General features: G+C 45.5%; 1 protein-coding gene across 3 annotated transcripts; it reads left to right on the top strand.

Moving 5' to 3' along the window:
• The first annotated feature begins 35,920 nt into the window (after positions 1-35,920).
• ACTN1 (actinin alpha 1) lies at positions 35,921-128,377 on the top strand. Of its 3 annotated transcripts, XM_062577251.1 has the most exons (22): positions 35,921-36,106; positions 78,618-78,732; positions 84,208-84,327; positions 92,726-92,812; positions 93,418-93,505; positions 94,679-94,757; positions 101,493-101,574; positions 103,307-103,392; positions 110,036-110,128; positions 110,723-110,953; positions 111,442-111,589; positions 112,204-112,354; positions 114,811-114,919; positions 115,373-115,513; positions 117,635-117,817; positions 118,529-118,663; positions 120,048-120,227; positions 121,061-121,207; positions 123,272-123,352; positions 123,899-123,964; positions 125,483-125,641; positions 127,485-128,377. In XM_062577251.1, the coding sequence occupies exons 1-22, from the start codon at positions 36,002-36,004 to the stop codon at positions 127,641-127,643; spliced, it is 2,745 nt and encodes a 914-aa protein (XP_062433235.1). In that variant the 5' UTR covers positions 35,921-36,001; the 3' UTR covers positions 127,644-128,377. The 3 variants fall into 3 exon arrangements, with proteins under 3 accessions (XP_062433235.1, XP_062433233.1, XP_062433234.1); XM_062577249.1 differs by lacking the exon at positions 123,899-123,964; XM_062577250.1 differs by lacking the exon at positions 123,272-123,352 and having other exon boundaries at positions 35,922-36,106.
• Positions 128,378-128,588: the final 211 nt, after the last annotated feature.

Below are 128,588 nucleotides of genomic sequence, written 5' to 3'. Positions count from 1 at the left end.
TTGATGCGGTCTTTTCTCAAATGCCCAGTGTTCTCACTTCCTGCTTGTTTCCTAAGCAGCGTAAAAGCTTCTCAGGTTGGTGTTAACCTTCTTCTACAGGCTCTAGGCATAGAGGTTTGCTGTGGCTTCCCAAAGATGTCTTCCCGTGTTATCAGCACGCTTGTTACTTTTAGTTCCTGTAAAACAGGAGAAGAAAGGTAGGCTATGATCTTAACCTTCGGTTCACAGGAGATTAAACAATTTCATGCAAGAATTGTACCTTCCGAAACAGTGGGTTCACCTCAGGTGAATAAATGTTATCAGCATTGCTACTACTACTAGGCAGCTACATTATATGGAAAAGATGGGGAAAAAATACGGTACGTCTGCTGCAGTTAGACAACAAGAAAAAGAACTGCTTCTTGCAGATCGCTTTGCTCTGTGTTTGAGCTTATGCATCTGCTCTATCCCTCCCCTATACTGAGTTGTTAACTGGTATGTGTCAGTAGTTTCATTCCTGCTGCATTTGAGTATTGCTGGATATTTGGCATGGTCAAGTTTATGGGGGGGGAAAGGTGAACTTTTTCAATAGAGAATCTTATGAGTTGATGTCTGAAGATATTCCACCTTTTCTAATCATCTGTACTGTGTACTTGGGGACCAATAGGATTATGCAATACTGAACTACCAGGTTAGGCACTCCTTACTCTTCATGCAACTTGTTATAGGGAAATTTGCTAGGCTAGATTAAACAGTTCATCTCTGGAAAACCTTGCCAGTGGAAAAAGAAAATTCTCTTTTGTGTCTCTTCATAGCATTTTGGACAGAGAAAGATTGATCTTTAAAGAAGTCTTTTTTTTGATACACATAAGCTCGCAAGCTGCATGGTTGCCTATTCTAGCTTTCTCTGTTTAAAGCACTGATGTCAACCCAACCTATTTGGGACCTTAAGTAAGAGACATAAAATTGACTTTTTCTCTGAAGTAGACGAGAATGAGGCTTTTCTGGACTACAGTCTTACCCTCTTGCATCTTTTGAAGTGGTTATGAGGTTTATTGAGCACAGGCCTAGGATGGCTTTTTCAGCTCTCAAGTGATCCTCTTACCAAAGCTGGAGAATCCTGTCCAAGGTGAGTGACCAATGGAAATCACTTCTTGCTATGAAGAAGTGGCTATGTCCTTCCTACAGGCAAGGCAAATACAGAATCATAGAATCAGTAAGGTTGGAAGGGACCTCTGGAGATCATCTAGTCCAACCTCCCCGCTCAGCAGGGTCACCTAGAGCGTGTTAGACAAGGTTGCATCCAAAGATACAGCTGCCTTGAGATGGAAAGAGCGCAGGGTTTTGATCATGGGCGTATGAGTCAGTAACAGTGTGTTGAGAAATTCAGCCTGTCTGACCTGGAGTAATTGGGAATGACAACCCATTTCAAAATCTTTTTCTCTAAAATTTGTGGTGTAAAGAACATAGATTTTTTTTTCTAAATTTCATAATAGAACTGCACTCTAATTTCTTGAAACCTGGCTCTAATCCCTATTTATAAGCTGCATCACTTGGTAGCTGGAAAATTGCTCTTCATAAAATCTTTCAAGGAATTAAATCCATGTAGGTCTACTACTGAGGTTTTGTAGTTAGTGCTATTACATCCATGCAACTCTTGATATTTTACAGTACTAAAAATTTATCTCTTCACTGTCAAATCCTAGTTAATACATAGACGTCTCTTGCTCACTGTGGCCCTCAGAAGCTGATGTGGCTTAATGTTACCAAGGTCTTGGGGTGCTTTCATTTGTATTTCTGATTTATTTTGCTCTCTATTTGTGCTCAAGAGCAAGATGATACTTTTATTATTTCTTTACTGAGTTAAAATGTTCCAAGTTGGTGGGATTTCATCTATTTTTACAGCCTATACCATCAGAGAGAGGGAGGTATCTTTTATATCCACTGCTTTCTTTGATTTCATTCACTCTGCTTCTCAGGATGTTTCTGCCAGACCTGTGGAGCTGTGAACTGCTGCAGAGCAGAGAGGCATGTGTATAGCTGCAAGGGCTGAATTACTACATGCATATGCTGAACCTCTTGAGGGTTTCTTTAATAAGCCAATTCCAATGCATGTATAACTTGCAAAATGCATTACTGCACTCCTGCTGCTGTGCCTGGGTGCACTAATTATCCCAGCTAGCACTATACCAATATGCCCAAGACTTCTGTGTTTCGAACCTACACCAGTAAAATAGCAATTCTTTATATTTAAAAAAAATGTTTATGGCAGGTGCTAGATTTGCAAAAGTATTCCTCAGTGGCTGTACAGTTTAAAAGCAGTGAAAGCTCAAGCGGAAAGAGATTACGATTGCAGTGTAGTCAGTGCTCTGACACCGGGGTCTTGTCACAGGAGATAGGAAATCTGAACTTGCTGCCTGGACCCTGCTTGGTTTAAGTCAGGGACTAGAACTTACCTCTCCTGCCTTACAGGTGAGTGTCCTAATCATCAGCCTATCGCATTTTTCAGGGGTGGAGTTTTTCCTTCTTTTTTCCTGAAATAGAAAAATGGAATGGAAATGGAAACTCTTCCAGAAATGCTGGAGTAGAGCCTTAAGCCCATCTCTGTTGGTTTATAGCCCACTGAGAAAACGTCAGAGGATCCTCTGTTCTCTGCTTTGTATGATGTTCCCTGGGAGAGAGACGAGGACTATCCAGCCTCGCATACGTAACGATTGCGTTGAATGTGGGAGAACTGCCTTTTCCAAAAGGGCAGAATGGATATGATTTTTCTTATAATTATTTTCTTGTAAACACACAATGCCTACCTCCAAAACGAGTGCCAAAGCCACTGTACTGTTTGTTCTAGGACGTGGCTTGCAGCCTCAGCGTTTCTGCCCCATGAATTTTTCAGAATTTTCTCAGTTTGGTCCTAGCCTCAAGCAGAGGCCAACATCTACCCAGAGCTGCAATTGCTGCACAGACGTAGACTGCTTCGAAATCACATCTGAGTTTCCCCTTTGCTCCAGCTGCCTTTTGCACACTCCCTATTTGGAAGTAGGTGTTGTGAACGATTAAAAAAAAAAAAAAAAAAAAAATTTTGTGTTCCTATAAATAGGCACCGCCTCAGATCAAACTTTTGGTCAGCAAATAAAACTTTTGATGAGCTCTTAGGCCCTTCATAGCCAGATCATTCCTCTGGCTGGATGCCTCGCACTTTTTTGTTTAGATACTACTGGAGTTGCCTGTTTCTGGGTAGAATCTACCCGTGGGACCTCACTGCTATGAACTAGTGGTCTGCAGGATTTTCCTTTACAAGCTGTGGGTGCTTACAGCAGCATTAACAGCTGAAACCAACTGGCTCCTACGTGTTTATATGCTTTCCTTTCTGGTAACTTAAAAATGGTCAAACCATATGTTCTTTGGGAAAAAAGTTTTTGTGTTAAGTGTCTGTCTGCTTCCAGAACAAAGACTAAAAGGGTCAAGATTTGAACCAAATCTGGCTTCAGGGAATGCTTGATGCTTATTTTGACAGAGCTTTGGTTTAAGCTCAGCATTTAAGTTTGAGCACGAAGGAGGTGAATTTTGAACTCCTTAGATGCACAGCATCATCAGCTTCAGAACTGATCCTAACAGGGAAAGGAAAGAGTTGAAATGTGTTATTTGGAAAAAAAAATCCTGAATTCCAGTTAAGTTCTGAATAGAAGTGCATCTGCTGGCTCTAAATCTGGCTGTTAAAAGCTTGTGCAATATATTAACAGAAATGATTTATCATGCTCAATACTATCCCTCGGTGGCGGCTAGCTGTGTCCTGAATTTGCGTAGCTGAAGACAACTTCATCTGCAGAAAACAGAAGTCTCTGCCCTGTCTAGCAATGAGCTATGTCCAGGTGGTAGGTGGCCCAGAGGTATATTATCCAGCTGGGAATACCCACTAAATCAGCAGCCTGTGGGGATCTGAACAAATAGTTGCCAGCAACAAGAAGCACTTGAGAGAGGTTTCTCCTGACTTTGACCAGCTCTGCCTCACTCTTTCCCCCTCTTCCCATGTCAGCTGGAGGAACCTTGCACCTTTTGGTTTCCCTCTGTGCGAGAATCCAGCGGCTTGCAGCTTTTGGGTGACTAGAAGGCAGAATGAACACAGGTCAGTCAAGGCTTTGCACTGTTCTCTGCTTTGGTGCAGTTTCCTGTATATTACAGCCAGATCTGGAATTTCGGGATTCTTGAACAGGGTTTTCTCCAAAGCATGAGAAAAGTCTGTTTCCTGCCTATCTATCCTTTGGAGAGAGAGAAGAAAGATGCTCTAGCCTCTGACAGTCATCAGATAGAGGGAAATGCTTGCTCCAAGTTGTTCATGGTGCCTCTTTAAATTCTCAGAATCATGAAGGGTTGCCTTTCATGAGAGCTGACCCTTCTGTGTTACTTACTGAGATGTATACAGGGCTAGAGAACAGTGGCAGTCCTATATTTCCTTTTAATTTAATGAGAGAATTGAGAATTGATTCTGTATGCCCCACAGGGCAGACCTCCACTCTTTCCATAATGAGCTTTTTTTTAGCTCTTACATATTTCTGATAATGTACCAGACTTATTTTTAAGCTGGGAAAGTCTGTTGCAATGTTTTGAATTCCTAAGTCACTGACTGACTGGGATGATCTATCTGAGAACTGTGGAAGCAATTAAAGCCTTACATGGAGATTTTTATTTACTTGCACATATTTTTAAAATCAAAACTTTTGCAGTTTGCCACCTAACACAAGCTCTTCAGCTTTCATCTACTTTACGTTTCACCAGGAAGGACATGCTTTTTTGTTCACTTCACTAACAATACGGATGCAAAAGATGTACTTTTTTTTTTTTTTTTTTTTTTTTTTTTTGTGGCTCAACTTTCTGGCAGGTAACCAGCATGCTGGGACAGTAGATCACCTTCCTAGAGACAAAGAAATTGCAGGAGACAGCAGGAGTAGGGGCTCATTAATCAAATGATTAATCTATAATATTTAGTTGAAAATCTGCACAAGCATGGGCAGACTTCAGTTTGAGTGACACAGCTTGAGGTCTCATACCGCTGGTCCTGAAACATCTTTGATGTTTCTACGATTTTGTGCTGTATTTTCCAAAGTTGGTGTTTGTTTCTAGCCCAAGGGCAATTTTACTTTAGTCTTACTCTCATCAGATGAAAATTACTATAGGGCTTAAAGTTAGTGTACTGCTTAGCTGGTTACATTTGTGAAGTGTAAACCAAATGAAATCCTCAGCTATTCATTCTATAAAAAAAAATACTGTTCTTAAAGGAAGAGTTACATCTGCGTACAGCTGGGAAGAACAGTTTAAACAGAAAAATCTGAATAAGAATGAGGCTGACGGTTTCGTTAGCAGCTGAGGTCTATTAGCACGATACTGCTGCAAAGAGGAAAACGCTTCTGCCCGCAGGCACGCAGTCCCGCTGCTGGCCTTTCCCAAGGAGGCAGCTCAGCGCGCTAAGCTGGTGGAAAGCCGGATAGGTTTCTCCTGGATTCTTGTGTTCCTTCACTCAGAAAAAGCCCCCTCAGGGGCAGCAGGAGTGCTGGTGGGAGCTGCGTTGGGCGGGGGCTCTGCCCTTTGCCTTCCCCTCCCGAAAACGTTGCCCTGTTCAGGAGTGATTTGCCGGGAGGAGTAAGTGGGGAACCGCTACGCCTCTCCTTCCTTCTCCCACCGGCACTTGGCATCGCCTGCCAGCAGCAGGGTATAACGTAGGCAGTAGCGTCAGGGCAGCAGTGTCCTCTCCGCCTTCCAGCCCTAACTTGGGCCCAGTTTTAGGATGTTTTCCTAGAAGATCTATCTAAAAATTGCCCTAAGAAAGATGAGTGCTGCTGGTCTACAAATAAGCCTGGGTTCAGGGGCAGTAAATGCACTAGTAATATACATATTTATAATCAATAAACAGCAAAAGGGGAAGTTCACAGCAATAAGCATGAACTAGAAGCAAGGAAATGTGGAAGAGCGGTGAGCGAAACAACGATCCTGAGGCAGAAACAGAATAAACGGTAAGAAGGGAGGAGAGCTCGGTCGAACGCGGAGCAGAAGGAAGCGGCTGTCTGCCCGGCGCTACCTGAACGTGGCAGGTTTCTCCGCAGTAACGCAGGGCGGGCAACAGCGCGCCTCTGCGGAGTCCTAGTTTAGAAACCATGGATGAGATATCTGCACTGCTGAAGAGACGAGACCTTCCTTCCCCCAGCAAGTAGGAAAGAAGCAGTGGCTGCTGTCTGGTATCTTTAAATCAGCAGGAGCAGATAATTTGCACCTGGGAGTTTTCAGCTAACCACATGGAGAGCTCTCTGAACCATTAATATAGCAGGGGGTTATTAATAAGCCTTGGAGCACAGGGATGCGCTGGGGGGCTCGGAAGCAGCTATGGAAGATGGAGTGACCTAATTCTGGGTCTGTCAGCCTGCGTTCGGCGCTGGCAGAACGATGGAAGGTTTGACATGGGACGAAAACTGAAGAGAAACGAGAAGGTAATATAATTGTGGCTAACAAATAGTGCAAGTGAACGGCTTAGACTGTGTTGAGCTAAGCATATTTTATGAGACTTCAGGTTTGGCACATACAAAAGTTACAAGAATGCTTGGGCTTCTGGAGGGGTTTTTGGTGTTGAAAGGTCCACACATTTTCTATTAAACCAGAATAACTCAGGATGGCATGTGGTATGTTCAGCGGGTTCAGCATTGGCTCGGGGGTAGGTATCCAATGTAACTCCAATAGGGAACAGTTAGAGACTGGGAATGCTTCCCGTGGATTCTGCTACAGCAGAGTCTGAAATAGATTCCGATATTTTTACTAATGTTCTTAGTAACTGGGACAGCACACACAAGCGCAGCTGTGTCCTTTGCAACCTGTGTCGTGTGCGGGAACGGTAAGAAGCGAAAGGCCGTGTCCTTGAGGCCTGTTGCCCCAGGCAGCTCTAGCCAGAGCCGGGTTCTGTTGTGGGGGGCACCAGGGGCCGCCTGGGCTCCCCCAAACTGATACGTGAACCGAGCAAAAGGCTTAGGCACGTCTATGTAGCGCTTCGATAGAGGTGTTTAACTGCCCAAGAGCATCGGGCAAAACCTGGGGTTTGAGCAGAGCGGGGAAAGCGGCACGGGGCAGCGGAGCAAGGCTCGGCTCCCCGAGGCGCTCCCGGGACGGGCAGCTGGTTTCAGTCTCGCAAACGTTTGATCTCATTAGGCCTGATCCCGCTTTGGCAGGCAGCTGCGGTCCGTGGGAGATGCTAAGCAGTGACGCAAACACTATCTGCTAATTCTGGGTTATCCCAAAAGGCTGCTCGAACGTGTCCTCTGGCAATCACCTTTCTGGCTAGGGTTTATTCCCTAGCTCTGCTGTTTCGGCAGCCTGAACTGGGGGGTGTTTACTGCCGGGGTGCTCAGCACTGGATGCAGGCGACCTGCTGGAGCGACTGGTCGTGCTGGAGGCTGTACGCAATGAAATGTGTATTTGCTGCAGCCAACGGGACAAAACCTCATTTGAGGAGCTTTTATGCAGAACAGGTCTGAACAGTCCATGGAGAAGACAAAAGTGAAGCTGGGAAATGCTTCGTATGTTCAGCTGACTCAGGTTGTTTTCATTTTACTGTGTAGATAGATATTCTTTGAAAGCATATACCTGTACTTTTGTGCACACACATGCCACTGTATTTAAGCAAGCTTGCTGTGGCAGTGTCACTTAAAACCCTAAGTTGATGCCTGCTTACAAAAATGAGAGCAGAGCTGTTCTCACACACTGAGCTGAAGCATATGGAAAAGCTTTACTACTCTATTTACAGACTCTCTTGCAGAGTGCAGGAACCCACATCTTTTACATCCCGGGCATGATTAAAGGATCCAGTATTTGGAAGACTTGGCCTGTTTAAGATTACATAGCAGATCTATGCAATGTTGCAGTGACTCTCCAGGCAGCTCAAATGAGGTGTCTTTCAGTGGATCCGGAGCACTGATGCCCACAAAAACAGAAGCATCTCTGATCCTGAAGAACCTGGATGTTGCCTGTTACTGTAGACCAAGCAAGGACAACATTTAAACCAAACCTGGGCCTATTTTTTGAGGAAAAAGACTCACTTTTAGTAAAAAGGTAAATTATAAGGCTTTTTTGCTTCATGGCAACCTATCAATTTTGCTGGCTTCATAAAAGGCTTGTGAGCTGGAAGTAGTGCTGGAATTGCTCTTACTCACATATTACCATCAGTTTTCACACCTAAATCATATGAATCTGCTGTGAAAGAATATTTAACCTTATATGTGAGGTCTCACTAGAGCAGGCTGAGTTGGTTCAGTTTAGTTTTTAACCAGAGGGAGATAGTTTCGAAAAAGCCAAGTTTAAGTGGTGAGGGCACCACAGGGCTACAGTGGTGCCCTTCCTTCAAGGAGGAGAACAGAAGATGCTGAAGGAAATCCACTTGTTGCATAGAGTTTTCTGCTCTGAAAAGATCCAGAGAGACCAGGTTGCATCCTTCCAGTCCTGAAAGCATCTGCCTTTCAGTTACCTTGCTCACCTTGCCCTATGAACCTGGGAAGGCCCTGTCTGTAATCTTTTACTCTTCCACCAACAAATCATGCCCCAGCCATAAGAATATTATGCTTTACACATTGTTTTTATTGTCTTGGGTTGTTTTTTAACAAGCGAGACACTCATGGGAAGCACCAAGGCCTAGTGGAGCATCCTTGACTTTGCCAGGTGAAAGCAATGACGGAAGCACCACCACGCGCGGCGCGTAGCCGACGTTTGCTCCCTTGTCCGCACTCCACCGCTGCGGTGCAGGGAGAGGAAATGTGCAAGTCCCAAGATGGCCCCAACTACAGGGAAGCGGTTATGTTAACACGAGGCCTTGTTTTACCCCATCTTCCAAGTTTTGGGGAAAGCTTTGCCCGGCGTTGGTGGGCTGACAAGCCCCAGGTATTTGCTTCCCACGTCTGCAGCCAATTCCGTGCCTTGGCCTAGAGCTGTCCGGGGCACAGACCATGCTGCGGTCAGCAAGGATCTGTGCAGGGAGCTCGTAAGCAAGAGGAGCCGTGAAGCAGGAATCTCGTGTGATCGTTGGGCTAAGTACTGTAATGGGAAACATAGCCCCTGAGGACTCCAATAGGTGAGGGAGATAGCAGGAAAAGCAGGGATTTGTAAGTTGAGGGGTATAAAATAGTCAACCCCAAGTGCTGAAAAGCAATAAATACTAGAGATGCCATTTCCTTTCTCCCAGAGCTTTCCACCTCTCTGCTGAAACTTTAGCACTATTTCTGAGCACTTTGCAGAGGAAGGCTGTTTCAAGTCTGTGGAGAACATAACACTACTAATTCTCAGCATTTTGGGTGAAGGCGTTTCTCAGGCACGCAGTGTGCAGCCTACAGGTCAGAGAAGGCCTCTGGGGCTGGTGCTTCTGCAAGGGGGCAGATGATCCAGCTGGTTATCAGAGGTGGCCTTAGGTCTCAAACTTGGCCTTCTAAACCAGCTTTCTCTCTCAAAGAAAAAGGTAATCCTTTTTCTGACATCTTTTAGGAAAATAAAATGAAAACAGACTCCAAGCAGTTCTAATAATTTGTACATTTAATTGCAGTACTCTCAATCATCTTGTCTGCTTCAGCACAAATCAAACCTGCAGGTTTTTCAGAGAGAGAAAAGTGCAAACATCTTTCTGCCAGGAGGAAGTGTGCGTGCAACTCTGCGCATGGGTGGCTGAGTAATGCTGACTCCTCTACTGGGCATAACACAGAGACATTAGCAATGTTGACACCCATCCCTGCAAATCTTGTATCAAATGGCCTAATTTCCTGCTGAAACTCAATGGTGCGATGAAGAGTACTGTGAAGAGATGTGCTTATGCCAGGCTGAGGTACTGGCAAGGCAAGTGGGGAGAGAAAGGGCTTAAAAAAAATCAAAATGTCACTTAGTAAACTAATTCACTAAATAATCACCATGAAGTTCACTGAGTTTATTATACATTTTGATAACTGTTTGTCTCAGAAAACTAGCAGCTTCAGGATTTTTCCCGAAAGGTTTGTTTAAGGTGCTTTCTCACTGCCTTCAGCAAACTTGGACTGAGTTCCCTTCTCATGAAAAGTATGATAGGGGAGCTGATTTAATCAGGCAGAGAATTCATCATTGCATAAACAGAGGAAGAGGCTGAATTAGTATTAGTGAGAGATCTATGAATGTTCCTGGAGAAATTTTATTACTTTAACACAAAGAGCAGGCTCTGGGGCTTGGCTTTTTCTCCTTAGCTCTGTAATAGTTCCCAGTGGAGAGATCTGTGATGAATAATACCTCAGTTGTTCTTCTCTTCTTAAATAAATCTAATTATTTTTTTCCATGCAGGAAATGGAATCAAATTATAGGTATCACTCATTCATCCTTTTATAACTCACATAATATTAACAAGACAATGTCCTGCTGGCGGAGAGAGCAGTGTGCTTAGCCCTTGGCATTAGAAGTGTTTGAATTTCTCAGGTTCCCGAAGAAATCATTTTTAGCTGGTGATGACAATTACCAACGCTTTATCTTGTTCTATCCTGGCTGTTTCTAGCAATGTCAGACCGCTAAGGAAAATCAAAACGGTAGAGGCGTGATGCTGGACTGAGGAATATGCCTGGCGCTGACCGCGAGGATGCCACAGAGACAGCGGGCAGGGATGCCTGTCAAAGTAAGCACTTGGTAATCTCGTAGGTATCTTGGATTCTTATACAGGGCTTTAAAGCGTGTCACTGCATACATCTTGAATTATATATGAATAGCTGATGGGGCATAGTGTATCTGTATAACCACGACGTTACGCGTCTGCCCAAGTGCTGTCAGCTCTGCCAGATGGGAAACGTCTGCTCTGCTACTGCACAGGCCATCTGCAGTCTAATGTTGCAGCCGTTTGCTCCCAGTTCCTAGCCCAAGATCCCTAGATACATCCAAACTCACCAGCATGGTCCTTGCTGGATGGGGTGACTTCCAAGCCAGCAAAGGAGCTGGTTCTGCTTGAAAGAGTAAAGCTCTCCTTATCAACCTGCCCCAGTCTTCTAGCTTCTTGCCCAGCTTCTGACTTTGCAGAAATGCCTCAATTCTGCACTAGAGGGACCAGCTGCAGGGAAGAAAATTCAGCTTCCAGAGCCCTGCTGATCCCCTGGCTCTTCTGTGGCAGCGAGGAGCAGAGATGGGGCTGACCTCTGCCCCATGCGGAAGGCAGCGGGTACCAACATCCTGAGATGCCAACAGCATTCTTGCTCTCTCCACGTTGGAAAATACGTTGGGATTCCTTCCCTTGAGCACATGGGCAGCTGCCAGGAGCTCGGGGATTCCTGCTCTCCCCACATCTGTGTTAACAGATGCTGGCCCTTATTTATGTAGCACTCTCCATCCAGAGCAGCACCAGGTGCCCACCACAGGCAGGGACGATAGTAACTGCTTAGTAAGTAACAACACTTTTCCACGTGATGTGAAGGATTTTGTATTCAGGTCAGAGTGTACTGAGTCTTTTGAGTAAATAAAACATAACTGGCCAAAGATCAAGCCTCAGGACCTTAAAAGTGGGTTTGTGGTGAAACAAGGCAGGGAATAGTTCTTACCTCCTGAAGCTGGGACCCCCCGTGCACTCAACATGAGTGCAGTCTGAGTTGCTCTCTTCACCTGCCTGCACTGGGGGGAGAGATATTAAAAAAGGAGAGATATTCTCTACCCTTACTCCTCTAGCAGATCTATAACGTGCATGTGCAGGCCTGGGGCTTCTGGCTTACCCCAACTCCAGCAGAGCGTGCTGCCAATAGGCTGCCTCAGCACCTTCCTCCCAAGCAGCGTCTTTCTCCTTTTCTAGTCACCAAATAGGAGGAACCAACCAAGTCTGACCCCAGTCCTTCATTTATTTAAAAATGTATAGCTGTAAAAGATTTCCTACACGATGATCTAGACATGCTTAAACACCAGTGATGCACAGTAAAATTCCACTAGCGCTAAGCAATGTTTCAAAGAGGAACCAAACTTTCTGTCTACATTCAGAAGCTCTTCACTGTTGTGGGAGCAGCTCTTCCCAAAACTTCTCAAATATTTTTTGTCTCATGTCCAGTAAATTACGTAATTTGGACTTTTTTAACCTAGAGAAGAGTGAATGCCACAGCCCTCATCTCTCTTGCAGGAAACCTTTCCTGTATAGCCAGGAGCAGCCAAGCTCTGAAGTTCAGCGAGCTGCAGCTGAGGTGGTGTGGGGCAGGCAGCGACAGCCTCTCCGCCAGGCCGGTGGCACTCTTTTTAAGAGGACATGAGCAAAACTTTGACCTCTGTCCTTCAGTTGTGTTGCATGTCCCCAGCAAACTGCTGCAAACCGGGAGCTGTTCCCCACGCAGCAGTGTCCACGGCAGAGTGGGTGACAGGCGCAGCCTCTGCGTGTGGTACACCACTGCGGGGTGGGGGTAACTGAGCTGTTTTGGATAGGACAGATGGTGTCTGAGTGTCATGGACAGGCTAGAAACAGTGCACACAAGTGCTTCCCCTGTGTTCGCTTGAAAGCGTGGCAGAAGTCCTCCAGGCACCAGGCAACCAATTGGAAGAGGAGCAAAGTTGTTATCTCACCCTGAGACAAAACGTCAAGGCCCCTCCTGGATGCCCAGCTGCAGTTCATACACTGTCTGTTCACCTGCTGGTCAGCTTGGGCTGTCTCCAGAGAGCATGTCCCAGTGCCCTCGTGGGAAAAGGCATTTGATGAGCAAAAGGAAAGCAACAATACAGTCAGTTATCTTCATGAAGAGATTTTATGCGGCAGGGTAATGAACTCCAAGTCACTCTGTGCTTCTTCACTGTCTCTGTGAAATGCTGACAGTCCTTCCCTTGTTTACGCATAGGTCTCCTGCAGCAAGCGCAGGCTGGTCGGCTCCCTCTCTCTCTCTGTCTCCCCACATGGGGCTAAATCCCCAACTCATGTCCTCTGGCAGCTCTGGAAAGGCTGGGTAGCAGTGATGAAGGCAAAGCGTTGAGGGCTTTTGAGTGAGGACATGATGGGAAACCTGTTAAAAGCAGCTTTGCTAAGGAAGAGGGGGGAATGGGTCTCAGGTCTTCAGGAGGCAGCTCCTGCCGCTGTTACTATTGCTGTCTGGTTTTGTAGGTGATTTGGTGTCTCACCTCAGTTTCTGCTGGACAAATGTCCAAAGTGTTGGGTTAAGGAGGATTTTCCTTTCTATGCAGAGGGAAAGACTGAAAAGATTGGGGCTATTAACTTAGCAAGAACGTTATATACAACATACATCATGGCAGCTCGAGCTTCAGTGTTTATGAGATTCAGGAAATCTCATAAAAGCCCAAGACAGACTTAAGGCATGGGATGAGTCATCTTCTGTCTGCCTAACCGCAGAGCTCACCACTGCCCTCTGAGCCACCCTGTCGGGGCTGCCGGCAGACAGCACGCCAGGTGAGGTGGACCCGGGTTCGAATCCGTAGGGCAATTCCCTTGCCCCTTCCGTTGATTGTCCCCCGCTACGCTCCGACCTGCCTGGCCGTCAGAAAGGTCAGGCTGAAGAAGTCACAAGGAGAGCGTCCCACTCCCCTGTGCTCCCCTCCCCGCTCTCTGCTACTGCAGCTCCTCAGTGAGCTGACATGAACGAAGTCTGAACTCCGCCTGTTTCTAGCTGAAGGGAAAATGTCATTCCCCACAACCCGCTCTGACATCTCTTGCCAGCAGCGATTTCAAGTTCACCAGATAATAAAAGAAAAAAAAAATCATGCCTGAACCGCAGCCCTGTTTAATGTGGTCTAATGCAGGGACAAGTCCCTTGAGACGGATCTGAGGCAGGAGGAGGACAGTGTTTGGCCCCAGGGCTGCTGGGTGCATCACTGCTGTTCTGGCTCCTCCTGCATCCTCCTTCTCGCGGAAGCTCGGGCAGAAGCCTCCCCACTGCAGTGCCCGTGTCCAGCACCGGTGAGCTGCCAGTTGATTCCTAATCTACCTCTGTGGGGATAGAGGGATGAAACTTCAGAGCTTTTGGTGACCTTTGCCTGAAATCTCTTTCCCTGTCTGACCTTGCCTCCTAGCAGGAGTTGGCTGCCAACACCAGTGAGTGCGCATGCGGCACAAGCATTTTTAAATGGATGTTAAAAATTCTTGTGTGGACAATTTCCAGCCAGCTTATTGCTCCAGGTGGGAGAAGCCTGGACAAAAGCCACACGCATGAAACAGTCTAGACATGTTTGATTTCTTTTTGGAATTAAAGAACAGAAGTCCCATAATACCCTTTCTTTCAGGATTCATACAAGTAGCCAATATAAACAATTCCCTCACTGCCCTGAAATTTGGAGTCGCTCACAGGATGAAGCCGTGACCTACTGAACCTCTGGGAGAGTAACGCTGGCCTCCTCCTCCTTTGGTGCCTTACTGACTTGGGTCTGATCATTACAGTCCAGGTGCCCTGAGAACGGGCAGCAGAAACTGTGACGCGGTGTGTCACTGGTGTGCTTGTGGCCTTGCTGTTCTCCCAAAAGAAGAGGACATCACTGAAGTTAAGTGCACACACGCTCATTTAGACACCTAACAAACCATCCATTTCTCAGATGCGGCAAGTTGCTCAGCTCCATCCCAGTTCACCTTGAGCCTGTGGCTCTTGTGGACTTATAGAGGACTGTAGAGGTCTGTGGCTGATGTTAGTTCCTGTGAAAGTGTTGACCATAGAAGACGTTTTCCATTATGGCCAAGAGCTGCTCCTCAGGATGGATTTCAGCATGTATGTTGAATGTTTGTTATATGTCTGTTTGTATGTCTGTTATATGGATACTTTAATTACAGCAGTCTTCCAGGCTAACTCACAGGTAGTTGGCTGCTGCCTAAACAAAAATCACTTCTGAGGACCTCAGCGCCCTCACTGGAGACTTGCTTTCATGCAGCTGGAATGGAGCTTCTTGTCAAGAAATGAAGTATTAGGGTAGTGTCAGGGAGGCCAGATAAGTAATACACTTCCTCTCAAATGAGGACAGTGGCTGCTGGTTCCTCTCACATCTGGCTGCTCCTGACGGCTTCACTAAGCTTTCTTGCCACCCTATTGGTGCCTGCAGTCCTACTGCTCTCACTTCTCCAGCTGGGTTTTTGCAATTGGATTTTTCTCTTACAAATTTTCTCTAACTTTAGTTCTGCTTGCATATTTGATGATAGCTGAAATCACATCTAAGAGGCACCTGACAAAGAATGACGTGAAGCAGCTGTGTGTCTGTCTTGCTTGGCTTCAAGTGCAGTGGAGAAGATGAAAGCTGCCTCAGTTGTACCGTTGAGTATGGAAACGGCTTGCAAAAAGCTGAAGGCATATTGAATGAACAGATCTGTTCATGATTCATCATTTTTGACAGCTTAGGGAGGAAGGTAGGTGCTGATAGATTAGTGATGGCTGTTTAAGCAATTGCAACAGTCATGTATGGGGTGTCCATAGCTTCCCGTTAGCGGTAGGATGAGTGTGGGGGATGTAAAGAACTTCTAAGTTGTGTGGAGAGATTATTGCCCTTCAGCTAAGCTCTTGTCCTTGCCTCTATAGGATTTTTAAGATAAAGAACAGGCCTTTGGATCTAATCAGGACTTAGAGGACCATCCAGGCTGATAACATACTTCAAGGTTTTCAAGTCCTCTGGATTTATTCTGGTCTAATCTCTGTGCAGTTAATTTCCAAAACATTTTTGCATCTTCTATTGCAAGCTGTGTTCTTCCTCACCCCACCTCAAGTGTATAGAGCATTAGTGTGTATTCCTACCTATCTGCTGCGTCCTATCACGAGTGCCTGTTTGCACTCAAAGGCCTGGGAAGGTGGCTTGGGATCCCCTGGGCCCAGAGGTGCAACCTCGATATAAGCAGTTAATACTGTTACCATTGCTGAAAATTCCTCTAGTATCTCTCACTGAACTTCATTTCCTGCCTCTCTCTGGCAAGGTTCCCTGTTTCTATAGTGATGATTTATTCCTTTAAATAGTTCTCATTCAAGAACAATATCATGGTTCCTTCTCTGTTGTTGGTTTAATTAAAAATAACCTACTCGTCTTCTGGCATCAATCTTGGATGATGCTTTTACAGTTGGACATCAGCCTCCAACCTCTCTAATTTGCTCTTGCTTCCATCCAGAGCCAAAACCTCCTTCCTCCCTGTTGCTCAGTGTAAACATCAAGGTCTGGCCTTGGCCTTTCTTGATTTGTGGGTGCCTACAAACCTCTCCCAGGTGAGCCACAAGGTCCCAGGTGAACTCAGGGCTTGCTTTTGGCAGCACATGCCCGCAGTGGTGGCCATGTCCCCAGTGGCACAGCGATCCTCACAACTAGCTCCACTGTCGGTGGCCGTTCCTTTCAGCTGCTCCCTCGGGGACTCACCAGTGAGCCTTCCTCCAAGGGGCAGGTGTCAGACAGATGTGTTACCAGTACCGTCTCCTGCAGAGACTTGGTGGCCTGGGCATGTGGCTGTACAGGGTGGGACGGGTGAAAGCCAGGGCAGGTGGTGTGTGGTGGTGGGTACCAGATTCCAGACACCAAACTGTACGCCATGCACCATCCGGGAAGGCACAGCTTCACCCTTCTCTCCAAACTTGGTGCCTCATGACGTGTTCCCAAATTCCTTGAATGTCTTTCTGCAGAGGAAAATAGTTGTCTTTTCAATGACTTCTTTCTTCATCTGGCTTGTATTTCTTAAGGGATTCTTAAAGATATCCCTCAGGATTTAGCTGTGACATGTCCTTTCAGAGATTTTCAGCCTTTTAGTGAATTGACGCTTTTTCATATGTGCAACTGATGGAAAAGATGAAAGATATTGTCTGGAGTAGGTTAATTATTTGCATAATTCACAAGAGAGGCTTCATTTGCAGAAACCCTTTCTATGGCTGCTCTGCGTGCTGAAAAGGCACGATGTATTACCGTGCACTCGCAAACAGCTGCCAGGCTTCTCCCAGAGGAGATCAGGCTATGTAATTTCTTTACCTTCAGTGTTTACATCGACAATGTTTCTTTGTGCTAACCTGAGGTCTCACAACCTACGTGGCTTCTGTGCAGTTATTTCAGCTGGATCCTATCCGTTACCTTCACTGGGCTCAGAATCACTCTTTCAGATGGGATTTGCAATGAAAGAGTGTTAACAAGTATCTGGCTAGTCTGATTACCATGGCTGGGCTGATGTCACCTGCGCTGGTGAGGGTGGCTGCACCGTGTCTCTGCCAGCCCCGTGAGCAGCAGCAGCAGGCACATGGTGGGCGCAAGTCCCACCTCGCTGGGTTACCCCTCAGCTCGCTCTCACTGGTGGTAAGACGTGAAAAAAATGTCCTAGTCTGGGACAGAAATCGTTGACCGTAGCAGGCCCAAAGCCGAGAGCTGGGATGAAGGAGCGAGTAACCCGCAGGGCTGAAAGGTGGCTGCGGAGAGGAGGAGAGCTGGGGATGGACGAGGGGGGCTGAGGTCTTGCAGACCACACGTGCAGCCCGGCTTCGGCACAGCAGTGCCGGGGTCTGGCCCTGAGCCCTCTGCGCCGGGAGCGGGCAGCGATGAGGGGGTGTCGTGCCCTGCTCGCCCTCACAGCCTCAGTGCTCAAATACGCTGCCCGAAAGGATGTCCTTCGCCCATCCTCCCCAGTCCTTCATTTTCAAAACACTTTTTTTTCTATGAGTGGAACGAGGATTTGCTGTCTAAGCTGAAAGCAAGAACAAACAAAAATAAAAGAAAGAAAATGAAAAGGTTGCCCCAATGAATTGTGTATTCGGTATATTTTACAGTGTCCGTTTTACTGCATGAAAGTCTAAACGCACAGCCTGGCCTCTATACAACATGGTCCATGCACCAGTGTCTTTAGACACTTACTTCTTGCCCTGGGTGATTTAACTGCACATCTTACATAAAGAGGAATGCAGAATATCTGATTTCCTTGGTTCATTTTAACTGCCAATGGTTACTTTGTTGATACATTTTCATTCAAATTTTCCTCACATGTATTAAAAAAAAATTTCTTCTCTAGATACAAGTACATTAGCTTAGTTGTTTTACACCAGCAGTACCAGACACTCAGATCACTCAAACATCAAAGAGGAACATAAACTTTGGGAAAAGTAAAAATCTCACCTATACAGCTTCTGAACTGCTGCAGAAATTTTCTTCAGGGCTATATTAATTGGAGGGTAGCACGGACTTAAGCTAGAAGAAGGACAGAAAATTTGTCTACAAAAATAAAAGGTGTTGTTTTTGTTTCAAACTTCCTAAACGTATAGTTTTGCTGAAGCATACAAAAAGGAATGGTAAGTTCCCAGCTAATTCAGAATGGCAGGTACCGGATACATTTCCTTCAGCATTGCATAGGCTAAGTAATCCTTTAAAGTGATTGCAGTGCCTTTTGGATGAGTAATGGCACTCGTCCTTATAAGGTGGAAAAACTCCTTGTTCTCCTGTTAGAAGACTGGAATGTGCACGGCAAAGATTGCTCCATATAAGCCTCTTATCTGAAAGATGTGTGATAAAACTGAAGAATTTCACGTGATACAAGAAGAATTTCTCTCTTATCTAAAGGAAGCCAGAGATGTGCAAGTAAGAGGTATAACATGCAGGATGAATTATGAGAAGGAAATGATGTAAACAGGCCAGACTGTTTGGAAAACTGCCTGCTTGCTAGAGTGTGTCCTATTTTGTGCTTTGGAGAATTTTATTGTCATCAACACAACATCCATTTTAAACACACTTGACTGGAAACTTGAATCTGCAAACTGCAGGGCAAAACAACAACATCCAGAGTCTTTAGAGACCATTGAATTGTGCTGCTGTCCCTATTTTTGACCTCTCTTTGACTTTGAATTGGATGAGAGCAAGGGAAGATTTTGAAATATGCCTTTCAGTCCATCAGTTGTTTGTAATTTCCCTCAGACAAATTTTCCTGAAAGTGGCAGCCTCTATACCTCTTAAAATACAGTGGGGGGAATATGCTGCAATATTAGAATGGCTTATTTGTGTCTTAGCAGGCACCCACAAAGTTTGCCCAGAAGTAACTCTTCTATTATTTAAATCTTTGTTTTAAGATAACTTGTTTCCCTCACAAGCAAAGGAAAAATGCTATTTCTTAGTACAAAACATATGCACGCCAAGTTTTACATTCCAGCTGTTTCCTCTGCACCCTTTTCAAAGCCTGGCTAGAAATTTCTCGTACAATTGCAAGAGCCTGTGTGGTCCTCAGATTCTCTCAACACATCACTTTAGACGGCGTCTCCCCAAGTGCCCATCAAAACCCTCCCGCTTCCTTCCCTCACTCCCTGGATCATCTTGCTGCATATTTCCCGTGCTTTCCTACCTCCTGCTTTTGCCTCCTCGCCCTGGGTGCAGGCAGGGGAGCAGGAGGCCCCACCCGCTGCTAGCCCCCCTTTTCCTGCTGAGCCCCTCGTGCTGCGTGGCCACCACGTTCCAGGGCTGCCGTGGGCCGCTTGGGCCTTACCACCAACCTCTCACCAGTTGGCGAAGCAGGCCACATCTCAGGCATTATGGGGAGAGAACCAGGTTCTACTTACGACATTGAGAGCTAAAAGCTTTTCTTTTTTCCCAAGGGGGGAAAGATTTTTTACCGAGTCACAAATTTCCATTGAGAAGGCTGGACCTGATTCATAAAAACAGCCAGACACAAACACCGTTAGGTTTCCATAGGAAGGTGTGACCTTGGTATGTCTTTCTTCCTTCCCTTTCTCTGGTTATTTTCAGCCTCTCCTTCTCCACAGGTTGCCTTTTACCTGGTCTCAGTGCCCAACCAAGATGCTGCTGACCCTACCCCGCGCTGCATGATGAAAAGCCAAACACCACATCTTCCCTTGCCTGGTCCACAGCCTTCAGTGAGAGCAGTTGCAAAGCACAAGCAATTTCAGCAAAGCCAGAGAGCTGACGGGTGAGGACCACAAGCTCACCTGATCTCAGGACAACATGGATCAGGCTTGCTCTCTATTTGCCCTGGAGATCTCCAAGGCAGAACCCAGGAACCGCAAGAGAAGCTTATGAGTGCTATTTTAATTGTGGAGTTATGGGACTCTGCTGTGCAGACACCATCTCCCAGACATGATTTATTTATCAAAAGACCTTGTCCTTTGTGAGGGGTTCAGGGCATGTTTTTTAAAGAACAGCCCTAGATTATTTTTATCAGCAACAGTGGAGCCACTAGATGTAACATAATGGGGTTCAGAGTGGTTGATTATGTCCAGAACAATGGGCATTGTTCTAGCGTAGCTGAGGACAGTTTGGTTCTTATAAATTCTAATTTTTATATAAGAGGGAAAAAAAGTAGAACCTGACCCCTCAGCTGGGCAGAGTTGCAGTGCTTTTGGCATTGCTAATGTGACTAAAATATGGTTAAAAAAAACACAAACCAAGCTCTCCTGCCAGCAGATAGGATGATTAAGAAGGTGTTAATGGAATCACACTTTTTTGGACTGAGAAACCTGATCAAAATTGGCCCTGCTCTGAGCAGGCAGTTGGACCAGATGTCCTGCAGAGGTCCTTTCCAACCTAAACTATTCTATGATACTAAAGAATGAGAGATTCCCATTAGAGTACAGGAAGAAATGTCTCAAATTTTCATAAAAATTAAAACAGATTTAAATGCAAGTTCTTAAAGCCTTTTCACATTACAAACCAAAGACTTGATGTGGGCCTTTTTTTTTTTTTTTTTTTTAGCAAACCAAGTAGAAGCAGCCAGAGCCTCCGGGCAGAGCTCCCCACCAGCACTCCCCACCAGCAAACTCCCAGCTCTGCTGCTCAGCCAGTTCCTCCACCCCAGCAACCTATGCATGTGTGTGTCCTCTCCAACAGCAACACCCTGCAGTGCTAGCTCTTTCCAAGCCTTCCCTTTGCTGCTGGAAGAAGCAAGAGATTTGTCTATAGCTGGAGTAATAAGACTTGAATTTTTCGTAGTAAGGCAGAGTATAGCGTGAAGGCTGCTTCTGCTCTTCCAGGAGAAGTGGAAGGCACAGGCTGGTCCTGTTCCTTCTCTAGGGCATCCATCCCAGGCTTATCTGAAAATAGAGCCCCCCCCCCCCCCCCCCCAGCTGGCATCAAGTTGGTCTGGATTCCTGCTTGTGTCTAATAAAAGGGACAGTGCAAATGTAAGAAGAAGGTTGCTAGCACACACAATGTGGACTGTCTTCAAAGGATATTGATCGTCTTTCTTCAAAATGTCTATATTAGCAGTGGCCACGGCGGGCTGAGGCGGGTGGGCTGTGGGCTGCCTATCAGAGCAAGGAAAACAGATCTGTCGTCAGGAGAGATGAGTTTACTACACAGAGCTTCATAATTCTGCTGAACCGGGCTGGAGAATGGTGGCAGGAATCCTTCAGCAGCGAGCACACATCTCTAATTTTCTCCCACCAACACTCTGGCAGAGTTGAAGCCTGTTGATGTTTAAGAAGCTCTTGGAGCCAATTGCTGCTTGCAGGGTATTCCAGATGCATACAGTATGCTGTGAATACACTCCCTGAAACCTGTTGGATAGGCTGCATTTTGTAAATATAAATGCTAAGTCAGAGAAAAATGAACAAAGTAGATAAGCAGGTAGAGGAGAGACCGCTGCTATAAACCCAAGGTGTGCCCTTTTTGTAGCTTTATTCGGGAATCAGGAAGATGCCAACTAAGGCAACATCAGTTTTGCTACTGAGCGCACACAATTTGGACCAGGACCAGACACTCATTTTTTCTCTCTTTCTCTCTCTCTTTCACTTTCTTTTTTTAATTGCTCTTTCCATAATTACCACTACAGGTTTTTTCCCTTGTGAAAGTTTTCATTTGTTGAGTGCAACAGCTATGATGCAACTGGGAGTCACTCCCAGAGAGCGCCCAAGGGCTGGGGCGCAACTGCGCTGAGATGAGTCCTGCTGCAAAATAAGGAGGATCAGGAGACTCATTCCAGACCAGCTGGCAGCGACAAAGCCCGTTGTGCCAGCGCTGTGGTGCAAAAGGAGCGTGCATACTGGCAGCGTGACCGCCAGCCCTGGTCATGGCCCCAGGGGAGGCTGCACAGTTGAGCCAGGATGTGCCTCTTCTCTGTGGTGGTCATACATGAGGGATTGGAGTTTCTCTCCCCGGAGCTATTTGAAAGGCCTGGCCAAACAAGGAAACTGGCCCTTGAGAGGAAACTCAGCAATTGCATAGTGCTGACAGATGTCCAGAGAAAACAAACCATGAAAGCATGAAGAAAACGGGAAGCCTTGTGCTCTCCACTTTATTTTTCATTTGGAGGGATCTCAGGTGTCATGCACAACAAGACCAGATGCAAAGTCTGCAGATGACGCTGTGAAGTTTGCATTTTATTTTTTGGTTAAATATAACTTGTGGGTAATTTGCTGTTTTAAGAAAATAGGGGGGGGGGGAGGCTCGGGGATGGTTATTTATATTTTTCAGAAAGACTCATGCAGCCTATTCCAACAGCTTAACGGCCTCAGCCTAAGCCCCTGGATGGAGGGGATGTGCATCTTGATGCCACAAAAGGCAGCTGCACTAGGCTCTGCTAACTATCAGCAGATGCTACTTGAGCGTTTTACAAAGTGATATTCCAAAAACCTTCAGCTCATATATTCTTCCCTTGCCTCTCACTCGAGCTAGGGTGTTAAACTGAACTCAGTGTAAGGGAGACTGGGGGACCTTTCAAGACTCAAACTGGAGCCTTGAATCAATTGTAGAAAAGTATTTAGATTTATTTTCTGCCATACTAATTGTGTACTTTTTGCATTGCCTGTCATTCAAAGAACTGAGACTTAGGAGTTCAGGGGATAGGGAGTGCTTTTTTTTTTTTTTTTTTTTTTTTTTTTTGCTTTATCAGAAAATCATCCTTGTATAAAGTCTGAGTCTGGAAACATAGTTAATCTTGAAGGTGAATGTTTCAGAAGCTGTGAGTACATGGAACAGAGTACATGCACAGAGTTATGATGGAAATTGTTTCACAGCCTTGTCTGCTAGGAATGCAAGAAACGCAGGGCACCCCAGAGAGGTACTGTTAGGTCAGAACTTAACCAGAACTTCCCAGAAAAAACTCTTCGTCAGCCAGGTACGTATTTGTACTAGGGCTGATTCTGGCATTGTTTTGGCAGCGGTTTGTAAATGGGTAATTTACATGTAAGTTCTCCTAGGTTCTTAGCCAAATACCCAGATGTTATTGTTTTTTGTTTCCATTATTTTTTGGGATACTAGGCACACGTGGAGCTGAAAGAAACAGAGAGGGGGATTAAGATATGCTTCATAGGGTCTAAGTGGAGGTGTGCCAGAGGAGAACGAGAATCATTTCTCTGAGAGCAGATTTCTGGCTCTATACCAGAGATGGTCACGAGAATTAAGAAACATGAAGTTTTGCATATTAGTAGTTGTAATTATTTGCTTTGTTCAGAGCTGCAGTAGAAAAGAACATGTATCACAATATTTTACAAATATTGTCAATCTGCTTTACACAGCTGGCAGCCCTTTTAGTTTTTTCATGTTTCTCCTTTCAGATACTACTTACCTTTCAGAAAGGAAGTAACTTCCTTTATAAATAGACAGGCAGACCACACAACAACATTTTTTGTTTTGTGGAAGTGTTGCTGCAGAGAATGCTGTAGGGGATGAGCTGTTGCCCATGTGGTAGCTTGAGAACCATCTATGTTCATCTGTGGCAGCTGTGCATCTGGAACGGCATCTCAAAAGACATGATCAGGACATTTCACAGAATCCCAGTATCCTGACATTTCCAATTCCTCTCTGCCAGATTGCATCACCGGAGAACAGAGGCATCCCAGAGATGTGGGGCATCTGAGAAGCATCCAGGTTAACAGAATGGTGCCAGAACTCAGGTTAACCCCAGAATTTCCGAGTCTTACAATAAGATCAGGTTACTTACTTCTTCTTCCCAGGCTTCCTTTTTTTGATTGGAGCTTTCCAAATTCCTGGCTAATGCAGTATGCAAAAGATGCTCTTTCTAGCCCATCTAGAAACCTTATGAGGAAGAGTAGAAAGAGCCCTCTCAGCTCAGAGCCACAGGGTCAAAGCCATGTGTGGCTCTTTACTACAATGGTACTACCAACCTCTCTGAGGCTCATGCTTTGTTAGCTCAGTTTTCCAGTCATAATACTCTGAATTCAATGTACATAACACGTACAATAACTGTTGCAAGAGGAAAATCCTGGATGTCATCCTCTGCCCTGTGGCCTATGAATTGCCTTCAACTATGAGAGACTTTCTTGTGGCCCCACCTGTAACTTGGTTTCCAAACACCTGGAAGCCCAGTTATCACAGGAATCAGTAGAGTGAAAATACCTTGTGAGATTAGCATTTCTCTTTTTTTTAAGCTATAGATGGGTGATAAAAGAAGCCAGCCCACTGACCTGGTGGCACGTTCTTGTCCTCTCTCTTTTTTCCAGGATGGGGTTGTTTTCACCTTTTGTCTAATGACTTTGAAGTAGTGGTTCCTGCTTGGAGCCAGCTTCCCCAGGCTGTGAACCAAAAGCAAGATGTGCCAGGATGCACACCACCAAAATCCTGAGATGGAAAAGGAGACCAAGGTAACAAGCTTCCTGGCTTGAGAACTGACCTCAGCTGAGCAGAAAAATACTGTGGTCAGGCATCAGGATACACAACAGGCAGGACACCCTTTCTGGACCACTTCTGCACACAAGGCTGGCTCTCTTCTTTTACAGAGTGGGAAGCAACCATCAGGAGAATGAGGGAAAAGCTCACCTGGCTCTCACACATGCGTACACTCTTCCCTGTGGCAAAATCACTTCTCCCTGCTCCTGCTTGCAGCTGCCGTGGGCTAGAGGAAAAGGAGAGGAAGCGAAGAGCTGTTCATGTTGCTTCCACCTGAGAAGCAGGACAGAATCATACTGGCTTCTAGCAGAGAAATATGCATCAACACAGCAAGCCAAAGGGGCAGGTTATGCACACAAGTCAGCTAGCCCTGAGGTCACCACACTCATCCATCCTTTCTTTTTGGAAACAAGGGGATCATGAATTGGCTGCAACCAATAAGCATAGCCATCAGGATGGGAAATCTCCCTGTGAAACCCATGGCCTACTGCTCAGCACCCCTCTCAAGGGCTGCTCTGGCAGGGAGGCAGCATCTGCGGGGACCAGGAAGCAAGCTGCAGAGGGAGGCTGGCTCTAACATGGCATTCACATGTGTCCAAACATCACCTCCCTGCAGGGCACAAAACGCTGCCATAGGGCTCACCCTTGTGCGCTTGCAAACTTGCTCCCTCCTTGACCAGCAGGAGCAAACGAAGGCCTTCTAGCCGAGTCTGTGCCTCCTGGGTTTATTTCAGGTGTAGCAAGGTTTTATGCACATTTTATAGTGCCCTGGAGTGGGCTGTTCCAGAGTGTCTGCGGGGAGACCTTTGCATAGCCCCTGAGCAGCTGTGAGATGAAGATGGTCTGCTTGTGAGACTGAGCACCCCGCACCCTTGGAGGGCCCATCAGCTGCAGGGAAGGGAGGGCCAAAGCAGTGCAAGAAGTACCTATCCCAAACCAAAAGGCTTCATCTTCTCTGCCTGCCCAGGGGATGATACCCCAGACACTGAAAACAAGTGTAGGCCTTCCCAGTAAAGTAATGTCCTGCTTACTCTTGGTTGTGTTGACTGGGACTGGAGGTCAGCAGTGCACAAGCATCAGCCAAGAAGCACCAGCTGGTGTCTCACTGGGTACCATCACTGTCCCCAGGACAAGATGCAGCACAACCACCAGGCAGTACTGTGGCTGAAGGGTGCAGCAGTGGTGGGAAAGCCCACCAGGCAGTCTGGAGCCAGCCTGGATCCCAGTGAATTGAAAGTGCAAGTTCTTAACCCCTATCACTTTTTTCCTGGGAGGAGGGTGGGGAAGGGATGTTTGGAGAATTTTTGCTGGGCTAAAGGAAAGATAGATCTCCTTTTTTGGCAGGGGAACACCCAGGGGAGATGTAAGGGCAGTTCTCACTTTCCAGAGATGAAAATACCCACCTCTTTTTGCTTATATGCTTGAGGGCTATATAAAGATCTGCATCTTTATATAGACAATTATTTAAATAGCACAGATATCTGGAGCAGTGAGCCCAACACAAAACTCCCTGTGCAGTATTTCTTCTCGCCCCAGGGTTGCATTTAGTCCTCCATTTTCTAACTTCAGTCCTCCTGCTGCTCTCACCCCTGTCAAACTCACTGGCTGGAGAAGCGAGGCTGAGGCTGTCCTGAGCCTGGGGCTGGGCTGCAGGCAAGCCGCAGGTAGGAAGCAGCCCGGCTCTGCCGGTGCCAGGGCGCCGCAGCCCCCGGCACGGCCACGCTCCGGCCAGCGTTCCCCAAGCAGACGCTGAGCCGGGTGTTTCGTGCTGGAGGGCGAGAGGGGAGCCCCGGGGAGCCAGCGCCAAGCAGGCAGGGGGCCTTCCCGGGACGCCCAGCCCCTCCTCAGCCAGCCGGACGGCGTCACTCGCCAGCAGCAGATCAGCCGGGTTTGTCCATAAAAGGCAGGAAGGTTTCCACCTTTCCTTCACCCACGGCCGAGCAGCGGGGGGGTGAGCCGGCTTGCAAGGAGCCAGCCTTACCTTAGATGGCTACAAAAACCTCCGGGCTCTTGGTGAAGCACCCTGGGACCAGGCACAGCCCTAGCGGCAGCGGGTGGCCGTGGCCGTGCTCCTCTGGCTCTGCAGAGGTGCAGGAAAACCCAGGGGTTGGGCAGGCAGCGCCAGTCCAGGCAGGCACCGTGGCAGCACGGGGAGCCCCTTCCTGGCACCCTGGTGAGGGACGGCATTTACAGCACACTCCAGGGCCAAACTAGATGTGGGGGATCAAATCCAGCCCTGAAGATAGGTAAGGGGGTGCTAAGGGTCGATAGACAGGCACAGCCCTTCGCACTGGTCCTTGCTACCTGTTCACTCACCTGCATCCTGCGTCTCTTGCCCTGCACCTCTGCACTCAGCCAGGGCCCTGCAGCAATCCCTGCCCAGCACTCATCCCCCCCCCCAGCTGCGGAGGGCTCCAGCCAGGACGGACAGCCCTCGGTTTCAGCCTTTTTGCACCACAGCTATATTACGTTTGGCCCATGCGCTGTGCTGAATCCCCTCCTGCCACGGGAAGGCAATGCACCCCGTGCACACATTTGTTCATGGGCTTCCAGGGCTTCTTTGCATCCATGAAGTCTCAGCAGTTGGCTGTGCCTTTGGCAGTACCGTATTTCTAGTGCGTGCTTCACTGCCGTGGTGCTACAGGACGCTCTCCTTGGGCTCCTCATGAGCTGGAGCTAAGCAGAAGCAGGACCCAGACCACGAGTCCTGGCAGCCAGGCACCACCAAGGGACAAGGAGAGCCGCGAGCCAAAGCCTGCCAGGCTCTGCTGCTGCGCGTGGGATTTCCACCCTCCTCACTCACACCAGGTCCCAGCCCCTGACTGAAGCAGGCTGCAAGAGCAAGATGACTGTGAGCCAGTTTCACAAGTCCTGTGTTCATCTGGTATGATGTGCAGTGTTCATCCAGAGGGCCCCGTTTAGGTCACAGGTTGCACTGCGTTGGACAGAAATTGTGTTAGACTCCTATTCAAAGCTTCTAAGGAGGTAGTTTTTATTCCCAGTTATCCCCCATGGAAATGCGGTTGTCTTTCCCATAATGGGAGCCACTCTGCCGCAAGCAGCAGGGAATGAGAAGGCCTCTGCTTGACACCTGTCCTGCCAACAAGCAAAAGCAGCATTTTCTAGATTCCTTGCTAATCTCCAGAAGGTCAGAAAAGGTACATGTACTCACATAGGAGAGAGGTTAGGTCCAACAAAACACATCAGGGAGGATGTCTTGATAGGTGGACTTCAGGTTTAGTGTGGAGTCTGCACCATCTCTTCATATTATTTATTGTTCCTCAACCCATTCATTTTCATCTCCGCTATTGAGGAAATAGCTGAGGCTTTCTCATCAAAAACAAAATTTAAAAAGCAGAATACATAAATGGAGAGCAGGATTCACTGGAAGGAGATTTGAGGATGGAGTAGGAGCTGTTGATGGGACAAACTCATAAATGGAGAGCAGGATTCACTGGAAGGAGCTTTGAGGATGGAGTAGGAGCTGTTGATGGGACAAACTCTCCAAAAAGTGGGGACAGCTTCTGAGCACCTGGCCCTGGCTGCTGGACTGTGACCTTGGAAAGCACAGATGGGGATTGCATACCCAGCCTGCAGCCCAGACTGAAAACGCTGGTGGGAGGCTGCCCTGAGAGACTCCTTTGCTTGATCTGACAGCACCACTGTTTATGTTTCTTGTATCCCTCTTCGCTTACTATTTCAAAGTAACTTTTATGGTATACTTGGAGGGAATACATGAGCCAGTAAGCATTGCTCAGAAAAACCCACAAAGGGGAAGTACTCCGGGAAGCCCAGGAGCTGCACTGTTGGTTTGAAGCCTGCCTGCTACCAGCAAAATCACAGGTGTACATCATGCGAGAAGATGGAGAGCAGAGGAACTAGAGAAGAGATTAAAGGAAGCTGGGGAGGGCAGCTTGTCTGGTTTGCTTGCTGACCCTGCTGAGTGCTATTGGTGTTGCCCGCCAGAGCTTCCTCACTTGTGCATTTTCTCCAAACTCCATTTTACAGTGTTGGGCATGTTGCTCCATAAATGTTGTCTTCCTTGTGGCAGACCTACTGCAAATGTGAGGCTATAGTGTTTACTATAGTGTTTACTGCTGATTCCCAAACAAGACATTTCCTGATGCATGTGGTAACTTTGCACTGCATAGTTTGAATTAGGGTAGCTGTGCACAGTTGCTCTCACTGTATAGAAAAGAAGCAACAGGAAAAAGCTAGGTAGGAGGAAAGTAAATTTTAAGGCTGATTTTCTGTGAGAAAGCACGTATAACCCATAGCTGCTGCTATATGGCAGTTCTCACATGGGGAATGGAGAGTCTGAACCTGCTCTATGGAGGCAGGTAGGCTGCCTGCTTCTGGGGGCTCCCCGTGCTGGCTAGAGAGGTGGAAAGGCCTTCTTTAAGTGAAGCTGTGCCTCCTTATAAGATGGAGAGCTTTGGGCTCCAGCAAGCATCTTCCAGGAAAGGCAAGTTAATGAAGGACAGTGGCTCTAGGCCCAGCCTGTGGGTTTTACTCCACTTCTGAGAGAAGTCTCAGTTTAGATTCTAGCTTTACTGATCCAATGTCATATTCTCCCCTCACTGCTGGGCTACTCTGCTCAGAAAAAAAAAAGATGGCATGCCTGAAAGGCTCCTGGTCTGCTTTCCAGCTGTTCCAACTACTTTTCTGAAAAGAGTGAGCTCTTCCTCCATGCCACGCTGTGCCAAGCAATGCCACCTCTGCTCCTGATGGACGCATGCAGCTTGGCTGGGTACAGAAGACAGAAAAAAACCTGCACTAGGGCTGCATCTGCCTGTGTCCAAGGGCAGCAATATTGCAAGAAGCAAAGCTTCAGCTAGTGTCCTAAAGACTACAGCTGTCAGGTAAGAATTAACTCCCTAGTTTTAAGACCACTCATGTTCTGCAGGTGTTGTGAAGATGAGGGTCAGCCTCCCTTCAGCCATATGGATCTATATTTCTCAGCTTTGTGTGAACTCTGGCCTCGTATCCAAGTACTGATTGTAGGTGTATCTTGCAGCCACTAGTCAGATGTCACCATGACCTGTCTAATTACTGAAATAAATGATTTATGTTAAAAGCGTCAGGAGGAGGAGAGATTGAGAGGTGCATTTAAAATTCAAAGCTAGGAGTTAAGCATCTCAGCATTAGGACTAAAGATGGTGAATTTTGCTGTTGGCTGTAGCACAAAACTGCATCTTCCTTTATATTAACAAGTGTATTTAAAGCAGTTCTTGTCCACATAAATGTCCCCCCCCCCAAAAAAAAGAAAAAAATGGTTATCATTCCTCCCACAGGGCCTATTTCCTTAGTCACTTCTATCAGCTGAGTCAAGTTCCTGCTGCAATTATATTGCCAAAATTGGTGTGTGTGTTGTTTCTTAAAAAACACATAGGGATCTCATTTGACTGTTTAGGTCTAATATTATATTCTAAATTCCTACATTTTCCTTACAGCTATTTATGTTTTTTCTCTGTGATTAGTATCTCTTAACGAGCATGTCATATTGCTTTGTGTTGTTAAGAAGCTGCTGTCTTACATCCTGAAGCACACTGCATTGCAGGGCTACCAAACAGAGCTTGAGAGGAAAGATGGCATGGAGTATAACCTCCAGGCCCCTGGCAGAATGAGTTGTCCCTCAAGTTTAGCCATTCCTTACAACTGGCTGTTTTGCTTGTGCTGTAAAGCCTCCAGCAGTGGGGATTCAGCAGCTTCCTTTCATGGAGTGCTTCACTGTCCTGACCATCTGCAGGTTCTTCAGGAGATATGGCAAACGGTTTACTGTCTCCACTGTTCAGTAAACTTTTACATATTTGAGGTCTGCTACTATGTCTTGCTTCAGTCTTTTCCTCCCTAGACTAAACAAACTCAGTTCTTTCAGACTCCACTCATAAGTCAGGTTTTTAGACCTCTGAGTATTCTTGTTACTTTTCCTTTGGACTCCCTCCAGATGGTCTGCGTCTTTCTTAAAAATCGGCACCCAAAGCTGGACAGAGCATTCAGCTGAGGCCTTACAGTTGCTGAGGGAATGGAAGATTTAGTTCACGTGTCCTACAAATGAGACCTTCTGGGCAGAGACTTTCTTGTGAGGCCTGTGAGAACTGTAGCTCAGGTGAGACATTGGCCTGCCTACCTTCCTGTGCTCTGCATTGCACAGCCTTCACTTGCCATTCGCAGTGAGGCAGGCTCCTAACCTGTTCTCTTGCGCTTGTTCTGCACATAACTAACACAGCCTTAAAAGCAATGCAGTGCAAAGTTAACACTATCTCACACCACAAACTCTTCCACCTAGAACCAAAGATTTCAGTAACAGCCTGGTCTGCTTGCATTAGATTTCTGCCATCCATCTCCCTCCTCAGTTCCTTCTATAGGATCACCATGAGTCTGCATCATGTAAAGAGCAAAACTGTGAGCCAAAGAACCATGTGCAAAACCAGATCTTACACCAGCTCTCAGCAGCTGTTGTGTAAAAGGCCTGTCAGTGGTGGAAGGAGACAGAGCTCTCCAGTAACTGCTTTTTGAAACATTATCCTTTGCAGGCCCACGGCTGTTTCAACACACCTTGCAGATCCTCCCTGAGAAACTAAGGATCAGTGGTGCTTCTCTCATGCAAACCTGTGCCTTGGAACACGACTGGGATCTCCACCATCGTACAGACTACTAAGAGGATGTGAAAGTTGGGCAAGCATTCCCCAAATGCCTTGCTGTAAGCATACCTGAGTGTAATGGTGGTTTTGGTCAAGCATGGATTGCTGACAAACTATAACATGGTATTGCATGCCCTAACTGTACTAGCTGTAACTGTAAATTGACCCAGGATGTCTGAGACTGGTGATACATGGCATAGAAATGACTTTAGTGTTGCTATGGCTAATGTTAGATTCACAGGTTAGAGGCAGAGCCACAAGGGGAGGAAGCCAGTGCAGCAGACTGTACCTGAAGTATGAGAAAGCAGCTGCCCTTCTCAAAAGAAATGAAACATTTAGTATCTCTCTGTACAGTCATTCCAAACTATGGCTGGAAAGAGGTTCTGCTTCGAAATAGCCTGAGGGCACCACTGTACAGGTGATATCTGGAGACGAGAGAGGTCTAGCTTTCTAAGCTTTGTGCTAGGAAAGGGAAGACCTGCAATTACAGATAACATCGAATTTAAGGGAAGGGATTTTAAGCCGCTTTTAAGCTGGGGTTAAATAATGACAGGTCTGAGAGTTCAGCGATTCTCTCATGAGAAAAGATTTTCTGCAGAGGAAAGGGCAGAGCCAGAAAGACTAATTCTTGTGTTTGCCCTACTGCTACTGTCTTGCTGCTCTTCTCTTTGCAGGAGTTCAACAGTTGCCTCCAAAACCTGTCATGCTTGCTCCTCAGCCAGTTAAGAGTACAGGAAGTGAGAGGGACAGTGAATTCACCTCTCACATATCTACAAGACATAGACATGTCCTTTAACAATCTCTGCTTAGTTAGAGAAAGAGAACAAGAAACTCAAACTTGAGTCTCCAACTTGTTGGTACCAGGAATGAGCCATCCTGGATTTAATCTGCAGTTTTCAGAAGCAAGCAGGCTCTCCTACTTTCCCTCTCCCTTCTCTGGACTGGGAACAGGCTGTGTAAAAGGCACAGTTTAGCTTTGCCTTTCAAGACTCTGCCTGTGGAGGGGTGAAGAGAGGAAGCAAAGGGAAGGGTAAGAGCAACATTTTTTAAAGTACTCATTTCATTTTGCAGGATGAAAGTAGTTATAGTAGGTACATGGTAAGAGTGAAATGAGACTGGTAATATTATTCTTGATCTTGTTGTTCAGGTGACACTGTGAAAGCAAAGGGAACAACCTAGGTTATATTCTGCTAAAAAAAGTAAAATCATCATTTTCACACAATTACACTCTCTAATATTAGTAGAAGCGCTAATGTTTGCTGTCTTAAGACAATTCTGTAAGTCACTTTGACCTTAAAGCTTATGCTCTGAACAAGCAAGGCTGGACCTCCAGCAGCAGGAAGAGGAGATCGCACAGGTACCTGGGGCAGGGGATTTCCTAGTAGCTGTATTAGCTCCTGGGGTGCGGGCTGGGGGGGTCAAATTTAGCTGGAGTAAGTTGAGCTAAATGGGAAAACAAGTAAATGGAAAGGGGGCATAGTCACAATGGTGAGGCCAGGGCAGGGTAGGAGAGGAATACAACTGGGGTGAAGAGTCCTTGAAGGGAAGACAAGATGTTTTGTACTGAAACTTTATTCAGGCCCCTTCTCCTCTTCTCCTAGCACAGTATCCCTGCCTTAGTTGTTCCTCTTCATGGCTAGCTTTCAGCTATCGCTGACTAGATGACCAGAGTAGGCACTGTTATTGCTTCACACTTAAAAAGCATAGATTTTACCCAACACCTGGGCATGTGACACTCTTTTCCCTAGTCTGCCATGAAGCATGCAATACTCCACTAAGTTCCACCAAAGAGATGACTGCACTCGGAGGTGCTGAGTTTCCATTGGTAAAGTGCCTTGGACAGGGGAGGAAATGATGCAAACATGTCTAACTGGTTAAATTCTTCACTGCAAGAGCCCAACGTGCAGTTTAAATTTAAGCACCAGTTCCTGAAGCTGCGAAGCTTTTGCATGCCTGCAGAACATAAGCACTGAAACTTGGCTGTGACAGTTGCCAAAACAAAAGTCAAGGGCTACTTCAATGCAGCTTTGGGAGCTGCTCTACAGTGACCATGCTTGCCTGCCAGGCCTCATTACAGAAGCTTATGAATGTTCCTGGCAAGCAAACAGGTATCTCTCCTCAGCAAAGCTCACAACCTGTGGCTAATATGCTAAGCACAAATATGCAGCAAGCAGTAAACAGAAATACTCAAATGCCCTTGGGCTCCTTTTCCTTTTCATCTGTTGCAGATTGAAGAAGCAGGAGGTACTTCCAACCATTCCCGCAGTGACTCTACCCATTGCCCTGGAAAAAAAAAAAACACTCTTCTTTCACTGGGTCAGAAAGACCTTGCTGGAGTCCCTGTTTGTCCGGGGAGGCTTGAATAATGCCCAAGGAAATCAACAGCAATCTTGTACAGGGCAGAAGAAAACTCCAGGAGACAAAATATGGAAAACCAGAGTAGTCCTGTGGTTACATGAACATTTTTCTCACTAAGAGCACTGGCTTCTGTAGCTGCTGTTGCTGTTGTGCGTTGTTCTCCCACTGTGAGCTGTGCCACTGCCCTTTGTCATACTGATACAGCTCTTCTCACGGGCCACGTGGTTGAGTGGATCAAAGAACTAATCCAAGTTTAGAAACCTCTTTTTTTTTAACTAGTGCCTGTAAATTCAAGAACATCTGGCCAATAACAATCTCTCACTCTTCTTAAGTAGTCCTTGAAGTCAATAATTAGTATGGGGTTAGGAGAGAAAAAAAGGTATTTTTCAGGAAACCAGAGGAAAATTTTATTTTCAGAAGCAAGAATCATGAAGTTAAAAATGTAAGTGGGAGGGAGAATTAGGGAAGAATCTATTCCTCAGCTTGTGAATATACTGGAAACTTCACAATTCTTCTGGATTTCAGTTATGCTTCATTGCATTGATTTTGTATATTAAATCATTTAATCCATTGCCTGCCTAGTGCAAGAAGTGATTGGTAAATGAATGGGATCAGTGACATTGGTAATTAATAACATTGTTCTGTTTATAGTATTACAAGCGTCTGTGGGAAGCATCACTGAGTGTATTTTACACAGGTAAGCAGAACCAGATAACGCAGATAACATAAGACTATGGAAATAGGTTCTTTACAAGGATCCAAACAGACAGCGCCTGGATGATTCAGAGTCACAGAAACCCACTGCAAGTGTTAGGACTCAGATTTCCACAGTGCTGAGCATTTCCCGGAAAATGTTGAAAATCCTCATTCTTTGAATGGCAGCTGAGGGCTTCCAGCACATTTGGTGAGGTGTGAAAAGACGCTTTTATTAACGGGCCCTTAAACTACAAGGGTGGGAAAGGTAATACGATAGGACCTCCCTGCCACACACACCTTAAATACAGAGCTAAGGAGTTATCTCAAGGAATGTGTTTGCTCTCCTCCTCCTTTTGTTTCCCCAGATCTTGCTGATTACCAGATTTTTCCAGAATCCTCAGCTGGAAGTGTCCTGATCAGTAAGAAGAAAACTGTAAGGAAGGACTACTTTCAAATGCTGTCTTCACTGTCTCTAATCCCTCATGTGACCACAACGGTTATAGCACTGTTACCGAGGGTTTATAACAATTTTGTTCCTGGGTGTTCATCAGAAAAGAAATAAGAAAGGCCTTTTCTCTTCAAACGCTGACAATTTCCATAATTCCCCAAAGTAAATTACTCCACTCTGCTTCTCAGAAACTATCCATCACCCGCACCTGCCTGCAGGGAAGACAGAGCAGGGGAACTTCCCATTAAGTCCATTAGCATCTCTCTAGAGTGATACATGTGTTTTGCATTTTGCAAAACTTTTCATCCTCACGCGCGTTCAGGAGGACTTCCTCAGTCCTGGACTCCTCAGATCCTGCCCCTTCCTGCTCGGATGCCTCCAGCAGCCTGGTTTCCCAGATTGTCTCAAGACAGGCCACGATTGCTTTTGAAAATCATAATTATTTTTATGATATTCAGAAGCGTACGCAAGTATCGTGTGACAGACAGAAGACGAAACGGGACAAGGGCTCGCTCTCGGCTGCCTCAGGCGGTGTCGTGGTGAGAGGTGCCGTCCTGCTCCACGGTGTCGTCTAACCCGGGGAAACCTGCGCTGCGGCCCGCTCTCCCCCGCCCTGCCGGTCTCACCGTCGCAGGCCGCCGCCGGGCGCTGGAGCCCGCCCGGGGGAGACACGCCGCTGACTGACGGTGCCCGGCTGCCCCGGCCCGCGCCCGGGCTCCCCCGAGGGCCGCGGGCCCCGCGCCTCCCTTCAGAAAAGGGCTTTTCCGCCGTCCCCGTCCCACGCGGCTCCGCGAGGAGCAGCCCCGCCCGCGCGCCGAGAGCCACCGCGGCCCGGCGGCGCCCGGCTGCGAGGTAACGACACGAGCGGCCGCGGCGGGGCGCAGCGCCCCGGGCCCGCCGCCCGCGCCGCGCGCCGGGGCCGGCTTCGCGCACCGACCTAGCGCCAAATGACTTTTGTTTTTCTTTTTTTTTTTAGGAATTAAAGACTCCCCGAGGCCCAGGCGGCACCGCGGGGCCTCGCCAGGCCGAGGGGGCCGCGCCGCCGCCGCCGCGGGGGACGAGCCGGCCCCGGCGCAAGGAGCGGCGGCCGCCGGCGGGGAGGCGGGGCGGCCGCATCCCGCCAATGGCGGCGGCGGGCCGGCGTGACGGACGCGCGGGGGCGGCAATGAGCGGGGCGCCGGCGCCGGGAGCGGGCCAATGAGAGCCGCGGGGGGGCGGGGCGCGGGTGCGCCGCCCGCCCCTCGCGGCGGGGCTGCGCGCGGCGGGGCGGCGCGGAGAGCTGGGCAGCGGGCGCCGCCGCCGCCTGCTCGGGTGCGCGGCCGCGGGGCCGGGCGCAGCGGGGCGAGCGGGCAGCGCGGCGAGCGGGCAGCGCGACGGGGCCGCCGCCGCCATGGATCACTACGAGCCGCAGCAGACCAACGACTACATGCAGCCGGAGGAGGACTGGGACCGCGACCTGCTGCTGGACCCCGCCTGGGAGAAGCAGCAGAGGAAGGTGGGCGCCGCCCCGCGCTCTCCGCCCCCGGGGGCCGCGCGGGCCGCGGGGCCGCGGCGCGGGCAGGTGGCGGCGCCGGCTCCGCGGCGGGACGTGCCGCCGCCCCGGCCCGGCCCGGCTCGGCTCGGCCCGGCCCGCCGCGCCCGCGCGGCGCCGCTGTCACCGCGGCCGCAGGTGGGAGCGGGACGCGCGTGGGGCCCCGCGCGGCGTGGGCGCCTCCGCGGCGCGGCCCTGCCCTGCCCGCCGCGCCGCGCCGGCCGTTCCGCGGCGGCGGATACCTCACTTCTCATTTGAATGGGGTGGTTTAGGGCCGGGCTTGTGCAGAGCTCATGTCCAAAAATGGTAACATTCATCCCTTTTTTTTAAACTTAGAGGGTGGCGGTGGGGAGGGGAGTGCAGGAGGAGTTGGAGCTGCTCCTTTTCGTTTTCTTTCTTCCTTTCTCGTTTTCTCCTTGAAACCGAAAAGCAGCGTGTGTTAGAGCACCCTGCAGTCCGCATCCCCGGAATATTTCCGTCTCGGTCGCTGCGCCAGGCAGCAGTAACGCAGGATTTAAACCAGCGATAACGCTAATGTGGCTGGGGCGCCCAGCGCGGCGGGAGGCCCGGCCCCCGCGTGAATCGCTCCCGGCGCTGTCGTGAGCCTGCCTGAGCTGCAGGCGGGCAGGGGGCACCAGGGGCGAAGCGTGTCTAAACGCACGTGTATTTATGTAGGTGAATGTGTGTACGCATGCATGCATGTATAGCGTCTGCAAGGCTGTTCTCAGCCCCTTACAGGAAGCCTGACAGCAGATGGAAAGCAGGGAGCGTGAGTGAGAAGACTCCTCTTCCTCTTTAGCCCCTTTCTTCCCCCTACTCCCCTTTCACAGGAGGGGGCTCGGGGTCCTCCTGCTCTGTAGCTCTCTGAAATGGCGCATTTGGGGAGCGTTTCCCCTGGAGTCTGATGAGTTAATTGAAGGTGATGGCTATGGAGCTTCTGTCAGCAGTTTCCTCGCTTGGAGAGACTTTCGTGCTGAGGGTAGACAGCATGAGAATTAAAGCATACAAACAAGGGCATTTAATTGAGAAAGATGTCGTGGTGTGTGAGCTTACATTTCAACGGAGGAGAAAAGAGGAATGTAATCTCAGCTTGCGGTGTGAGTGCCAGATCGCTTATCTGAAGGCTAGGCTCCAGTCCTTTGAGGAAGGAGGTTTGTTCTCTTTCAGAAGAACTGTGTGGCTGCGATCCCTATCTTCAGTTGCACGCCTCTGTTTGGCTAATACAGCTGGGATTAACCTGTGGGGCCTCCTGGGGTCCAGAGCAAGAAGGACAGTATTGCTCAAAGGTTGAGGGGAAACATTTCGTCACACTGCTTGTGCTTTACTGGGACGGAGAGTATTTTGTGTGTGGTGGGATGAATTGTCAGAAGCAGGAATTGAACCTTTAAAAGTTCTTTAAAAAGTCCCAGAACACAAGTTCTGGCATGTTCCCTGAAAGGTCAGAGTCTTTTCTTTTTTCCTTAATACTATCTTCTTCCAGGAGCTCTTAAGTCATCTTGGTCCTATCACAAGAGGGGGACAGAGAGCTACTCTGTAAACTTGGGTTACATGACCAGAGGAGGGGAGAAAGAGAGTTTTAGAGAATTAATGCATCTACTTCAAAATCATTCAAAACAATTTGTTTTGCTAGCAGACTGCTGCTAGTGAACTTGGTGTACAGGGTGTCATTCTCCAGCTCCCTGAAGGAAGGGGCTCTGTATGGTTAGGTGTCCTTCTCTGTGGTGGCAGAGTCACTTTATTGTTTCTTCTCCTGCGGTTGCACAGTTGAAACCATTTTCTTCTGCAGTGGATGCAAGATAATAGTTTAACTGTGACCCACCTCTCTAGTTTTTGTATGTGGAAAGACCAGCCTTGGGAGGGACAGTTTTTCCCAGCTTCTGCCCACCAGGCTAACCCCTCTCAGGGGAACTGCTGAACTTGGCTCCTAGCCAGGGCAAGCTGTGCAGATGCTGAAGGATGGTCTTGTGCCCTTCTCAGCTCTGGAAGTGATGGAGAGCCCTGCTGGGATCTTGGGGCTTGCCTTCTTCAGAGGGTGGGAAAGACAGTGGTACCCACCAAGCACAGGCCTGAGATTCATAGTAAACTTCTGCAGTCTCCTTTTCTTCCTACCCTCCACCCCCTCTTTTCTTATCTGGGAAGTGAAATAATGACTATAGTTAAATGTTCAACACCATACCAAGACGAATAGGACAGTTTCACGTATGCCAAAGCTATTCATGTAGGTTCTCTTCAGGATCATTCTTGATTCTTTACTGTTGGCTCTTTTTTTTTAAGGTTTTTCTTCTGAGTAGTACCTAGAGAGCTTGTCTGTCTGAAATAAGAGCACTGAGATTCTGGAAGAACAGTAACAGTGCATGGGAAGTGTCCTGGGATGGCTGAAATTTGCTGTTTATGAATCCTGAGTGCACATGTTACTTTTCCACACACATAAATGAGTGTTTGGACAATCAGTTCTTAGAAATCTCTGTGCCTGTTTCAGTGTTGCTGTTTAGTTAGGGGTGCTGCATTTATCGATGGGAGAATGCTGCTATTTCACTGTCTGCAAGCAGCAGGCCCAGGGGTCGCATACGAATGAGGAAATCTGCTTGAGTTTTTGAAAACAGTAGACCCCAAACCTTCCAAGCTGTTATGGAGGAGAGGTGCGAGGAAGTGTGCCTGTATGGGGGTTTAAGTACTACCAAATTACTGTTATAGTACTCACGACAACCAGTGAGGCAGATTTGAAGCCTTCCTGCCTGGCTTCTCTCTGGGAGCAGGGGCAGTGTCCCAGCAAGCAAATGTGTCTTTGAGAAGCATCTGCGCTTTGCTGGCCGTTCCCGTGCCGGCCCCGACGTCCCGGCTCGGTCAGGCCCCGCGGGCCACGCCGGGCATCGGGGGAGAGCTACACCACGGCGCTGTCCTGCGTGGCTCTGCGCAGCTGGGACTAATTGAGACTTGGGAAGCAGACAGTCCTGTGGATGTTTCTCGAAGGTGCATTGAGTCCGGTTCCTGTTCTCGCGGCTCTGCAGAGCTAACGCCGGGCATGAGAAGCGGGAAGAGTGGCTGATTTCACTGACCGGAGCAGGAGGCCTGTTGAGTCAAGGAGGAGGTGCAGTCGCCGAGTTGTCAGGAGTTGGACCACAGATTTCCTACCAGTGCAGGGTGGTGGGTACAACAACCTTCCCTGTCTGGGAAAATGCTGGAAATAGGATCTCATGAACTGCTTTGAAATGGGTAAATGGATGAGCTGCAGAGTGAGTTTTCAGTCTGGAGAGTGAAGCTAGGCCTCTTTAACGTGATGCAGAGAAGAGCCTGTGGTCCCGCATCTTTTCCCATCTGCCCTTTCCAGACCAAGTGCAGTAACTGGAATCCTGTGATTTGAGGACAAGGGGTTACTGGATTAAAACATAGCCAGAAAGTGACAATTCTTGGGAGTGAAACAGCTTTCCTCAAGATGTTTCTCCCCCCCCCCCCCCCCGATGAGCCTCTAGAAGGCTTCAAAGAGCTTGTGGCATAAGGAGCAAAAAGCAAATTCTCAAAAATCTAACTTTATATAAGGCCTGCAGAGCCCTTTTCACAGAAGCAAAGGGTTTCTCTGTTGGGAGTGAAAACACTTTCTGCTTTGGACTGTTGGACTCCTAGTAACTTCTTCTAGCAACCAAAATTTCTTTTCCTTTCTTTCCTCTCCAGATTCAGGCCTCAGAAAGTAGCACTAGCTAAGGCATAACAAGACTGATCCCGCTCCTTTCCAGCGTTACAAAGCAGAACTTGCTAAAGGCTGTTGCCAGAAAACCACACCTGAAATGTAGCTGTCAGAGTAGACAAGCTTCCCTTGTAAAAAGTTTGCATGTGGGCATTTACTGCCTGAGGGATTGCCACGTGATTAAATTGATCCTCTTGATGAGAAAAGGCCAGCGCCCATGTTTGAACTTTGCTTGGGTCGTGCAGGGGCTTTTGCTGAAGGAGCTGGATTAGGCAGTGAGCGGCTGGATGAGCCGCTTGGTGCTCAGCAGCCCTGGCTGGCTGTCTTTGCCCGCGAGGAGAAGAGCCTCCTGCTACCATCTCCCAAATATCCCGCAGGTTTTTAGAAACGATATTTTGGTGAAGCTGTTGCTGTCAGGGTGCCGCAGCTGAGGTGTGTTTTGGGTCGGGGCCAGCCCCTGACCCTTTGCTCTGCAGGCTCTCGAGGTTTTGTGCTGGTCACAGTCATTTCATGAACTGGTTACTTACAGTTCACGTATTTAAAATCTGGCCTCAAGTGACTTGCCCAAACTGCAGAGCTGGGGGAAGAAGCTTTAAACTGCTGTCTGACCTGACAGCTGCTATCTTGATACAAGCAGGAAGCGGTGATCGTTTGCAGCACGAAGAGGAAAGCCACATGCAGCTTCAGCTCTGTAGGGGATGATAGTAATGCTTTTATTTTAAAATACTGGCGAAATGGCTACAAATGTAGCCATTTCATCAATAAATGTGCCTCCTCTTTCTCCAGCGCTGCTCTGCCAGGTTGGTGTTTCTGCGGTGATGTGGCAGTAAATGATATCTCTGGCTGAGAGAACTGAACCATTCAGATTTATGGTGCTACTGAAGCAATGACAGTACATAAATTTTTGGAGCACCTTTTCTGCCTTAAAGAAATATTTATCAAGTACAGTTATTTATGGAAATTACTGAATTCCCTGTTAAAAATTGCAGCCTCCCAGAAGCTTTCTCACCACTCTGTGTACCACACGCTACGTGTGAAGGTACACGTGGAGACAAGGGTGGCCGTGTAGCTCACCAAGCCATGCATCTCTCACCCTTGCTGTGTCTGCATCAGACAGGTCTTGCAGCCCTTGTGCTCAGCAAAACAGAAGTCAAATCATGACAACCTCTTCTGAGGTGTTTTGAGGTGAAGTTGTTAATAATAAAAACTGCCCGTTAAGCATAGCTGAGGTCCCTTGTGGAAGTGTCCGGCTTCTAAGCCTAATGGAATACACTCGTACCGAGTGGCGTGAGTCTAACTATTATCTGTGACAGAATTTAAAGTTGCAATCACAGCTTCCTTTTCCTTTGATTTTTAACATTATCCCTTTCAGGCAGTTTCTATGTTGGAACCAGGATCTAGATTTTCAGAAAGCTACAACTGTGGTAACTGCTGTGGACCAGCTAAGTGTGATACCACATTTCTTGGTCTCCGTAGTTCGCTAAAATTCCTTACAGTTCCACCCTTGTTTTCTTCAGTGAGATTAATTTCTGTGGCTTACTGTCTCCTTTTGCACCTCCTGTAAGGGAAACTGCATAATCATCAGTTGATCATAGCAAGGAATGGTCCTTGCTTGGTCTTAGCAGTGTGGATGTGCGTTAGAAAAAATGGCGCTGATGCACGTAAAAATCCCGTTCCTTATTTCACGCTGAGTGATGCCCGTACTGAAACAGAATGGTGAAATTCATAGAGTTACTTGCTCAGCTGCTGTCTTACAGCCGCATAGACAGGCAATATAGGTCACTAGATACCTTACTCTTTCCCTTCAGGTCAAACTTTTGTTGTTTAACATAGGTAGCTTATCACCAGTTACTCGCTCTTTAAAACACTTAAGTTGCTGTAAGGGGCCCTGGAAATGTCTTTCTTTGCAAATCAGTTATTTGTTCTTGAGCGTGGGAGCTGGCTCATGCTTTCTGTGATCAGGTTTCGCCAGGACATGTGTTTGTGGGTTTTTCTTGAGGAAAAAAAAATGTTATTCATTGTAACCTCTTGGTTATGATGAATGAGGCATGTGGGCTTTGCAGTGACTTACCCTCCCGTACAGCATCCTGTTTTTTAAAGGAAGAACCACGGAGAAGGAAGACACGGATTAAAAAGGAGACTGCACATTTTTTGGGAGGCCCCTGTAACAGATCCCAAGGAGCAACCCATGAGAACACAGTGCTTGCGAAACTGGATTGAACTGTTCATCCTCCTAATCCTCCAGGAAAGGGTGAAACACTTCAAAGGCATCCAGCTACCAGCACGGTGATGTGAAATGTGTCTGACTGGGGAATTTCTTACTGACTGCTTCAGGCAACCAGTTTAAATTCTTGTGCATGCGATTCGGTGATGACGCTTTTACCATGCATCACTGTAAGAGCTAAAGATGATAACGCTGTTTGCTTTCCTGGCTGCTCATAGTGCGCTCTGGCAAGCTTGGAGCGTCTGGTGTGCTAGCCTGCCATCGAGGCCATCTTTAAGCAGAAGCTGTTTGGAAACATTTATTGGCTGTCTGGTAAAAAATGATCCCCTTAAAAGGAAATGGATGCTTTTGTATGTAGTAGTGTTGTTCTGCTGTGAAAGTCAAACATAGCTAGGCTGTGGGCAGTGAGAGTGTGGGTCAGGAAAGCTGTTCAGTAAAAGCGTTTGGCCTTCGTGAACGCTTAGCCCTGCCCATTACGGTGGGGACCAAGTGAACGCTGCCTGCTCTCTGCAACTCTGGAACGACCTCCAAGAATCGTAGTAATGTGCTCCCCAGCTGCTCCTCTTGTAGGCGCTTTGCTCTTCTCGCATGTGCTGCACGTGAGACTCAGTCCCACGACCTAATGTGCCTCATGTTGTTAACTGGAGGAGGAGCAGGGTTTAGTCAGCCTCCCCGACCAGGTTACGAGCCTGTGCCTGGCCTCACTGGGATCCGCCTAAAGACTTGGCTTGGAGTTCTTAAGGATGGCACAAGCAGTAGTGACAGGGATGGTGCAAGCCAACATGGCCCTGCTGGAGAAGGATGGTGAGCTTTTTCCAGCTGCTTGTGGATTGTCACTGGTGTATCTGACGCTTAGGCCGTTCTCCCGAGGGTAGTTAGGCTGGTTGGAGATGGCTTTGCTCTTTCTGCAGATGAGGTGCAGGGAGCAGCCTCTGTAGAAAAGAGGCTGGAGCTCTGTCTGTGGAAGCTTTGGGAAGCTGCTAAAATACCACAGATGGAGCGGGCCTGCCTCACCTCGGTGTTGTCTGTCCCAGGGGCCCGCGGGATGTATTGCTGGGATTCTTGAGGTATTTTGTACAGTCTAGGCAATGATGATTGAGAAAGAGGATAGAGAACAGTTTACTCTTAATTATCTAAGAACATAAAACGGATGTCTTGCCATGTGTGACTATTAGAAACATAAAGATTACCGTAAGTCAGTGTCTGTGTGTGTTGGGAGAACATGTGTGTGGTGTGCTTGGCAGCTGCTAGGTGGAAAAAAAATGTGATCATAGTGAGAAAGGCAGAGTCCTGTACTTTCCTTAGTCAAGCATAGGATTTGCTCCCCTTGGGATTTTGGGGGTCAAAGCATGTTATGTAGAGTTTGGAGTTATTGCAATGAGTTAATGTAGAGTGGTCAGATACACTTGTCAACATGGGACCTTCTGCCTGGCACTAGTCATACTGGAAAAATCTGTTTTTATTTCAGTCTCTGAAGCCATCTGCCACTGCGTTTTTGGCCTCTCCAAATGAGACTGACTTACAGGTTCTAAAATGAATCACCCATACTCCTGAGACTGAGAACTGGGAAATTCTTGGGGCAACCAAAAAAAAAAAAAAAAAAAGTTAAAGTGAGTAAAACCACTGGCATTAGTATGATTAGCAAAAAAGCTGACTTCCTGTTCCCTGACTGTTGTCTTCCCTGCTCTTGTTCCCCCACCGCGTTACAGCAGAACTTGGCCATAGGACGTTTGTGGTGTGGCCTAGTGCCAGTTTAACCTCTTAACTCCCTATTAGGCAGTAAAGCAGAACCCTTTTTTCCCATGTTGGTTTCCTGTCGTTGTGTCTCTCCTGCTCAGCTGGCAATGCATGTATCCTATTGCTAAGGGCTGGGTCAGACATCTGCAAGCCAAGCCTTGTCGTACCAGTATTGCAGCTGGCTGACCTCAGGCCTTTACCTGTAGTTTTCTTCTCTCCTCCTTCCAAATCCATTGCTGCCTTGAAGCACTAGGACATGAGCAAGGCTCTGCAGGGACTTTCTCAGTCTTCTGTGCACTGGAACAGCTCCAGTTGATAGGGTTGGGATACACATGAATAAATAGAGAGGATTTTGGTTGCTCATCTGAGTCTTTGATTTGTCGTTCTGTCTATTCGGCCTTCTGGAAATGTGTTCATCTCTGTGGTGTGGGAAATGACAGCAAAACTGCCTTTCTGTTGTGTTGGAGCCAAGGCACTACTCTGAATGGGAAGTGCTGGCAGGTGAAAAGGCCATGTCTTGGCTATTAACACTCACTACAGTGGACACCACTGATGTGAGGCTCCATTTATCACCTATCTGTCTGCTCAGAGTAGAGTGGTTTCCCGTAAGCCCCTAAATGGCAGCAATCCAGTACTTCTGAGCGATTTTACAGAAATATTCCAGTTTGGATACTTGAGAGACTAGTAGGCTGCAGGGGAAACTTATTCACAGCACACACCATTGCAGGCACCTTCCTTGGTCAGTGGGAAGGCAAGGATGACTTGATGTACCAGCTCATTGCTGCTTTGGCCGTTGCTTGACTTGCAGTGATTGCCTCATTACTACGCTGATGATTGCTTAACATCTTTGACTTAAACTTCTATAAGAAAAAATTAGGGCAGGATTTGCACCTCTTTCTGCAGTGCTATATAGGCAGCTCTGTCCTGAGCAGTATTGCTGGCTGTGGCAGGGATCAGTAGCAGCTCAAGCAACAGTGGTAGAAACTGGCTTAAAAACATAATATCAGCCCTTGTAGCTGACTGCATTTGGTCATCAAGCAGGAGGGACTGGCTGCAAGAAAGAGGGCTTGTCCTTCAGAATAGCACAGCTGGGCTCTGCTTTTGCATCTTACAGGCCCACGTTTTCAGAGGCACCCTTGCAAAATCTTCTGTCTCTGTGCCAAGCAGCACATAGCGTATGGGTAGCCCCTTTGCTCTGTTCCTCCTGTGAGCGTCATATCGGATTGCTGCTGTGCTAGATAAGTTTCACGCAGAATATCCATGCTGTCTTTTACAGTGTTGAGGACAGCTCCCCCATCCTACAGAGGTGTTGATCCAAGGCCTGTTGGCAGCAATGGAAGGACTCCTGCTTTCTGTGGGCTGGCTTTGGATCAGGCACTCAGGGGTCTTGCTAGTTCTTGCTGCAGTATGCAATGCTAAGTACTTCAGCTTCACTGCTGCTGTAAATGGATGTTGAGCTGTTGTATCTTTGCTCCAGGAGCTAGCCTGTAAAGGCTTCCATGAGAGGAAGAGAGAAGAGATCCTTGTATGGTCTCTGCATCCCAGCTGAATGCTCTTTTCTTCATCATAGAAAGTGATATGTACATCCCAGAGTTTGTTTCTTGGCCAAATTTCTTGGCTTGATAGCAGCAGAGTTTCTTTCACTCTCCACTGTGCTTACCTGTGATCCTCTTAGTTTATTTATATGTACGCCTTGGTAAGTGATGAGTTAGTTCTACTGTTTAAATATATTATCCTCAAGAAAACTTCAAAATTTGGTACAGCAAAGGAAAGGCAAGTACACAATTGTCAATCGCTAAATGGTGCCAGAGACAGGACATTTGTTTAAAACTGTTTAGACCATGTCTATGCCAGGGCTTATCACAATGGAAAATACTTAATTTCCTGAGGAAAACTCTTGATTGAAGCCAAGAGCAGTTCTAACTTTTTAACACCTATGTATGCTTCCGGGTAAATTTCCTACATGTTCTATCTGGTTTGGGAGATCTGGAGATCTTGTAGAGGAAAGGGTGGTAGCTCAGAGGCAAAGGGGTGGTGGAAAGAAGGGTGTGTGAGTGCATTTGTTTAAGCCTCTGGCTTCTCTACCTACACTCAGGGTTGCTTGTAGAAGTAGCATATGCAGAGGAAGCTTCTTGTTTTGGCCATAGCTGGCTCTGCACACAAAGCAAGAACTTGCATCTCTTTAGTGTTTGCTCATCAAACACCTTTTGCCAGCAGCACTTTCAGGCAGCCGAGCTGTGAGGAGACTGGGTGAGGGCAGCGGAGGAGTCACTCTATTTCGAAATGGCTAACGTGTGGAAACTTGCTGTTTCCTGAGGGTTTTGTTAGGCTGTTAGGGAGCTCTGGCCGGGGATGAGACTATTTACAGCTGTGGGGAGCCAAGTGTGAATTCACTCTGGGCAATATGCCCAACTCCACGGGCTTTTCCCTGCCAGAAACCTTCCTCTCCACCCCAGCCAGTGATACCAAATTCAATTTTTACTAGTCCTCAGCTGAAGCCCTTAGCAGGGAAGCAGCACAAGTGGCAACTGAGTGGAGCAAGGTGTTGCTCAGGATGGGGATGAGGGAAAGGACTGAAGAGCTTGAGCACTGCTGACCTTGATGGGGACCTGCATTGACTTGCACCAACCCATGACAGAGGAAGCAGTAGAGGATAGTCCCCACCAAGGACTGTGGCTGTGTGGGTAGGGGTTGGCAGACAATGTAGTCTCCTAGGGTGCTTGGAGATGGGAAGGTGTTGGTAAGGAAGCAGTTGGTTGGTTTTGCTTGGTTAGGCTGAGCTATCCAGCCTACAGGGAGATACTGGCTGGTAGTGCCAGGGTAGACTTCTGGGAATTAGAGTGCATTCTGCCTTCGTTGTGATTGTAGCAAGCTTCTGTTAAATAGGAGACCACTTTCCTCTTGAGGAAGGTGCTGTGGGGCAGGAGGTATCCTTCAAGGGGGAAGCTGTGTGACTAGGATCTCTTGCCCTCCATAAAAAAAAGGTATGGCTGTGCAAAACTTCCAGCTACATCTTCCAGAGCTGCTAGCCTTGCTCTTTGCAGTCGCTGCGGTAGGATAGGACTTCCTGCAGTGGTACACTGGTCTGGCTGCTTTTCTACTAAGACAGCAATCAGAAAGATGCTGCTGAAGATCAAAGAGGGTGGTGTGAAAGCCAAATATGTGGGGATGCTTCACCACATGTTCCTTCTATGTGTTTTTGACAATAACTAGAGGGACTAAGACTGATAAATGAGGTCCTTCTGGCGGTAGCAAAAGTTGCTAGTGAGAGGAAATTTCTAGCCGCTGTTTCTGCTGAATGCCTCAGCTCCTGATACCGTGGGTGTTTGTATCCGGCTGTTCAGTTGGAGCCAGCAGGCCTCTTCTTTTAGAAGTGTTTCCAAAATGCCTGTAGTCACAACCCATTGCATGCTGCAACAAAGCATCATAAATATGACACTGTGTGAGTAACTTAGCATGCACACACCTGTCTGCAGCCTGTCTTCTGGTCTGGTCACGTAGAGGCGTTGGAGCTGATAGGGCTGGCATATGAACAGGAGTCCTTCTGTTCCTGCGAACACACCTACTCCAGCACTGTTAACTTTCATGTGCCAGCGTATCGTGTACTGATGCATTACGCTCCACTCCATGCTGTTGCGGGCCCTGCAAATGCGCTGACCCAGCCAGCTACTGACAGCTTCCTAAGGGGTAGTCCACTGAAATCTGAAAGAGGTTTCAATCCTAGACCCAAAGGGATATTTCCCTCCCCCTCCTGTAATAGTTTGTTTCATTAAAGCTGTTAACTGGCTGTAATCCAATCATTACTACTGTAATTAGTGAACTGCTTACAGTAACTAAAACACTCAAAGCCTAATACCTTCTGTGTTTCCATGGCTTGGAACAACTCCCGGCTGAGGTCCTGTGAGAGACAATTATAGCTGAGAGCCCAGGAGTGGGTGCAGAGGGCTCGGAGCAAGCCTGACGCGGGCCCTCCTGCTGCCTCCTGCACAGAGCCCTGGCCGGGGACGCATGGGCTTCCTGCCGCAGGTAGATCTTTGAGGCCCAGCACGGGTGAGCTGGCATGCCTGGGCCTCAGCCTTGGAGGTTGCGGCTGGAGCTGGGAGTGTGTGCGTCAAGGGCTGCTGCCCCAAGGGTGCTTGTTCAGCGCCAGCTCGGGTCCTTGCTTTGCCTGAAGCGGTACAGCAAAGCACGAGGCGACTTTTGTCACATTGAAGGAATCTCTGCTCCACCGCCAGCACATCTCAGTGCTGCAAGCTGTGCGTGGCCATCTCTTGCGGCCCTTTCGTCTGGAAGGAGCCTCCTCTCTGCCAGTAGAGATGAAGGACACAGGGACTAGGAAGAACTGAGAGGCAGCTGGTGGCACTGAACATGTAATATTTAACGTTTGTTTTTTACATGGTAATTTTTTTTGCCATGTTGCAGTTTTGGTAGGCTCAATGTCTACTCTTTTTGTCAGAAAACCCTCTTATCCCTACTTAAGTGTCTGGGTTACTACTTTGTGCTGCCTCCCCCCCCCCAAAAAAAAAAAAAAAAAAAAAAAAAAGGAAAAAAAATGTTTGCAAGCTTCCTAGACAAGGCCAGGTGACCTCAGCTCAGCTCCCCTCTCTGCTGATTCATTCTTCTCTCCAGGACTCGGGGTTTCCAAAAAGGCATATGCCCTTGCTGTGTTCTTTGGCCACCTCTCCTTTTAGGTGCCGTGGCTTCCCTGAAGCCACCTTCTGCCCTTCCCTTCCTACCTTGACATGAGGGCAGTGCCAGTGTACTGCCTCCAGCCTTTACCCTGCTGCTTTTTCTTTCTTTTTTTTCTCTTTTTTTTATCTTAGCTCAAGCCTGTTGTAACTTGAGATCTTTTTCCTTGGGGAGGAGGGGGCCTATGAGGAGGAAAAATGGATGTGGCAGCTTTTAAAGTCGAGGGCCCTACAGGATGAGATGAGGGGAGAGGGGGGAGCGCACAACTGCAGCAAGCAAAAGGGCTGTCATGTTAAAATCCCAATTTTAATTGCACATGGCTGTCCCCATGGATGTGCTGGGACCACTGTCTGTTGTGTCCTCCCTGTTCCCTTGTGCTCAGCCTTCTCAGTCTGTGTCTTCCTGCAGGCTATGAGCATCACAAGATACTGGAAGGTGTGAAGGGGACTGCTGCCCTGCGTTCATACAGAACTCTTGTCCATGAGCATGATTCCCAGATGCTGCAAGGCCATAAGCACTGAAGAGATTACTAATTTTAAATGGACTCTGAGAATTTACTTTTAGATGCTTTTTAAAAATTCATTATGGCAAATAGAAGCTACTTCCTTGCTTGTGGGAAGAGCCCCTGTTTGTGTTGCTTACCATCAACTTGATTCAAAAGAAAAAAATATTTGTTAATTCCTTATTCTCCTGCACTAGTGCCATGCATTTGACTTTCCGTCTGTTTTAGGTGCTGTCTTGGCCACTGTCTGCACTTGAGTGCATCTCAGTCTCTCTTCAGCCTGAGGTTTAGTAATTCAGCCGTGCTTTTGTATGTGCCATCTTTAGCTCCAGATGTCTGCTTGCAGTTTTGTAGTGACATACTGCAAACATAGATGTCCCTCTCCACACCTTCCCAGCCCTGCTGCTATTGTACAGCAATGTTCCTTACTGAGTCGGATATTTCTGACATGGGCATAGAGAACAAAATTACCAGCGTACCAGCTCATGTTAAATTTTACTTTAAATTTAAACCTCAGACAGTTCTCCTTTATTTCTTTTTCCATCTGTATTTTTCCTATTTCAAACTCTCTCTCTCTCTCTCTTCTGTTCCTTGCCTTTCCCCAGCCTCGTGAACAGGAGCTGGGAAGGGAAGTCTACATTCCCAACCTATTCTGCCATTGTATTCCGCATGCTCTTACACTTTGGGTTGAAGAGTGCTCTTCTGCTAAAATGGCTTGCTGGCTCTCATGGTTTGGTACATTAACAAAATAACGCAGTACTGCAAAGAGCTTTTGAAACAGTCTTCTGTTAATACGTTTTTAATAACTGTCTTCAGCTCTTTCTTGTAGAGAGTATTTCAATGGTGTCTCTTTTCTTAAGAGCTTATTTTGAAGGCTCTGACCTGAGCAAGCCTAGTTCTGGTCCTGAGCAGGCCAGGAACAGATAGCCTTGAAGTGGGGGAGCTTGTGCACTGTGCATGTTCAGGCTGTGGGAGTCTGAGGTGGGAGTGCAATTTGCATGGTGCAGTCCAACGAAACAGTTCTTCAAATAGCAAAACTCCCCATGTGTAATGGGGTACAGTACACAGCAAGAGATGTCCTTTGGATGAATGTGCTTCTGAGGGTAAGAGAGTTGTCCTGGTACTGCAGCAAAGAACTAGACACTGAAAGAACCTAGTTCTGTTCCTGTTCCTCTCTGATTTTATGTGATGGGTTGGTAAGTCGCATCCTTCTATGACTTCCCATGTGAACAGGCTTTTGTAAGGGTGCTCATTTGTCACAAAATTGAAGTGCATGGGGCAACTATCCTCCTAATCTTAATGGAAGATCATAGAAGCATTAGGTAAACATGCTTGCATTTATCCACCTCAGAAGCTTACTAGGTCTTAATTTGCCACCCATTTGCGCCTTGCCTTGCCTTTCCAAGAGAGCCTAAGTGGGCTAAATGTTTTACATATGTATATTGGGGTGGCATGTTTTGGAGCTCTTAAAGCAGTTTATGCAGCACTTATCTGCTGTTTGAGCACTGAAATCTAGTACTTCTGTAACCTTGCAAAAAGGGATGAATAAATGTATTGTGTAATTGCAGTCTGTAAAAAGTGTATTCTGGATGGTTTGTCAGAAGGTGACATAAGATATCTTCAAGCTGGCAATCCCTGACGATTCCAAAGACCTGGCAGAAATCTCTTATATTTTTCTTATAGTTTGTTTACCTTTTCTGTATTCAAATATTGAATATTCTGCCTCCGTTTTGTGGGGGCAGGGTTTACTTCAGGTGCAGTTTCACAGTTCTTAGTCTTACCTGACTGTGGGCTTTCTTGTCCCTCCTCTCTTTCTCAGTTGTGTACTCTCACGATCAGTACTTCTGAGCCTATGTCTGCAGGCTAAGTCTACAGGCACACAGTGGGTTTTCAGCCAGATCGGAGAGTTGATCCTGCTGAGCCTAAGGTTAAGAGGGAGGTGACAGGTTGGAACAAGTAAGGGAAAGTGAAGGATGCAACTCCCCATTTTCATGGCAACTTGATGATAAAGTGGGCAAAGCCAACTATGAAATCATGTTCTTAGCAATATGGTATCTGGAGGAGCTACAGCAAGTGCAGACAGGACCTGTCTGTGGCAGTAAGGGAGCTTGAGGTTTGTTCTTTGTTCCAGGTTTCTGAATAGCTTTTATTAGGCTAGAAAACAAAGCAGTCCATTCTCACTCTCTAAGCCCTGCCCAAATTCCTTGAATTTTTGCAACTGGGACCAGGTGATAGTTCTAGTCTGCATGTGAAAAGAATAAACTACTGGCCTGCTCTCCATAGATAGGAATGCAGCTTAAACTACCTCTGGCTATGCAAAATACTGACATGTATAGGGGAAGGGTATTGGGATAAGGGAATGGGAATCTGCCTGACACAGGTAATGTTGGAAGGAGCAGAACTACACTATGTTTGATGCAACAAGGGGGCTGCACTTGCCATAGCTTCCTGAGAAATACCTCTCCCAGGTGCTCTTTCCTGTCCTGTGCAAAGCACAGCCTTTGAATTGCTCCAACATAATGGCTTATGGACATGAACTCTGAGCTGGATCACAGAACATAGTGTTAATTTGCCCCCCAAAAAGAGGGAGAGGGTTGAATCCGGATAGTTCCCCATAAAGGATGGAGCAGCAAGTAAATGAGAAAGAGATTAAGCGGGTATAAGAGTCTTTCAGCTCGTTTGGCTGTGGGAAGAAGTGTCATTGGATCAGTGACAATCTCTGCCTCATTCCCCAAGCCCTAGCCCCAGCCTAGAAGGACTGGGGTTTGGCATCTGTTGTCTTCTGAAGTCTTGATGCCTGATGGAATGCCTGAAGGCAGTCCCCTGCCTTCTGGAAGCAAGTGCTCAAGTAGCCATTCAAAGAAATGCTGAGCAGCAGCTGCTGAGCAGGGAAAGGTGCTGCCTGTGTTGCCTCTGCAGGGATATTAGCCTTCTCTTGGTCAGCCCTGCAGGCAGATATCTGAGCTCAGAGTGGTTCCAGGGTTGCTGAAGCTCTGAAGAAATAGCACCTATCAAGCATGATCTTTAGCTCCGCAAGTCTGAAGGCTCCAAACCTGAAGATTTTACCGTGCTTCTTTGCAGGATGTCGGTGTTCTTCTGAGAACAGGTGCCAGTAGTCTGCTGCCCATCTTTGAAGAATAGCAAGTAGGGACTGCAGGGAGCAAAGAGCAGTGCTGGGGACTGTCTCCTCCTCCTGCCTGGGAGCTGGCACTTCCCTGTTGGGATAATGGCAGGCTGGCTGTTCCCACACCGAGTTGGGTGTGAATCCCCCTGTCAGCAAGGAGATGCTGTGCTGCAGCTGTCCCACTGGTGGATGCCTGGCTCTTTATTTTAGCAGATTCCTTAGCAAATGCACAGTGCTCTGATCTGGTCTGCTTTTGCTACCCAGTGACTGCTCGTAGATCTATCTGGCCTGCCAACTATTGCCTCAGTGTAGCTCAGTCTGCAACACAAACATGTCAAGTCAGGGCTCTATGGTGAATCTTCCTGGGTAGAACTCAGCCTAGAGCAGTCCTAAGTATGGAGGAACCGTGCAGAGAGCTGGAGGCAGGCTCTAAATTAGAAGGGTTGGTTTCCTAGCACTTTTTTTCTGACTTCCTGATGTCTAAAGAGTAGCCTGCTAAGCAAAGCAAGAGGCTTAACAGTTCTGGCAACAGAGAAGGGAAGGAATAAATTCTAAATCACTTAACAATACCTTACCTGTGTACAGAAATGGGCTGGCTGGCTCATGGCATGGGAGACAGTCTAGTGTGGAAATGACTAACTTCCTTTTAGCCGTTGCCAGTACAGCACGTAGGGTGTAGGAGGTCCTAATTAGCTTGGGTAACTAGTAAGTGCAGTTAAACTTGCTAAGTACTGAACTTAATGCTGTGAAGGTGCCACTTTCTGGGGTGAACTGCCAGATTTGTGTGGGAAGACAGTATTTCCCTTCCATGCACAATGCTGTATGGCTATCCAACTGCTTCGCAGGAAGGAAGAGTCCCGCAAAAAGTAGACTCTATGCGCATTAATGACAGGCCATGTGATGCCATGGGAGGGAAGAGCAGGGTTTGAAATTCATTGATTACCTGGCTTCCAGCCTGCTGGTTCCTTTCCCAAGCTGTGGTGGGTGCATAGTTGCAGCTGCAGAACACGCATGGTCTTTGCCTGCAGCAGTTAAGAGGGTGGAAGTACTGCACTGGATTGTTTGTATGGCAGACATGGTGCCGTGGGGCAATAACCAATACCTCTGTAATGCATAGCAGTTGCTTGATGAAGAAAAGGCCATGACAATTGTGCCTCTGCTCTTCAAGCCCACCCGCTGGTTATCCGGATGTTGGGAGTGGGAATATTTCTTCCTGGCCCATACACAAGATTAACTTGAGCCTCCCACTGTGGGATCTTAATTACCCATACCCTTTCCCTGTAAAGCTGCACATAGACTAGCGTTGTTCTTTGACATGGTTGTGGCTGCTGCCCAGCCATAGCCTTGGGCCAGAATGGGATAGACCACAGAATAAAACAGACTTCCTGGGGACTGGTTGTGGTGAAAATCTGCATTCATTTTTCTGTAGCCTTCTGTTGTGTGAACGTTTTTTTTTTTTCCAAATGAGACAGTGCTTGTGCTAAGGATAAAAGACCAACCAGTCCGTGAAGCGGTGTTTTGCTGTTCCCATTGCAACCTGGTACTGACATGCAGCTGCTGGCAGGAAGAGGGTTAAACACACATATCACACAGCAAGGTTTTGTTTACTGCATACTTCTCTCATAATCAGGGCTGGCATCCAAATCCGGAAGAAGATTAGCACTTAACCAGAGACCCTGAAACAATGTTCTTCATGTTGGTATTCCTGTGAAGCTATACAGTCTGCTATCACCTCTCTTGCAGAGATCTCCTCCCTGCAGCCCTCAGAGGGAGTTATGGGGAGAGCAGAAAATGGATGATTTTAGGAACAAAGATTGGACTGGTCTGTATTCATCATTGATGTTAGCTTGAAGCCAGAGGAGTTTTGCCAGGAGTTAACTTATTCCATAATATCTCTTCCAAGGAGGTTATATGAGTTTCTGGCTGGGACTGTGTGCTGAGACAAGTGCCTAAAGCTCTACAAGCTCAGCAGTGATTCCGTTTTGGGGGGAAATGGGACCACGCCTCTTGGCATAAGGGTTCAGATGGGTGGCACTGGATCTTTGCTTGGTGATTTGGCCAGTACTGAATACAAGCAGTTATGGTGATGGAGAATGACCAACTGCAAAATGGAAGTTAGTTTTTGAGGTGTGATTTTTGGACAAGAGGTCTTGGAAGGGAAGATGTAATTTTGCAGGAAACCTATAGCTTGCTCTTGCTATCAGGATGGGCAAAGCTATAGTGGACTTCCCTGGGGCCCAAGGCAGAATGCAGTTTCCCATCCTACTCCTTCTCCAGCAAGAAGGAGATCCCTCCATTTCATCCGTTCTCCTGCCAACCTCATCTCAGCCTTTTTATACACACATACAGCATGGAGCTTTGTGTTTCTTCCGTTTAATACCATTTCTCTTACAAAGACCCACCTTGTCTGACATAAGGACTGGGGCTCCAGCCCATGGGAATATCTAGCATTGCTGGTGATTTCCAAAGCCATTTCTGAAGGTTTTTTGCCTCTCCAGTTCAAGCCCTGTGAGGGAGTGAGCTTAGCACAGGGTCTGGTTCTCTCTGCAGTGTGGTGATGTTTTTTCTGCTCCCCTGTTGGAATCCCTGTTGCTTCTTAGGAATTCCTAATGTTCTCCATTTCCCACAATGCTTCCAGAGGTCTTTTCCCATTCTCCTCCTGTCTTACTTGAGAAGTCTGATCATCATCATCCATGGATGAGGTAAATGCAAATTTGACATGGAAAAGGAAGGCTAGAGAAGATTCCACCACCACAACTCTTCTTTTCCTTCTGTGCTGAAACCTAAACTAATGGAAAAGGAACTTGTCTCTCAACCATCCTGTTTGTTAGTGGGGTCTGCCTGCTTAGCAAGCTCTTGGGCTGAAGGGGTGTGGGAGAGAGCTCTTGGGCTAAGCACGAGTTTGAAATATACCTGTCTGTGTGTCTGTCAGTACTGTCAGATGGAGCATCTTTCTTCCCTTGCCTCCTGCCCTCTTTGCCTGGCCAGGGTTACCTTCTGTTTAACCACTCTTCTGTACTGCAGCAGAAAAGATGATGAGTCCTGGGTTCCTATTCTGTTGATTACTAGATTGATAACACATGATACAGTTTCTTAGCCACAAATAAATATAACAGTTTGTAAGTCTGTCTTGAGTGAACTTTACTGTATTGGTCTTGCACCAAACTAGATTATTATAGGAGAAACAGATAACCACTTGGTTATTTGGATAACCATCTGCAAATCCCAAATACCTCTAATTAACAGACTCGTGATAGTATCTTGGGGTACTAGCGAGATACCTATTTTCAGCCATTATTGTCAGATGTGTGAGATGATCTATATCACTGGAATGAGCTTTTGGGTCTTCTGAAACAAGTGGAACTAAAAGTTTCTAGACTTCTTGCACCAGGGTGTAATTTGACTTCCAGGTGGTAACTAACACTCTGCTATCTGTCATCTGAATGTCACTTTGCTGCATACATTTTGCCTCATTTGGATGATTCCTTAGTCGGGAAAACAGATGACAAACATCATGGCAAGGATAATTTATAGTTTACTCATAATCTGCATGCCTGCCATTTGTGTTATCTTTTTCTTGTCAGTGCTATTTTTGTCGTGTAATATGGAACAGGATCTAAGTTCTGCTAGTTTTGTTATTCCTACTGTATCTATATATTAGCAATAGAAATGATTTAGTTCCTTAGATAAGGAATTAAAAAATCCTGAGTGTCACAGATCTGGGGGAAAAAAACAACAAAAAAAACGAGGGTAGGTCAAACAGGGAGAAGGACTCAACAGCCGTGTGTTTTTACCGTGTAACCGCTGGGAACAATCCCCATGTATCAGTTGTGATAGTAAACTGAATCGCAAATGTTTTGCGTAGCAACTGTTGCCAAGGAAAATTGTCAGGCAACTGCAAAATTGGGGACGGCGAGTAGGGAAGGCGCTCCTTTTCAGAGATGAGCTGTGCTCTGACGTACCGCCCGTGATTAAACGATTTGGCATTTTCTTGCACCAACATGTAAGAGTATGCACATTTCTGAATATACATCAGAGAAAGTGTGATGCAGTGCCCCGGCTAGATGAACGTTTCTGCAGGCTCTGTGTGTTGTAGATGCCCTCGGCCGCTTCCCAGCGGCCCTGCAGGGTAGAGGCATGTCGGGCAGCGGCAAGCTCTGTGGCTGCTCACTGGGCAGCGCTGGGGAGTTTGGATGGACGTCCAGGCACAGTAAATGAAGGATGGGGGTCGGTTTAGTCGCTCCCCACTGAGAAGCCGTTCCCTATTCCCTGAAACAAGTCATATACTCGAGAGGGCTGTGCCCGATATGGCTTGCCTCTTCTGGAAGTGCATGAAGGATCACGATAGTGTGGGTATAGCAAGACAGGGCGAAGTGGTGGGCAGCGTGCTACACCATCGTAGCGGTGTGCGAACACCAAGCGCCTGGGCAGGGGCGAGTCGGCAGTGAGCAAGGCTTTAACTCTACCACAGTCCGGTTTAAAAGACTCTTTGAAGGGGGCTATTCCGGGCGTCTTGAGGCCTAATAATCTGAAATAGGAAATTGGCACTAAGCTGAACAGCTGCTTTAGACACTCCTGGCAGGAAACGTCTGCTTCCGCGCACACCTCCTGCCCTTGCTGCAAGGGGCTGTCTTAGGAGAGGCATATGAGTAGTAGCTAGGTATCGGAATACAAATACTGCCCAGGTAAGAGCACTTTCATTTGCCGTTACTTATTTATGGGAGACACGATTAAAGGCAAAGGAAACTTACCTTGAACTGACACGCGGGGGACGTGCCTCTCCTCAGGCTGCGCAGGGAGCCCTGGCAGCTGGGTTGTCTGCGAGGGGGTTGCTTGGCATGTGGCTTACGGACTTTTTCTTAATCAATTATGAAATTCAATGCAAAAAATAGCTTGAAGAACTGAAGTTATGTAAGGGAGAGTCACGGTATAGCTGTGTAGCAGCCTGCCCACACCGCTTGCCTAGTCTTGGAGTGAAGGTTTTGGTTTTCTTTTTCCAGAATCCTGGTGTTACAGTAGGGTTTTATAGTGCTCTCACTGCCCTTCAAGACAAGGGATCAGCTGTAACCACGATGTGTCCTGAGTACTTGCCTTTTCTTCCTTGCCTGTCCCTGCTGTAGGAAATGGGTTGCTAGGGTGAGAACGTTCTCCTGTGAGCCATGAGGGCCTGGCAGGAAAACACTTTCAGCAAGGCCTCGTCTTTTCTGAAATTTTCTTCCCACCTGAGTCCGAGATATTTCTTCAAGGCCTGTCTCTTGCAGTGGAAGAATGGTGATGATGAAGAGGACGTTACTCACGGACGTGTTGTGGCAGTTTGCATATGAGCATTCACGCTACTTGCTGTGCTTTGGACTCAGTTGTGTCATTCTGCTGGTCTGCGTGATTTTTTTTTTCTCTTTCAAAGGAATCCTGCTTATTGCAAGTCATAGTAGCTCCCAAATAAAGGTAGTCCCCGCTAACCTCGTCTATGCTCAGATGAAATGTTCTTACGTAAATCACTTGCCTTCCCTAGGCAGGAGCCTTATTTTTTTTTTTCTTTACTTCAGGAATGAGAGCCTCTCTAGTCTCACTGTGCCACTGAACTTGTCGGGCAGCAGAAATAGTGAGGGATGTGTCTGTAGCTCCGTTAGAGATGTAGTGCTGTATTTGCTATGCTCGCTCTCTTATGTCCTCTGCCTTTATCCCTATGTTGACAGCATGAAACAAGATCCTGGGATCTTCCACAGCTACTGGAGGAGGCAGATGGTGCTAGCGGTTACTGGGGAAGCCTGTGCTGTGGTTACTAACTTGCTCCTTCCTGCATTAAAAAAAAAAAGAAAAGAAAAAAGAAAAAACAACAACAGAACCCTTCCTGAACGCACATGCTTTTCTGAAGGCTGTTCAACAGTGTGAACTGGAGGCTGTTTCAGGAGAAGTGGGTGGGAGGATAGGAGGGCGAAGCACTGGCCCTGCAGGTACACTGGCCTGCTAATGGGCCTGTTAGAGAGCATGTGATTGCCAGGATGCTCAGAGAGTGTGACCTACGCTATCTGTCTCCTGGAAACCAGCTGTGGTGCGGTTGGTTCTTGCTGTGGCTTGTGCCTCCTTGGCACTCGCCACCTCTGTTTATTCCAGCTCTGGCCTCGGCGCTTGGCAGAGCGATCTGCCAGCCTAGCTCATGGTGCCCCTCTCCTTCTGCGCAAGGTTTGGTGCGCTGTTGCTAAATCTGTGCGGCTGCTGAGGCTGCATCCCATGTGCTCGCAGCTCTGCTGCCTCCTACTTCAGCAGCAGTGACTCATCTCTGCCAGTCTCTCTGTGATCATGTGCGCTACGTGCTGTGCTTGGTTTCGCCGCTCTCGCAGGGCGGTGCTGGATGCTCTTCTGTGGGAAGAGAGAGGGGATTGCCACCCCGCCACTTTCCCAGTTAGAGCGGGGATCCTCCACCCTGCAAGGGAGCCGTCTGCGTCTGCACCTGGCTATATAGTCTCAGTACAGCTTTTGTCCCTATTTACTGAGCTTCAGCGATGTATCTGCCAACACAAGAAACCGGTTTACTTGTGTCAGGAGGCATGGGTGAGAGTTTAGAGGGCAGCTCTAGCAGCAGAGGCCGCTGAGCGAGCATCCATCTGTACGTGCCTCCGGGTTTTGCTGATTGGGCCTAGCCAAAAGAGCCCGACAGAAACAGGGATGATGGCTGAGAGTTTGGATTTCCGAAACACAGCATCGTGGTGCTTGCACATCTTATCACACCAGCGAACTACACTCTCTGGGTCCTCAAAGTGGTTTTTCAGGAACTGAAAAAAAAATCCCCCCCTTTTTTTTGTGTGTGTGTGAGTGTTGGGGGGGGGGATTTTCTCCTCCCCCCTCCAAATTAAGGCACTGGTGATGGACTTTAAAGCCTGTGGGACAGTGATAGAAACCTAGGAGGGTACCCTAGTCCTGCGGGAGCTCCTGTCCTATTGCTGGTCGTAGGAGGCATCTCAATAGGGACCAGTGAGAAGATGAATTCAGTTTTTTTGCCAGCACATTGCTTAGATCAGTACATTTTTTTGGAATTGTCACAAAAGAAAGCTCATAATTTTGCCTGGAGTTTTATCATCCTGCTGGATTGAAGAAAACTGGTTTTACTTACAAAAGAAACTAAACTTCTTGGAGAAATGCTATATTCCGGAATTAAAATGTCCATCTCTAATGATTGCATAGGACTAGAGCTTTTCCTTCTTCCTGAGGAAGAAGGTGCCATTCTGCTGTGCCAGACTCCCTGGGTGACAAACTTCTCAGCAATAGTTTGGGGCCACAATTATAAGGGTACCTTTGCATTTCTTAATGGATGCCCCCTTTTTTAAAAAAAATTAAGGTTTCTTTCTCTAAGGTTTCTTTGCAATTAATTTGTGAACAGAGTTCAGGCACTTGTGTTTCAGGCATCACAAAAACCAAGATGAGCCCACATCCTTGAGATTTTCTAGGTAAAATGAGTATTAATGGTTCTAGCTACCCATGTACAGGTATAAAGCAGCGGGCATCCTTGTGCTTTGTTCTTCCTGACAGCCTAGACCACAGATTGCTTCCTGTGGTCAGGAGCCACATCTGGGAGTTTCAAGAGCAATGTAGGTAGGTTGGAGACCTTCTAGCTAAATAACATACACTTTAGATGAGATTAGAATTTACTAGAAAGAAAAAAAAAAAAAAAAGCTAAGGAAGGATATGGGTTAGAGAGATGATTACATGGTTACTCAGTTTAGGCAAATTATGTGTCGTGATGATTTGGTGTTTTGAATACCTGACTTTATAAGGGGTGCTGGAGCACTGTGATTTTAAAAGCAGCACAGTTCTGTTACCTGCCCAAAATGACCCTGTTACCTGCCCAAAATGACCCTGTTACCTGCCCAAAATGACTGCATCTTTGTAAGAACAGTTGAGGACTTGCAATGCTCAGGTAAAAGGTACTCCTTCCTCTGAGTGGTTTTATTTGAGTATGAGAGAGAGGCATTTTTCCCCACTGTCCTCAAAGCTGCTGTTGTTGGTGGCAGTTCTCACTGGTAGTTAATATGCAACCTGAATGTCCACAGAAGGTCTAGGTTTCGATAACCATTGCTGTACCTTGACAATGTCTTTTTTAAAAGTGGCAAGGGAGGGGCAGGAAAGGGCAGATTTACTTTACATTGCCTTAAAAAAGCTAAACAAGCTGACTGTAAGCCACTTAATGTAGCTCTGACCTTCATCCAAGTCAAACTCTACATAAAATCTGCCATAGGTACCTGGAACAATTGCTGCATAATTATATTCTGCTCTTTCCTACTGAGCTGTAAAGCAGAAGTAAAGCGAACGCTGCAGATGATTTAAAGAGTTTGCTTACAGTAATGTTTTGTCCCTGCTCCTCCGTCGTTAAAGTTCAGAACCGTGCAGCTTTCCTCGGGAAGGCACAGCATGGGTAGTGTGCTGTTACTGTAATGGCAGTAATTATTTTATATGGCATTCCTTACTTTTACTTGTAGTACCTCTTTTCAGGTATTACTGTGCGTTAAGCAGATGAATCGGTGAGCTGTCCAGGGCTCTTGCTTATTTTGTCCCAATTAATTTAGAATTAATTTAGGATCCAGTAAGATATTTAAATAGTTGTTATACAAGTAAATCCTTGGGAATTTATCACCAGTAACTTTTATGCTGTTGTGTTGCCTGCTCAGCTACCTTTGATTAAATCTAGTTCTTTGCAGCTAGTTAGGCTTTATAAACCTGAATGTTTTTTCACCTTACTGATCAGTTCATTTTTCTCTATCATGAATAATTATATTAAGTGGTATTTGTTCTTATCTGAAACAGTGGATCTAACCCCTTGCATAGCTCTTGCCATGATGAAGTCACTTTATCTTTCATTTTCTATCTTTCATCCAGTTTATAGTCCAGGAGAGAACAGTCCTTTTTCCCTATGACTGTTTGTCTTTGAAGTGTCAATGATTTTAAGATACAATGAAGTTAGGGAAAATAAGTAACGAAGGAGAAGGATGCAAAACATATACTTGTTTCTGGAGGTGTGGCAGGATGGGAAAAGGGAAATAGGTTTGCTCATTATTAGGCATCAGAGAATGCACACCAGAGCAGCATAGGAGGCCAAACTTCATTAGTTCTGCTGCTTACTCAGTGGTTTCTTATCAAAGAGTAAATAGGTTAATATTTGACTTTGGAGGTGAGGTATTAATTTTCAAGAAGGGCTGGAATCAAGTAGAAATTTAATACTGTACATGGACGTGTACTGTGTTGCATGAAAAAGTGTGCACCAACATTATTGCATCTTTCAAGAATGGCATGTTCGCTGCGACGCTATTAGTGATGTGTGTATGAATTGACAAGGACAGCCAGTGCTTAATGGTGCTAGGAGGGTAAGGCAACATCCTGGAAAAAAATAAGCTGCTGATAACCAAAGTAGCTGTAGTCTTTGACAGCCCAGTAAAGGTGGGGAGTAGCTTGACTGACGTACAAGTTTGATGCCCTTTTAATGGTTAGCCACAATCAGTGGCAGATAGTGCTTAAGGCCTTGAGTGGGCAGAGGTTGACTTAATGCCAGTGGCAGGTGCAGTCAGTTCAGCTGTATTATACAGCTGACCCATGCGAGTGTGATGGTGGTAATGCAGCTGGATCCCGTCTCCTGAAGGGGTATCAGATGCTACTGCCCTTTGCTGTGGGACCTCTCCCCAGTGGTCTGTGGATTTCCAGTGCTCTGCTTGTGAAACAGAGTTTGTGATGGGGTACTAGTTTCGGTCACCTCTGGTCCTTTTCTCTGGGAATGCTGCTGAATTACTCTAGACATCATAGTTGAATTATTTTCACAGTGAAAGTAAAATGAGGTGTATCCTACTCCACCTCTTTATCAAGTAGGGGGGAACTCTCCTAAGGCTTACGCTCGGTTTGAACAAATACTTTGGACTGAGAACTGGAGTAGCAGAGGTTCGGTTGCACACTCCTGCCGCACCTCTCAGCAGAGCAGCAGGGAAGTGCAGTATTGTCTTAAAAGGCAGCAGAGTCTGTCGGAGCCTAGCCCCTCTCGTTAAAGCTGGGGAAGTTTGGGGGGTACAGAGTTACCCAGTGTGTGATGCTGCTGCTTGTATGCTTCTGCATACAAGTCGTGTGCAATGTGTGTGTCCTGCTCTCTGCTGTTTAACAGCCCATCACGTGTCAGACTGCTGCTTAACTCTTTTGACCTTAATTAAAGGGGATGTGCCAGGCGGGAGCCTGGGAATCTTCAATTCGGATGCGGTCGCTGCATAACTCTGAGATGTGCGGGTGTTGTTCTGTTTATTAAGTAGGTAGTTTGTGCAGAGACCCCCCCGCACATTCTGCTAAGTGCATCTGGCATGTCACCTCTCCCTTCCTTCCTCCTCCAGTTTGGAAAAACTTGAGTGAACAGATGGCACTGGGTTAAGCCACTAGCGTTTATGTGGTTGGAGCAATGAGCAGAGCTTTCGTGTTAGGACTTCGCCTGCAAGGCTTCTTGACGCCCGAGCGAATGTGCCGAAGAGCCCGGCGGGCTCTTTGCTCTGAGCGGTGGTTAGAAGGCCTGGGTCTCAGCCTTCCAGACTCGCAACGAGCACGTGCTTCCCGGGGTGGTCGCAGTTATATTCGGCCAAGTGGGATGGAGTGGAGAGATGAGGAGTGTGTATAGGCCCTTTAAGAAGGAATTGGCAGAAGAAGAGCTCAGTATTTAAATTTAGTGCAGACGAAGAGGGAAAAAATTCCCTCCAGCATCTGTTTTATATTACTGCTCTCAGCTTCAGTAGAGGGAGTGTTTACAGTGAAGCTCTCCAGGGCGTAGCAAGGGGGGTGCTCGAGCTCTTTGCTTCTGGAGGCCTCTGAGCTTGCAGTCAGCCTTGCAGCCCTCCCTTTGGGTTCCTTAAATAACCCCGTGTCGGCCGTCCGGCAGAGCGGAGGGGGGCCCTGTCGGGTCTGAGATGCCTGAACGCTGCAAGCGCGCCGTCTCCCAGGGCGCTCCGGCTGCGCTCACTGTCCTGGCAGCTTCCCGTTTCACGGAGCTCAGAAATGGAAGGCAGATATTCCCTTGCTTGTGGAGCGTGTTTGGCCATCCCACCAGCAGCTACCTACAAAGACTATAAAGCTGCTGATGCAACTGTGTCCTGGCTGCTTTCGTGTTTTGAGCGCAGCTGGTCATTTCTGACTTGTTCCGAGCGCAAGGTTCGGGATCAGAGCGGGAGGCGGAGCGAGCACAATGGCTGGGCTTTAGCTCTGGTGGAGTTTCTCTTCTCTGTGTGCATGTGTGTTTTCTTCATTAAAGTGTGGTTTGTGGTCTCTTGAGTAGTTTTAACAAAGCCAAGCTCTGAAAGGAAACCTGAATATAGTAGTATTAGTTGAACGAGCTACTTGTAAGAAAGTAAGTCGGTCATGCTTTGCACAGGACGGTGGTAACCCACGTAAACGCTCCCTTCTGCTGGTATCTTGTGCATCCTGCAGTGCATTCCCTTGGGAATGACTGCACCTTTAGTCATACAGGCTGTGAAGCACAGTTGTCGGAGACAGCAGTGAGCTCCCGTGCTCCATTTGGCAGGCGGGGAGGTAATAAATAAATAAAAACAGAAAGACACCCCCCCCCCAAAAAAAAAAAAAAAAGAAAAAAAAAGAAAAGAAATAAGCCTAGAGCAGGGAAAAATAATTTGTAGTCTTCAGGGCTAGCAATAATTCCAGTGTCTAGTGTCTGCTATTTGAAATTCTTGGGAATAGATGCCATGTGCCTCCAGGCAGGAGAAAGAAGGAAGAGGAATGGAGAATTCTGGATTTGTGTTCATGTAGAATACATTTTTTTTTTTTTTTTTAATATGGTCATTCTCTCCAGTAGCTGCTGGACCAAAGCCTGTTGCCACCACTGCCAGCTGAGTTTAAAGCTCATAACACAAACTTCCCCCAACTATTTTTGCAATTTCCCTCATCCAAGGAAAGATTAGTCCCCACCTCCCTCTTTTTCTCCTCTTCCCATCCCAGGACGAATCAGAAGCAGTTCTCATCTTGCAGTTTTCATCATGCCTTCTCTTTAAACAGCAGCAAAAGCAAATGATAATTAATCCCTGTCCGACCCCATTAAAATCAGTACCCCCTCCGCAACCACCAGTCGTCTTTCATAACTAAATGTATCTTGCTACAGATGAATCATAGTTAAACTCTACCCTTGTCTCTGTGCCATGTTCTCCTAACTGCTGTCTTTTGAACTGCCGTGTTTATCTGAATAACTGCTCCTAGGGCTAGTTTGCTACCAGGGAGGAGAAAATACCCTTTCTGCATTCATGGTAAGCCGCCTGAACAGCAGTACCTGGGGGTGGTTTCTGTCCCCTCTGATTTGAGGCATCGATCACTTGGATCCCTGTGTAATTACGACAAAGGGCTGGTTCTTTTCAAGCTGTTAGAATTGTTCCTTGACCAAAAATGCATATATTTTTAACTGCAGGATTACAAGTTTTTAACGAAAAATGTGCTTTCCATAGGAGAAAAGTGATATTTGTTTTTTTTCCAGCAAAAAGCCAGATACTGAAAACCCCAAATATGTTGGCCAGTTTCCTTTACCCTTTGCAAAATGCATTTGGGTGTGCAGCTCATACAGCTGGTTCAATCTTATCTGTGGAGTGGTTTCCCAGGGGAGCTGCATCTCTCCTGGTTTGTACCTGACAGATTCCTCTAATATGCCATCCATCTTGGTAGTTCATCGTGGAAGATGCCATTGAACAAGAGTACCTGCACTATACAAGGAAATGGAAGCATGAGGCATCCAAACTGTGGCTCCCAGAAGATACCATAAGACTATCTCCAAAGCAAAATGTTGCAACTTGTGACAAAATATTTCTTCTGTATGTGCCCTCGCTGAAAATAGACCTTTTTCTGTAGAGGAGGAAGAAAAAATCTCACTGATTCACTCTAGCCGATATCTCAGATTGTCAGAGCTGTGCTGGAACTGATGATCTTTGCTGTGGAAGGGTGAAATTGCAGCTATCAAATGGGATCACTCACTAGTTAGCGAGAACATAGCTGGTAGTGGCGTTAGGGTTGAAATGGAGCTGCAGAAAGGACAGGTAAATCCAAATAACTTAAACTGTTAAGTAATGTAGAAACATCTAACAATTCTAATTTATATTTCTGAGTGGGATTTTATTGACAGTCACCCACACTTCTCACCTTCCCCTGTCCTCTCTTTTTCCCCCAGGTATTTGCATCAATGCACAGCATCCTGGGAGGCTCAGCATAGCAAATAGAAATTGTTCCCACCCCCCTTTTCTTTAGGCCAAAAACTGGATAAAAAGAGCTGAGATCTAGCTGTTTTTATTGGAATTAGCTAAGACACCATTAACTTAGAGACTTATTCATTTTTCTTAGTGAAAATCTCTGATTTTCCTCAGGGAGTCTCTTTTCGAGCCCCTTCCAGAAAGCTCTTCCTCAGAAGGATGAAATGTTTGTTGTTGTTGTGGTGGGTTTTTTTCCAGTCATCCTTTAACTGGGAGTGATGAGCTCTGGAAATTGTGCTAACGTATTTATACCCACCTCCGGCCTGCTGAAGAATGCACCTTTTATACCAATGGCCTTTCCTATAAATGGAAAGGCTCTGGGTATGTTCAGAGTACACTGAAGAAAAATTAGTGCTGGCATTCAGCATCCAGTTTACATCATCCACCCTTTCTTGTGGTGAGCTCTTTGACCTCATCTCCTAGAAATGAGAAAATGCAAGAATGCGAATGTGTCTGTGGCTAGGGCTTAAATCACACTCTGTCCCCAGCACTGTATAGCTGCTGTAGCTCCAGCTCATATCTTTGCTTTCCTGACTGGCTTGTGTGCTAAGTTAATTTCTCCAGCTGGATACAGTAATGGGGTGTTTCCAGTCTAGGTACGGTTAGGGCTTGTCACATCCTTCTTGAGGAAGGAGCAATTGAGAAACTGTGTGGCTTTTATAGAAGATGGGGATCCTGGGCTGGGGACACCCAAGTCCTCATGAACAAATGGGAACTTCAGTTTGCCCAGGGCAGCAGTACTGGACTGTCCTCCTTTGCCTCCCTGCCCTCCCCTTGTGCTTTGTTGCATGGAGAACATTGCATGAGGCCTCCAGCACTTTTGAGCGGAAAAGTAGAAATAGCAAACATTTCCGGATGGGCTGAACTGGCCTGTAGTGGTATTTTCCTTCCAATTCTTTCTGCAGTATGTTTTTTCCCTATGTTCACATAGGTTTTCCTGTCATTAGGACAGTGAAAATCTTGTTGCTAGATTAAAAAAGAGTCATCAAATTCTTACTGGTAGTGTTTGGCAAAATGTTGTGCGTATCTGCTTTGAAATAACACAGCAGAGGCTCCTTTTGGCTTCTTGGGACTCGGAGCCATCAGACTGCTGTTCTGCCATTGTCCTTCGCAGGTAGAGCCTGATTCAAAACCCACTGAAGTCAACAGAAATGTTTTTAATGACCTTGGTAGCCTTTGGATCAAGTCCAGAAACTTTGTCTGTGTTTCCTACTCTTTACCTAGGACAGCTGTTCTAACAGACTTGAAATCCACCCAAAATGTTGCAGATCCTAGGACGGGTGTCTTTAAGTGTCACTTCCTTCTTTTCTTTTCATATAAGCTTTGAAAAATTAGACTGTAACTATCATGCAAGCTTTCTAAAGAATAAACAGTACCAATAGTGTCTCATTTTCTACTAGCTTAGTGCTACTGAATTCTTGTTGAATAAAACATCCCAAAAAAAAAATGCTTGAAGGTTTCTCCTTCCCTGTCAATCATTGGTTTATGTTCCGCATCTAACATCTTTTAGTGAGAATTTCTTGCTTTCATGAACTACATAAACAGTTTCAAGAAAAACAAGGTAATCAAAGTGAAGATTGATGAAAATCAAGTGAGGTTTTGTTCATTAGGTCAAGAACGGTACATCCCCTTATAGTTAGGTCATCTTTCACTTAGATCCCCAGTTGGGAGTCTTGGTGGTCATGAGGAAGTCAAAGGAGCATGGGGTCAGAGTAAAGAAGGAAGACTAGTGAAGAAAGAGGACAAATGCTGTGCTCTCCTCAGGTGTTTGGTGGGATGAGCTAGCATCACCTGTCCCCCCCCCCCCCCCCCCAGCTAAGCAGCCACTTCTGTCTCGAACGTTGAACCACAGCAGTCTGGAACAACACTGCTGCTGTAATTATCCGCTATCATAACTTCTTATCTTTCACTGCCTTTTTTCTTACTTTAAGATTTCCCTCCTGATTTGAGCATGCATGCTAGGAAGAAGACCTGGCCTGACTTCCCATGTTCCTTTGCCCCACCTCAGCATTGCGCCTTGGTTTCTATGCCTGCAGCATGCTCATTTCTGCTGGGGAGGCCTGGCTGTGCCCCATATTCACAGTACGGCTCTTGCATCACGCGGCCCTTGCTGAGCTTTGCTTTCTCACTGCTGCCCTTTCTGCTGCCGTTGCTCAGATGCCTCTGTGCAGGGTTTCACCATACCGTCTAGGTGTGCCCATAGAGACTTGCCACAGACCACTCAAAGCACAGCTCAGTACCAGGCAGGGTTATGTGTGCTGGGTGAAGAGACGAGATCCCATAATTTGCAGGGTGGGGAGTGGGGGAGAGGTGATGCTATAAACTTGCCCTGGCGTGCGGAAGCCTTAGGGCCCACAAAGATGCTAGTTAATTAAGGCTGTTCCTTGCCCAAAAATGCACACTAAGGAATAGCTTGCTACTCAGTGCTAGGTAGATGGCTTAAATCCTCCTTTAGCTTAGTTCTTAGATGACACATTCATGCCTCAACAGCGAATGTCTTGAGATCCCATAAAAGACCATCTTTATAATCTCACCACCCACAGTAGCTTTAGTGCTTTTGCTATCCAATTAAAAATGGTCACGATGCAGTTCAGTTATAAATATGACCATTACCTTAATAAATAACCCTTTCCACAGTCACAGGACACACAGACACTCACGTATATGAATTTCTCATTTTCTTCACTATTGGATGTGTAGGATATTTAAACTACAAATGAAAACACTCTGCAAACTAACTGCAAACATGAGCACCTGCTTGAGAGTTACAGCCTTGGAGGAGAAATACCTGTTGCCAGATAGAATTTTCAGTAGGTCACCGAGGCGCTGATCATCCTGGTGCTGCTTGTCTGTGTGCTGCTGAAGGTCTGCAGGTTCAGTGAGACGCATTGTGGACTCACTGGCAGGTTGTGCACAGTAAAGACCCACTTCTCTTCATGCAGCAGAAGGTACAGAGCTCACACTTCCTAGGTTATATGTGTTGCCTTCATGGAGGTAACAGCAGTGAAAAGTGGTAACGCCTGCTGCTCTGTGTATGTGAATGAAGGGAGCACAGCTACCCATGGGATACACAGAGGAGCAATTCCATCTTTTCATGGTGTCTCTTTTCATGTTAAAATTGTACCTTTTTCTGTTTTTCATTTGTAGGAGGTGGGAGGGATTGGGGGAGCTGGGTGATTCCAGAGTCAGAACTCCTTAGGCTTCAATTTTATATTTTATTTTTTAAAAGACATTTTAGTGCTCACAAGGTAGAAGTGGGACTTTTTTCACAGGGTCTTTATGTAAATATTTAAAATCTTGCCTCTACTCAGATCAGTTAAATCCTTTCATCTAATAATAGACATGGCATTCCCTGATCTAACCTGATATGTCATTTCCCTCCAGAATGGTTGCTGGATCTCCCCTAAGACTTCCACCTGGGCTTTGGACTATCTTGTGTCTCAGTAACCACAGCATCACTTTTTTCTGACCTTAGTAAAGCAATCCAGCTGTGTGCATTCACCCAAACAGCTGCAGCACATGGCATTTTCCTAAAGCATCACTTACACACGTGCCCTGCAGTTCACATCTTGCTGGTGACTCCCCTTTCTTCATCTCATTATGCATCAGGTACCTGTCTTTGTTTTCAAGGCACTTCATGGTCTCGCTCCCTCTCCTTATCGTTTCTTTGCTGTGAGATGTGAGCTCTCACCCCTGTCAGCCCCTGACGCCAGCTATCATAGCTTGCTCACTACATTTTGTAACAAATGCTGTCTAGCTCGTTTGCGCTGCCTCTCTCACTCAGGAGGAGCCTGCTATCAACAGCCGCAATTCCCCTTGTCCTCTCCCCTATATTTAGGCTGTCAACAATAACTGTATGGACCAAGTTAAAATAAATTGTACAGCAGTAGCAGGATGTAGCTTTGGAGAGCAAGGTGAAAACATCAAAATATAACTTTGGTAATATGAAGAAATTGGTCCTGTGGTCTTGCAAAGGAGGTTGCTGACTGAATGCAATGATGTTGCTTTTAGGGACTGTGTAAATTGTGGCTTTCTTCAGATAGGGACAGCTGGAAATGCTGTAGTTTATCTCACCATTTTGGGGGGTTAAATCTCTCTTTTACTGTGACCTCTGCAAAGAACTTGACAGGAGATAGATTGTGGGTATGCAGAGGCCACTGTCAAGCACCTTGGCTGAGAGGACCTCAGTGTTTTGAGATCCAGCGTATCTATTTTGTTACCTCTGTCTTACCTGGAAAGTGCTTTGGGGCAGGGAGCAGCTTTTCATCCTGTGTCTGTGTAGTCCCTAGCACCATAAAGTCCCTGTCCATCTCCAAGGATGCTTCTTTGGTAGTATGCGTGTCACAGTCATCTTGACCCGGGAGCTACTTTGTTAGTTCTGGAAGATCACATTTCAAGTGTAGGATATTAATAATTACAGGCCTGGTTGGCAAGCAGAAAACTCTGGAGCTCAGGTGGCACATTTCACAGATGTGAATGAACATGAGAGCTCTGCATGTTGAGGGACCCGGGTTCAGGATATGGTCAGCCTGCTCTGCTGTCTGATGCATATGTGGCTGGTGTTGGCTACATCCAAAGACAGGCTGCCATGCTGGAGCCTGAGGAACTGCAATTTAAGGAAGCAATAGAATATTGAGCTAGGAAGAGAGATGATGACCAAAAGAACCATTTGAAGCCAAACCAGTGACATCTTCACGGCAATAGCAGTGCTGAAAAAATTTTGGGCCTTATGCTGTCTTCTCAAGCAAACAAGGCCTGAACCAGATCCACATGTCTTGATTTGTGTTACAGGGCCCAGGTATTCACTGTCTTCACTCCCAGCCTTTTCCTATGGCTCAGTGAGTACTTTCCTTCAAATTCCCTCCTGGGCCTGAGTAAACAGTCTCAGAAACTTTGTCTGGTGAGATTTAAAATGCAGACCTGCCTTCAGTGGCATGACGCTTTATGAAGGCTTTCATCATGGTGTCCTGGCCCAGTTCTGTGCTGGATAGTTGAGTTCAGCATCTCTGAACTGAATAGCTTATTTTCATCCTTGTTTGCAGTGGTTTGCTGCCACTTTTCATTCCATAAATGGTTGCATCCTAGTACTCAGTAAAATGGTTTCTTTGAACGTCTCTTCAAATGCTATAAAGCATTTGGGACGCTCTGGATATAAAGCGCAGAGACTAGCTCTGTTTAACTTTTGTTATGAGAGAGCTTTAAAGGCATTGACGTTTATGAGCTGATTTCATAGGCTAGGGAAATGCCTAACGATGTCTTGCTAGTCTGACCTTCACAATAAACTATAAAACCAGTTCTTACCCGGTCGATCTCATTGTTCAATTTTATGCATTGTTTTTGCGTGTCCTGTAGCTTCCTAGCTATTAGTACTCCCTGGTAACTCTGGAGGAAAGACTGCTTGTACTTTGTTGGTCTGAAATGCCACCGACTCTTTGATTTAATGGTCAGTAGCTTTCCAATGCCAGAAGCAGATTCTTCTTGAAATGGTGCAGCTCTGTATCAGTAATAGAGATAAAGGTGCCAGAGGTACAAACGTGGAGAAGAACAAATATTTATCCAGCGTTGGAAGGGAAGTGCGCTGCATTGAGATTTCTGCTCTCGCTGTTTCAGCCTGTCGTTAGCTAATAAAGGGATGGTTCTGGCTCCGGAGCGGTTAACACCACTCCAGGGAAAACAAGCGTGGCAGGGATTCCAGCTTGGTTTTCTCCTGCCCTCCAGGGGAGAAGAATTAAAAATTGTGCAACACAGTAACTGTCTTCCACTGAGCAAAAACAAAAAACTGCTACACTGAATTTACTTGCTTATTGTGTTTCCACTATCCAAAAGGATGAATTTGTTGTCAGGAGGGATATATTTTCCCTATACTTCGTTTCCTAGCTGTTCTGGGCAGGGAGGGACTCTGGTGGCAAATGCTATGTTCCCTGTGGGATCCAGTCTAGCTTTTGCAAGTGCAGTTAGGACTGCTGACTTAGCGTTGTTTTCATTGCGAGCTGCAGAGCTGCTTTGGGGAGGTCACTGAAGCCAGGTGTGCTGAGGGCACTAACCCTACTGGAAAGCAGAATTCTTCATTGCACGTTGGTCTCATTGGCCATTGCACCTGTAATTCCTTAGATGTCAGTAAGTGATAGCATAACTCTTCAACACAGATCAGGCTGTTTGAACCTCTCCAGCATCCTGGGACATGGGCTCTGAAACTGAAGTGGTTTTAAATACAAAGCACTGTGCAGTGAGTCGAAGCTGGATTTCAGGTTAGAAGAAACTAGACGATGGGGTAAATGATAGTTGATCTCTTAATTCAGGTTCAAACAAAAAGTGCTTTGAGGAGCTCCCTGGAGCTGTGACAAGGTCTGTGTAGGGGGGTTCCCCTAAACCCAGGAGCTCCTCTGCAGGATGAGGACAGCTGCCTGTGAGTGTTTGTGGGCATTGTAGTAGAGCTCTGAATATGCCAAAGAGAATAAACTAAGGGGCATAGTATACAGAAATGAGAGCTGTAGGACTGCACTTCCTCTGTCCCAGCTGAAAACAAGTAATATGCACATGCATAAAGCTTCTGTCACTTGAAGGTCGTGGGTACAGAAACTATTTGGTTGGGCCAGGAGACTCTCTGGGCTTATTTGATCACAGTTGTAGTTCATGAAAGCCCCTTTTGATGCCAGGCTTTCTTCACTAGGGTTGTTAGCGTGATCTGCCATGTCCAGCCATGGCCTTTTCTCTGCCAAGGAGCCAACAGGATCCAGGATTATTTTATAACTACTCAAAGCAACTGAGCACCTCCTTGTCAGCTTATGCTACAGCCTTGGGCAGGAAACAAAGCTGCGACCGAGCCTGTCTTCTAAGCTTGTGTTAAGTTTAGGGAGGGAGTGGGTGACAAGTAGCCAAGGGGACAGATGATCCAGCAGTTCTTCCAAATGCCCTAAGGTGTGAAATGGGGGCAGGAGAAAGGATTGCTAGAAAAATGGTCAGAGAGCACCAGAATAGCACTAGGCTGGGGAAAATCACATGAGACTCTGGAGGTTAATGCTAATAATGACTTGTGCTGAGTGCAGGGAAACTTGGACCGGATAGTCAAGAGACATTTCATGGCCTCAGTCTTTTAGCCCATAAGTTTCTGATTAATAAGGTAATGATGTCCTAGTCTACATGTTCAAGTGGAAGGAGAGAGAGGTTTGTGGAGTCTGTGGGTTAGGATCCTTCTTTCTTGATACAGTATATTCAGCTCCCAGGTTACCAAAGGGGAAAGGATCCAATTTTGGGGCAGCTGGAACTGCTTTATTAGTAATTTTATTGCTTAAAAAAGCCTTGTGTGCAGCAGTTTTCTGCCTGTTCTTAAGAAACTATTAGTTGTTTCTGGGTGAGTGCCTCAATCGTTCTGAATAATTTCATTTAAATAAAATTCTTTGCAGTATGGAATTGGCTGTAGAATTTGCTTTCAAGAATTAGTGGAATTGTCTAGGCAATCCTGCAATGTATGGAATTGTGCTAAGCAGGCACTGAAAAGTGCTTTCAAACCAGGCAGCAAATGTGGGCTGTGAATGCACATTCAGAAACACAGGTGCGCTCGTCTGAGCACAGGACTCTCCAAAGAGAAGTGCTTGCAGCTGGGTAAATCTGTTTTATTTTCCAGCTGTGCATGAAGTGTCATTTGAATATACATCCACAACTTTTCTCATGGTTGAGAAGGAAGTCTTCCTGTCAATCTACCCACAACACCAGAAGAACACCTGGATCTGTAGTTTACAATTTGTTCAAGACCTCACTTGGCAGAGTACATGTACAGACAGTGTAAAACATTGCCACTGGGTTTGTATGCCAGCAATTCTGTCCCTTTCTTAATAGAAGCCAAACCTCTGTGGATGCATCTCAACAGAAGAACTGTGTGCAAATACCTAATCAAACTTCATCCTCCAGCATAGGCACAAGGAAGAGGATGTCTTTATGGCTGTGAACACTGCCTCCCTTTGAGCATGGTAGTGGTGTGCAGGTGAAGCTGTGCTCCAGTGAATTCTTTCTTTGACTGCTTACTCCAGACTTCTTTCTCCTGTTAGACAGGAGGCAAACAGGACTGCTCTGGCTCAATTACAATTTCCATTTTGTAAATACGGCAGTGTCCTTGCTGTCCCAGCAAGTTTCTGCTCTCCCATGAAAAAGCAGGGCTGCGTTGAAGAGTGATTTAGGAAGGAGTGAAGAAGAGAGCATCTGGAAAGGTCAGATAAAGTTGGAATGTCATGTCACAGCCACAAAGAGATAAAATTGCCCATTTATTTTAATATCTGTCATTCGTGTCGTTGTGATGACTTTGACATTTGCATTGCTAAAACTGCTCAAAGGCTGAAGTGCCTTATTTTCTCACTGCAAAGAGCCCAACTTACTGTTGCTTTCCAAGCAGAAGCATTCTCTGAACTTGAAAAGATTAACTTACTGTCCTGTTTCTCTGGATCTCAGGAACATTATGAGAGCCAATTTGATGCAAGAAGGGTACAGAGTCTAGAAAAGAAAATGCAAAGAGAAAAGGTCCAGATTACTGACTTCCAGGAATGGAAGCAAAAGTTTGGAGAGTGTGAAGAGTGCCAAAATGTGTGTGAGCGTGTGTGTGTACTTTTAATACAGGAATAACCAAAAGTAACTTTACAGTTGGCAGGAAAGACAGATACTTGGAAGGAGCTAGCGGAAGATGGTATTTCAGAGCTTTGGTTGCAGGACCTCCAGCAATCACCTGGCTATTGTTTCTAGGTATCTCATGTACTCTGAAGAAGCAGAGATTTCCCATATAGTGTCACGAGAAGGGTGGGCATGCCTGTTAAAGTAGGTATGCAGGTAAGCTTGAGGAAGTTGCCTCAGCAGTAAACCTGTCTGATACGCTCAGGCAACAGAACGGTTAATCATATTTGCTTGCTTTTATTGAATTTTGTTACTCTTTATTATCTGGTAGGTTATATTGTGGTAGAATTTGAAGATCCTACTGTTTGTATGGCACTGAGTATGTGAATAGCAAGAGGTGATCTCCTTCTCAGAGATCTTGCTAAGAAAGCTGAGGTGTAAACAGAGCTGCAAGTCACAGCCACAGGAGGAGGCAGGGAGGATTCGTGATGAGTGCGCACATGCACACTCGCACGTGCTCCTTCGCTGGGCAGCGCGACAATGTGAACGCTGCAGCAGAGGAGGGAAGGCAGCAGGGAAGCACTTCTGTCGCTTCAGAGCAGCAGTTTGGGTTCAGGACTAAGGAGACGGGAGCTGCTGCTGTCCCTCCTGCAGTGCAGCCCGCCTGCTGTGACCCCGGCAGACACGGGTGCTTTTTTCATCTGGCCGCTCCCAGGGCCGGGCTTGTGCTGGACGTAAGGCTGGCTGCTCTCGGCAGCCCTTTCCTCTCTCAGAAGCCTGCCTGCTAGTGACAGCGAATACAGCGGGGTTTAACGGCTGCCAGGTGCCGATTGCCGCCACCACCACCACCACCACCACCACCACCACCACCACCGTTGGCTGTGGCTGAGCGCGTGGGGAGGAGCGGGTTTATTGCCCACAGGGCGGATGGGGCGAGTGGGTGGTTTCAGGAGGCTTCTCAGAATAACGGAAAGGATCCTGCGCTTAGGCGTGGGGCCAAGTCAGTAATAATGGCTCCAACCAAGACTGCCAGAATTGCAATGCCCAGTGGACAACAAAAATTTCTCTCTCTCTCCTTCTCCTCCTCCCTACGCGCACTGTTCTACCACATTTCTTCAGCCTTTGGCTTCTCTCATCTCCTCTGTCAAAACTCCTTCCAATTTGCTACTTTGTAATAAAGAGGAGTTGTATCCCTGTGCAATGTGTGCAGCAAATGTAACATAAAGCTCTTTTCTGCTTATTATGTTTTGACTGATGTTCCTTTGGGTTGGTCTGTGAGAACTGTGTGAATCCCTTTGCGATAGATGCCCATGCTTATTAAAAGCATTCATCATCCTGCTTTCTTGTGAAATGGCCTAATGCATCTGCACAGGGCTGTGGCTTGTTGCCATTCCCATATGCTGTTGTGCTTGTTACTGTACTTTGGAGTTACTGTAGGACCTGAAAGGTGCCCTGAGAAAACGTCGTGGCATCTGGGAGTCGCTATCTGGGAACTGCAGGTGCTCTATCTATTAACCCTGAGCAGTCCTCCTCCTTGAGGAGCTGAGATGTCAGCTTTGCCATTGATTATTAATGGCCATGCTTTGCAGAAGTGTCTGGCCCCAGCACGTCCAAGGGCACAGTGTGGTGGAAATGTCTCCATCAGAGACATTGGGGTGCTGGCTGTGGTGTGTCCTTTTCCATCAAGGCTTAGGTGACTCTTGCAGAAGCTGAATACAGTCACTGTAGTCTCACTGGTCTGGTTATTATGCCAGACTTTATAGTAATACACAGATTATAAGATTTGTGATTTGTTTTTAAATTCCTCTGTGTTGCTTGGCAATGTTGCCCTGTCATCCTCTAGCATTCTCAAAATGTACAAGGAGGTGCCCAGTTGAGCTGTGCTGGGATTATCCATTATCTAGAGCAGAGACTCCTGATCTGCTGATGGAAAACTGTGAAGTGCTTCAGGGAAGTTATAAAAGAAGTAAAAGTGCACTCTGGTGGCCTTGTGAGTTAGAGCTTGGGCTTCCTTCTCACATCAACACAGATTTGTAATGTGACCTAGAGCCAGGCACTAGCTCTAAGTGTCTTGCCTCCTCTGCAAGAGGGAGGTTAATGGACATCCACATCCTTCGCGTAACTTGCCATCATACTTTGATGTGTGATGATGATGTAGTATTTGAAAGCTTCTCTGTGCTGTCGTTTGTCCCTTTAGAAGAGTGAGAGCCTGACTGAAAAGGGCAGGTGAATAAATTTCTTCTCACATAATAAAGAGCAGGTGATAGAATAAGGGAAGTAGTGCCAAAAGGATCTACCTCAGGATACAGGATCCATTTTCAAATAAAGTCACTCTTATTTCTCAGGGGAATAACAAAAAGCAATAAAAGATGCTTAGTGATTTGTTCTTCTTTAAAACTTGCAAAACTAGAAGGAAATCAGGCCATCTTGAAAATAGAGATCCCAGGCTTTCATAATACATGTACCCCTCCAAAGGGCTATTGCCACGAAAGTATTTACAGCTGTGCTGCTATCCTGGTCCATCCCACAGTCCCTGCAGAGCACAAGGCCAGAACACAATAGAAAGCTCATCAGCTGTTAAGAAATGCCTTCTCCTGGGAAAGATTCTGCTATGCTATTTGTAGTCACTTAAGCACAAACACAAGTAAGTCAATAGTGGAAGCCCAGCATCCAGGCAAATAGGGAAAAAAAAGCCCTGAGGCAATCTTTCTTTTGACATCTTATGCATAGTGCAAGCAGTGGTGAAGCATTTCTAAATTTTTGGCGTGCCTTGTTCCATACCAGCTGTCTGCTTTTGCTGCAGTTCCTCAGTGGCCTAAGATGACTTGACTGCTGTGGTCTACCCTCCTGCTTGGCCCATGTATGCCCAATTTTCTTTTGTAGAGGCTCATTAGACTGCTGAGCTGTCTCCATGCACTAACTCAGCAGAAAACCAGCCTTACCAAAAAAAATGAATAGTTCTTTGCTAGGTCAGTGAGTTGAACTGGCTCTGGAAGCACATCTGACAGAGAGAGGGGGAGAAAGACCTCCTCCTTTCCCTGATAGCACTAAGCTGTTGGAGCAGCTCAGTTTTTGAGTAACCTCATCCTTCTGTTTAGAGAATGTTTGAGTGGTTGTCATTTGTACAAAAGAAAGGGTTTAGTTGGTGTCCTGTTCAATACCATGAAATGCGTTCATTAGCACTTGGGCAAACCTGTCAGCCGTGAAAGAGTTGCTGAGTTGCTCCCATTTGCTCCTCAAACTGTTCTTTTGTTTCAAGTAGTTTCTGGATTTTCGTTTGGATTCTTTTATTTGTCTAGTTAAGAACATGCCACACTTCAAATCTGAGGTATTTTTGTATTCACATCCTGTGTTTTGAGCTTCCAAAGACAGCACTTGCCTTTCTCTTGCAGAGCTGTTCACATGGCTTCTGTGATAATCTCTATTATCACATCTTGGAAGTTCAGACCATAGCTTGGGTCTTGCTCATAATGATGAGATGGGCTCTTCCCCCGTTAGTGCCCTGCGTGTCCATTGTTCAGAGCATGGGCTGAGAGAATGCAACCACGGAAAATGTGTATTGTCATCAGTTGTGGTGATATTCATTTCTCTCCTATGAGAGATCCTCTGTCCTAACCGCTTGAGGTCAGAATTACTATATTTAAGACCAGAAGGCATTTCCAAAAAGGGTGTTGTTTAGCCTTAATGCTGGTGCCTCTGTTGCAGTTTGGACCTTATCCCTCCTGCACTTCAGACTTACATAATTACTCCAGGGCTCCTGTGTAGTGTCATTTATTACAGAGTGGCTGCGATTTCTATCATTGCAGTGGCTGCAGTAATCCCTCTGCCAGAGGCTCTCAAACAGTGGGGGGTTTAGGAGTGTGCTAGATGGTCAATGGTGGTGTTAGGTAGTGCTTGCTTTTTTTTCTTTACGGCACCTGTAGTAGTACGGAGATGGCTGAAAGCATCGTTATTCAGAACACATTTACTCCTCCACGTGAGCAGCTGCTGCAGCTAGCAGGACAATGTGAAACAGTCACAGAGGTGGTCTGCTTAGCAGTGAGTTGGAGAGACTGTAAACAGCAGGACATACCCTACTGAGATGCAGTTTATGAGGTTCAGGTGCTCTGCACTCTGTCCCCTGGTGCCTGTCTAAGAGCTGCAGCATTTACTGATGATGGAGCACACTTGAAGCAGTTGGCAGTAAAAGAATAGTCAGTTTTGGGGGTGTTTTTTTTTTTTTTTTTTTTTTTTTCCAGTCACCTAGCTAGAGCCAAGGAGATCTGGTATACTGTTTCCCTTTCTCTCTCACACTGTGTTAACATGTGTTGCCTAACACCAGCTGGAGTCCTAGAAGCTTTGAGAGCTTAGCATGTCTTAAAATCAGTTTCTGGATATTTGAAACTGAACACAAAATTTAAGGGTCTCTCTACAAGATCAGACATGCCGAAGCCATGAAGTGGCTGTCTGTATCAAACTCCCACTCTGATGGAAGGACCTTGCAAATTCTTTGGATGTTTGGGTACTAGCACTTGTGCTCTACACCGACAGCAGATGGAAAGACAATAATCTAATTATCATTTGAATTTATATAGTGGTATCCTAGCACCACTGCTTTGGTTCTGAACTGTTGTTTGGCTTCTGGGAAGATTACTGACTACTATTTTTTTTTCTTCTTGTGTTTTAGACATTTACAGCGTGGTGTAATTCTCACCTCCGCAAGGCCGGGACACAGATTGAGAACATAGAGGAAGATTTCAGGGATGGTCTTAAACTCATGTTACTTCTGGAAGTCATTTCAGGTGAGAGAGGTTCTGTGTGGTGCTCTTAAGTGTTCTTTTGGCATTGCCAACCCAATTCTGAAATTCCTTCCCCTTTCCTACAAAATAGGGACAGCAAAGGCTGTGATGCTGTAGGTTTTGCTGGAATATAAGAACAGCTGTTTTCTGATTCAAATTTTCAGTATCTGATCTCCAGTAATGGCCATTAATGTGCTTTTGGAATGTGCTGCAAGCTTCACAGCCTGTACATGGTGCCCGTTGCATTTCTGCTCCTGCTTTTGGGCTTTCTTCACCCATAAAAATGTGCAGCCTCCTGTAAAGGCTCAGGCAACCTGTTACTGCTTTGCAGGGCTGACAAAGCTGCTCTGAGAAGCACGTGGGAATGCTGTACTGGCAAATCATACCACAGCCTCATGACAGTGGGAATGGCATAGAAGTTATTGAAGGAGAGGAGTCAAACCGGTAAATCTTTTGGTGTGGTTCAGCTTCAGTTGTGACTGACGTTTTTCTGGTGTAGTTTCCATCTGAGCTTAATGCTCAAGCCTTCAGGGGAAAAAGAAATCCCAAACAAAAAGCAGAATCCCAGCAAACACAATCTGAAATAAAAACAGTGGTGTGAATAAGTTTTTGGGTCAAATTTGCTTTGACTCCCTGTCATAAATGTCCCACTACTTGGCAGTGATCTCCCTGAACAGGGATTATTTCATGTAATAATCCCTATTCATGTCCTGATGAAATGAATGCCTTAATAAAGTGTTGTGAGAGACATCAGAGGAGTTAAGTCTGTATGTGTGAAACTGGGGCCTTGTGCTCACAGGCTTACTTTGGCATCTGAGCCTGTAATAACAATCCTTGACTTTTACCTTTGCACTTCTTGGTATGTTTTCCAATAAAATTGCCATGGTAGAGGCACTCAGACCACCTTCTCTTTGCACTTCCTCCAACCTTCCCTTCCTCCATCTCCTGCAAAGCTATTGTCAGTGTATGTGTTCTGGAGAATTTGTGGCGATGGGATAAAACCTCATGGTCTTTGCCCATCATGGTGGTTTGGAGGGATCAGAGTTCAAAATATTATCAGAGCTTTATGACATGTGTACTGCTTCTGCAGTGCCTGTAAGAAACTAGCTGATGGAGTCTTGTTAGTTTATGTTCTGCATTTATCTTGTTGCTGAACAGTTTGCTTGCAGAGGAGGATGGCAGCCTAGAGGCAGGGGCAGACAGGCCTTGATGGTTTAGTTTGATTGCTGAGCTGGAAGATAGGGAGAGGAGGACGTATGGAGGAGGGAGGATGAGTGTGGCAGGCTGGGTGCTAAAGCAGCAGGTCTCATGCCTCTCACCACTCACAGCTTAGTTTCCTTGCCCCCTTTCCCACCCTTCCTGTCTTGTTGTCCCTTCAATAGCCCACCAGCAGGACCTGTCGATCCCCACCTCAGTTTGGGGAGAAGCTAACAGCTCCCAAGCGCAGCAGTAATGAGGGCACAGCATTTTCTCATCCATCGCAGAGTGGCTCTGCGCCTGCAGCCTGCTACTAGATGACCAGCAAGCAAAGGCATGAAGAGGTGCTGTGGGCTTGCAGTCCTTGGGGGCTGCACTCCTTCACACACTAAGGATCAAGCATTCTTTCCTTAGAGCTGGCCAAAGGTAGAAGTACAGTTTTCCTAGCTGCAATGGCAAATGATGGTAAAAGAGGAGGAATTTAGCGCCATTGTTTCTTCCTGTGTCGTTTCCTTCACTGGTGGCTTGAGGTCCTGTTGTGAGCCCCGCTTCTCCTACCGAGTCTCTTTTTGACCGCTTAGCTTGGGAAGCAGTGACCCAGCGGTTCCTAGTGCAGCTCATGGGAAGGGAGTCTCCTACTGGTGCCTTCCGTGTTGGTGACTTGCCTTTATATTCCAGCCATAGTTTCTGCTGACCACCGGTCAAAAGGGTGAGTCTCTGGATGGCTTTTAGCCTGCCAGTTCCAGCTTCTGGCTTTTCCATTCAGCTCTTAGCTCTCTCCTAATCTCCTTTTCCCATATTTTGGGGAATTGCAGAACTCTACTGACTGGGCTCTGAAGTGGGCAAGGTCGCTCTGTGCAGGCTGATCTTTTCATCTAACTCAATTAAGCTGTGGATAGAGTGATGACAGCAAGACAGTCCAGCTGTGAGAGTACTGGTAATAACTGGCCAAGAGTTGTGTGAAGCTGAGTGCCTCCTCCACGTGGTAGTCTGCCCTAGATACTTGAGAAGGAGGGAACATTATCTCCCATCTGCCTCAGACTACAGTTGTGGCTGTGACTCTCATGGCTGTGGGGAGGAAGGGTGGAGACTGCAGCCAGGAAAGTGCCAGAGGCTGCAGGGTGAATGAGGGTGTTGCTAGGGCTGTGTGAGAGCTGATGTTTCAGTGCAGCCTGGCTTGATCTCCTGCATGTCCTTTGAGAGGCATCACTACAGTGCACCTTAGTCAGGTAGAAAACAGTGTTGCCATCCTATGACACTTCCCAAAGTGTTGGAAACAGTCATGTTCTGCAGGAAAACCAACAGCAGGTGTACTAAAGACCTCCACACCAGGACTGCCATGCATTTGCTGACTTGTAGAGTGTGGCCCTACCTGATATGCCTCCCTCCTTCTCCAAGAATGACACGTGCACACAGTGACAGGACAGTCACATAAAATGAGGAAATCAGAGTTCAAGTCCCTGCTCTACTTGAGTCTGTTCAGACAGATATTCCTCCAGCAAGAGGCCTCCCCTCACCACTTCACCACCACCTTGCCATGCCTTTTCATAACGACCGGATTTAAATTCCATGCTGGAATTTAGTTCTCATCAACACAAAGGTTTTTTTCTTCAAAATCTGTACGTTTTCACAGAAGAGCCTCAGTTTTACTGAGTTTGGTACTTTCTAATACATAACTGTACTGCTGAAAGATCCCCTTCCAGCTCAGCCAGAGCCCCCACCAGAGGCATCCCAAAACAGGATGTTGAGGGAGAAACTTCACAGGTGCTCCTGCGACTTCCTCATCAAAAGTCCTTCTCTGTTGGCTTTCATGGTGAGAAATAACAGTTTAGCCGCATAGAAATTGCCCCAAAGATACACTTTCATTATTTACTGCATGTATTTTCTTCTCCTGGCAAAGTCATTTAAAAAATATTGCTATCAGACTGAAAAGGGCTGAGCCCGCATGTACTGCTTTTAAAATAAAGTTATAAGACTTTTTTTCCCCAAACAGAAGGGTGACTAATTGAGATTTCTCCTAAACAAGCTCTGCTGTAAACAACTTTTATGCCAACATTTCCTTGCATTGTTTGGCTTCTGATCTCTGGCCTTGGGCTAGTACATGAGAATTGGAGAGTGGAAACGTACAGACCATTTTCATTGTCTCAGCTAGGAGGAAGACTGAGAAGTAAAGCAATGATGCAACTAGCTGAAAGTAGAATGTATTTCTAGCACACTTCCATTTTAGCAGTGTAAATCATTAATAATACGCGCTGCAGATCCAAATGAAGCTAAAACAAGTATTGCACAGAAAGGAAGACAGCAATTTTGCAATCACGATCAACTGCCGTAGGAGCGCGCTGCTTTCGGAAGGAGGCTCCCGCCCTCCCCAGCCCCGGGAAGAGCGGTGCAGACGCTCTCGCTTGTGTTGGCAATATGCATTATGCAGCCCCAAGGTGAGCTAGGTCACCTTGCTGTTCCGCTTGAAACTTTATCTCTCTTCTTTTTTTATTCTTCCTTTCTCTTTGTGCAAGGCCTAGTTTTCAGTCACATTAGCTGGAGAAAGTGGTTATTTTTAACTGGCTGAACCCCTTTTGGTGAGACTTGGCAGCGTAAGTCCACTTCGGTCTATTGTGAAACTATGTGTAAAAATGTCATAGTGGAACTGTCACAAAAAATGCTTCCGCTTCTGTTTACAATTACTAGTGTTATCCAAATGGATAAAGAAAGCAGCATACCATGACGTGTACTTCAGGCTCCATTAAAGCAAAAGAGATTTGCTTAATCCTAGGATGGAGCTAGTACCATAAATGCATCTTTTTACTTAAATTGTCAGAAATTGGTGTTTCACTTTCAAAGTGACTCTTTTTTTTGTCCTTAAGCCTGAGAGCTAACGACAGCAGCGTACTGTAATAACTGAAACGGCTTGGAAGGATTTTCATTTCCAGATTTTTTCTTTGGAGGGCATGGCTATGGTGATAATCTGTTTTTCTCCCTTTTAGCTTTTCTTCACTCTTTTGTTAGGAACCAAGCCATTGAGTTTTAAGATGAAAATGAGTTCTCTAAAAAGTGCTTTTCTTTCTCACCTTAAGCCTCAAGTAAAAGTTTTGAGTCAGCTCTCAGTGACTTAAATATTCAGGCTCAAGATACAGCAAGAGACTCTGGAACTGAATAAATCTGAGTGAGCAATTACTTGCCTAGACTTGCCATTTGATCTCTTTTTAGTTATTGCATAAATTCTTCTTCAAAGTGGAAAATCTTCTTGCATTTTGTTTGGATCCTTTTTGTATTCTGGAGCTTGTGATCTGAAACCCAGGCCAATTTTTTTTTTTAGTTTTTGGGTGCTGTGGGTTGTATACAGGTGGTTTCTAATGTCTGATCTGATTATGTTTCTGGTAAGGATTCCTTTGAAAAGTCCATGTGTTGTCTGTATAAGCTGTAATTTGCTTACTGTGAATATTGGGTTAGTGTTAGTAAAAGTAGGCTATGTGAGTAGTTACTGGCAGCCTATCAAGAAGAGCATAACTGTACTACAACTATACTTACTGTTTCAAATAAATAAGGTCGAGAAAACAGTTTTCAAAATTTTGTAGCACTATTCAAGTCAGAAGCTGGTGTTTGCTGTAAGGCTTGTTTCTGTCAGAGATTTACCTGCTCTTACCTCAGAGCTGGGCTACTTCTACCTGTCTGCCTCCTCATAAACATTTAAAATGCTTGCCATTGTGTTAAGAGACCATTTGACAGAGACAGAAATGTGTCAGACATTTATCGGAAAGGAATTGAGATGGCAGTCCTTACAGATTCAAAGCTGCTCACTGGAGAGGTGATTTTATTTCCTGGTATGTGCAGTCGCAATCATTCAGTGCAGAGGCTATGCACTGAGGAATGAGGTCTGCATCCTGTTTGAGGGGGAAGGAAAGATGATAGATGGACCGTAGAGAGGTCCCAGAGGGAAGAGGTTTGCTTTGTAAGTGCTGGAGATCACCTCCTCACCTGTCCCTGTGAGGAGGTGAGGTTTGTGCCATTTCAAAGCACTGTTACCTGTGATTAATGGTACAGAGTTTATTTCCACTGCAGTGCATCAGTTTTTAAATTGTCTAAGACACAACAAAAAGATAATTTTCTGTCTATTTCTTTCTGAGAATACTTCAGAGTGAGTGTGACCATCCTGCATTTACCATCAAGAAAAGATTCGGGGAAGTCTACCCTCTGCTTGGCAGTAGCAGCCACCAGACTGAGGAAAGTCCATCAGAAAAAGGTTCAGGATTATTTTCTAATACTTCTTTTTTTCTCTTTTCTCAGGTGAACGTTTGGCTAAGCCTGAAAGAGGCAAAATGCGAGTCCACAAAATCTCCAATGTGAACAAGGCCCTGGATTTCATTGCCAGCAAAGGAGTCAAACTAGTATCTATTGGAGCAGAAGGTAAAGAAACCAGCTGATTTGTCTGAGCCCAAGCTGCACTTAGCACTGCCTTCTCCTCACCTCTGCATACCAGTTCCCTTTGTCCTTTCATAGCTCTGCCACGTCCTTAAGCTGTGGAGAAAAAGAGAACACATTAGGTCTTTGCTAGGAATTTGAATCCCACCTTCACACTGGCCAAGCTTGATTCCTGGCTGGGCTTTATTGGTCAGATTCCTCCTGTTCTTTTTGTTTTCTTGACTCTCACGAGTTACAGACAATGTTTTGAAGTGATAGAAACAAGTTCATTGGAATCTTTCTTTCCTGAATAAGAAAAAATTCTCAATTGAAGTAGAGCAACTGCTTGCTTTCAGTGTGCTGCAGAGCCACTAGGAAAGATCCCCTGTTGCTGTAGAACACCCATGGGTTGGGGCTGAGAGTGGATTCTGGAGGTTCCAGATCTCAGGGCTTCCAGGCTTCTTGTCACACACCCCAGAAACCTGGGTGTTCTGGCTGGAAGCATGTGTACCCATGGATTTGTTGAGGGCTGCACCAGAGATACCCTCTAGACATACTAGCGGATTGTGCGGACAGCAGGGAGTTGGTGTCAGATTTTTGTTTTTCTGGAAAAGATGGTATTTTGCAGAGATGTCACCCAAGACCTAGAAGGGCTTGCAGGTTATTCTATTTGCTCTGACTTTTATAAACCTAAGCAACTTGTCATCTCACCTGGGTTACATTTTCCTGATAACTGTTTTCATGTGCTCTGAGCCTGTGTCCAAATCCTGCCTATGTAGTAATGTTGTCACTGTTGCTGGGGAGACACTCTGCTTCTCTGCTGTCTCTGGATTTGTCTTTATGGTGACTGTGGAAAATGAGGGAGGTTTATTATCTCCATCTTACAGATGGAAATACGTGGTTTCTCCATGGAAACTTGTGACAGAGTCAGGAAATCAGCCCATGATACTGTTCTGGATTAGCCTTCCTCTGGAAAGGCTGAGCCCTGCCTGTTCTTAGCCCAGGAAGTTAGAGCTGTTTGTACATGCTGTCTCCAAGTTTGGCATTTCCTACGCGCTCTTGGGAACGTCTCCAACACATGGGTCCATCTTGTGGTCCACTTGTTCTGTGTCAGACCAGGCAGGATACCTTAGCCTCTGCAGGCATTTGCATTCACTTTTCCTAGACCTTTATCTCAACTTAAAACTTTATCCTTATGGAGACTTTGGAACAATTTCAAGCTAGCACTGTTTATGAAGCACAAGTTATTGCACATGTAAGGTTCTTCTGTACCCTTACAGAAGGTCAGTATCCAGTTCAGTAGTCCACACCTTTATTGGGCCCTTTGAAATTGGAGGCTGGACCTGGAGCCAGAGGTCTCTTGCCTTAAGGCTTGACAGCTCCTGCTGTCATTTAGATCTTGGGTAGCATCCTTCCCTGGGTCTAGAGCATATGTAAAAGCCATTGTCTTCCATTGTCTGATCCCGTTTTTTCCCTGGTTCTAGTTTCCCTGCTACTAGGTTGCCTTTTCCACACCCCCTGCTGGATTCTTTTCTTTCATTCTGTGCCCATGAGTCAGCTGTGACTAAACCCTACAGCCCTTAAAAATAATTTGCAAGTAGAAGGGTCTGTTCCCAGTGGTCTCTATGGTCCAGTTATTTAGTTGTTACCAATTCATTGCAGTTAACTTGTTCTGAAATAGGCTGAGATTAAGTTTGCAGCAGGAACCATGCTTTAGATCAACCTAAACTGATCCTTACCTCCCCTGCCAAACATTCCTGACCCTCCTTTGTCCTGATGCCCATGCATCTACCTAGTGAGCCAGTTCTTGCAGATGATTGGGCTGGAAACTGAGCCTTCTTGCTTATTTGTTTGTTCATTTTTAATTAATTTTCCATCAAAGTAGCTCTCATTGCCTGGCCTCCAGGGTTGGTAGGAGTATATGGACAGAGATAGAGCTACAGCAGCCCTCATTAACAATGGTCTAAGCTGCTGTGGAACTGCACGTGAAATACCAGAACTGATTCCCACCATTAACAAAAATGCAATGATAGTCTGGTCTGTATAGAAAGGCATCAGTAATGTCTGTCCCTACAGATTTCCAGAGTACCAGTTTCAGTGTTCTTCCACAAGTTTTTCACAGACATATGCTTACAGCCCCCCGCCACTCATTCCCATCCCTGCACCACCCCCAAGATTGCACAGTACAACTGCTCTTGAGCTGAATCAGTGAACCATTTGGGAAATCTGAGCTCAGTAATCCCACAAGATTTTTTTTTTTAATTACAAGTTTCTGGGGGCAGATTTTGTTAGCTCTTGCATTCAGATCCCCTGAACTACCTGCTCCATTGCTTTGGCTGCAGACACATTCTTCTTCTACAGTCCTTTTTTCCAGAGAGATGTGTGCTGACAGCCACTTGCATTTGCAGCTCGAGACTAGACTATAACAGTCATTGATGCTATTGCCACCCCCAAACCAAAATGAGTTTATTTACACCACCAAGATCTGCATCTTAACAGATCAGGTGAATGGCTTTGTTTTCGATGGTCAAGAGAAATATTTCCTGGGAAACTCTGGAGATGTTTGATGCAGATGAAAACTGACTGACTGCTGCTGACAGGTAGCATAGGTGGAGAGCCCTGTGACTGGCAACTAGCAATTCCTTAGTGTGAAAGGGAGTAGGAGGCAAAGAGGCGTCTTTGGGACTGACAGTGTTAAGTTCTACTTTGGTCCGTATGTCCAAGTCTCGGATTTCAGAAGAGAAAGATAACGGAGCACCAGAAGTTCTGACCAACCTTAGCTCTGATTTTTATTCAGAGAATTCAAGCTGTGCTTTGATGTGTGCTCGGGGCACCTGGTGTGATCCCAAAACGGACATGAAATGTCCACTCTCATTCCACCCTCATGCCAGTACCTGCCTATGAACCGAGACTGAGCCCAGGCCACTGATTGTCAGCAGTAAACATGAGCTGTAGGGGCTTCTGCCCGCTCCATTGAAGTACTGGATGTATAGTACACCTAGCTTTAAAAATGGACCTCTACTTTGCATGGCGTGGCAGTAACTCTTTCTATTAAAGGGGTTATGAACCTTCCTGGAGCATGAATTTTAAGAGCTTTAAGTTTTTAAAAAAACATCACACAGCAGCAAAGTAGAAAATAAAAGCCAATGAAGCCATGAAAACATTGCCTCAAGAAAATGAGTGGTAAATGCCTCAGGCAGGTGGGACTGAGCTGGGAAGCTGTCCAACTTGCTTTTCTACGATAGGGAAACTACAGTCCAGTGACAACGCAGTGTTACTGGCCAGGGCAGTGCGCTGCTCACCTTGAGGTGGCCTGCTCTGTCCCAAGGCAGCTGCCAGGCAGCGGAGTCCTATACAAAAGATCTGCAGCCCAGCTGTATTTCTCTGTATGCATTAGATAATGTCATTGGCTATCAGTGTTCTCCTTTCTTTTTGTGGTTAAAATGAATAGTTTTCTACCTCTTCCTGACAAAGTAAGCTGCAGAAATAATCCCAAGGAGAGACTCAGGTCAGTTTAAGCCTTGTGAAAAATTCTGTTTAATCAGAGTTAAAATCAGCAGAAATGTTTCCATGGCATTTCTCTCACATTTCATCAAGTAAAGATCCCTCTTTGCTGTTTAGAAGACAGGCTTTACAACCTCGTCCCAGTGAATGAGAGCCAGAATTGAAGCAGGCATCCTACAGACAGCATGAGCGCAGGACATGGTCCATGTCCGTATTAAATGGAGCGTGAACTAAGCAAACAGAATAAGCAGTAAGAGCTGCCTTTTACAACTGTCTTTGACTGTTAATAACCTACAGCATTGCTCTTAACCTTTACAAATGATTTAGCCAGAGTCCATTGGATTGAAGCCATTGTGGCACAAAAAAGCTCTGTGTAAATCTCTATCAAGGAGGAGTCCAGCCTGTTGCAGCTTCAAATGGTTCTCCATCTACTTTTAAGTATCTCTCTCCTCTGACATCTCAGGAGCCTTCTTTTGAGATAATAGATTATGTACTAGTGTCAAACACTCCTGGGATTTAACATTTTGAGTAGGCCAGTATTTGACTTTAAGACTGTTTTATTTGCATCTCTAATCTGCATAGGAAGTTACCGTTTTCTTAGATGTGGCTCAATTCAGCATGAAGATACCTTTGCAGGAACTGAGCTGTATTTCAGATGTGCAAGTGAAAGGAGAAATAAAGCTTAGTGATTTCAACCATTGCAGAAGTCCCATCTGAGCAAAACACTCTGCGACCCACTAGGCAGGACAAGCATAAATCTCAAAGTGGCGAGTGGGGAAAATAAGATCTGTATGTGTCAGTGAGTGAAATATAACATTACATTTGTACCCATCTTCTGCCCACTCACAGTTAGGGAACTGGTACATGTAAACCCAATCATTGATGCCACCAATATGTCCTAGATCTGTCTGGACCATCAATAGCAATGGGCTTTCTCAAATCCTGGATTTGGGTGCTGATCTTGCTTTATTTGGCTTTTGTTAAGATAAACAAAATGCAGGACAGCTTTTATTTTTATCACCCTTGATGTCCTGTGTCTTGCTGAGTAAATGGTGGTGGGTGCTCTTTAGTTCTCAGGACATAACACTGTTCTGCCAGTTATTCATACCCTGCAGCTCCTTCTCTGCATGGAGTAAAGAGAGGGTGTGCCTTCATGGACAACTCAGAAATAGCAAGGATGGAAAACTGTTTATGTAGCATTGATTTTGCTTCTAACTACCTAGGCTGGAGGTGGAGAAGAAAACTTGGTCCTTTTTGCATTTTTCAAATCTTGAGTTATTAGTTATGAGTTATTGAGTTATTAGTATGTGCATTTGGAAAAGGTGATGGTATTTTGAAAGCCACGTCTATGTAGCAAGCCAGTCTTGCTCTTAAGGACTGGTTATTTGCTAGACCCTTAATTGGCTGTCAAACAAATGGATGAGAGTACTGTAATTTTTGCATATTTTGTTAGTGGTATTTCATACAATAATGAGAGTTGGGTAGAAGCATATTCAGTGGTGCAAAAAATTTCCTTCCAGTGGTTATCAAAAGCCTCATCAGCTTTAGCCTGCAATTGATCCACCCCCATGTTGAATGTAAATCACATTAATAACACGTGCTTGCTGCTGCTGCTCAGAACAACAGCCGCTGTTAGTCGGGGGAAGTGCAGCGAATGCTTGCAGAAGTCCTGCATAGGAAGAGCATTTAGGAAGCAGTCAGGCAGAAGACCCTGTCTGATTATTAGCCTTTTAATATCATGTGTGAGCTGTTCTCACATTACTGAGTGTTACTTTCATCAGCAGGGAACAAACACAGCCTCTTTAATTGAACAAGCATTAGATTGCTCTAGCTTGGTAGTGTTATGCTCAACCTATTTATGAAGGAGAAAGGAACTCCACAGAAATTGTAACCAGGAAGCACGAGGCATCATGCAAACTTTTACTTCACTTTTGCTCCTTGGCCATATTCCACTGTATTAGAAAGGATCCGACACTAGCTGAAGGACAGTGAAGGAATCCTAAAGTAAAAGGAGCTGGAGACTGGAGAATGTAAGGATGGAAAAGAAAATGAGTGAGGGCCAGAGAACTTACGGGCTTTCTGACCAAGCCAGTAGATTTTTGTAATCGAGTTGCCAGGGGAAATTTTTAGCTCTGGAAATGAAAATATACTTGCCTACTTCTAACAAAGAGCAACAGCTTTGTCAACTCCATTTGAGGGGGGGGGGGAAAAAGAAGAAGAAAAGACGTGAGGATGGTATCGTTGATTAAATCTGCCATCCTGGAATGGATCGTTCCCTAATCTCACTGACATCAGCGTCTGCTTGGTAGGTGGTGGGTTTTCCCTTTGTCAAGAAAAAATAAAGTGATTTGTAGAGATAAAGTGGTGGAAATCTTTTGGACTTCTTCCAGAGCAGCTTTGGTGCAGTGCCAAGGAAGGATCAGGCAAGGGAGCAGGGTGCACACATTTTTTTTTTAAATGAGTGATGTAATGAAGAGTGCTGAGGAAGAAGAAGAAATACTTTCCATCTTAACTCCACTGGGATAACTTGATAAAACTGGAATTTGAGAACATGACTGGAGCACAGTGCTAATGCCATATTAGCCACTTAACGCCATCTGGTTTTATGTAAATATCTTGACCTTTATTTCCAATTAAAATCCATGAAACAGTAATATTAATTACCTGTTTCAGCTCACTGATTGATTCATTAGTGTTCATAAAGTGCTTCCAGTATTAAAGTATTGCCATCAGATTTTAATCTAGTCCATTAAAATAAATTTGGTTCCAGATCTTAAATATACCCTGGGGTCCTCCTACCAACTGCTGTGGTTTTTACAAGCACTATTTATTGCTTTTTTGTCCTGGGTTATTTTAGGTCTTTGAAAATCCACACAAAGATTGATCGAATGAACAAAATAAACTGAAAACACTGATACTTTCTTTTATACTTAAGCTGTGATATCCTCAGGTATTTGTAACACTAATAAGGATTTCCTTTAAGTTGACTGTGGTGCTTTACTGTAAGGGTTGAGAATGCGAACAGTGCAGACTGAATATACTTGCGCTCACAACGTTTTTTCAAGTCAGCCCAGAAGACAACCTCCTATCCCCAAAACATTTCTAAAAATTAATTTGCAAGAAAACTGTCAACAAGCAAAAATAACTTTTTTTCATGCCAGAAATGTATCAGGCACTTGCAAACAATACCTATAATTATTTTGACCTGCGTTGAAGAGTACGATTTTTTTTAATTCTGAGCAAACTGATGTCCCCACCAAGAAGTGTAAGTACAGAAGGGCGGATGCAGGGGTTTGGTGAAGTTGAACAAGGTGGCATGTCTTGTTCTATATCTTTTAAATCTGCAAATCCCTCATGCAGATGTATGTCAAAGCAAAGCAGGGATTATCCTTCTAGTTTACATTGGAAGTTGCACCACATGTACTGCTAAATCTCCAGGAATTTAGGCTGCATGAACAGCGTTGCTGAAACAATGTAATTAGAGTGCATAAGGCTTCTCCAGTGGCTATGAAGATTCTAAAGTTCGTATTTTGGATATTTTTCCTATGTGAGCAAGCTTCTTTTAAAAGCTTTTAGAGAATATATTGTAAGAATCCAGAGAGATGGCAGTAGCCTATGGTGCAAATTTCTCCTCACCCCAGAGTGTGATGTGTTGCTGGGCTGGGCAGCTCTGTGGAGGCAGTGACACTGAGGTGTCTTTATGAGCACAAAAATGTTTTCTGGTAGCCTTGTTATCCTTTGAGCTATTCTAACCTGCAATAGTAGGTTAATTTTAATGCTTTTCTTACTGAAAATATCTTTGTAATTTGTCAGTTTGTGAAACATCCTTCCACAATGCAGGAAACTGCCACATAATGAGTTGGAGAAGATAAGTTGTTAATTTTGCTACCCAAAAAAATGAAGATTGTAAATATTATAATGTGTACATATAGCCTGTGCAGATTTTTTGTACATGCTGAGGGTCAGAGCTTGAGACCCAGATGCTGGCTAAGCCATTTTAAATGTTTGGCACCGATCTATACACAGTGAAAAGTCCTTTCTGGGCCAGCGTCCACCTAGTGTCTCCCCTCCAGGACCTTTTTCCCCTCATCCTAAACAGATCGTTCCTCACACAGGCAAGTGATTGCTTTCTAAATCCTCTGAGTTGTTGACCCATGCTGATTTATATCACAGAGTCCAGCGAGCAATAGAATCCAATCTGTTTGACATCTTAGTTTATGTTATGCTCTGTTTAGGCTGATCAGCCTGAGCTTTTGCTTCCTCTTCAAGCATGATGTATGTACTCTGAGGAATGCTCTTTTGTGTCTTTTGGCAATTATATGATTGAAGAGTCCTACCCGGGCAGCCTGGAGGTCTGTATTTAAGCTTGTTTGAAAATGAAATGTTGATATTTCTTGGTGGTATCTTTTTCACACCACAAAAAGAGCTGTCAAAGCTTATCTGCATTGGGAAGTCTCACTGGTTATACTACTGTAATTACACTGGGGCAGTTGTATTGGTGTGATGCAGAAAAGGCACATCAGAGTAAAGGCGGAAGGCCTTTCTTTTTCCCCATTTGACTGCTTCTAAAATGATAGGTATGGAACCTGAACAAAGTATTTTAGGCCCCTCTGGGGAATTAGGCTGACCTAAACTGATGCCTTATTCCTATTTGGATCGTCAATGTCTGTTTTACGCTCTGTAGTATATTGTGGGAAAATCATTGTGATTGTTCAGTGCTGCTGGTCAGGACTGTGCTGTGGCAGCAGAGCATTCAGGGCAGGCAGGGTGGAGCAATCTTTAGCCAGAATTCCAGTTCTCTCATCTGCCAAGGGGAAAGCTTCCCGACACCGCTTTTCTTGCAGGATTTGCACTTGTAACTTGATGCCTTCTATTTCTTCCTTCTCCCTCTTTCCCCTAGAAATCGTGGATGGTAATGTTAAGATGACTCTTGGAATGATATGGACCATCATCCTTCGTTTTGCCATTCAGGATATCTCAGTTGAAGGTAAATTTCTGTTCTTTCCAGCCATTGTTCAAGAATGAATGACTTCGGTAACCACATGGCTTTGCCACTTAAAAAGTGCAGGATGTACTGTTGGATGGTTCACTGAAAGATTCTAGGAAGCTAATCATTCCCAAGCTGCCCTCTGGTCTCATTGATGTTTCTAGCCAGTTTATGCTTAATTCGTATACACTAAGAAGAGTTTTTCACATCCTTTTCTTGGAAGAACATTTAAGAGCATCTAAAAAAGATGGATGAGCATGAAAGCCAACTTTGATGTTGGATTCTATTGCATTCCTTGCTGACTGAGCGACTAGCACTGAAAATGGACCTTTCTTTTACAAGTCCTGTGTAAAGCTTTCCTCTTTAATCCTGAAAAGGCCATCTGCTTATTACAGAATCTCATTAAGAAAATAACAGTAACAAAACTCTCCCAATTTAATCTTCCCAACAAGGAAGTTTCTGACAAAGGAAGTTAGTTAAGATGCAGTTCAGTGCTGTTCCTACTAAAGAAGAGTTGGTCATGTTTTCTAGCATATGCTTGGGAGACTCTTGATTTCTTAAAAAAGAAGAGAGAATTAATTGATATACATTCTTTATTTCTCTAGAGACATCTGCTAAAGAGGGACTTTTGTTATGGTGTCAGAGGAAGACAGCCCCCTACAAAAATGTAAACATCCAGAACTTCCATATCAGGTGAGTTACCGGCATGAAGGTAGCTTTACAGTCGTGTTATTTTCCTATGTCTCTTGGCATATTCAACAATGTGCCTGACAGATCTGCCAAGGAAATGGAGGTGGATGTTACACAGTAACAAAGTAGTCCAGCGAGACGCATAGAAATTAAAGGCAGAGCTTATAAGAGGATCCAAGTACCTACATTGCAATTACTCATTGTGGTTACAATTGCTGCTCTTGCAAGATTCTTCAGAGCATTAAGCCCTCTGAGAGTAGCATATGTGCTGCAAGCTAAGCAAGACTCTTTTTGCTCTTTGAAAACTCAGAACATTTCAGGACGCCTGAAATAAGGGCTGCACCAGGAACTTTGTAGTATAGCATTGCTGGGAAGAGATGAGAGTTTTTCTTGGTCTGGTTGATTGCTTTTTTAATTAATATTTCTAAACTAACAGATGTTCTAGTGTAGATTCAGCATAATGGAGCTTTTGCCAGCACATCTTGGAGAACTGTATGAACCATGTGAATGTAAAGCACTTTTTGAGAGCTTAAGTTGCATCCAAGCCAGCCAATCTTATAGTGGACCTAGCTATGGGCTTCGCTGAAGATTGAGGTATCTGCATCTGCATGAGTGCTGCTAAGCAAACCAAGAGCACCAGTGCTTCACATCCCCAATTAGGTTAATGAAGTCTTTAGATTCAGTAGATGGTAGGAAACAGTCCTACTGATCGGAATGAGGAATTCTGGTCTGCTTCTGCCCACAGGTCCAGAGCAGATAGGGAGGCAGAACAGTGGCTTGTATATTGCCCTCCTCCTCCATCGCCTTTCTTCTAAAGCCTACAGTTGTTCCTTCTTTGGGCATTTATCTGTATCTTTTTTTAGTTCTGAGCTCTGCACCTGTCCTTATGTGCTCCATACAATGGTAACAGTTCAGCACAGAGAACTGGTGTATAAGAGGTGGCAATGCAGAGATCAAGTCCTAATCATGATGGATTTTTCTGTGGCTTGATAGGGATTTTTGTTGGCATTTAATGCAGAGAAGACATGCCTTCTTCCCAAGACTTGAAGAGGCACTGTTGCTAAACCACAGTTAATCATTCCAATGTCTTGGTGCCCTCCTTCATACTCTTGCCCATTACTGTGCGTCTCCCTGGCTGAGCACTGTTCATTGTGCTGTTTTCTGTCTCTCTTACAGTTGGAAGGACGGCCTTGGTTTCTGCGCTTTGATTCACAGACACCGTCCAGAGCTCATTGACTATGGGAAGCTACGAAAGGTACAACGCAATTTATTTGTCAGACCAGATGCTTGGGATCCATTGAATGGGAGAAGGAGAAGAATTAGCTTGATAAACAGATAATTGGAGAACTTCAGCTCAAGCTGGCAGTTGGTGGGTTGGGGAAAAGGAAGGGGAGATGAATCAGTACATTTAGGATTCTTTAACCCTGAACTTAATGAGCTGCCTGCTTGCCTTTCCCTGCTTTCAGACTGCCTTGCTTTCTAGCTCACAAGAGGTGTCTGTGGTATGTGGATAATATGAACTGCATGTGCTCTAATCCTAGCAGATGAGCAAAAGCTGATAAATAAAGTATGAGGCTAACTATACTAATGTAATGGACTAGCCAGACAAATTGGAGTTAACATTTCTGTGGAAATGGATGTGAACACGTTACTAGTATTCAAGTGCGAAAACCAAGTGAGGTGGATGTATGGGCCCTCACTGAACGCTTTTCCAGTGCTTCCTGCTTAGCACTGAGCCATCTGCAGTACTGGCTTTTTCTTAGCATGTAGATATTAAGTGCCAGAAAAACATTTACCACAACACTTAGCTTTACCTTTAAAAATTGTCACTGGTAACATGTTACCTAGCTACTCCAGAAGACTGCTAAGCAGAGATGACCGGAGTAAATGTTTAGTTCTTTGTGTTGCATCCTGACCCAGCAGGGCCATGGTAGAGCGAGCCAGATTCTCGTCCAACTTGCATATTCTCCGTAGAACAGTCTGCTTAGATTTTGCTTCACTATATCTATGCACACCTGTAGAGTGAAATGTCACCAAGGGCATAATGCACAGATGTTATTTCTAATACATTTGAAGTTTGACCATCTGATTTCATAAGCTGGATATTACAAACGATGTGTAAGTGCTAGATCTTAGCTAGCGAAATAAATATAAAACTCCATCGCTAATAGATCTGGCCTCTTGGATCACTGCACAAATAGACAACCTGCACATGAGTTAATCAAATTACCATGCATCTTTGAGACAATTAATTGTACAATGCCTGATGCTCTTTTCAGTAACCTTTTAGATCTTTACTGTCTTGCAGAGCAGTTAAATATGTTATCTGATCAATTTTGGTATCTGGAGTGAGCACATGATGAATAAACAGTGGGAAGAGACTCTATCTGTTTAATAAACAGCAGCAACAAAAAAAGAATGGTCAGAAATAACTACATTTTCAGAGGCTACTCTTGGGAAAATAAAAGCAGCTAGGCAATGTTTGTCTGAAAAACACAGCTGGGAAAATTCTACAGTGCTCCCCTTTACAAACAAAGGCCTAAGCCAAACTCAAGCAAAAATGGGATGACGGGTAAAAAAAAGAAAGTTATCTGATCATTTTGCCTGCAAGCTTTTCAAGGCGAAAGAGAGGGTGATTATCCTATCAAAAATCAGCGTAGATGAGAAGGGATTTACCCACCTTGGAGTAAGGCTAAGGGAACTGTTCTGTGCTCCCCTGTCCGCCTACCTTTGATTGTAGCCTTCATCCTGCAGTCTGCCCTCCTGCAGCCTTCTGAGTCTTGCCTATATCCTTTTTATTGTTGTTCTGCCAAGTTTGCTCTAAAAATGTAAGATTAAGTGCACATTTGATATTCTACCACAGCTAAAGTACACTCTTTTGAGTCAGTAGCTGGGAAGAACTTACCTCAGAGCTTAGCCTTTATCTTTGGTAGTTGGTGTGTGCTGAAGGAAAATTGTCTTTGTTATGCTAGCTCTTTCAAACACATTGGTAGCATGTACAAGTCTGATTTGTTCCTGAACACAGTATTTGCCTGGACTATTTCTGTCACATGTTTCCTCCTTTATTCCTTCTTTCTTCGCCCTTGGCTCAACTCAGCTGGTCCTTGCCCTTCTCTTTGCAGCCTACTTCCCCTCTCCTCCTCCCCCTCAAAAAAAAATTTGTTTTTGATCTTTCCCTGGCTCTGCCAGAGAATTTTATCTTCCAGAGGAAGACATGAGGAAAGCTGCTGAGAAGCAGCCATCACAGCGGAAGGTAGATTAGATGGCCATATGCAGGTCTCTTTCAAATCTAGTGAGTGATTAATAGCATCTTAGTTTGTGTCTGAGCCTTTGGCAGAGTTGTCTGTCTGTATTTCTATGTGTACACACATGCAAATACGTAAGAGAGAGGTGTGAACATCAGCCAGTCTAAGCCATCAAGAGATCTTCATTGTAACTCCTATTTGAGCAGTATTTTTGTGCAGTCTTAGTGTATTTTATCACTTCACAGAGGCTATGTCTGTGCTGTCAACCCACTTTTGGCAGTGTATACTAGCAAAAGGTAGCCAGTGTAGCTCTGTGTCTTCCCCCCACAGGTAACAGATTCTTTTTGTTAGCACAGTTTTGTCTTCAGTTTTGCTCCTAGCTCTTTTCTCTCATCTAGTTTTGTTAGTGAAGAAAGCATAATTCTCTTTTCCCACACACAGTATCTAGCTGAATTTGCTATACCTGCCAACCTGCTTGTGTGGACCAGGCCCCAAAATAGAAGGTTCAAGTCAACTCAATCTGATATCAATAATTCCCTGACATTACAGCCACTTGTTCGGTGAGATGATTTCTATGCAGTACAGGTCTATCTGCTATTGTTCAGGTCACTGTAGGTAAGATTTTGACGTTTGGCCCAAGGTCTGCATGTGAAGGATGTGCAGAAGATGGGGCTTCCCTTCCTCCTCCTGTTCTTAGCTGAGCTGCAAACCGCATCTAAGATCTTTTCATCTAGCACAATAGTTGACTGATGGCTCAAACACCCCCTCATATAATGCGGTCCATACAGAAATGTGGTCCATGTGAGTTTTGTACTGCTGTGTTGGATGCATTTATTCCAGATGCTCCTGAAAACGTGGACTATACTAATTGGATTTAATTCCTAGAGTCTTTAGCTCTGCTAGATATAGTAACTGCTTTTTCTTTCCTCTCAACTTCCCTCCCCCTCCAACTCCTATCCTGATTGCTAGCTAATAGAAATTTTTTTTATGTGACACTGCAATAATTGCCATGGCAACATTATGTGCTGCAAGGATGTAGAGATAGCTGGAGGAGAGAAGTTTCCCCCATGCGAGTTAGAGTTGTGGTGAAAAAAGAGGAGCTGTGGTAGAGTCTTTAGTCAGCAAAAGCAGACTACATGCCAGATAGACATGTCTGTTTTGGTCAGATTTGCTCTCTGTCACCATTAAAACAATGTAATTCTTGCATGGGAAAACTACAGCTTTCCTCATGGTTGGCCCAGCCAGAGCCTGGGAAGTTATTGCTCCTCTTTGTGTATCTCCCACTTCTGTATTCACATGAGCAGTGGGGAATTGGGGCAACTCTGCAGAATCTCGTATCAGCCAGTGCTATTCTTGGATGTGCATGTAAATGTGGAAGTGAGGACAGGTGCTTTGGCTTCTGTTCTGCTTTGTTGCTTTTGGGTTCCCAAAGCATTCCCACAACTGTAGTGCTGGAGTGCTGCACTGCAAGCTTTGGGGCTGCCAGGCCGTTCTTAGCTTTTCTCCCTTTTCCATGGGGAGTCAATTGTAATTAGGGATTTAAAATAAGGATTAACAGGTGTGTGATGAGATGGAACTGAAAGCAGAGGGGTTTGGAGAAAGTACATAGGAGCTGAAACCTCGTTCTAGTCTTGGACAGGCCCCAGAGAAACCATCTTGTGCACAAAGAAGCTTCATTTTTATGATGAGCCACCTGTTGTGCATGACATGTGAAGCCGTTTCTACAACCTGAAGGTTCAGGCACTCTCTCATGTCTGCCAAGGCCAGAGTAAGTACCTTAAATAGAAGAAGTAGGCCTGAAAGCCTGGCAAGAGAAATTACAGAAACCAGCAGCATTTGGAGGACAGGCAGCTTGTCTCATGGGAGAGATGAGCTGTTGTGTCTTGTACTGCTTGTAGTTTTCTGAAGGATGCAATGGATAGATTGCATTGCTCCAAGTTTATATTACTGAGGTATGGACATAACCTACGAGGCTGGACTGCCTCCTCCTAGCTAACTAGGGTGGAATTGATGTTAGTCAGTGCTTTCCAGGAGTGCAGGTATGTTCCTGCTGCTCCTGCATCAACAGATTCCTTTTGAAAAGACTGCTCTTCCTGAAGCAGTTATTTCTGAAAGTAATTGTAGCCAGCGCCCTTCTCAGGTTTAGCTCTTTGGTCATCTGTTAGCTAGTCTTGGGCCTAGGTAGCTTGCTTGCAGTAGCACCACCTTCACCTTCATTCCCCTAGAGACCGCTTCACACATGTTTTTCTTACATAGAAAATAGAAGTCTGCTGCCTATGCCTAAATGACTCTTAATTTCCCATATACTGAGACTTCCAGCCCTTCCTTTAGGAGCGCCCAAGCCAGTAAATTTTCCACCAGGAAACCTCTCCCAACTTTCAACTTACAACTTTTTTGCTATAATGCTCCTGGCGGTGTTCCTTGTAAACTGGTAGGAAAGCTGTCTGCAGTGAATTTGCCCCTCCCTTTCCTCCAGGAGAGGCTGTTGGCTCTGACTGCCCTTCAGACAGCTCAATCAGGTGGATCTGTGCCAAGGAAGAGTCTGTGTTAATACTAAGCTATTGAGTGGTTGGTAATACCATGGTGTTCACTGTCAGCGTGAGCTGAGATTAAGTACATAGTGGTGGTGTTTCTACAGAAGTAAAAAATGGTGCATGGGCTAGGGGAGAGTTGACAAGGGAACTGCCACTTGGGATTTCTGGATGCTCCTGCACTTGTGCAACAGGTTGCTACTTTTCCTTCCTCTAAGTCTAAGTATCTGCTTGTATTGAACAAGCATGTTATATACCAGCTAATCTCAGCTTCTGAGGTGAGGCATTTAGTTACACTTTGGGATTTTTAAGAGTTTTCCCACAGCACACATAGGATAGTAGTAGGCTGAAGCTGAACTTGTGCCAGTCTCTGTAATTCCCTTGTATAGGGCAATTGTAAGATAGTTGAAATCCCCTGCACACTGCTAAGCTTTGAAGAGGTGGATCTAGAAATATCTCTTGCAGTAACCACTGGAAGGTGTACCATGCGGGGACAAAATATTATTTTGTGCTGAGCTAGGGGTCTGCTAGCAAGTGTGACAGCTGCCAGTTTCATTGTGCTGTGGTCCATGCAACATTTCCTCACTTAATATTGGCTTATTCCAGTGGACTAAATATGAATCACTGGTAGTGTCTTATTTTGGTGGCTTCCATGTGATTTATCTTGGTACGCAAAGTGTTGCTGTCCACTGGAGATGCTCATTTGAAGCAACATGATCTTGATAGAGGATGCCAGCTTAGTACATGTGTTCATTCCTGTGGAACTGCTGCAAGAAACTCAGAATAGCTGTTTCTTAGCTATGAGGGCTACATAATGACCACTGCCATAAAGGAACCTTTCTGCATGTCTACACCCTGTTTGCCTGAGCCCATGTAACTTCATCTGTCTTGCTGGATGGGTCCAAGGGAGATTGCCTATTGATTAAAGTCTGTGCAAAGCTAGATCTCCCAGGTCAATGCAGTAATCAAAGACACATGCTCTTAAATAGAAAAGAAACGGAACATGGATGCCAGTCTAAAAGAAGGTGGAACAATTTCACTCCATCTTCTAATTTTTAAGGCAGATCTAACCGTAGGTATCACAGATAAGAATATGGAGAGAGGGACACCATCCTTCCTCTCTTCTGAAAGCCTCTTAGCAAACACAGTGACTAAACACTAGCAGTTTGTGCACAGCCTCTCCTCCAACAGAAGCCAGCTGTCTCAGCAGTAGAAACTGGTAGTGCAAATGTCATTTGCTCAGTAAAATGGATTGATCCTACAGAATAACTAAGTATCATGGATATGCAGGAATATAGAATATTTTCATAAAGTAGCAATATCTTATTACTGTAGGTGCTCCAGTGAAGGTCTTGAACCTTTATTGAGTCAGTTGTATGAGGGCTCATACAGGTCACTGGTTGCTTACCATTATGTCTGAATGCTGTAAACAGTTTGCAGAAGACTTTCTTTTCTGCTGACATCTGCCTTTCAAATTCTCTTCTTTGACTCTTTAAAATCTGGTTACCCTTGTGATATGACTCACACTTGTTTTGCTTAGGATTTGATTACTGTGTATTGATGTCTGTATTTGAAGTGCATCCTGTCACAGCAGAAGGTTTATATATAAAGAAACAGAAACATACGAAGGAGATGGCAAGTCCTGTGCAGTGCCTAGGAGGAAAACCAATACTTAGACAAAATGGGAACTTTTATATATTTATTTTATAGAAATATGTTAAAACATTTCTCTTCCTCCCACGCAACTGGTGTTCAACAAACTGTACATTAGCTAAGGAAAGCAATCGTTCCAGATGTTGTTGCTATTTTAGTATTGCTTAGATGTACTAACAGATAGAATGCTCTGCAGTTCTTTGAAATGGAAGCTGCATACCTAATGTAAACCTAAGATATGAATGTGAGATACAGCTGTTTGCTATCAATCTGATGTGAAACTGATAGTACTGTTTTAAAGTAGGTTCAAAACAAAATGCATTATTCCTTCGTGATGCAAGCCCATAGATTATATATTGTTACCATCTCATGAGTCTCCAGGTGCTGCTTTTAGAAGGAAGTTAATTATTGCATCCTATTACATGGGATTTTTGTATAATTTTGTCAGGACAGCTAAGTTAACATGAGTCAAATCAGACAAAATTGCGCTGTTTTGAGAAAAATGCTATGTACCTTGTTGCACATTGATGCTGATGCTCTGGGTCTTTGTTTCTTTTTCAGGATGATCCTCTCACTAATCTAAACACAGCCTTTGATGTAGCTGAGAAATATCTGGATATCCCCAAAATGCTGGATGCAGAAGGTAAAGTAGAACCCAATGGCTTTTAACTTGCTTTTTCTCAAGAAATTTCCTACTTCTAGGTGCAGTTGTATTATACAGAATTCACTAACCTCTGAATGCTCCCTTCATCACCATGTACCAAATGTATAGGAAAAATGACAATGAAATAATCACATGTTCTGCTTCCCCCTTCCTTCTGTGTCCCTCAGTCTTCTAAGTCTGGTATGGAGATCTTAACCTGGGGCTGATGCACTAGGCAGAGGGGAGTAACACCTGGCTATATCCATTGCTGGCTAGAGTATTCCCCTTCAAGAACCAGGCTTAATACTGAGAAAATGTAGATTGTTGGACTGTGTTCACTTTGGTCCAGAATTTATATTTTAGGCTCTTTCTGGCACTGCTGGTGGCCTTCTGTTAGGGGATTTTATATATATATATATATATATATATATATATATATCTTTGAGAACGAGGCAGATGTGTAGAGCAGAGTCAGCAAGAACAGATCTCTTACTTTCTCTTAATTCTTATCGGCCATGCTTCCCCCATGCCTGATATTATAAATTGCTTCTTCTTGACTACTCAGAAGTATTGGGCACAAAGATCCCTCACTGACTGGATCTGACGACCAAGGCAGAAATCCATGTTTTTCAGAGATGCTTTTCCTGCTTAGTGTGACTGCTTCCCTGAGGCTACTGGGACAGCAAGAATTACATTTCAGTGGCTTGTGGGGACCAGCTTGACAGTGGGCTTAGTATCTCTAAGAGTGCAGCCTGAAATAGTTCACTGGTACAGTGGCTGCTTGCCCAAAGCCAGCTGGTTTCAGTGGTACAAGCTATATTTGAGGCTTGGTTTGTGCAGCAGAAGCAGTTAGAAGCGTTTGTTAAATAAAGAAGAGAGAGAAACAAGGGGGAAAGGTGGAGGTAGGACAGCTGAACTCTGTTAACCTGTGCTTAGGTAACTAGTATTTTCATGTTCATTCTTCTGAGGCAGGATTTTCTATCCCTCAGGATGAGTCTTGCTTTCCCTGCCTTCATCATGTCAAGGGCACAAAACATCATGAGGCTTCTGGAGTAGATTAAGTTTGAGTGTTTTCTGCTGTTCTGTAGAAAATAGAACCACCTCCAAAATAGCAGAGAGAGCTTCAGATCTCAGCCAAGCTAACAGTGATGAAGAGGATCCCTTGCAGGAGCTCCCATTTGTCTGTCCTAGTGGCTCTTCTCCCCAGCAGAGTGGAGATAATATGCAATCTTTCGATTCCACAATACCGATCTCAGGAGGTGTTGAGTTTCCCTTGAAACTGAGAGTGCATTTTGAAATTCAAGCCATCAGTGTGTTGAAGAGGTGGGGGGAAGGGAAGGGAGGAAGCATCTTCCCTGGAGAACTACATGGAGAAGTTGCAGCATGATACATCTATAAATACCATGTCAACCTGTTGTTAGTCTGGATTGATTCAGCCCGTCGTTCATAGGAACATAGTCAGGACAGAGTTGAGCTCTGACGGGATATGTGTGCTGACATATGGCCCCATTAGACTGGCCAGACTGTGGAAGCAATTTTATCATGAGGGAGGAGAGCCAGGAGGGTGATCCTGGCTTCTGAGACACATCTCGGGAAGGCTGGGAACCCCCTCAGAGTTGCTATAACAAGCAGATACACTGCAGCAGGCCTCCTGGACAGTTGTGGTTCGCCCTCTCCTTTACTTTCCTCCCATCAGTTGATTATGCTCTTAACGTGAGGTTTTTTTTGACAGACATTGTTGGAACTGCCCGTCCTGACGAGAAGGCCATCATGACCTATGTTTCTAGCTTCTACCACGCCTTCTCAGGAGCCCAGAAGGTATCGCAGGATCCAAAGATCCCTCCACAGAGCACACCTGGTGCCGTTGCTAATGTCCAAACCTTTTTTTCTTTTTCTCTCTCCTCTCTAGCTACGGGCATCTTTATTATGTTTTGGTAGAGTTGGCTGTTGGTTCAAAGTGGTGCCCCAAACATAATACATTGGGGCAAGGGAGCCAAGAGTCCTATTTGCCTCTAGTCAGTGTTACTTGTAGCAGCCCTTCTGTATGCCAGCTCCTTGGCACGCACACAGCTCCTGGGGAGCAGGGAGCTCTGCCTTCTGTTTGCTTTCCTGCCTGCTGCCTCGTCAGCCGAGGACCCGCACCCGCTCTTCCAGGGAGAGTAGCCTGGGAAGTCTGAGCTAGGATGCCTGGCATCACAGTGAGGGAGAGCACATGAGTTGTTCTGCTCAACAGACACTACAGCCTGTGCCCACTGGTGACGATGCCGTTATTTGTTTGCTTTTTTCCCCTCTTTTTCAAAGATGGAGGTCCAGAGTTGACTTCGGGCTTTTATGAAGGGTCCAATGAATACCCAAAGCTTTATCTTTTATCATACATGAACTGCAGGTTCCCGCACCTTTGCTTCAAGATCTAGAACTGTTGCTTTCTCAAGTTTTGCCAAAATTCAGCCCCAGTTCATCTGGGGCTTACAAAGTGTGTCTGGTGAGGCGCTTTGTGGTGGTTTTGCAGGCAGAGCATTACTTATCAGGGCTGAGATGCCTGGTTTTGTTTATTCATTTTTTTTCTTGTTTCTTCCCAGCCATGCCAGAGATTGGGCAGCTGAGTCCTTGCAGTGTTTGGTTTAGCAATTTTGCTCTTGGTAACGGAGTCACTTAAGGAAAACATTTTGTGGGCGAAACCTTGTAAACATCTCGTACCGAAACCGAACAGCCGGTCTGTACTCCGGTGCCGTAGGAACGCACAGTGCGTGTGGGAGCTGTGATCCCTGGCTCCCCGGCATACAGAAAGGCCTCAGGCGTGGACACGAACCCTTCAAACCGCCCGTGTCTGTCACTGGGCCGGGCCCTGAGACTGCGGCTGTGCAGGTGCCGAGCCCGGGTCCTCAGCTCGGGAACCCCCTGGATTTGGGGGGAGGGGGACGGGGTGCCCCTTTGAGCCACAGAGCCAACGCTGCTAGCCACCTTCTGATCCGAATTCCCAGCTCTCCGCATGGAAATCTGTTTGGCCTGTCCTGCAATGCATGATGGGAAGTTTCTCCCCCTCTCTCACGCCACCCGTGACTGTTTTGTTTTATTCTATGTGCTGCTTCTTACTTTATCCTTTCAACCTCTTTTCCTTCTCTGCACAGATATTGTAGGCACGCTAAGGCCGGATGAGAAGGCCATTATGACCTATGTTTCATGTTACTACCACGCCTTCTCAGGGGCGCAGAAGGTGAGACTTTACCGCTAACAACCCCCTCCCTGCTCCCTGCCCTGCCCACCAGTCGCCTCCGCCGAGAAACGCTCCAGGCCCTCCGTCCGCTGCAGGACGTTTGCAGGGAAGCCCAGCGCCGTGCTCCGGCTGAGCAGCCTCAGCTGCGCGGCGTCCAGCGAGGTCTGCAGGTGTGTGATCTGCAGCCTGGCTGAAGAAGTGATTTAATGAGGCTGAGAAGATCCTTTCAAACATACTTGAGCTGCTCCAGTTTCACACCCTGGTGGTGGAGAAAGGATTTAATGAAGCTAGCATAGAGAGAAAACTGAACGTCCGCTCTGTCAGAGTCAGTACCCTTTCAGGGACTAGTGTCTTGATGGCATCATGCTGGCCAGATGATGCATTTCCAGAAGCACCCTAATCAAATCAGCCTTATCCAAATAAAAGCCTGATTAAGACAGAAGCTTGCAGACCATCCTCCTAGAGCTGCCTTTCCCCCTTTCACACTGCTAGGTCAGTAGTCTCTTCTTCCTAGGCTGAATCATCTGTGAGCTGGTTTCATAGGGGTAGCCCTCAGCATCCTTTGTGGCACTTCTGTGCTCCAGCCACAAAGTCCATTCCTGTCAGGTCTTGAGTTTTTCCATACTCACCCACTTCTCCTTTCTTGCCTTCTCCCCAGTCATTCTCCTTCCTTTCACAAACCACCTATGTTTTCTTTCCCCTTCCCTTACTTTGCCCATTTCCATAACTTGAACTCTACTTTACCTGCTTCCTCCTTATTCAAAAGTCTCTTTGCCTAGCATCAGGACATTTGTCTTCAGAGAAACCAAACAGTCACTCACAGCTCCTTTGTGTGAACTTCCTCTAAAATGGCAATTCCCTTGCAACTCTTTGAATAGACAAAAAAATCCATACTCTCCACCCAGGCCCAAGCCTGGCTGAGCTACAGCCTTTCCAGAAGATCATTGCTGATTTCAGGGAATGGACTGGACTTTGGAGCAATAAAGTCTAAAGTTCAAGACTGCATTCTTCGTCTTAAGAACAGGATACAAAATCTCCCTGGTTCCCTTTGCCACAACTTCTTTGTCTCACCCCAGGCTTTTTCTGTTTGAGACACAGCCCACATGTGGCCCAGCTTGAGGGCCAGCTTGGCTCCAGAAAGACTTCATTGCTTTTGTACAAAACAATGCTGATGGTAGCAGCACTGGTGTAGATACCATGCTGATGTTGGCTTTCAGAGGGCAAATACAGGCAGCACATTCCAGGGAGCAGCTCTTTAGCTCAAGGTAGAATGCTGCATTTTGTTCCGAGTCCTGTTTCATATGAATTAGATGATGCTGTCTGGTTTCCAGGGAACTTAGAATATGTCCCACAGCAATGCAGCAGATCTCTCCATTTGGAATAGTTTGCATCATTGTGACTTGTCCAGTAGAGTACTGCTTTGTAAGTAGTTCAAAACACTTAAGACCAGGCTGCAAGCTTCAGTCAGCTGATACTTGCCTAGGAAGACTGCAGTCTCAGAACTCATGCCAACCCAGTGATAAGGCCTGCTGTTAGTGAGGTGCTCCTGTGAAACCTGAAGTTCTCCAGATTAAGGAAACAGCAAACCACAAATGTGAGCAGGGTTCTGGCTGTGCTGGAGGAGCAGCCTTGCCCTTGCCAGTCTGCTCCTCTTCTCTCTAGGCCCATTCCACCCTTTGCAAACCTGCTTAGCAGATCCCATGCTCTTGTCAACAGTTCAGGTGTATGCTAGGACTGCTAGGAAAACTGAAAGCAATTTTTTACTGCTTCAGGACCTAAACCAAGGAACTGGAGCAGAACCTAGATGCTGAGCTTCTTAGTTATTAAAGCTGCAATCCCATGTACTCTTAACTGGCTTATAGGGAGCATTAAAGATTTAATCATTTATTAGATTGTCAACAGGCCTGATGGGCCAGCAACTCACCTGTGATATGGAAGGAGGAGCACAGCTTCGTTGTGGAGCTGCCACAGCTCCTGCTGTACATTAGCCAGCTCTTGAGTGACATAGGTTTAAACCCCTGGGAAAATGCAGTGATTACTGAGGGCAGGCGCGAGCCCCAGCCCTGAATTTCTTGTGGCACTGCTGCCTTGTGCATGGTTAGGTAACTTACTATGATATCACTCCGTTTTTCATTCAGATTTTTCATTACTGCCACCAGCCCTGAAGGGGAGGTCCTATGAGCTGCTTTCTGCTTCTTTCACTGTCTTATACTGAGCCTTTGAAGGTACAGGGACCCTAGTCTGACATGATGTGTGTGTGGATGGCTGCTTTTCCTTTATGCTATTTTTATACATACATATATATATATATATATATTTGTAGGTATACTTGCTTTGGTTGGTTTGCTTGTTTTCTAACCGCTTCTGACTTTCACACTAAATGCATGATTGTTTACTACTGATTGCCTTAATATTTTGAAAACTTGATGTCGGGATGAAACTTTCTAATGTTTTACCATTTTATTAAAAGAAGTTCGGCATACAGTGTTCTGGGCTGGTGCTCTGAGGCCAGAGGGCAGCAACAGGCAGGCACCCCACTACACAGCGCACTATGGGAATACCTTCCTTTATCATCCTTCTCAGCAGAGAGACCTGGATCCATGAGCTACAGATACAATTCCCCTTCTGCTCTAGGCAGACCAAGTCAGGACTGAAAAGTATAGAAAAGGCAAATGGCAGAGAAACCAATGCTACTTTGGCTATTCACAGTTTCATTCTGAGACCACCAAATGGCATGTGCATGTCATGCAGCAGTGCTGTTGAGCAGAAAGCCTGAAAGCAGAACGGGCTCGCCCTCCCCATGCTGTCTCTGACTGCAAGTAGTATAATTTGTCAGTGCCATGCTGCAATGAAGCTTATCAGTTCATACTAGTGCTCTAAGAGTAGAGGAGGTATGCAGTGTCCAGGCCCCAGGATGGTACCTCTTCTCAGTGCTGCTCTGTGCCTTGTGAGCATCCTTGCAAGTTCGGAGCCAGCTTGAGCATCGTAAATGCATCATTGCCTTCGGCAGTGGGGGGGAAGCCTAAACGTTTTTTCCCAGTCTGTTGATGAAGGTGTATGGAGAGCTGCCTTGGCCTCATACAAATGTCTTAGAGTGCAACTCTTCTTTTGCCTGAAAGTGTTTCACTGAGGTTGCTGTCACCACAGGTCTGCTCATTAGTAGCAGTGTGGGAGGTATTCATGGAGGTCACCAAAAGCATTGGGATGCTTTTGTGCTACTCTGCTCTGAGCAAGTCGGTATAACATGTTGCTCATGACAATAGTGGCTCCGGTTCCATTTCTGCTGCTTTTGCAGCATAGAATTGCATACAGCAGTCTAGAGCAGGCAAGAGCAGTAGAGGAGCAAGTGGTGCTGTAGGAGAGAAAGAAGATTGACTTCTACATGACAATCATTAGGATAATACAAATAGTCATAATTGCTGCTATTCTGGAAGCTTTTGTATTTGGATAGATCTTAAAAACACATACACACACATTGAAAAACGTGTGCAGCTGGAGGAAATCTATCCTCAGATACATATAAATATACCCTTGTGAAATGGGGTCCCTACTGCTGCAGTGAGCTCCTGGGGAGTAAAAAGCGGAGAAAGTTAAGCATGTACATGGATCACCTGTTCAGTGAAGTCTGAGATACGTTTGGTATTACCAGTTCCCTGTAGCCACTAGACGCCTCATGATAGGGCTCTAGGAATGTTATTTTGACATACGGTTTGGTCCTATGTCCACAAAGCTTTCTGTGGATGTCAAAAAACAGTTTGCTGAAGTACAAATTTTTGTTAAAAACAGATCAGAGTACAAGCTCCCTTTGCACTTTCTATTTTTTTTTTTTTTTAGATTGAAATGGCACTTTCTCCTCTGCAGAGCCCTCTGATGTGTTTTTAGTTAGTTAATATCTGTGTATCTACGAGCTGGCCCATTTTAGCAAAGGGACAGGTGACTGAATTTTGGGAGTTTCTTACAAATGACTAAGATCACCACTTCCCCTGGGACCTTAGCAATCCATACGTCACTGTGGGGTCTATGATTTTATTGCTATTATTGCTGCCACGGATCAGCTGCAAAATCTAGAGGATTTTTCTCAAAGGCCTTGGAGATTGAATAAACAGATAATAAAAGGCCTCTTAAAAACGGTTGGAACTTGCCAGCTATAGGCTTATTAAAAAGGAAGTTCCACACAGCTGTAAAATTACATGCAAAACTTCTTTTGGTGTCAGTCCCATGACTGGCACCTACCATGATGATGATGATGGTAGGAGCTGTGCAGGTCCACAGAGAGAGCAGGCTAATCCCTGCACAGCAGGTGTCTTCCCCATGCCGAGCTCCTTCATGGCACTCTGGGGCAGACTGCTGCTGAGTTTGTAACTGGGTTTTTTCTAATCTTTGCTCTTTTCCAAATTTATATTTTAACACATCCAGCTCCCTGTTGACAGCCAGGTTTTGGTCCCACAATGGAGGGAAAAAAAGAAAAGGGGGGGGGGGGAAATCCTAAATAACAACAGGCCCTACCTTGTGAGATTTTATTTGGAAGAAAAAGCAGAAAGTTTACCCAGAAAACAAAAAAAAAAATCTTGTTCTCAGCTGGGCCAGGAAAAGCTAAATACATGGTAGGTATCACGCAGCAAGGTGTTAGAGGAGCTGGCCCCATGATGGGTGTCAGAAACACAGGGAATGTTGGAAGACAGATCTGCTGGGCAGATCTGAGGCAAAGAAAAGTATCTACCATTTTATCTTCAGAATGAAATCAGAAAGTAGCCAAAGTCCAGTATATGGATTAACTGCCTTTAGGAGCTTCCCTAGGGGTAAAAGCATGTAGAGAGTCTCATCAGTTTGACACCGCTCAGTTACTGGCATTTTAGCTCTTATCAGCGGTGAATGGGGTGGAAGCAATGGCAGAAACGCCTGTGTAAGAGGCAGCTGGGGTCCTTCTGGTGAGAAACAAATAATGGAGCTCTCTCTCGGGAACAGCTTCAGGAGAAGGCACGGAAATGTGGGTGTCTCACAGCAGCGAGGGCTGGGGTCAGTAAAGCTTGCAGTGTCGGAAGGAGGGTATTCACCTGAGAAGGGAAAAGTTATAGAAGGTCAGATAGAAAACAAACAGGGCAGGGCAGGCCTGCTGGAGCGGAGATGGGCTGCTAGAGCCAGGGTTAGGAGACTTTACCACAGGTATGTAGCAGGAGACTGAACCACGAGCTTTGGTTTATGTTTTTTTCATGCTTTCCCCCCATCCTGTTTTTCCTCTTTCGGCAGGCGGAGACAGCAGCAAATCGTATCTGCAAGGTGCTGGCAGTCAACCAAGAAAATGAACAGCTCATGGAAGACTATGAAAAACTGGCCAGTGATGTAGGTGTCCATGGTGCTGTCGGTTTCTGGGCAGTGTTATGTGGAAAGGAATTGCATTTAAACCCAGATCCTGATAGCTAATCCTGGGGAGTGTTATTGGCCCATGTTTCTCTGGAAAATTCCTTTTTTCCCCTTCTAGCTGGAGAAAAATGAATTATTGAATTATATCTGAAGGCAAATATAATCTGCTTTAAAACAAATCTCCTATGGAGCAGCTTTGAGTTTCTATAGTTTATTAAAAAGAGTTCCAGAAGTACTGAAATTAAAGGAAAAAGCAAGCTGTTTCAACTTGCTTTGCTGAGGACTATACAAATTCATAACATCTTTCCTACAAATTTTATACCAATACAATCGGTGAACAGGGGTCGGGGAGGAATGGAAGTTAGAAATAAATGAGGAAAGAAATATGCATAGGCCACTCATATCTAAAGCGCTCTCCCCCAAAAGCATGCAAGCTTTTCTTCACAAGCAGTGCTGTTGGCAGAATCTTGCTGACAGCTAGCGTAAAAGTAAATAGTCCCTAATAAGGTCAGAGCAACACTTGTACTTTTAACACAATTTCAATTCAAGGCTTCTTGTCATTGCTTTTTCCAGCTGCTGGAGTGGATCCGTCGCACCATCCCCTGGCTGGAGAACCGGGCTCCAGAGAACACCATGCAAGCCATGCAGCAGAAACTGGAGGACTTCCGGGACTACCGCCGCCTGCACAAGCCCCCAAAAGTCCAAGAGAAGTGCCAACTCGAGATCAATTTCAACACTTTGCAGACCAAACTGCGGCTCAGCAATAGGCCAGCCTTCATGCCTTCCGAAGGGAAAATGGTCTCGGTGAGTGGGGATGACTGAGCATATATCCCCCAACTGTGCCTAAAAAAAGCCCATAGGTGGGCAGAGCATGCCTACCTTCAATGTGAGCCACTCTGAAGGGAGAAACCCTACAGAATATAGTTCAGTAAGCCCAGAGGGCCTCCTGTATCTAAACTAGGTTCTGAGACTCTTCACAAGTTGCTTGCCTTTGCAAGGAGATGTTTGGGAACCTCTGATTCTTTTTCATTCAGAAATAGTTGAGTCTTGTCAGGTTTTGCATGGAGGAGTGTTCAAAGAGGCACTCCCGTGCAGACAGATGTATCTTGATACTGTTAGGCATGCCTGTCTTAAGACTGGGACTTTTTGTTTCTGACCAGTGTGCACAGCTCTGTGAGATCAAAGGCCCATACTAAATCTCTCCAAACAACTGGAAGCCACTGAGACAAATGCTGAAGAACACCTCTCCCCATCTTCTAACCTCCCTTTTCTTCTCATGCTGCTGTCTCTAGGACATAAACAATGCTTGGGGAGGCCTAGAGCAGGCTGAGAAGGGCTATGAGGAGTGGTTGTTGAACGAGATCCGGAGGCTAGAGAGGCTGGACCACCTGGCAGAGAAGTTTCGGCAGAAGGCATCTATTCACGAGTCCTGGACAGATGGTAAATGCCAATCTACGTGCTTCCTATTGCCCCAAAACCATGCTTTCTCTAGTCATTTATCTAGGGAGGAAGAGATTAATCATAAGTGGATCATTCTATCCAATTTTTCTCTCAAGAGTGCAAGGTTGAGTTTTTATTTTATTAGGAAAAAATGAAAATCAGCTTGATCTCTGTTCTGCTACCTCATCTTCAACATCGACATCTCCTAACTGGAGCAAAGCAAAAACTGCAAGGGTCGAAGAGAGCTACAGAGAGGAGGAAAGCAACTAGGATTGCTGCTGCCAGTGTTGGCTTCCTGTACAGTAAATACTGCAGGTGGCATTTACAGGACCAGCATAGCCCAGTTTGCAGATGCTGAGAGGAGTCCAGTATAGTCTGTGACAGCCCTGGCTTGAGCTGCACTATTTGCATGTCTCTGTTCTTACAGGCAGACAGTGATTTCAGAGTGAGGATTGTGCTGATGCTAGCATGCATCAGGGCAAGCCTCAGATGGGATGTTTGGAGCAGGGCAGTTGCCCTTTAGAAGATCTCTGGGATTGCCTCGGTCTGGGGGAACTGGCTCTGAGGTGCTTTGGCCTGTCCTTCATTCAACTGTCCTTTGGCTCCCTCCCCAGGTAAAGAAGCGATGTTGCAGCAGAAGGATTACGAAATTGCTACACTCTCAGAGATAAAGGCTCTGCTGAAGAAACACGAGGCCTTTGAGAGTGACCTGGCTGCGCACCAAGACCGTGTAGAACAGATTGCTGCTATTGCACAAGAGCTGAAGTATGGCACCCTAACGCGCATCCGATCCTCAGGGCTAGGGGGACTTAATCAGCTTTGCTTTCTACCCTCTGGAGAGCTGTAAATCCATCACCATGCAAAAATGTTGGGAAGTCCCTGTGTTTCCAAACAGTATCTAGGATACTGCTCTCCAGTGTCCAGGCACACCAGAAGAGCAGGCCAGAGTACGAGTGAATCGTGGGTGCTGACGAGGGGGAGGCAGAATTGTGTTCTCGAGCCAAGTTTCCATCTTCTTCCAGCTCACTGTGCTGCTGTGAATCCTTCTTAAAGAGTTTGACCCTGCTCTGGCCTCTGCTAGGTTTCAGAGTTGTGACACTGCCATACTTTTCCAGAAACAGGAGGAAACAGTGGAGGCAGGCACTCCAGAGGCCCCTAGTTCTTTTATAGAGCATGTCCTGCTTAATCTGGCAGTGAAAGTCTTCAGTGGTTTTAGTTCTCTGTGGCCTCTGCCACCATCTCAGGCCCTTTGTTGCAAGAGTCCTGCACCATCTGGACTCCGGTCAAGCGGAGGTCCAGGAGGTCCTCACAGTGAGTCTGTTCCCTCCCTTCTTCCTCCCATGGAAATCTGCACCCAGCTCCATTTCCAGGAGTGAGGAGTGATGCAGGGGTTAACAGCAGAAATGGAGTCTCTTCAGTGCGGGAGACTGGTTCCTAGGACTGGGAGGCAGGTAAAGGGCTGGCCACTACATCATGCAGAGAGAAATTTTGAAGCCATGCGTGTTACTTGGCAAAATCAGTCTGAACAACTTGGCTTTGACTATGTTTCCTGTTTTTAAAGAAAAAAAAAAATCATATTGGCCTATCTTAAGCCAGATACAGTGCCTGGATTAAAATCAGTACTCTTGGGCTGCAGGACTGTTTTTCATTTTAAAAATCAGGATTATTGGATCAAGATTATTATCTCCTTTACCAGCACAGATTTACAGAATTGTTCCCTTGTCCACTGGAGGATTGACCTTGGAACAGGAGGAGAGTTCAAGGTGATCCTCCATCTCAGTAAGATTAAAACCAAGGCTGGCTTGTCAGCAAGCATTAGCTGACCTGCCACTTTCTAGAGCACATGCCACAAGCTAGTCAAAACAGCTGCAGCTCTAATAGCAACAGGGAAGGCTAGGGGAGAGGTGATCTCTTTCAGGGTGGTGAGAACAGAAGGCTCTGCTGGGTTCCCGAAAGCCATCTTCTATCTCAGCAAAGAGGCTATGTCCTGAAAAGACAGGGCTGCTGAGCCTTTCTTTCCACCACAGATTCACTGCCAGGGAGATGACAAGGATCTGGAGGAAGCCGCTGGGGCTGCCCGTGCCAGGCATGTTCAGGGCTGGGTCCCTAGGGCCAGTGGTCCAACACAGGCACATTACAGGTTGTGCTTTCAAAAGCAGTTCTTTCAGCAGCAGTGCTGGCTCTGCAGCAGAGTATGTCAAGGAACTAATCTGGATTAAAAATCCAGCTAAGAAAAACTGGGTTTTTAGCCCAAATCATTTTTCTGACTAATTTACCACAAAATTCTACCAACAGTTGTGCCTACACACTTGAGGAGGGCAAAATAGTGGTGGGAAGAAATGTGACTGGGAGAGACAGGACAGAACTGTTTAAACCTGCACTACTGCTTAAAACAATGTTCATCAAATTGCTGAGAGTCACTCAGTAGCTCAGCAAGTTATTCCATCATCTCCTTCAGGGCTGACACCTTGAAGCCTGGCTTGTCTCTCTGCCTGCAGTCTTCTCCCTCTTTGACCATGTGCAGACCCAAGAGCACAAATACAAGACCCTTAGTTTAAATTTACCCCATGCACTTGCCGTGCCCATACTCTTACCAGTCCTTCTTTCACGAGTGCTGAGCCTTAGACAGCCCAGGCAAAGCACACTATCTGGGATACAGGAGAGAAACCTACACTGTAATTCCATGATAGGTCTAATAAATGAATGGATTGTGCACTTAGGCTGTTCCTTACCACCCAAAGGTTGCCACCTGTACTCTGCAACTCTTAGAACAATCTTAGCTGGTTTCTTTGCATTTATAATGAAACCCTTGCTGCTCGTTTTCCTGAGATGCAAGATTCGGGTAGTTAACCCGAGCGATGTTCTCAAGCAGAATACAGGAGCTTGTTGCTCTGCTCACAGTCTGCTGATTTCCAGTTTGAGCAGAAGTCTGTAGCCCTTCCCCAGTGCCCAACTATTCCCTTCAGGCAGCTAGCACAACTGTTTGTAGAGAGGCCTTGGGTGGTGGTTGTTTTTCTTCCTGTTCTATGTTGTCTGATGTGCTTTAACCTATGGTGTCCCCAAAGCTAGACTCTGTGGTTTTCCTGGTTCACGCTCAGAGATTGTGAGTGCTTTGTTTGCTTCTGTCCTCAAGGCTAATAAAAAATTCATACTTGATTTCTCTTTTTTCTACAGAAGGTCCTTATTTGACTTTTTGTTCTTTTTCCCCCCACCTATCATAGTGAGCTGGACTATTACGATTCACCAAGTGTCAATGCCAGGTGCCAGAAGATCTGTGATCAGTGGGATAATCTGGGTGCCTTAACCCAGAAACGCAGAGAAGCCTTGGAGGTGAGACATATTACTGGTTGGACCCTTAGGAGCACATTGGCAGGTCATTTGCAGGAAGCAAGCTGCACTAGGCAAGAACATCCAACTCTTTCATCGTAAACCAGGGCTATATTTCAGTATATTCTGCCTCTACCCTTCCAGCCTAGTTATGGTGACATTCCTTTGCTCAAACTATTGAATTTTTTCCACTTTTTTGTGTTTTGTAATTTTGTTCTGCATGAAAAGACTGTCCTTGTTTTACTTCATTTTAAAAGACCTCATATTTTTCCCTCTAAGAGAGGGAAATCCTGTGTGTAATCTCTTAATCACAGAGAGACTTTTACTGTAGTGCCCTTCTGGGAGCACAGGGGAGGTCTGACAGGAAAGAGCAGCTCAGACAACACACATATCTGTGTGATGACTCTACTCTAAATGTTTTTCTTGGTTTTTCTTTCTTTTTTTGGGCATGCCCAGAGGACAGAGAAGCTACTGGAAACAATTGATCAGTTGTACCTGGAATATGCCAAACGAGCTGCCCCTTTCAATAACTGGATGGAAGGGGCCATGGAGGATCTGCAGGACACGTTCATTGTTCACACCATTGAGGAGATCCAGGTACAGAGCAGTCCACACTGGGTAGGCTGGGGTAGAGAGAGGTCATCAGGGTGTTCTGGGTTCCTGGTGGTGCCAGGTTTGTAGGTCATGTGTTGGTCCTTCTGCTCTTGCAAGTGAGCCTTAGCAAGAGAAACAAAAGAAGTATGAGGTTTTTTTGTTGATTTCTTCCCAAAAAATCAATCTGAATAGAAGTGAGATGTGCTCAAACCATCCTAGCTGAAATAGAGAACTGAATGTGAATTTTTAATGTGACAGCAGTCTGACTCATGAGACCCTGAAAGCTGAGAGGATCTTTCAGAGTCTGAGACTTTTTAAATCCAAATGAGCAAGGCTTAATGCTGCTCTTGGATTCTGGAAGGCAGTTGTCCCATGCAACGTCATGTCCTGATAGTTTGCGATGTGCCATGAGGGCAGTCATTGAGCTGCCGACTGCGTTTCAATGCTGATCATGGAGAAATCAGGATTCTCTACTCTGCTGGTGGATTGCCATTTGAAGCCAAAGGCTTCCTCGCTCTCAACAGGTAAAAACTGAGACACTAATCTCAGTTTTCCTGCCTTTGAAAGGGTGTTACAAAAAGACTTTGAGATATCCACAGGTAATTTTCAAATCTTTGAGAGCATAGACTACCCTTTCCTGGATGCCAGTGGGGATTTCTATTTCTCCTGCTTGATGGGTTCATGAAAAGAATATAAGTATTCATTTGGATTCAGCTTGCTGAGATGAAGAACCAGGATCTTGTTCTTACCAGTTCCTGTACTATTGCCATAATTTCCTCCTGACATTGTGCTCTTTGAGGACTTCATCAGAGTTTGTCAATACCTGATCAGCTCTTTGCAGGAGTGGCAGAAAGCAGCACAGCCATCAATGAGGCAGTGAATGGGATACCAGCAGGGGACACAAGGCAGCCAAGGTGGATGAGAGGTGGTGAAATAGCTTTATCTCAGTATGAGCGGTTTGTGAGCTGCTACTTGCTACTTCCACCCTTTCTTCCTGGACAAAAGGGTTCATAAATTTTTTCATAACACAGACCAAATCTGAACATCACTTATAAACACTTGCATTATCTATTTGTGACTGTTTGCAGTATCTTTCCCAGCCTGCTAGACTTACGTTACGTCTCTATGGCCACTGCAGCAGCTGCAAAATAGTTAGTCACCATGTAAGGAACCAATTTTACAAAAGTAGTTAACAGCGTTTATGTCTTAGGAGAGTGGTCAATCATATGGTTTACTTTTATTCCCTCATTTGTCTACACTGTTCCCTCCTTTATCCCTGCACATGCCTTTCTGTCCCCCATTCCTTTTGCTGTCTTTTCCCCTGCGTTTGCTTCCCTAGTCTTTATCTTCCAGGCTTATGGGATTAAATACCTTAAAGGCCCTGTAGAAGCAGTGGGAAATGAGCCAGGACCAACTGGCTTGTCAGCTGTCCACAAACTACCAGCAACTGTGCCCTCACCATCAGTCCTTGGATCACAGTCCAGGCACCGCAGCAATAAGGGGAACAAAAAGGGCCAGTTGTGTTCAGGGAGAGGGAGCCGTTTTCAGCAGCAGGAGCACATGTTGCATATGTGAGTTTGCTGTAGGCTGGAAGACCTTCCCCTAATTCTAACTGCCTCTGACCAGACTAGATCTACAGACTCCTGTACTCAACTGGAATCATTTAGATGTAGAACTACTACATTCCTAGCAGGAGAAGAAAAACATGGTCCATTTAGACTAGTGAGATATAGCTGCTATAAAGTAATGTTAGTAACCAGATCTTCTTCCCAGAGGGGCTGACACACATTATTGTTGTTGAACAGTTTCTCTCACTGTTGGAGAATTAGCTCACCCTAATTTATGAGCAGGAATTGTTCCACCATGTTTGAGAGTATCATCTCTGTCACTGGTCAACATGGGACAGAAACAAAGATAGAATGAGACTTCACTTCATTTAACTACTTAAAACTGCCTGTGTAGAATGCTTGGGAGAACCTGAAAAGTATATTAGAATAGCCTGTTTTGTATCCTGAGAATATGTGAGCATTTGCAGTCACATCTATAGGGATATGTTTACTGAGGAGGCCCTTCAATGACTAATGCTCTTGTTACTCTGCCTTTGCTGCTGCCTTCCTTCTGCAGGGATTGACCACTGCCCATGAGCAGTTCAAAGCCACGTTGCCAGATGCCGACAAGGAGCGACAGGCCATCCTGGGAATTCACAATGAAGTCTCAAAGATTGTCCAGACATACCATGTCAACATGGCCGGAACAAATCCTTACACAACAATTACCCCACAAGAGATCAACGGCAAATGGGAACACGTGAGTTCTTTCCAGCCTTGCAGTTAGTGTGGGAGGAGGCTGCTGCTCAGTTGCTGGGACCCAGGAAGTGGATTGTTTTCTGTCAGTTGTCCTCTCATGCTTAATGCTGAGCTTTTGCATGCTTGTCATTTGTTTTCAGCTTGAATAATACCTGGTGCTTGGAAAGTGGAAGAGACCTTTAATATAAATGCCTGAGTGTCAGATCTCTTTTGCTTGCTATTTTCACTGTGAAAGATGCTAAATTAAAAGCTGTAGGATTTTCAGTCCTTAGTTGACCCAACAAGCAAATATGGCATGGGAATCAGTATCCTTGTCCACCGTTCCGCCCTTCAGATGTTTTATGTCTACAAGCCAGTAGACTTTCTTTGCTCTAATACTAAAAGCTCAACTAAACACTCCATACCAACTGTGCTGATGGTTCTTACCACCAAAACAAAGAGATATGAACACAGGCATTAATGTGAACCACCAAAAACCCAGCTAGTGGATGGCAGCTTCTTTTGGTGTTTCATGACCTGAGATGAGATTGCACCATTCATCCCTCAGCAGATGGGATCCACACTGCATGGGCCTTGCCACCAAGGCCAAAACCTTATGACAGCTTATGACAGTAAATACACTCACTCCTTTCTTCCATGCATCTATTTTTGTATTTATTATATATGTGCCTTTCTTTGTATAAAATGCACTGTTTCTTGCTTTTTGCTGTAGGTGCGGCAACTGGTTCCCCGAAGGGATCAGGCCTTGATGGAAGAACATGCTCGCCAGCAGCAAAACGAACGACTTCGTAAACAGTTTGGTGCACAGGCCAATGTCATTGGACCCTGGATCCAGACCAAGATGGAGGTAGTGTTTTGCTCATTTCAAAACATTCTGTTTTCCTTTGTGACCTTCATTGGTACTCTGGGCCTTTTTGACCACTATCGTGGTCATTTTTTCTTCAGCTTATAGCAAGAGAAACTTTCATAGAAAGTATGGAGAACCTTAAGATTGATACTGGTTACCCAAGTGCATGTGTTTTTCTCTCCCTAACTCTTTAGTACAGAGAGGGAAAAAAAATTTTAAATGGGGAGCACTGGTATTTGAATAAAGTGGTGTTTATATGCAGAAATTTAAAACACCACAACAGCAACATATTTTGTTGCTTTAATAGCAATAGTCTGGATATGCGTGACAAACAAGTATGACTAGCAGATTAAACATCAGCAGAAGAGAAACATTTTTAAGGGAGATCTTTTCTTTTTAGGTAAGGTTTGAATTAAAGGAACTGGAGTTGATGAGATGGGAAAATATGAAGCTATTATTGATGGCAGGAGCTGTAAAGGAGTGAGCAATTATGGAAATACATCTATATGTCAGACAGCACCAGGAAAAGGCATCAGGAAAAAGGGCCATAAGTCTAAATCTGTAATGATAAAATGCACAACATTAGTTGAACAGCAGCAGCCTTTTAAAGGAGACTTAATGGAAGATCTTTCTTTGCTAAGGAAGAGGGAAATGCTGGCCTGTTCCCTATTTGTCCTCCAAGCCCACTACTGCCTTAGCTATCCGGAGAGCATGTGGCCAGTCTTCGTCTTTTATCCCTCGGCTTCAGTAGGGGAGAAGGGATTGACATTTGTTCCACTCCTATGCTACATGTGATCCTGGCAAGACATGATCAAGTCAGTTTTGCCCCCACAATCCATTTTTGGAGTATGAAATTGCAGCACAGATGGGACATATGATCAGGGAAGATGTTTGTCGCCCAAGTAGGTTATTCCTCTGAGTTTATTGACAGTGCTCTGAATAGGTCTTTGCAAAGTTCTCACATCACTGGGCTCACACCTGGTTACTTCTGAAGGCAGGGGGGCAATTCTACTGGACCAGGTGTCTTGTGTCTGTATTTCCTGGTTAAAGACGGGAAAAGGTCACAGAGCAATAACCTTAGATGAGCTGAGCATTCAGCAAATATTTCAACGGAGCCCTGAACAGTCTCCAAATGGAATTTGGCACACGAGATGTGCCTAATATAAGGATGCAGAAGAAGGAAACTGCAGTCCATAGGCTAGTAATGTAGCAAGCCAAATCCTTAATTGCTAGAAAGGGATAGGGATTCACTGACTTACAGAGCTATATATTTCTGCACCATGTCATGTCATCCTGTGTGAGGGTGAAATAGCTGCAATTAGTGCCAGGCATGCTGACGCTTGTCCTTCTAATGGGGTCCAACACTTTGACTTTGCTGATGTAGGAGATCGGCCGTATTTCGATAGAGATGCATGGGACCCTGGAGGACCAGCTCAACCACTTGCGGCAGTATGAGAAAAGCATTGTGAATTACAAACCAAAGATCGACCAATTGGAGGGAGACCACCAGCAGATCCAGGAGGCACTTATCTTTGACAACAAGCACACCAACTACACTATGGAGGTAACTAGACATAATGACTAAGCTTGCAAAAACATGTCCCTGAATGTCTTTTCTGCCTTGCTGTACTTCTGGCCAACCTAGTCCCTTGTACTCCCAAATACAAATGATAGAAATTAACTAAATAAGATCAACAGTATTGCTTGAAAAATTGACTAGTCCCACTTCTGCCACTAGATTGTGGCAGCCTATCAGCTAGGATTAGAGAGACTAGGGGAGTGCTGGTGGTGTTGAACTGCTAAAGCCTGGCAAAAAAAAATACAACAAAAGATTTTTAAAATCAGAGTCTGGCTTTCTGTTGACAATGTGAGATTTCTTAGAAGTAATCTGAGTTCATCATGAGTCCAGCAGAACACAGACAGGCTTTGAAACCTGCCTTTTGGTTTTTGGCCAACTCTCCACTAAGCAACAGCAGAGGCAGTGGAGCAATGTGTCTGATGCAACAGTGTCTTCCAAGGACTGTGGGTTTTTTTCTTGGTTCTTGTAGGGAGAGTTTTCTGCCCAACTATGCGCTAGAAATGCTGGGTTTGATTTTCATTTGCATTAAAGGCCCCCAGTGTTCTGCTCTGACAAGGCAAAGGAGCTTTGCAGTAGAACCAAGACTTTCTTGCAGGCAGGAATTAGCATCCTAAATATTTTTTCAGTCAAAATCCAGATTTTGTACATCCTGTTGACTCACACTGCAGATGAGAAGGAAGCTTTTCTGAGCAAATGGACTTCTCCTGCCTTGGCTACCAGGATCATTTAATCTGCAGCAAGTAACACATTAGATCCAAGGGTGCCAGATGCAGAAGATCTATTTTTTAATTTAAAAATTGTCTTGTCCTCTTTTCCAGCATATTCGAGTTGGTTGGGAGCAGCTACTAACAACAATTGCTAGAACCATCAACGAAGTAGAAAACCAGATTCTGACCCGTGATGCCAAAGGAATCAGCCAGGAACAGATGAATGAGTTCCGGGCTTCTTTCAATCATTTTGACAGGGTAAGTTGGTGCTGACTGCAGTGTGGTAAGCTACAAGGGCTCCACAGTGCAGTAAAAAACAAACAGTAACTGTGATAAAACTGGATCAATAGAAGATGTTTCATTCTTAGAAGTGTCACTCCTGTGGAGCAGTTGTTTCTGTGGAGACTGCCAAGCAATCATTAGTCTGGGAGAGGAAGTGTAACTGAAGTGTGAAGCTTCCTGACTCAGCTGAAGTATGAGAAAGTTTGAAGGAAGTGAGTTTTTTGCCCCTGTTTTTTCAGAGAGCAGATTATTATTTTTATTTATAAAATCCTTTGGAGCACCTGTTGTCCATATCATCACATAAATCTGTACTGAAGAAGGGCCTGATGTAGCCTCAGATCCTGCAATAGTATAGATGCATAAGGTTCTCAGCAGGGGCAGAAACTAGCATTACTCTTATATGGAGCAAACAGGAGGATCCGTACACAGCACAGCATTGCATGATGTAGATAAGCTGTAAAGTAAAGCCTGCCTTGCTTCACTGCAGAAATACATACCACGGTGCTAACAAGTGCATAAAGAAAAGAATTCCTTAACGGAAATCTTCCTGCCCTCATTTGTCACTCTGCCTGCAGCTCTTCCTTCTACATTGAGAGGGCATCAGCTGGCATCCCTCTACCACACAAATCACAAGGATGTTATAAGGATGTCATGCTGGGAGTCAGAGATGGTCCCCCTAACCTGAAACCATCTCAGAACTGGTTCTCCAGACTCTTTTATGTTCAGTGTTGCCTGGAAATCCACCAGCAGCCTGTAGAGGTACCAAGTCAATGATGAAGATGTAGGTTGCTCCCACTACTTGCTGTACCAGCCACACTGTTAGAAAGGTCTCCAGAAAATATGGCTACAGCCTGCTCTCTCAGATATTGGTGACTCTTTCAGATTGTTGAACACTGGCCATTTCAGCCCTTCACAAGCTGCCCAAGGATAACGAAAGCCATGGCTTCTTAGCAGAGGGATCCTGAGAGTCCTGTCGATTTTCTGTTTTGACCTTCATGTCATTTGCCCCTTCCTCTACAATAATCCTAATGGTAATGCGGAGAGAAAATGACTTTTTCAACTTCAGCTGTGAATTTGAGTTATGAAGCTTTAACACTGGTTTTAGAAGCTGATTGTTTGAGGAAGGTCACTTGCAATTGGTCCCACGATCCTGTCTGTAGGTTCCTTTCTCTGGCCAGAGGTGGTAACTGCAGGTGGGGGTTCTGCAGTGCTTCCAGCTGATCCTGAGCTAAAATTCAGGGAAAATGAGGACTCTCAATTCCTGTGTGCGGTTTGTGATTATGGGCACATTCAAACATTGGGGGAAGGGGGATGAGCAGGGAAGGGAAGAGCAGCTGTGGAGCTGAGTTGTGCTGTGCTGTACAGCGATGCTGTTTTCAGAGCTGAACACTTCAAATAGCTTTGCCAGTCAAAGCTTTGCCTCATATACAAGTCTCATAAATACAGCGAGAGCACTGCTCCCCTGAGCTTCAGCTGTTTTTCCTTCTCTGTTCCTGGGATGCTCTGACAGCTAAGCTTCCTTGGGAGCATTGCCAGACAAATGCCCTAGCCTGCTCCTTTGGTGGGATCTTTGACTAGAAGAATAAGGCAATGCTTCCCACTGCCTCTGCCTGCTTTCTGCACTCTGGGTTACTAGTGAAACACAGGGCTTCTGCCACTATGGATAACGAGCAGTGACGCAATTAATTTACTTAGGAAATGGAGATTCTTGAGGCTTCCAAGCGTCAACTGTTTTTGTCATTCAAATGCTCTGAAGATATGATGAGCTCTCTAAAAAGCAACTGTTCCAAGAGCATTTTTAGCGCATCTTGAAATGTCATTGTGGTATCTAATGTTGTGCACTTTTTTATTTTTCTTCTCTGTCTTTCTATCTGCATGTCATTCCTCCTCTCCCTCCCTCTCCTTTCACCCACTGCATGGTGCACCTGTTTGTTGTCCTTCCACCGCCCTCCAATCTTCTCTGTGTCTCCCTTCCTTCTGCCCCACACCATCACCGCACTGGCACTGCATGTCCTGCTGCCTGGCACACCGCATAACCAGGACCACTCCGGCACACTTGGCCCTGAGGAATTCAAAGCCTGTCTCATCAGCTTGGGTTACGATATTGGAAACGATGCACAGGTACTGAATGCTAGTGGTGAACACAGCCAGATATTAAACTATGAAGAAATAACAGTTTTTTCCTTTCTTTTCTTGTTTGTCGTAATCCATTTGTCATTGCTGTTGTGTCTGACTGTATACATCACTTTTCTATACTCCTTTCTCTTTAAATGTGTTTTGGTATCTACTCCTCCTTAACTCCCTAATTGTTTGTCTTGGGAGAGAATTCCTTTTACGTCTTCAAACTATTCCATTTACTTCTGTGTCACGTAATGCTCCTTTTCTTGTCCATTGGTAAATCTGTCTTGGTTAATCTCTTAATTTCTCTTTTTTATCTTCAATATATTCCATGTGTGAAAACTATTCCATGTCCAAAAACATCTTTGCATCTTCATGGTTTCACGAACTACCTTTGTTGTATTGTTTTCCATTGTCCCGTTTATCCTTTCTTCCATCTCCTCCTCCCTCAAACTCATCCTTTGTAATGTCTCCTGTGGGTTCATGTCTCCCTGGACTGGTCTCCATTTTCTCTCTTGGCTTTTTCCATCTTTGCATCATTCCCTGTAGAAGAAGACTGGTATGATGGATTGTGAAGATTTCCGAGCCTGCCTTATCTCCATGGGTTACAATATGGTAATGTAGAGCCCTCTGTCGCTCCTGTTCAAAGTGATTCATGTAGTCTCCTTCAAAGGGGAAGGGAGAATGTGTAGTGAATCAAGGTAAATGCAGCCTTATTTTCCAGCATTATCAGAAGTTGAAGTTAAACCTAATGTTAGTTGTATATGTAAAATTCTTGTCTTGCAGCAGTAGCTGAAGGGAAAAAAAATGGGAAATCATTGTCTAATTCCTGTGTATTTGGAATAAGAATTATATTTATCAAACTGCATAACTGCAAGTGGAAAGAAAACAATAATCTTTTTCATATTGGTATGTGCACTCTGCACAGCAACACATAACTTCCCTAAGTATCAGTGGAATTCATCTGGAAGTATACAGAGCCTGATATCTGAATACACTCAAATGCTGCTCTTCTCATTCCTGCCATTTATTTCACATCACATCTCTCCTTCCTGTTCATGTAACTAGATTCAAGTTCCACTCGTCCTCCCCGCAGCTTTTCCCAGGCCAGAGTAACTGTGTGTTCAGAGCAGTAATACGGGGTTCCTCGAGAGGGACAGTAACTGTAATAAGAGCTTCACCCAGAGACTGAGGCTCATCGTAGGGCAGGACAAGAGCATGGTGTGAAGAGGTTCATTTGTACCCTTAGCACCGTTGCTCCTCATGTCAGGCAAAGCAGTATCCATCTGTATCCAGTTCATCAGCTCAGTATAGCGTGCCAGACCATACTAACATCTGATTAGAAATCCCAAGCTCTCATGCGCATATTGCTCTTGCAGCTATAGTGATATAGATCTATTGGAAGAGCCTGTTCTTAGGAGAAGGCTCAGCTCTGTTCTCCCCTCCACCTTCCACTGGGGAGGAAGAAATCCCACAGATGAGAACTAATGATCTTCTGTCTATATGGAGGGAGAGGAAACAAAAACAGAAAAATGCGCTGCAAGGTTTTGGCTTCTGTAGCAAGCTTCTCTGTAGGACCTTTCCTGTAAAGGCTTCTTCCCTGGCCCATTCCAAATATGTAAGTCCTTCTTTCCAAAGCCTATCTGGTAAAAATGAACTAGATATTATTGAAAGTCCTGGAGAGGTTCCTCCTGGTGGAATCTTTTTTGGCAGCTGAAAAGAACAGTAGAGTTCTCCTTTAGTAAACAGAAGTAAAAGGATTGAGGAATGCAGGTCTTCAAATGTTGCCACAGACATCTGGCATGACATGTATTATAGAGAAACTCACATCTCCTCCTGAATTTTGTATGATACTGTTCTCTGATAGAGCCATTATCCCAGAGCTAGATGGAGCTGTATGTTATCCTAGGGCACAGCTGAAAATACTTTTTTTCTGAGGGACAAATGAGTAGCAAGTATTTTTACAGAACAGCCAGCTTAAAAAAAAAAATCCTAATAAAAGATGAAAGATTGAAATAATTTCTATTTGGCTGTTTTTTCCTAGCTGTGAGGTATGCTGCTGAACCATTTCTCTCCACCCTTATAGCATTGCTGCCTAAGTGTCCAGGCTTACATGACTCTCTTGTTCTCCAGGGAGAGGCAGAGTTTGCCCGCATCATGAGCATCGTTGACCCTAATCGTATGGGAGTAGTGACGTTCCAGGCCTTCATTGACTTCATGTCCCGGGAAACAGCAGATACAGACACTGCTGATCAGGTTATGGCTTCCTTCAAGATCCTGGCCGGAGACAAGGTAAGCCTCTGCACCCACCTTTCTAACCTGCCCCGCTCCTGCTTCCCCTCTGCCCTTCTGTCTCAGAGGAAGGGCGTCAAGGAGAGCACTGGTGCATGGAGGGGTTTCACAGGAAAACTGAAGAAGTTGTAAGGCTAAAGTGTGGGTTAATTGTAGCCTGCCAAGGCACCTCAAAGTCCCATTCAGCTGTCAGTCAGGACTATGTTACCCACTCTTGCTTAAAATATTTAATTAAGAGCTTGGTTGTGATTGGTTATTTTAGAATGGGTTAGCAAATTCAACAGATGGTTCTTGATTAGTCTTGAAAAGCTATTAATTACTGACAGATGCAAACTTGAGATGAGCTTTCTCAGATGTATGTGTGTCTCTATCAGTGGTTGTACAATCAACACTAGGTTTTTGTTGAGGATATGCTATATCTGCTAATAATAATATGATTTTAAAGGAGCATCTTTTAGTCATAGAAATGGATCAAAAATAGGAAAACTACAGGATGAGGGTAAAATATTAATTTTTTCAATTTGCATCATCAGTGGAACTAGTTGATACTAAAATAGTCTTCTTTTTCGTATATAATAGCCACTGTTTTTTTAAGCAATTGAACAAATAATATGTGTATCTAATATTAAAATATTTCCATAGCTGGTAATGGTTTTATGCTTCTCACTTGAAATATGGGATATCATTTCTCAGCTTGTAATGAATTATCCTTAATTCCAGGACAGGTTTCTATGTTTCACTAATAATTTTATCATAATCTCTAATGTGGAAACCCCTGCTACCCACCTTTCATTTAGGCATTACATGTGACCGAAGTCAGTCCTATTGTCTTGCAAGAGTGGAAGATTCCAGATTATTGTGATAGGCTAAAAACATCGAAGAAATAAATGTTCTTTTGTTACCGTCTTATTTATTAACTTGTTTACTCTGTATAGTACATCTAATATGATTGTCAGTTTAACATGCTCTAGTGACTGTAGCATGAATCAGACAGTATTTCGTTATGAAGAAAAAATACCTCCTACTCATTCCAATCATGAAACTGAAAGACAAGAGTAAAAGAATAAAAAGTCAATGGAGAGAGAGAGATGCTCTGAAACCTGAACCTCTATTCAGAAGACTGCAAAAGCCCATGAGTCAGTTAGCTAAAGACAACATACTGGTTAGCAAACAGGCAACTACTGTTACCTATTGCATGAGGTGGAGAGGAGCCAAGCTAGCCTCTGCTCAGCTCATTCCATCTCCAAAAGCCAAATTTACATTGGTAATTTTATTTCCTTATTAAAAATATCTGCTGTGAAAGGCAAGGCTTGTTGGGAAAACTCTGGAATGAATCAAAAGTGTTCCCTTGTCTGCTGCCTGCACCAGTGCTTGTGGGAACAGCCTTTTCCTTGCTTTGAAGAGAGGGAATGGCAACTACCAAGCAGCAGGAACAGCTGTTACCTCCTGCTAGTGAGGCCTGGATCCAAATGGAAGTTCCTCCTTCCTCCTATTTGCCTTCAGCAAGATCTCTTTCATCAGGAAAGCACGGAGCCTTACGCTAACAACTCTCCTTATTTCCCACCAGGTCTTCTCTTCAGGTGTGCCAGCATCTCTCTTACTAAAACATTTCTCACTATTGTAAATACGCTTTCTTGGCCAAACTGTAGGGAGAGTAACTGTGTTTCCCCACCAGCTGTATGCCCAAAGTACTCCTTATGAGTGTGTGATACTAGACTAATCGGTCTAGTGGTCTGGCCCTGGTTGTTGCCTGCTGCCCTGGTTGAGCAGGGAGCGGTTTGTCCCCTGAGGAAGGCCAGTTTTGTGAAAATAACGATCACTTTATCTTGTGTCCTCTTTGCAGAACTACATCACTGTGGACGAATTACGGCGGGAACTGCCTCCAGATCAGGCTGAATATTGCATTGCCAGAATGGCACCATACCATGGCCATGATGCTGTACCCGGTGCCCTGGACTACATGTCCTTCTCCACAGCGCTCTATGGCGAAAGTGACCTTTAACTTTTTTCTGTCCCACCACACGCTCCCTCCCCTCTCCCCCGTCCAACACACCATTCTTTTCTCTTTGCAAAGCAGTCTCTGCTCCGCTCTTTTTTTGTGTTTTCCTGTTTTGCTTCAGATAACAAATCACCTTTTTAAGTGGGGAGGGGGGACATTAACATGACACCGCCTACCTTGCCCTTGAAATTACAGTTTACAAAATTATTTTCTGCAAAAAAATTAATTTTAAAAAGAACAGACATATTTTATTATTAAAAGGGTATTTTTCTCCACCAGATCGAAACTTAAAAAAGAAAATGTTAAAATATTGCACCAAATATTTTTTGTTGTGACATAGAAAGTCGAGCACAATGTTACATTCCATCCTTTCCAAAATGAACCAAACAAAAACAAAAAGCCACTTGTTCTGTTAACTTTTACATCTGCGTATGTCTCTATCACGTTTATCTTGGGAGGGGGGAAGGCACACAAGTGCATGTGTTTGCTGGTTCACTCATTTCATGAAAATATTTTATGATAAACTTTTGAAATTGCTGTGTTTTCTAGGGAAAAAATAATGTACACAGCTCATGTTTTCATATTTAATTAAAAAATACAATATGCCTCCTATGTTTATCAGTGCACAACTTTTTTTGTTGCTGAGAGTAGTCTGGTTTCAGAACATGAAGCTTGAGAGTTGATAACTTTGATATTGCTTGTCACAAACCATATTAAAAATTACTTGTGATAACAAATCTAGACTTTATTCATTTGTACAGTAAAATTGTTTAATACCATCTAGTCAAAACCTCAAACACAAGAGAATTCAAAATCAATATACTTACTTTTGTATTCAAGTTACAACACTTCAAATAGAAGCTTCCCTCCCCCTTAAGCTTTTCCTTCTTGTTGAGTGATGTTGGAATTTTCATAGCTTTCTGACCACTTCAGGTTAATGCCCTGTAT

Source organism: Rhea pennata, chromosome 5 (genome assembly GCF_028389875.1).
Source record: "Rhea pennata isolate bPtePen1 chromosome 5, bPtePen1.pri, whole genome shotgun sequence".
Lineage (NCBI taxonomy): Eukaryota > Metazoa > Chordata > Aves > Rheiformes > Rheidae > Rhea > Rhea pennata.
This window is presented reverse-complemented; position numbering and strand designations above follow the sequence as displayed.

Excerpts from the sequence above, each read along its gene's own strand:
- ACTN1 (XM_062577251.1), top strand. The coding sequence starts at position 36,002 with ATGGATCACTACGAGCCGCAGCAGACCAACGACTACATGCAGCCGGAG. Across the intron at positions 111,590-112,203 it reads TCACGAGTCCTGGACAGATG|GTAAAGAAGCGATGTTGCAG; the intron begins GTAAATGCCAAT and ends CTCCCTCCCCAG. Across the intron at positions 115,514-117,634 it reads ACACCATTGAGGAGATCCAG|GGATTGACCACTGCCCATGA; the intron begins GTACAGAGCAGT and ends TTCCTTCTGCAG.